Genomic DNA, 105,709 nt, shown 5'->3' with positions numbered 1-105,709 from the left:
ATCTACGTCACTGGCACAATAAGTCTTTCTTTTTACCTCCTCGTGATTCTGCACAGGTATTGTATTAATGAGCAGATGAATTAATCAAGCGACAGATTTGAGTTCAACGCTTACAACCATTGTGTCATCCCCTACTGGAATCAATCTGCTGAGCTGTTGGGGCGCCACACATGATCTGTCCACCGTCCCCTTCCATTTCTATCTGTTCATTCTCCTTAGGCAGAATCTCTTCCAGGGACAAACCTTTCCACTCCAGTGCCGGTTTTAGACATAAGCAAATTAGGCAACCACCTAGGGCCTCCGATTGGTGGAGGCCTCTCAGTGGACTAAAAAAAATTGTTCCAATCAATATCTAATCCCATAATCTAATCTATATGTCTATTAATCAGGTTCTTAGTCTCTACTTACTATGACACAAGTTTTTTTTTCTTAGACAGCATCAACTTCACAGTCACATTAGGCAGCATTAACTTCACAGTCACTTTAGGCAGCATTAACTTCACAGTCACATTAGGCAGCATCAACTTCACAGTCACATTAGGCAGCATCAACTTCACAATCACATTAGGCAGCATCAACTTCACAGTCACATTAGGCAGCATCAACTTCACAATTACATTAGGCAGCATCAACTTCACAGTCACATTAGGCAGCATCAACTTCACAATCACATTAGGCAGCATCAACTTCACAGTCACATTAGGCAGCATCAACTTCACAATCACATTAGGAAGCATCAACTTCACAGTCACCTAGGCAGCATCAACTTCACAGTCACATTAGGCATCTTCAATTTCACAGTCACATTAGGCAGCATCAACTTCACAGTCACATTAGGCAGCATCAACTTCACAGTCACATTAGGCAGGATCAACTTCACAGTCACATTAGGCAGCATCAACTTCGCAGTCACATTAGGAAGCATCAACTTCACAGTCACATTAGGCAGGATCAACTTCGGATACAAAAGAGGAATCATATTTAAAAAAAAAAAAAACTTTTAACAATACTTGTTATATTTTATTTGGGGCCTCCAGATTTACTTTGCCTAGGGCCTCGAAGTTCCTAACCGACCCTGTCCAATGGTTGATGTTGTCTCATATTGCTTTCTTTGTCTGCCTCTTCTTCCGACCTGGCACTGTTCCCTGTGCGATGTCCTTTACTAGCACTGTATAGTAAAAGTAGAAACAAAGATTTTCCTATCAAAAGCTGTGTAGCTCCCATTTGGTTCATTAAAGTTTCCCTTTAGTTAAGTTACCAACAATGCCCGCAATTATGTAGGCTCCTAAATCTAATCCAACCACATAACAGACAATCTCAAAAGGTGAATCTACTCAACAACGTGAAATGATTTTGTTGTAATTAGAAAGGATCTACAAAATTAATTAGTTTATACTTTATGCATTGTTAGTTTTGCTAATGCAAAAGTTTAACGTAGCATCAGAGAGGTGGTGTCATATGGTCGCACCTGGATTCAAACTCTAGTCTAATGCGTCCAGGAGGCATTTCCATTAATCTGACGCCTGGAATGCTACCCTCCCCCCTTTTCCATTAATTTCAGGAAGAAATGTATGATTTGCTAAAAATGCTTGAATAATAATTTTGATTGGTCAGTTTTTATCAGTTATTATGCGTTCTAGGCACGAGATGTCCTGACCCAGTTAGTGTTAATGTGCTTTAGATCATATGCATGAAATATAAGAGAACAGCAGATTAATTTGGAGTCAAAACTGGTTTCATTATAATTGATACAGGTCACAGGTCATACTATCTTCATCTTCTACGTGAAATCTGGTCGACACACAACTGAAGAATGAAGACAGTTTTACTTCTGACTGTGTTCTCCATTTGTCTGAGTTATTACATCATTCTAGGAGCTGTCTTACGTAATTGTATTTTTTACCTTACATTTTGAGATATATAGAAGACATAGTGGTCTTGTCTTTTCATATTTTAAGATACTATTGATACTATACTATTGTTACTATATCAAGATACTATTTCAAGATACTATATCAAATTTCTATATTAAGATAGGCCTACTATATCGATACTGTATCAAGATTCTATATCAAGTTACTATATCAAGATATTTTTTTTTTGTGGTGGCCGAGAAGTAAAGCGCTTGGCTTCTAAAACGAAGTTCGAATTCCCAACGATGTTTGAAGTAAACAACAGAATTCACGACATCTCTTGTTCGTTTACATTCGCATTAATGTCGCTATTTTCATCTTTTCATGTTGTGTGTCTAAATTCGAGCCTATTTTGAATGCAGCTTATTATCCACTTTCACCTTCATCTATACCTAACCTTTAGTGACACTTAGTCTGTTGAACCGTTGGTGCACTACAAATGATTCGTTTACCATCTTTCTCCATTCCTCTCTGTTTTTTACCTGGAAGAAGATCTTTACGAGCCCCGAGGACCTTGCGATATGGCCATACAATTTTAGTTTGTGTATTTTTTCTTTTTTTTTCCACAGTGGTAAGCAACACAAGTAATGTAACTATGTAACAATGTGAAACATCAATTCCTACTTAACGTACAATAATAATGTAGTCAATTAAACATTTACTTTTCATTGGTCATCGGAAATAACGAGAAAGAAAGTAGTGGCCAGTATGGAGATCGAATCCATGACTTTCGCGTTAGTAGCGCAACGCTAAATCAACTTAGTGCGAAATAATTTTAGCTGAAATAAATGATTCATTTATTTACTTGTGTCTTCTAACCAACTTCCACCCTTCAATCCCCTTGTTCCACCGTTCTCCCTTGAAGAAAGTGTGAAATAGTAGGCATTCAAATAAGTGTTAAAGTAATATTATTTTATATTGAAATCCAGTGGCTCTTCTAGTCTGGCCTATAAAGTAAGTAAAAATATTTTTGTGTGCGTGTGTGTGTTATGAGACCTGGGAGAAAACCTTATTTTTTAATGTAACTTTTTTTTAATGTCAATATTTCCAGCTGGAAGACTGTGTGCAATCCCAGAATGCGCTGCCCCGCCATTTTGGTGTCATTACGAGAGCATGATGGATGCCAACGGTTGTATGACTTGTGGTCATTTGGTGTGCTCTCAAGACCCTTTTCTTTTAGGAGGAACTAACTAAAGTGAGTCACAACTGTACAGCTCTAGTGGTCATTTGGTGTGCTCTCAAGACCCTTTTCTTTTAGGAGGAACTAACTAAAGTGAGTCACAACTGTACAGGTCTAGTGGTCATTTGGTGTGTTCTCAAGACCCTTTTCTTTTAGGAGGAACTAACTAAAGTGAGTCACAACTGTACAGGTCTAGTGGTCATTTGGTGTGCTCTCAAGACCCTTTTCTTTTAGGAGGAACTAACTAAAGTGAGTCACAACTGTACAGGTCTAGTGGTCATTTGGTGTGTTCTCAAGACCCTTTTCTTTTAGGAGGAACTAACTAAAGTGAGTCACAACTGTACAGGTCTAGTGGTCATTTGGTGTGCTCTCAAGACCCTTTTCATTTAGGAGGAACTAACTAAAGTGAGTCACAACTGTACAGGTCTAGTGGTCATTTGGTGTGCTCTCAAGACCCTTTTCTTTTAGGAGGAACTAACTAAAGTGAGTCACAACTGTACAGGTCTAGTGATCATTTGGTGTGTTCTCAAGACCCTTTTCTTTTAGGAGGAACTAACTAAAGTGAGTCACAACTGTACAGGTCTAGTGGTCATTTGGTGTGCTCTCAAGACCCTTTTCTTTTAGGAGGAACTAACTAAAGTGAGTCACAACTGTACAGGTCTAGTGGTCATTTGGTGTGCTCTCAAGACCCTTTTCTTTTAGGAGGAACTAACTAAAGTGAGTCACATTGTACAGGTCTAGTCTGCATTTGGTGTGCTCTCAAGACCCTTTTCTTTTAGGAGGAACTAACTAAAGTAAGTTACATTGTACAGGTCTAGTGGGCATTTGGTGTGCTCTCAAGACCCTTTTCTTTTAGGAGGAACTAATTAAAGTGAGTCACATTGTACAGGTCTAGTGGGCATTTTAATAGTCATGTCTTTTCTTGTAAGGTGACTGACTGGCCTCATTATGCAGTCCGCTCTAAATACTTTTTGTCTAAGTTTCTTGTTCTTACTGTTACTGTCAAAGATTTCAAGGTAGGCTACTCTATGTGATAGTTATGCACTTTTACGATGAGGATGTCGATCAAGGAACAGCTACATTTTTAATCACTAGCTACCCGATTAAGTTTAAAAGAGTACTTAATTATTTTTTTTTTTTTGCCGCTTCACTATTTAAAAATAATTCGCCGATCTTCGCTTTGCAAGGGATTTTCTGCGAAATTCAACCGGATGGAAATTTATAGATCGATATCGAGATGTTATGAATCTTGACATGAAAAAAATCTCAAAATGTATTTTAAAAAAAATATAGAATATTAAATTAAATATACGCGCCTGCTCATACAATTGGTTGCTTGCTCGCATCGTAGGCCTATCCCATCGTCTGATTACAGAGGTGGGAGAAAAAGAGAGAGAGAGAGAGAGATTTTGTTTACTCTATTGCTACTGAACGTGCTACAGTTCATGTAGCCGTTAATGTAGCGTAATAGCGAAAGAGATAAATCTGTCACTAAAGCTCATCATAGTACCGTTGTATTCAAAGTGGATAAGAAATAAAATGGAGGGGAGGGGGGGGTAAACTGGTCATAATATACAGTATATGCCCTGTGACGAAATCAATGGACTAACCGGTGTTAAATGATAGCCTAGTAAATAACAAATATATGAAAATTTCATTTCAGGTACATCGACCAGGCTAAATCTTCTTAGCTGGCTGCACCGCCATCTGTCTTATTGTATGTAGTTCTATATACAATGAACAAAAAAAGGTTTGACAAATGACTCAATAAAACTTATTGAACCCTGTTTTATTGTTGGTCTGTATTTTTTTGTTTTTTTAAATAGGTTAAATATTTGTCACATCTTGGTGTTTCAAATCTGAAGTGTATCAATATCAAAATCTTTTTATTCTCGAGGCTGATTTTTGTATAGGCTACGACCTACACTCTACACAGAGGATAAAGTAGAACTTGACAAGACTTCTATTGAGCATTGGCGCTGTCTATTATGATTGCTGAAAATTTCCCCTCATTGGTGAAAGATCCCAGATTGAAACCAAGAAAGAAGCAATGACACTGCTATTAAAGACAAGGGAGTTTCCACCTGAATCAATGAAACTTTATTACACATTGAGCCTGGGCAAATATGACTGTTGATGTATATCATCGGGAAATGAATGACTAGCTCTTTGGGAAATTCTGGTTTGACTGTTGCAATGACGTCCTGCGCATGCGTTAATCTAGCTGTGCACGTTGATTAGAGTCTTAAACATTTCTAAGTCACTGTTGTTGGATTTTTTTTTTGGCGGATTCAGGCCACCCGATCCGTGCCCCCAAAAGAGCTTATATTACTAAAAGATCTTATGATAATCACTAGTAATCAGCACAATAATTCATATTCTAATATATAACTTATCTTATAACTTAAAGACGTTCCCTAAAAAAGAGAAATAATTATGGCTAAAGCCTCAAGCGTATTTACGTGTTTATCTCGTCATTCTAGTCAATTAGAGACTTTGTTAAGACATTGATTTAGACTATTTACTCCATGCTCTAATAGCGTTTGGGAAGGAGAACATTTACGACTTTGTCCTAGCATATGGAATAAGAAATATGCCTTTATCTTTCTGTCTTTCTGGTTAAGAAGTTAGTTCTACCAGATTACTGATTGGTGTTAGACTCGAGACCTCGTCTCTTGGCACTCTGGGCTAATCATTTGGGCTTCCACTCCAGCCTGGATGAAAGCAATCTTTCTGTTTGAGGTGGTTCCAAGTAGATGTCAGTTCGTTACAACTGTATGCCCTAAAATTCTCGAGACTAGAAATTCATGAACGATGTGGTACACTATTGCTGAGGTCCTTTTATTTTTTTGCCAAGTGCACTGAGCGCGAAGGCTGAGTGGTAAAGTGCTTGGCTTCCGAACCGAGGTGTTCTTGGTTCGACTGGGATTTTTAATTTCGGGATCTTCAGATCGCCTCTCAGTCCACCCAGCTCTAATGGGTAACATACCTTAGTTGGGGAAGAGTAAAGGCGGTTGGTCGTTGTGTTGGCCACATGACACCCTTGTTAACCGCCACAGAAACAGATGACCTATATATCATCTGCCCTATAGTCCGCAAGGTCTGAAAGGGAAACTTTTTTTTACTAATTTTATGTGCAATGAACTAGAGTTTATATTCACTCATAGAAGGACCTGTTCTGTTTCTCTAACGGCTCATTTAAATCCTCAAGAAGTTTCCCTGATTTAATCGGGTAAAATTGCCGTTGCTACTGGTAAATATTCTCATTATCTTCTACGAGGAAGAAGAGAAATGGTAAAAACAAACATTCCTGTTTGAAGCTTTTTGTAAACTTTTAGTAGTGAACATGTCGTATTTTCATAAGAGTTTATGATATTGTCTTTTCGTGGATGCCATAATGCCGATTTAGCTTCAAGAGAGTAGCCTGGTCCACACTCTCCAACGCCTTGACATAGTTCTCAATACAAAATTCAATGGGAAATCGAAATCAACCACTGTTCCACTATAATACGTAGGGTAGCTGTGTGGTCTTTACAGTATCTGTTCTTTCTAAAACTTCCCGGCTCATCTCTTAGATTATGGTTTTGACTTATTCCTGTGAACCCCAGGGGAGCACAGGGTCGCAACCACACCTCCACCGAACTCGGTTCTGAGCAGCTTTCTTTATCCGCTTCCACGTCATTCCAATATCCCCAGCTTTGCTGAAGACCGACCACTTCCAGGTTTACTGGGGCCTGCCCACTTTTTTCTTGCGGATTCCAATCAACTGCCTACTTGCAACATTGATCATTATCGTATCTAGGAATTCGACATCATTTGGGGTCCGGGAGGCTTGACCTTTTTGAGGATCCCTGCAATTTGCGTAATATTTATTTAATGTAAGAAACACTCATTTGGTGGCCCGGTGGAATTTTTTAACTCTCCCCCTCCCTCCCCTCTAGCTACGCCTCTGACATTGGTACTTGTTTTTTTTTTTCTTATGGCCTTGAACGAGAGATCGGCTCTTTATAAAACCATCAATTAGATGATCCTTCAATAGCATCAGTTATGTCAGGTTCATATTGAAACATAGGTTCATAACGATCAGTTCATTGAATACAGATGAATATTAACACTGAAATAATAATAACATTAATAAATCTTCTTATCCTGTGGTATCATGACGTCAGTGGGACTAACAATACAGCAGTATCGGTAACAATTGTCGAAACTTACATTTCTCTTATTTTTGGTATTGGCAGTTGTCACAGTTGTGAGATTATCTTGTTTGGTTTTTGTTGTTGATACAAATAATATAGTACGATCTCTCATGTGCTGGACCTGGAGCAGACTATGACAGTGATGTATAGACACCCAGACAGAGACATTAGTTGACACCAACACTGGACCTGGAGCAGACTATGACAGTGATGTATAGACACCCAGACAGAGACATTAGTTGACACCAACACTGGACCTGGAGCAGACTATGACAGTGATGTATAGACACCCAGACAGAGACATTAGTTGACACCAACACTGGACCTGGAGCAGACTATGACAGTGATGTATAGACACCCAGACAGAGACATTAGTTGACACCAACACTGGACCTGGAGCAGACTATGACAGTGATGTATAGACACCCAGACAGAGACATTAGTTGACACCAACACTGGACCTGGAGCAGACTATGACAGTGATGTATAGACACCCAGACAGAGACATTAGTTGACACCAACACTGGACCTGGAGCAGACTATGACAGTGATGTATAGACACCCAGACAGAGACATTAGTTGACACCAACACTGGACCTGGAGCAGACTATGACAGTGATGTATAGACACCCAGACAGAGACATCAATTGACACCAACACTACGAAGACTCGAGAGGAACAATAAACTTGCAAACACTAGGGCTCGAAATACCACGGTCAGTGATACCGGCAGGACACATCGCGGATCTTTAGATTTATGTAGGGAAAAAGTGGTACTAGCGGAGTCCGGATGACAAGACGATAATTAGAGAATAAATTAGACATAGCTTAAGTACTGACTATAAAGTCAGAAACAGTTTGAGATAAGGGGGAGACGACTCAAACACGGCTAGGTGCTGGACCAGACCGATGTTGTAGGAGTCGATGTAGTATTGTGGAATACGACATGTGTTGTATGTTGTAGAAGTCGATGTAGTATTGTGGAATACGACATGTGTTGTATGTTGTAGAAGTCGATGTAGTATTGTGGAATACGACATGTGTTGTATGTTGTAGAAGTTGATGTAGTATTGTGGAATACGACATGTGTTGTATGTTGTAGAAGTCGATGTAGTATTGTGGAATACGACATGTGTTGTATGTTGTAGAAGTTGATGTAGTATTGTGGAATACGACATGTGTTGTATGTTGTAGAAGTCGATGTAGTATTGTGGAATACGACATGTGTTGTATGTTGTAGAAGTCGATGTAGTATTGTGGAATACGACATGTGTTGTATGTTGTAGAAGTTGATGTAGTATTGTGGAATACGACATGTGTTGTATGTTGTAGAAGTTGATGTAGTATTGTGGAATACGACATGTGTTGTATGTTGTAGAAGTTGATGTAGTATTGTGGAATACGGACATGTGTTGTATGTTGTAGAAGTTGATGTAGTATTGTGATGTACTACTTGTTTTGTGGTTGTTAGATTCAAGAACAGTATCAGTGCATTTCTTAAGGACACGCGGTAAGACGAAACTATGAATCTTTTCTTTAATGCACGTTTGGACGTTACGAGTTGATTTGTTGATTAAATACTCGGCTATTTGTAAGTGTCTGTCAACTTATATGTGACGGTCAAAGACGGTAGATTTATACCAGTACATATAACATCAAGACTATACGGAGTGTGGCGTGGGCTTCAGGATCCATGCTAAGACAAGAGAGAGAGAGAGAAACTGTCCAGGGTGGCTTGCTATTGTACCCAGCATCAATTTATATCCACGGCGAGAATCATTCTAGACATCTTGCCATCAAGAGCTGATGTGCAGTTTCTTGACAGGGTGATAGGATTGCGATTGATGATAGTTTGTAGTTCTTAGCTTCTGATATTCATACATTTTGCCCGGGGCCAATTTGAGTTTGTGTTTTTACAAAACTTCTCTTTGTAATCTTTTATCTGTCGAGATACTTACAATCAGTGTAGTTAAAAAAAAAAAGAAGCTAGTAAATAACTGATAATGTGATGTTAAAAATAAGTCATAGATTAAGTACTACAAGTGTCTTAAACACACAATTAATGACATATATTCAAAGCTTAATTTTCATCTATAGCAGACATGAAGGCGCTTTTACTTCTGACAGTTTTGGCCATTTTTCTGAGCTCCTATGTTGTACTCGGAGCTATATTACGTAATGTTGACATTGTTTTACCTACTACATTCATTTATTGCCTTGTTTTTTTTTTTATAATTTCTGTTATGTTCCCTTCGTTATTCACCAACCTTTCAATCTTCCAGAGGTTCTAATTATTTAAACATGTAGGCCTATACAGACCATTGCATAATTAATCTATGCTAATTAATAACTTTACTGTGATATTCTGCTGCTGATACTGGATCGCTATTTAATAGAGAACTTATTTTTTTTTATAGATTAGCCTACTTACTTATTTACATACTTTAAATGTGTGTTTTATTAGTTCGGCGAGTGGTCTATTTACTCTGCAATGCAACTGACAACCATAATCAATATACTATGTGAAGAAGACGGCTGGACAAGAGTTATTCTGTCATAGTATTTTCAATCCTACTTCCAAGAGACTTTATTATATTTTAATATAGCGAAATGTTTTTGTGCAATTCACTGTCTGGGGTCGTTTTTTTAAAATACGATAAAAACGTCAATTAGATTATAAGGTGTAAAGCAGATCATTTGGTGTAAAGCAGATAATAAGGTGTAAAGCAGATCATTTGTTGTAAAGCAGATTATAAGGTGTAAAGCAGATCATAAGGTGTAAAGCAGATCATAAGGTGTAAAGCAGATCATTTGGTGTAAAGCAGATCATTTGGTGTAAAGCAGATCATAAGGTGTAAAGCAGAGTTGTACAACCTTTTTCGACTCAGGGGTCTTTGATATTTCCGACAGGCGTGTTACAGGCATGACAATAAAAAAATGTTTGAAATCAATGGAACGGATTCTGTGCAGATTTATATGCACTGCACTTTGAGCACACATTTTAACGGGTCGGATATGTCCCGCAGGCCGAAGGCTGGGCTTCGTTGGTGTCGAGAATAATTGGTACCAAATGAAAGAGACATGGGACATACCTTTGAGAAATCACACCTCTAAAAATGAGAGTCGCAGAAGTTGAAGTGAGAACTTAAACACGAGCCAGATGTCAGAATTAATCTTTGGCTAAATATGTTGGTCGTAGCGGGGTCTTGTAGCCAAGTAGATCGAAAATTCTGCAATTTTACCTTAGCGGTGTATTTAGAGAAATTCACTTTTCTTTTTATTGTCCGCTTCTATCATTTTTATTTTTGGCGTTTTTCTTTCTCTCCACCAGCTACGCTCCTTTCCCCAGTAGAAATGTTGTCCTTTGATGTTGTGGACATTAAACAACAAGCTCTACTACTATACTTCTGTCTACGATAATGCGAGTCTTGGCCATTTAGACGGAAGTAGTGCAACCACCATTTTGTCAAAACTAAACTCACTCTCTTGATAAACAAGTTTAGTTTGACTATGCGTCAGGACAAGATATAAAATGAAACTATGTAACACGCTGATTCGACGAAGTGTGGTTTACGTTTTTGTTGGTGTTACTACTCCTGAACATTCACATTTTTTACTTTCTGTCCAGCTGTAACATGCGGCCCAGTACCTCCATGTCTACCCCCACCCCAAGGCTGTCACCTTGAGGATGTGATGGATGAAAATGGCTGCGTGACATGTGGTTATATTAAGTGCCCTTTTGTTATAGGATGATAAACATCGAAGGTAAGCTTCAAATACAAAGAATTATAGGATTTTGTGTAATAAAGAAATATAAAAAAATTAGTATAATATTTATAAATACAGTTCTTTAAGCAGAAGATACAGATATATGTTAGCACTGTTAGTACTGTACTGTTAGTACAGAATCATGAGTCAGTATAGAACCATAGGTCAGAATTTAATCATAGATTAGTATAGAACCCTAGATTAATATAGAAACATAAGTTAGTATAGAACCCTTGGTCATTATAGAACCATAGTTCAGTATAGAACCATAGGTCAGTGTATAACCAGTTTTTCCGCAAATGGTTTACAATTATTAAAAATACTTAACTAAACAATTTATTTTGAGTTTTTGTTTTAGAAGTATCAGACGTTCTTTTAAGATGAAGGTGGTTAGGCCTACCTCCTGCAGTAAAACAGGTGACCATCGTGTCGAAAATCTGAAGCGCATACCACGAGATTATTTTTGAAAAGTATCCGAATATCGACGGACCTTAAAATATTCTTTTTTTTTCAACATTTTTTTTTCGCATTTTTGCCGGCTAAATTTAGTTTATTTTAGAAGACCTAGTTAAACGTGAAGCTAACCACAGGTACCACGAGGGGGGTGAGATCCTGGTCCACTGATTCACGGGAATAGTATTGGCGCTATATAAGGTGTGTCAGTGAATTTAAGAAGAAAAAAAGAGGGTAGGCTAGAGTAAGAAGTTTGTGGTTCAGGCTGGTACTTTGCTGTGTGTGACAATTTGTTTTGATTGATCTGAGGATAGATATTGCTTCTTATGTACATACATTTGGAATATAAAAATAATGCAGCTTTATTAGTTTCAGGCACTAGTTTGTTCCGTTCTTTAAGAGAGAGAGATATAGAGAGAGAAAGTGTGTATGTGTGTGTGGTTTTGTGCGGTAAGAGCATAGTGTCTCATGTGTTTCTGTCTAACTCTTGGCAAAAGACTCAACTGGGGCCTGGAATGGCTTGCCAGCGATTCAACCCCTAGACAACGAGCCTGCACAGCCACCCAAGCAGCACCTATATAGAGGTGGTTTATGACAAAATTGTATGATAAATACTTGTAAACATTTGGGTGTTGGTAAAATTTGATTTTTTTTTTAAATACAAAAGTTTTTTGTTTGTTTTTTTTTATTTTCAGATACAACTATGGAATATAAGTTTACTTTAATTCATTTGTAGGGCTTACTGTTTAATGAATGAACTGTATTAAATATTGTTGTTTTTTTTAATGCAATATTTGAAATAAACATTGGATCTTAATAACTTCACTTTGATAAGTTGTTTTTTCTTTTGCAAATACCGAAGTTAGCATTTGGATTTAAAATCATTGAGATTAAAATTGAGAACTGTTTTTTTTTAATTAATTGTACTGACACTCCGCAATAATTAGATCTTGGTCGTCCTCTAAAAATAAAAAAATCTGACTTTTGAAAGACGCCATTATATTGTGAGTGTTCTAAAGGGAGTCCATCTCTTTCTTCGTGTTTCGTGACAATATGTCTATTGGTTTCAATTCACTTTAAATCAAGAATGTTAACTTACATAAATCGCTTATGCCATTTAAAGTTAAAAAGAAAAAATACATTCTAGATTCTAGCCAACTTTCTAACTTTCAACAAAGTAATGTAAAATATAAGTTGCAAACAACACATTGTTGCATTGGTTTCATGCTGTGATTAGAGGTCGATTAACACATCCCAACAAATGTTGTCTGGCAACATTGCAGATCCTCTCCAAGAGACTCGGATGTCATAGCTTTCAAGGATAAGATTTTATTTACAAGATAGACCAACATTTCTAATAGACTCATCAGCTTCTGAAGAGAGTCAGAGCTCCGCATTTTTGTTTAAACCTGTGTCTTTTTTGTTTCCCCCAATCACCAAAAAAAAAAAAAAAAAAACATTTGGGGACATAAAAATTTATTGGATGACGTCGTGAGGCGAGGTGGCTGAGAGGTAAAGCGCTTGGCTTCCGAACCAGGGCTCCAGGGATTTTTTATTTCGGGATCTTTGGGCGCCTCTGAGTCAACCCATTTGACATTCATCATCATTATCATGTTTCCTTTGCCTTCCTCATGGAACATAGGGCCTCAGTAAAAACACGCCACTCTCCACGGTCTCTTGCTAGTTTTGTAATGGCTTCCCAGCTCTTTCCTGTCCTCTCGTCTTCATCTAGTACACTGCGTCGCCACGTTCTTTAGTTGGGGAAAATTAAAGGCGGTTGGTCGTTGTGCTGGCCACATAACATCCTCGTTAACCGAGGGCCACAGAAACAGATGACCTTTACATCATCTGCCCCATAGATGGCAAGGTCTCAAAGGGGAGCTTTACTTAACATGTTTAGACACCTTCCGAAACACCCGTAAATGACCACTTTCCCGTTAAATAAGATTTGAATTGCTGAACAAATAGATCGTGGTGTTATATTACGTCAATAAGCATGACCTCATATGAATTAAATTAAAGCTCAACTTAAAAGTCAAAAGACTATGGAGGAGTCACCTAGAGAACACTTCCGGCTGACACTAAAAGAACATACGGATTAGGCCAAAACGCACCTTGACAATAGAGAAAAAAAAAAGAATTTTGAAAACTGTGGCTGACGTTGTTAAGTGCTCTTAGTACAATACGCAACACCTGCTTTAACTATTTTGTGGGCACCGCCTTTAATGAGACGTTCCACATCTGCGCGTGCCACTTTGATGAGAGTGCCCACATCTGTTTGTGTGTGTGTGCCGCCTTTAATGAGAAGTCCCTCATCTGTTTGTGTGTGTGTGCCGCCTTTAATGAGAAGTCCCTCATCTGTTTGTGTGTGCTTTTCAACAAATTTGATACAAATCATTTCTTATCTTTGTAAAGTAACAGCCTACATTTTGTCACTAAACACACATTAGTGGGATAGAAAGTTGTGGCGTATGGCCTACACTAGATATGGATTGTTGTTTTACATGTTTCGGATGTTCTTTCTGATTTTAAGATTATTGCATCCGTATCCCGAAGGGTTCGAATCCGCGACATCAATACAGCATTAATCCAGACCACACAACACACGACCAGGCAGCCATTGAGAGTTGACTTGTTCGAAACTTTAGGGTTCTCCCTACTTCTAGATGGAAAAGAGTTCAGGTATGGGTGTGGGTAGAGGGCAGGTGAGGAGGGGTCCAAAACGGTGCTCTCTTCAATTTTTGTGTTAACTGTTTAAGTACCTAATTAACTCTTTCTCTCCTAATTAACGACATTATCGTTGATCTTATCCCACTGTATTAAATTAATTTTTGTGTTTATAAACTTTAATTGGTGTTACATAAAAAGAGCATCAGTTCTCCTGTATGTCTAGACCAAAAGTAACATTTTCTATTTACAAACCAAAATGTTATTGAAGTTTAATGATAACAATGTAGAATATTGTAGAATATTCAAATGTGAAAAATAAAACACTTCTGTCATAACGTGAAACATAATTACGGAGATAAAGAGTTAATAAACAAATCTTCGATGTTTGTTTGATAATTCCATAAAATAAAAAATATTGTATATTGCATTTTTTAACTGCTTACTTTGCGAATTACAATTTAATGAAGATTGACCTTTTTTAAGCAATTAATCTTAAAATATTTTTATGACCTAGATCTATAGGCCTTTAGCGTAGGCTACTATAGGCATGAATGTAGACCTTGATCTACATATGTAACTTGAAAAGCGATAGTTAAAGTAACATAACCTATATATGTGATGAACATTAATTCGTAGTTCTCAATGCCCAGAGAGCTTGTCATTTGTTGTCAGCATGAAGACTGTACTACTTTTTGTCGTATTTTCGGTATTCCTGACCTCTTACGTGGCTTTCGGGGCCGCTATAGATTTAGGTAAGTTCAGTTCTTTGTCATTGAAAGTCAACTGTTGCTTATTTTTTTTTTGTTCAGGTGTAGGCCCAGATCTAGATCTATATTTTTTGATGAGCATCTGGACTGTGTAAAAAAAAAAATGAAAATAGTCATAATACAAACCAAACAACTGTGTATTTAGATTCCTGTATTGGTATCATGAAAACTGCTTGCTTCGTATCTCACGTATATTGCTTTCGTCTTGTCTGATGTATGCCATGAAAAATTGCTTACTTTGTATCTCACCTAAATTGCTTGCTTCGTATTTCATGAAAATTGCGTATTAAATGTAAATAAATTGCTTACTTTGCCTTTCACGTAAATCAAATAATCTTAAGTCCTTGCTTCGTGTCACATGTAAATTGCTTACTTCGTATCTCACGTAAATTGCATATCTCGCGTGAATTGCATATCTCATGTAAATTGAATCGTATCTTAAACACGCATTACCATTTTATCATTCCCCTAATCTGTTTTTAATCATTCAAGAGGAATAGTCGGATTCGAAGATAATGCCTTATTTTTTTAAAATACTGAAGCCTTATTTAAAAAAAAATACTTTCAGTTACGCTACAAATATACGGGCGCGAAACTTAACCATTGCGAAATTAGTTAAGACTTCCTGTGTATACCTAATATAAAACGACTTTTCATTTTTTCCCCCTCCAGTTGGGAATTGTCTCCTACTTCCAAGATGTGCTGCTCCACCTGCATGGTGTCACTATACCACAGATGCCAATGGTTGTATGACTTGTCAATTAGTGTGTACTCATGACCCATTTCTCATCGGAGACAACTGACATAGCAGGTAGGCCTACAGACGTTTCTATTAACTTTGAAAACAAAACAAACAAACAAAAACACTTCAGATTTGAAGATTATTACATCCTATCACAAACCTCCCGAAATAAATCGGTGGACCAAATCGAACCCATGACCATCGAGACGCCAGTCCAGAGCGCGTGACACTCGAACAGGCAGCTATAAGTGCAACATAACAAGTAGGCTAGGAAGTGATTTTGTCTAACCAGTAACGCTCAGTCAGAAAAGACAAATATTAGAATAGCCAAGTGTTCAGCAGTCTATTGACAGATTTACCAGGATTCAATGTGTAAAGTGAAACAAAACAAAAGGGGGGAGGGGAGGAAGCCCCCAGTCCTTGATCCCTCTACATTTGTAATGGTAACTCATATTTCTTAAAAGATTTCAAAATGATAGTGCAAGTTATGAAATGTTCAACTTGTAAGTCGAGTTTTAACTCTATCCACACCTTTTAGCTACTAAAATCTATTGGAACTAAACAAAACGGAAAAGGGGGAGGGGGGGGGGAATTATTTTCTGAGAAAATAAGAAGTATTATAGAAACTCGACATTGCAAGGGAGGTAACACATTAGCTTGGTGGGCTGAAAGATTGAAGTATTTAGAAACATGGGATTTAAAGGTAAATACACCCCGGTAATAGATTTAGAGAGATTAAATACCATGATTAATTAATAATAATGGCTTGTCTTCGAGTCCGAAGATTAATTAGAAATGCAGTATTTCCCGTGGCTACGCGGTCCCAGCCATGACCTACATATCTTGCCTTATGCGGTGCAGGCATAAACATCGTCCACCTGAGGTCGCTTTAGAATTTCTCTTCAGCGTCTACAAATGTCCTCGGAAAATGGAAATTCTTTGGTCTCAATGTAACTATTGGTAACAGTTTCAACGTATGCCCTATCTCTATAATAATAAGACTTGTCTTCAAGTCCGAGGATTACCAAGATCAATAGCATAGCAACATATCCTGCAATTTGTTTAATACGGTATATATATTTAGTATTTGTATAACATTTCAGATCACACTGAACTAGAGAAGAGAAACAAACAAGACAATTTCAAGATCATAACTTTTGTTCCGTAAAAGTCAGATTAAAAGTGATTGAAAAAAATGTGTGTTTATTTCTCCTCATGGATTACATCCCATATATAGAGATTTTTATGCCGGTATAAAGATTTAATATATGTACATGTCTGTGTAATAATGTGATATGACAATTTGATTCTGGGAGCACTATTAGTGCCATGGTGTGCTATTGGGAGGTGATTATACACTTTGATAGACTTTAAGCTGTAACACAGTGGACCTTTATTTTTCTGATTTTCCAATGCTGTCTGATACCTCTGCTAGACAGACTCCAGAGTAATATCTTCAAAGTTTGTTATTTGGTGAAACGATGAAATTGAAACATTGGAGGATGCAGTTGAGGGGAAGAAATAAAAATGTTTTGATGCCAATTTATGGGCAAAGGACCAAAGAAAATATGCAAAAATGTATCCCCTTTCAAATGCAATGTTTGATAGGTTTCAAATAGAAAAAAAATAACTTTAAAAAAAAGGAATCAAATCTTACCAATAGTTTTTTGTTTAGTGCAATTTCATGATTTAAGCTTTCTCAATACGCTGTGATAGCGCTGTGACGCTATCATTCGTCTGTACCAGTTGGGAAAGAGGATGGAAGAAAGAAGGGGTTATCTGGGTGAATATTTTCATTTTCGCTTTTTAAATGCATTAATAACAAAAATTTTTAAGCTGAATGACCTGGATTCTAACTCGATTCTACAGGGGACTAGAGCATTGTGGCTAAGTGATGAAGTGCTTGGCTTCCGAACCTGGGGTACAGGGTTCCAATCTCAGTGAGATTGGGATTATGAATTTCTGGATTTTTAGGGCGTCCCTGAGTTCATCCAACTGTAATGGGAACCTGACTTTAGTTGGGTTGATAGTTGAGCAGGCCATATGACACCCTGCTCATTAACTATTGGTCAAAGAAACAGTTGACCGTTACATCCTATAGATCACAAGGTCTTTAGGGTGAACTTTACCCTTTATAAAGTGGACTAATTAAACTTATACCACCACATCAGTCTAGTACAATTTTTTTCCCTTTTTTGATACCAAACAAAATAATTACTTACCAATATGAACTAATTGATTTTTTTATTTTTTTTTATAGATTCTTGTTTTGTCAGGTAATAGAATGTAAAATGTCAGCTTGCTCCAAGATTGAGTTTGGGAGAAATAATGTGTACAAATCTTTTACAGACATCAGTTGATATAAACATGGTTTTAAAAAAAAAAGGAGCAATTTACATTTTAAAAAAACAACAAAAAACAAATTATACATTTAAAAAAAAAATTTCCAATTTACTAAATTTATTTGCTGGAATAGAAAAAAAAAAAAATTTTAAAAAGCTGATTTTTAAATGTTTTTTTTTATTTACATAATCATAAATAAACATAAAAAACAAATAACATGCACATCTGTGAGAATCGATATGGCTTCAGTATAAAGCATCAAGTACTTCAGACAATTCACACAACAGGACATGTCAAGGCCACACTAGCCTGATGATGAACTAACATTAGTCTAAAAACTAATACATTAGTAACTGGTGAGTCAGTATGAAGATCACATTCTAGTCAGTAAATATACAACAGACAGACAAAGCGATTTAATCTCAGGTCATCATATAGAATTCATTATACAGACAAAGTTATCACAACAGTTAAAGTTTACTTTGAGCCATCATCACCTGGTTCTGATATAACAGACAGACAAAAAACACAAAATGCAAACATGTATTTGAATATAAAGCATTTCCGAGAAACGAACAAAAAAAAAAAAAAAGAAAACAAAATACAAATACTCTTTAAACATTTTGTTGCTCTGTCAGTTAAGACATTAGCTCAAAGCATAGTTGAACCCTTACTGAAATGAGCCTGTAACAATCAAACTACTCTAGAACCAGAAAGATTTTTATTTAAAATGAGCTTCAATGTCTAAGACCCCACTGTTGGGGAGAGCAGAATGAGATTGAGGAAATAATATCATATTAAAACCTGATAACATGAAGAACAAGACAATCAATTCATTTCGTGCTGCTAGTCTGTCAGACAACTCTGAAGTCTCACAACAAAACTTGCCTGGAGAAGAGAGATTAAATACAAACATTTTGGTCAGGACTACAAAATTACAACTATTAAAATGCAAAGAAATGAATAAATCATATGAATTAAAATAACCTATGTGTTGTTCTATCAGATACAGAAACTGATGAATAAAAAAAGGTGTAACTCATAATTCAATTTCATATCATTTTGTAAGATTGAATTCCTGACTTTTACCAATCATTTTCAAGATTATTGAAGTTTAAAATTTAAAAATAATTTTGATTTCCTTAATTAACAAATTTAAAATACTAAGAAACATTTTCTTTTTAAAAATAAACTAGATCTGGTTGTATAGGAATATTGTTCCTAAGTTTAAATTTTCATTTTTAAAACAATAGAAAAAAACAACTGACAATCTAGCACAAGGAAGATATCTGCTCTCAATGAATGCAAAAAAACTAAAAAAATTTGACATATTTTAAATTCCCAACTTTTTAATTTTCTTAAAGCCCTAAAACATTTATTCATGTAGTGGATGCCGAATGATATTATACATTGCAAAATATTTCTGTCATTCAGGTGAACCAAATTAGTAGTAAATTAATAAAACTTTTCTTTTGTTATGATAGTTACTTGATCTCAGGCATACCTTTCATAAATATTTACTTTAATATCCCAAAGGAAAAACAGTATAACAAATGCATTTTTAATTTTGTTTTTTAATTGTTCTATTAGGTTACTTTTGACTATATGCTGAAATACTTTTACAATGTGTTACTACCTTTTTTTTTTATTTAAAGAAAACAACTGATATTGATTTTGACATAATAACAGACTATTTCGAAAGCAGAAAATCAAATTAAACTAGAATCAAATCTGGCCTATTGATTTGCACTATTGGTTTTAACTACTAATAACAAAGTTGAAATTCATGTGATTCTGGTACAATAAATGTCTGCCAAGTTTACTGCTTTGAAATAGACACAATCCTGCTGCCATAAAACTTAATAACAATCAGCATTCAATTTATAATAAAAAGTACCTGGTTCTAATAGCTTCTAATGGCAGGCGGAATTGTAGCCACCTCTTTAGGACTCAGGGTACTGTCAATCACAGGGCGGTAGTCAAGTGTAACCTGAGGGTAAAATAAATAAATAATTGTTGATCCCGAGTACTAAAAAAGAATTCATGCTGTTAAAACTAAATTTATAGCTTAACAATACCAAAAACCACAACAAAAAAAGGTTAATATATAAACAGAATGACTGGAATAGCAGGTTTTATATTTGCAAGCAAAGAAGTACATTTCTCTCTCTACCTTTCCAGTTTTAGCATCAACATATGCAAGGGTGTGCTTTCTCCAGTGCTGCTCAAATGTTTTCTTTTGCTGACCCTCCAAAGGCTTGCTATAGTCGTATTCATCAATACGAGTCTAACAGTCATGTATGAAATAGAAAGGTTTTAAATTATAAAAACAATTTCAGAACATATAACAGGAGTCAAACAGAAATGTATGAAATAGAAAGGTTTTAAATTATACAAACAAAATCAGAACATAAAATATATTTGCATTTAATATTGCTATTGAGAACATGTTCAATATATCTCATAAGTAAGTTATAATGAAAGATTGATTTATTGAACCATTTTAATAAAATTATTTTTAAGTTAATTTGTTTTAGTTTATTAAAATTCAGAACATTGTGTGTGCCAATCGGGTTCGATCAATGATATTGTAAACTAAAGTTCTAGTTACTGGAAGTTAAAGTCTTAAAAATATTTCAAAATTAATGATTTGTTTTTTCTTATATACATGACAAAGAATCCAATTTTACTCACATGGAAATCTTCTCGGTGATGAGCTCCTCTACTTTCTTTGCGGGCTTCAGCACCAACAATGGTCTGCACAGCATTGATCATGAGATTTTGAAGTTCCAAAGTTTCAACCAGATCACTGTTCCAAATGAGGCCACGGTCAGTGACCTAAAGGAAAAAATAATTTTAAAAATATTTTAAATGATATGGTTCAAACAGGCTTTTTTTTACACTTTATGACATAATGATCAAATTTATCAGTTTAAGTCTTTAAATACACAACTAAATTAACACATTTACAAATTAATGTATATTTTGAATGAACATGTTATTTATAAGATAGAAAAATTAAAATTTTATTTGACAAAAATAAAAAAAACAAACATTTTTAATAAGAACAACCAACAAATTCAGAATTACAAAGTGTAACTTATCAAATCCAAAGAATTTCTTTCTTTCATTAGATTGGAAGACAGAAGAAACTAAGTCTATTTGGCTCTACCTTCAGATCTTCTAAGCCTTGATAAACTTTAGCCATTTTTTCACAGCCTTCTTTCAGAGTAGGGCCATCACGGAAAACACTAGCATGGTTTTGCATTGTCTAAAAAAAAAAAAAAGGTGTGAAAATATTTTTCAAAATACCAACATATTTTAGTGAATTAGAAATAGAAATAGAGGAAAATTAATTTATAAAACATGTTAACCAATCTAACGTCAATTTTTTTTTACAAACTTTTTGCATTAGAAGCCTCAGATCTGCTGTTGTTGTTTTTCCATCAGCATGTCTCAGGCGGTCAAGGTTGGCTACTGATTCCTCTCCAGCATTCTAATGGACAAAAAGAAACATCTAATTATAGAAATGTGCATATGTAATACCCACCATGCAATGAACATTTGCAATGGCAAAAAGGTAAACAAACCTTTTATAGTTATAAAGTGCTCATCATGAGAAACAAAAAATTATAATGCTGAAGAATATTTGTCAAAAATGTATTATTAATTAAAGTTGCTGAAAGTAAACTTACTTGTTTAATAGGTGCAAGCTTTTCTCCAGGTTTGTTCTCCTCGGCTATTGTATTGGCACAGGCTCTGCCAAATACTACAATGTCTAAGAGAGAGTTGGCCCCAAGACGATTAGCACCATGGACACTGGCACAAGCAGCCTCACCAGCAGCATAGAGTCCAGGAACAACCTGATCTCCTGTGGCCTTGCTGTACTTAATCACCTAGAGCAGACATCCAAAGTGACAGTTCAGCAAAAATTATATTTATATGGAAATAAATGACAATACCATGTAAAGAAATGCTTGGGAATGTATGTTTGAAATGGTTTTAAAATCTTTAATTGATGCTGGAGGAAGCTGGTTGGTGGCCTATGCCCTGGATGGGACCACAGGCAGAGATGATGAATTTTTAAAGTTTGCAAAATAAACTACTAAAAGGCCATTGACTAAATTTTGTTAACCTAAAAAAGAAGCCTGTATTTATGAACATGGATCAATAAAACATTTTTTTCCAAAGGCAAAGTAAAAAAAAGATTGAAGATTGTAAAAAGGAAAGGTCAGTCATGTTATAATGAATTTATCAACAAAACCACAATAAGCAAACTGTTGACTCACCTGGCCTTTGTAGTTGGTAGGTATGCCTCCCATGTTATAGTGAACAGTTGGGAGGACAGGAATGGGCTCTCTGGTCACATCGACACCAGAAAAGATCATGGCAGTTTCAGAGATACCTGGAGAATATCATTATTGTATGTTTTTTTTTTTTAGAATTTTAGAATTTATGAAATATTTTAGAATTCGATGAGGGGGAAAAATGGTTTTGAATGAATGCTAGTAAAATAGCAAGAAATAAATGACAATTATTTGGGAAAATTTTTTTACATAACCACCCGTAACTAATAAAGTAAAACAAACTAACCTGGCAAGCGTGTGTGCAATACTTGTGGGTCAAGGTGGTGAAGCTGAAGATAGACGTGGTCCTTCTCTTTACCACATCCTCTGAAACCAATAACAATTGATATGAAATAACCAGAACAAGACTTTTTAAAATTCTCTAACCATTTTTTTTAAATAAATATTAACTTAAAGTAATTAATTTTCTTTTAAATTCTTTACTTAAAATAAAAAATACTTTTTGTTCATTACAGTTTTAAAAAATAACGAAAAACTTTATTTGAAACAAGAATACTTAATGTTAATGTAAATACTAAAATATGTACCAACCTTCCTTCTCGTATTTCAATTGTGCTGGCACGAGAGACCACATCTCTGGAGGCAAGATCTTTGGCATTGGGGGCATATCTCTCCATAAATCTCTCTCCCTCAGAGTTGATGAGGTAACCGCCTTCACCACGGCTTCCCTCTGTGATCAGGCACCCAGCTCCATAGATACCTGCATGGTAAAAAAGATGCTTATATTTTAACAGGAAAATCTGGTCCAAAATTTCTCTTGTAGCATTTCATTCAGTGATAATCTAATAAATTTTTAATTTCAAGTTTCAATAAGACTGAAGACAACATTTTAGTTAAACCATTATTTAATCTTTTTTTTTTTGGTTAGTTGTTTTACAAAACTCTCAATGTCCTAATAACTTTCACTGATTTGTGTGGTACATTTATCATTAAATAACATCCAAATTTTAACAAAAATTTCAATTTTTTTAAAATATTTCTTATTAAAAGATATGAAAACAAAATTATCTAATATATACCCCCCTCCTTTTTTTCTTTATTTAAAAAAAAAAAATTAAGTAGACAATAAATGTCTTGGAGGTAAAATAAAAAGTAAACTTAATAAAAAAAATATAATTGCCTGTTGGGTGAAACTGAACAAACTCCATGTCTTCATTGGCCAGTCCAGCACGACTGACCATTGCTGTACCATCACCAGTACATGTGTGAGCAGATGTGCAGGAGAAAAATGTACGACCATAGCCACTGTGCAAAAAAAATGTTTAAAATAGGATTCACTGCATTCAAGAAGAAAATTAAGACTTACAGGTTCACAACCTTTTTTAGATAGTTTGTAATAATAACTCTTGTTTTATATATAACCCCCCTCCCCCAACCTTGTGAAACTATCAATAATATATTCTTTGAATGCCCAATTTTGTTTACAGCATGCTACTTTTCCATAGCACAGACTGAAATAGAACTTACAGCTCAGTAGCAGAAAGCTGGCTAGTTAAAGAAGAAGAATGTCTTATATTCTCATAGTGCATATAAATATATTTAACAATATTCATTTTCATTTAACATAGTCAAGTTAGCTTAAATAAGAATATAAGAAGTATCATAATAATATTTAACATTGATAACAATTACCCAGTGGCAATGATGGTGTTCTTGCTATGAAACCTATGAATGGATCCATCTTCTAGACAGAGGGCAGTAACACCACGACATTCACCATCTTCCATAATGAGGTCAAGGGCAAAGTATTCAATAAAATACTTGGTGTCATATTTCAAGGACTGTCAAAACAAAATGAAAGAAAAGGTCATCATAATGCTATTTGTTTTTGTCTGGAATCATTTTAGTTTGTTTATAACTTATTAGTATTAAAATTAAAAATATTTTAATTGAGAAAAAACCCCAAAAAACACACATTAACAAAAAGGAAATCATACTTGAAAAGTGATAACAGTGAAAAAATGCTAAAAATATAAACAAACAATCTATCTTTGATCATAATTCATCCTTGACATTTATAATTTATTCTTATATTTTGGCAGAAATCACAGATGTTCTACACTCAAAATGTATACAAAAAACAAACAAACAGAAAAATATAATTTATAGGCAATTGTATTGTATTCTTATTTAAAAGCATAAGTATAATATAAGGGTCTAAGTGACAAAATCATATAGTGTTTACTAAAAAGTTTTTGATTGACCCTGTTGTAGTTAACAGACAGTATCTTGGTCATTTGAGTTAGAATTATTTAAAATAAAAATAAATAAATAAAAACAAACAGATGAACTCTACATTACCCAATACACAAGACATCTTTTAAAAATATCTTCAACATCACTAAAGCAGATACACATTTTTTATTGACTAATTTTATTAGATTTTTTTTTATTGACTAATTTTATGAAGAGCTCACCCTTCCATACAAAGTATGCAACAAACTGTGCCCAGTTCTATCAGCTACTGCACAGCACCTGTGAGCCTGACCACCTTTGCCAAACTTTAAACTCTGTCCACCAAAAGCTCTCTGATAAATTTTACCATTTTCCAAGCGGCTGAAAGGCATACCATAGTTTTCCAGCTGAAAAGAACAGACAGATACATTTTAAGGTTATTATTTAGAAAAAAAAAGTTGGTTTCCATTGAAATCAATGTAGGCCTTAAGTGCAAAAAGTTGAGTTAGAGGATTAAAGTTTGATTGCAGATGTGGAAGTCAGTAATGTTTATAATTAGGGTTTGTTTGTTTGTTTATATGATATTGCAGTTAATTACAAGGATTTTATTAAGGCAGTAGTTTAGGTTAATATTGAGTGTTACTGTATTTAAATTGCATTACTGATATAATTTTATTGTATTTTGTGAGCTGTCTGATTCTACTGAATCATTAAATTGAACGGAGGTGTGGTAACTGAGGGAGTGGTAGAAGATTGGCTTCAGAACTGAGGGGGGTTGGCTTCTGAACTGAGGGGGGTCTCAAGTTAGAACCCTGGTGAAGACTGATATTTTGAGTTCTGGAATTGTTAGGATGTCCCTGAATCCACTCAACCTTAATGGGTACCTGACATACCTTGAAGAATTAAGGACGGCTGATTTTGTGCTAGCCACAAACAGATGAGCTTTAAAGGGATACTATATATTAAACACATAATACATTTTTTTCTTCAATTTAGAAAAGCCCTGAAAATTCTCTAATCTATGGTTTTCACCTCTATCACAGTCTTGGGAGCTTCCTCACACATGTAATGGATTGCATCCTGATCTCCAAGCCAGTCAGAGCCTTTCACTGTGTCATAAAAGTGATACTGCCAGTTGTCTTCCTCCATGTGTCCCATAGCAGCATTGATTCCACCCTATTTAGTCGCAGATCAGAAAAAAATAAAAATAAAACCTAAATCAAAAAATTCTACAGAGCTAATAGATTTTAACCATGTGCAAAAAAACACACACACACACACAAAAACAAGCAAAATATTTTTTTTTAATTTATAAAATTTACTAACTTAGTCAAGTGCAATTTCTTTCCCTTGTTCGAGATACCAAACAAAATAATTAATTACCAATAGTAAATTAACTAATTGGTTAATATTTTTTTCATTTATTTTTATGATGTCCCGTAAAAAAAATATTTTTTTTTGCAAAATTTCAGCTTGATCCAAGATTGGGTGTGGGAGAAATATACATGTACAAACTTTTTACCAGACTGACAGACAGAGTGAGTTGATAAATAAGCTTTGTAAAAATTATTCTCAAAACCTGACTTTTAATGATTTTAAAACTTGCCTGAGCTGCCACTGTGTGAGATCTTGTGGGGAACAGCTTAGTGATGCAGGCTGTTTTGAACCCATCATTGGCAAGACCAAAAGCTGCCCTGAGGCCAGCTCCCCCAGCTCCTACCACAACAGCATCATATTGATGATCTACAACTGGATAGTCTCTGGAAATCTAACGTCAAATACAAAAGAAAAAAACAAACTAATAATTACACTTTCTTAAAATACTTATTAAATTTAAACGACTAATTTAAGGTTATCAGTAATGAGCAACCAATTAATGCAAGCTACTTACACTTGAGGATGAGACTTTAGCATCAGTATTCCTACCATGGACTCGAAAATGAAAGTTTTTTACTGACACTAAGGGTAGACCTATCCTTCCAAGCTAAGAAAAAAAAATATATATATATACATCATATATCTCAGCAAAGTAATAACAGTTGACCTAAATACATTTTTATGCTAACTTGCAAACAAAAACAATTAAATAATTAAACTAAATTCATGTATTTGATCTAGAAGAGAATGAGTGTCAATAATGACCTCCAATAAATAGAATCTAGATCTGACTAATAAAAATTTAATCATCTAGATCTATAACTTCTATCTAGATTTAACTAGATCTATTCTATGAATGATTCATGATTAGTAGATGATGAAAGTGATAGTTCTAGAATCTAGATCTAGATGATAACTAGATCTAGATCTAATTAAAAAATTTAAATCTATCTTTTCTAGGTCTAGTTTTGTATTTAATTTGATAATCATAAATGATCTATAAGTTATAAGTTTTAACAAGCCTAATCAGTACCGCCTAATCTAAATTAGTAGATCTAGACTCTATATCTAGAGATATATTATAAATTCGAAAATATAGATTTATAATGATTACATAACAATCTTTCCCCCCCCCCCCTCACTTTGTATTATTTATCGGGATTCAACTGATTCAGTGATTGTGATTGAAGGAGACACTGACAGTACTAAGAAATTTTCGTGCTTAGCAATCACTTAAATAACATAACGTAGCATTGATATATAATGCAGCTTAGAACTACGTGATTACAAATAAATGTTTTTTCTACATCTTAATATTATACTTACAATATTACTGGCAGCCGCTTTTCGAGCGACTTTGACAGACAGATTTGCCATTGACGCCATTTACTTTCGTTATATAGTTTGGAGGAAATAGGTATCTTGACATGCGCACTTGATCTATGTCAGCGTTCTTAAAATTTTTTCATACATTTATTCTTATTTATAAAACACGTCAGAACTATAAACAATAATGCCAGTTACTACCAAATATATTTTGATGCTCAAATAAAAAATAAGGAGCGTTTCAAAAATATTTTTTTCATCACAGATCTAAAAATCAAAATAACCTTGACATTAGGAACAAGCAAAGTGACCCGACCTTGAAATTGATGTCGCAATTGAATTCTTTAATTTGTCGCAAAACAAAACATGTAAAAAAAAAAAAGTATAATTAAAATATTAAATTTCTTTCATTCAAAGTCTAGAAAATAATCTAGAAGCATTTTACACTATATTAAAGGCCTACTTTTAAACAAGTCTGAAATCTGTTTGGAACCCCCTCAACTTGAGAAAACAAACAGAAATTATAGAACAAACACAAATATAAACAGGGGCGTCGTCAGATTTATAACAAACAAATAGGGTCTATTAAGAACAGTGTTTCCCATATTTTTTTTTCTCAATGGAACACTTCGCAATTTCGAAAAATTTAGCGGAACACATTGATTATCTTTTAGGTTGAAGTTTTGCTTCTATTATTTAAATGTAAAAAAAAATAAAAAAAATATTCTAAATAAAGCATTTTTCCCATATCTATATCTATCTTATCTATTAGTATCTATCTATATATAGGCCTATATATAGCATATAAATAAGATGTCATGACTTATGGTATTGTGCCCTTGAAGAGCGTAACGTCTTGATATCAGACACGATTATTGTGGTGTCAAACCTGTTTCTATAATTTGACTTTGTTGCAACACAAGAAAATCCTGCTTCGCAAAAACAATTAAGTTATAGGAAACTAAATTAAAATAACGGCAGCTTGTTTGTTTGGTTGTAAAATGTTTTACATGTTTCGGATGTTCCTTCAGAGTTGAAGATAATTACTTCCTAGTCCAAACCTCCCGTAGGACGACGGGGGATGGGAGCGGGCAAGGTTTGAACCCGGAACCATCGATAAATCTGAACGACAGTCCAGCTCGCAAACCGCACGACCAGGCAGCTTGTTTTGAAATAGTGTGGAAGGTCTACTCTTCAGAAAAACTTGTCCAGAAATCATTTAATGGTTGATCTTTTATTATATCTTTGTTTAAAATTATAGTCGCAGATGCTAGATCAGTTCAAACTTAGTTCAAAGTTTATAGTGATGTTATAGAATTGTATTTGTTACCAAGAATCTTTTTCCTTCCTGTGTTTATATATTTAGGCTACTTAGAGATTCATTCACGAGTAATTAATTATTCCATCAATTCCTGTAATTAATTATTCCAGTAGCTTGTGGGACGCCTTAAAATGTGAGGCCTCGCGGAACATTAGGGTTCCGCGGCGGAGTCTGCGCTGTCTGGAAGTAAGAGGTGTCCTTCGTGCTACCAGAAAACTGAATTAAGGACCTGCAGCGTCACTACGAATTAAAGACACTGCGGCGTCACTATGAATTAAGGACCTGAAGCGTCACTATGGATTAAGGACACTGCAGCGTCACTATGAATTAAGGACCTGCAGCGTCACTACGAATTAAGGACCTGCAGCGTCACTACGAATTAAGGACCTGCAGCGTCACTACGAATTAAGGACCTGCAGCGTCACTACGAATTAAGGACCTGCAGCGTCACTACGAATTAAGGACCTGCAGCGTCACTACGAATTAAGGACCTGCAGCGTCACTACGAATTAAGGACACTGCGGCGTCACTACGAATTAAGGACACTGCGGCGTCACTACGAATTAAGGACGTGAAGCGTCACTATGAATTAATGACCTGCAGCGTCACTATGAATTAAGGACCTGCAGCATCACTATGAATTAAGGACATGCATCGTCACTATGAATTAAGGATTTCTTACATTCAACTTACTATAACTTTCTACAACAACTTGTTACCACATACTGTCTTGCTACCACATACTGTCTTGCTGCCACATACTGTCTTGCTTCCACATACTGTCTTGTTACCACATACTGTCTTGCTACCATATACTGTCTTGCTACCACATACTGTCTTGCTACGATATACTGTCTTGCTACCACATACTGTCTTGTTACCACATACTGTCTTGTTACCACATACTTCTTGCTGCCACATACTGTCTTGCTTCCACATACTGTCTTGTTACCACATACTGTCTTGCTACCACATACTGTCTTGTTACCACATACTGTCTTGCTACCATATACTGTCTTGCTACCACATACTGTCTTGTTACCACATACTTCTTGCTGCCACATACTGTCTTGCTTCCACATACTGTCTTGTTACCACATACTGTCTTGCTACCACATACTGTCTTGTTACCACATACTGTCTTGCTACCACATACTGTCTTGTTACCACATACTGTCTTGCTACCATATACTGTCTTGCTACCACATACTGTCTTGGTACGAATACTGTCTTGTTACCACATACTGTCTTGCTACCCACTACTGTACTTGATTAACTATTCTGACTTAACTTGACTAACTGAAACTCTTGATCTCTCCTACGTCCTAGCTACCTCATGTTCACTATTTAGATTTCCAGGCTCTGTATTCATAAAAGTTACCTAAGTACAATAAGGTACAACAAGTTCACTATTCACATAAATTTATCCATATAGAGATTGAATGAAATAAATCAGTGGTTCTCAAATGTGGTCCCCGAGACGACCGAAAGGGGTCCGCAGAAAGATGAAATCCAAGTAAAACACAATTAAAAACCAGTTTATCCGATAAACCAATGTTTAAACAAGGATACCACACATTCTGGTGACAAAAAAAACATATTCCAAATATATATCCTGCATCATGGGTCAGTGTCAAGAAGTTGTTGACTGCTTTCCCGTCTCCTTATTGAGTACAACATGGATTCATTGGCGTATTGAAACTCATCACAAAGAAAAGAAATCGACTAGAGATTTCTGTTCGTTGACCCGGGCATAAATACATTCATAACTCTTACCAACCTTATCCAAGTCATTAATTTTATAAAATTTTATTTTTAACAAAATGTGATACAAACAAAAGTTATACAAACAAAATTTATTATCTTAAAAACATTCCTTCAACATTTTTTTTGTTAACATTTGATAGTTCTATGCTATGCATTTATGAAGCATTTTTACTTAGGGGGTTCGTGGGCAAAAAAAAGTTTGAGAACCACTTCAATAGATAATGTTTAAATGTACATTTGTATACATGGAGATTTTAAAGGATTGTAATTATCGATAATGTGTAGTTTTATTTGTGTAGGCTACTATTTTGAACCCACGTATGAAGGTTCCCTATTTTTTTGTTTAACAAAGCTTAGGCCCTATATATCAACTCATTGTGTCTGTCTGGAACAAAACTCTGTTTCTCTGACTTTCCTTTCTCGAAACAAGTTATGACTTTCTTCTAGTCGAAGACAATACATGAATCAAAAAATAATATAACCAATTAAGTAATTAACTAGTGGCAATCAGTTACTTTTGTTTTATGTAGGAAAGGGAGATAAATCTTAAAGTAACGAGAGATATGTCACTAATTATGTTGTTATGTCCCTTATATTGTTATTATTTTTTTTTTATTAGTGACCCCCCGAAAGGGGAAAAGACGCTATTAGTTTTGTGTGGAATGTCTGTTCGTCCGTCCGTCCCGTTTAGATCTCGTAAACTAGAAAAGATAGTGAAAATCCGATATCATAATATTTTAGACCATTCAAAGTTCTGATGCAATAGTTACTTTTTTCTTTTCTGAAAGCGAAAAATCTATTTTTTTAAATCACTTATGAAGGTAGTTTCCCCCCCCCCCCCCCCCACAAAAATACACCACTTTATCGCCTATTCACTATTAAAAGTAACAAACACAGTGGGCTCTTAAATAGTGGAATTATCCATTTACCATATTGTTAACTGTTTTTGATTTTTTTTGTCAAAAAAATTTTTTTTTTTCATATTTGTATTACTAAGTTGAGTAAGTTCTGGTATACTAATTACTACATTTACAAACAAAAATGTTTAATTTTTTAAAAGAGAAAAAAAAACTATTTAGTATGCATATAAGTTGGACATAATTTAAAGCAAAAACTAATTAATACGTAGTTGTTCACATTATCGCGTGAAATGTAGTGCCACCATATAGCTATAGAACACACAAATAAAGGATTTTTTAAATAATTTTTTTTTTTACGGAAATGTTAGGCCAGGTTCACATCTAACTTCTCATTCACTTTCACCTATCCTTTGGTCTGCTAGATCACTGGGGCACCACTCAAGATCTGTCAACCTTCTTTCTCCATTCTTCCCTGTCATTTGTCTTTGCTAGAATTTCATTGGGATGTTCTTTCTGAAAATATTGAAACCTGCCTTTTTACCTGGACTGGGTGGACCACTTCGGGGGTCGATTTTGAGTTTGTTTGGTAACCTTGTTTTTTTTTAAAATATTTTGATGGTTTTAGTTCTTGATGTTAACAACTATTCCTTTGTTCCCTTGGCAATCAAATCATCGAATGCAATCCGAATTCTGAAGTAAATTTCACATATTTAAATGTTGGTGAAACTGTGTATGAACAATGTTTCGCTTGCTATCTTCATAACAGGGCGGCCTTAGATAATCTGAGCCTTCTAAAATGGGTAGTCTGACAAGTAGATCTAAACATTCACGAAAAAACCATGAGTTATAGTAGAGACTTAGACCTAGGTTAATAGACATAGATTTCCGCTAGATTTATATTTGAGAAATGGAATCCCCATATTGATGAAACTATCAAAAAATCAATCAAAGCATCAGGGTTTATTAAAACAAATTTCTATAAATCAAATAAGAACAGAAAACTAAAATGTTATTTAACCTTGGTTAGGCCAATAATAGAAAATGCATTAGCTGTTTGGAATCCCTCAACTCAAGCAAACATTAAGAAACTGGAACAGACACAAAATAGAGCAGTGAGATTCATAACAAACGAATATTCACATTTGACTAGAGTAACACCTTTAGTAAAATCACTAAATTTAGAAAGCCTTCAGGACAGAAGGCTCAAAAGTAAAGTAGCAATTATACATAAAACACTGAACCATAGCCTTCAAATACAAAAACAAAATTTAATAAAATACTCAGAAAGACACAAAGATGAAGGCACATTCCTCGTTCCAAATGATAGGACAAATTTGTACAAATACTCCTTCTTCCCTAGCGCTATTAGAGCATGGAATGGGTTGCCTGAGTCAGCCAGAAAAAAACCAGTGACTTTGCAGAATTTAAGTCATTGGTTAACATGCATAACTAGGTGCATGACGCGTAAGACGTAATCATCTTCTTTTTTGAAGTAACGTCTGTATTATATAAGATAAGATCCTTGTTTCGCATTTTTTACTCGAAAATATTTTATCACCCCTAGTTAGAGACATGAGAATCAATCAAGAAATGATTTAATACCAGTCGTTTGGCAGTCTGAGGTGTCATACCTGACGTCCCAGCAATCATTTCTTCAGTTCGTTTTATAGGTTCTCTCAAGGAAGGTTGTGTGTTTCCAATATGTGTGCAATTTTAACTGCTATACCTTTTTATGATAAACTGTATCGTTTAGATAAGTTTTATAAATATTTTAAGTGAAGCACCCATCAAGTACATTGATTTAGATCAGTGTTCCCTAAAGTATTATCCGCGGAACCCTAGTGTTCCGCGAGTCCCGAAGAGGTGTTCCACGACAAACTGGAATAATTAACCAGTAGGCCACCACGTATAATAATTTCTCTAAAAAAATAAGCAAAGTGTTCCGCTAAATACTCAAAATGTGTGAATTGTTCCTTTATAAAACAACAAAATAACTCAAAATCAAGTTTAAAATTTTTTATTTCAAAATTCTTGGTACAAAATAACAATGTAAATAACAAAACAATGAAGAGATAGTCAAACTATTTTAATTTATATTTAACCACTAGCAATAATTATGATCAAGATAGGTTTGCTGCTATATTTGTTTTAAACTATGTCATTTGTGGATATATTGTTAAGAGAGCAAGCTGTATTGTTAATTGCATTCAATGTTAAAATGTTATTTTGTTTTGGAAATATGCATTATTGACTTAAAGTTCTGACATAATTTTCGATTGGATAAGATGTAGACAAATAAACTATTCGAGGCGTTGATCGCATAAAGAAAAAGCCCTAACTGATTTCTGGCGTGCATCTGAGTCTCATTGTAGCAAACATACAGAGTGAAAAACAAAGAGCAGGCCCCGCGAGTCAGGGAGAAAATGAGACAAGTCAGAATCAATGTTCGCGTTGTCCTGGGCGACCAAGTCAGTTTATTCCGAGAAGATGTTAGGTGTCGTCTTTGTTTTAAAGTATTCTTCACTTTGATCCATATTGTAAGGCATCCGAACGTTATAAACGCCACAGAGAACCACGACAGAAAACCGTCGAAGAAGTAAATCTCTACCGGCTCGAAAAACTTGGGAATGTTATCCACCAGAGCTATCCAGTTGACCGTTTTGGTCAGTCTGATTTTAGAGATCTCAAAATACGAGTTTTCAGTCAACGTATAAATAAGACAAAGTATAAATGGGCAGATAACTGCGATGCCAGTTTTCGCTGTGGTTACAACCGCTTTGAAGGTTAATGGTCTAAAAATAGCCAGAATTCTTTCAAGAGTAATTAGAAATGGTAGTATAGTACTAGTGTAATGTCCCCACCAGCCAATGGTGTTGAAAATTGCAGACGAAATGGCTAAAAAGTTGCCCACGCTGTCCTCGTATTGAAAGCCACAGTAAATGGGAAAAGGTTTGTTGGGTCCGAAAAACAAAATGATCTGGCCGTAGTTTAGTGTGGTCATGAGGCACATGCTATCAGCTATGACCAGGCTAAAGAGAAGTATGTTGGATGGCTTGTGAAGTCCGTTACGCTGGAGAATGGCCAGGCTCATCATGTTGGCCGTGAAGCCAAAGATGGACACGGCCGGGTTAACGTAACACATCATGCTATAAATAAACATGTACTGTTCCGCGGAGTCAGCTTTGAACCAACAAATATAGTAGCCAGATGTAGAGGATGTGGGTCTGGTCAACATAGTTGTTAAGACCTGCCCTATTGCTTGTGTTACGTTGTTCATTTTAAATGTTTGTAGCCTAACGCCACAAAAAGTAGTTCTGTTTTGGTAAGTAAGTTTTATATTTCAGATTACTTCGTTTCCGACATTAAAAGAAAAAATATTTGAAATAAATAAACTTGTCTTGCAATAATAAGGCGATTAAAATGAGACATAGAGCCTTGCAGATAAAAACAAAGTTTTATTACGAAAAAAGTAGGTTTGATAGTTCTTTAGACTTACCACACGTATAGGCAATTAATTTAGGCCCATATGCCTTTCAACGTACAATTTCTCGATAAAAGTTTAGAAATCAATCAGAGAGAATTTAGCAGTGAACGTTTTTTTGAAAATGTTTGTTATATAGGTAATAGCTTTTATATAGGTAGAAGCAGCAAAAGCATCCAAGTCTTTATAACATAACTAACTTGTAGGCTATATTTAGACATAAAAAAAGAAAAGCCTTCAAAAAATCGTTTGTAGTTGATGTAATTTACTTTTTTTTTTGTAGATAAAGAGTAAGATTTTTACAATTCAGGTTGCACTTTCATTGGTAAAAAATTGAAAATAAATGGAGCCTTGACACAGTTCTTGAAAACACTTTAAAGATTTTCCAAGAAATTAGACAGATTATATCAGCAAAAAAAGGGCAGCAAAGATTGCGATAACTAAGAAAACTGTCCTCGTTTAATGTTAGCAAAAAGGCCTTGGCTATGTTTTATCACGCTCACATCTGCAATATTTTAAGTTTCAATATCACTGCCTGGTATGGCAATCTGAGCATTAAAAATGAAAATAAACTTTATAGAATCCTAAATGCTGCTGGTAAAATCATTGGCAAAAAACAAACCCCATTTGAGACAAACATCTATAAAAAAGCTAACAAGATCCTAGAAATAAAGAATCACCTATTGTGTCAGGATTTTGTGATTTTACCATTACAAAAGAGATACAAGACACCGATAGCAAAGACAAACAGACACAAACACTCTTTTGTTCCCCTGGCAATCAAATCATTAAATAAGAACAATCTGGTATAAACTTTGTCACACGTAAATTATGAGTGAGTCTGTATGAATGTACATTTTGGTTTCTTATAGTTATAATGTTTTTTGTTTGGTGTAATGCACAAATTGTAAGACAAATTTCCATACGGACAATAAAGATTATTATTATTGATTATTATTATTATTATATCTCTGGGTAAATAATTATTAGCTTGTAGGCGACCCTACCGAGAAAACTCTAGTTTGACCGTTATAATTTTTCAAAGTAAATACAAAAATGTTGCTAGAGGACTAGAAAATCTTTATCAGATAACGTCCGAGGGTATTTCCGCATTCATTAAAGAGTTTAATAATTTAATGTTCAGGAACATTTTGCGCGTCTTCTTCCAAGTCTAGATCTAAAGGGATATCATTAGAATTTTATCATGTCTAGTAGTACATTTATGCAATATTTGCTTTACCTGGATTTTTTCTCGGGGTGAGGGGTAATGAGGTAGTGTAAAAAAAAGAGTCCTGTTTTAAAAATGTAACATTCATTAGTAATTAAGAGCCAAATTAATGCTGTATAATATGTGTTAAGGAGGTATTGTCGTTTTCAAAATGTATCTATAGATATATTTTTATTGTTATTTATGCACTTTTACACACACAAACACACACAAACAACACGCTTTAAGGTGTGCATAGACAAAGAATTAAAAAGCATGGCCAGAAATTCAAGTCAAATCCAAATGTCTAGTCACAGTTCTGCTCGTCTTCCTGCAATAATGATTTGTATAAATTGTTTAAATCTCCATTAAACTTAATGAGCTTTATGAAGACTATTTATTAGCTTCAATCAGAATGGCAAAAAATATGATTAATGCATTAAAAATTATTAGTGGGTTTCCATTTTTAAAAAAAATTTCGATCATTTGTCTTTAATGTAGAAAAATTCAATACTTGTTGGCCACAACATTACACTTTTCAACAATTAAATTTTCTAAACGTATAATTTTTTTTTGTTTATATAATTGTGTTCTTGAACAATAAATACAGAGTAATTGTTTCACAATCAGTGGCCAAGTTGTATATAGTTTCTATGAATTGTAACTTGGAGATAAAATGAATTAAATTTCAATCACGTAAACGTTAGGAAAAAAACACCATTTCAGAAGAAAAAAAAACGACTAAACCATTTACAAAATTGTAGTTAAGTACTTTGGATAAACCACACAAAGTCAAGAACACTTAGATGTTCTCTATAAAATTGGATTGATTAAAAAAGTCAGTTAGAATTTCATTTCTTTTTTTAATTTCTCGGACAATAGTTAAACTAACTGTTGTTTTTTTTTATTTTCCTAAACGCTTTGCTCTGCATATAGGATAATTGTATATTATGAGTGTTCTTTTCTTTATTGTCAAGAGTCATCGTTGTAAACCTAGATGCTCATTTCAAACCGCGCCATCTTTGAATTTTACCGTCTGCTCTTTGTCTCTTCCATGATATTCAAAAGTCACGTGATCATGACAAGCAAAGAAGATTTTTGATTGTTGGGAAACTATGCCACTCCTTGACTCAAGTCAAGTGTCCTAGCAAGAAGCAATTTAGTTTAAAGGTCAGGAAATTACATAGTGTAATATACACATTTCTGAGCGTTGTAAACTACATAGTCAATTTCTAGATCAAATAAAATAAGTGATTTACATACTCATAAAGTTTAAACATTTACTTATAACAATAAGTAAAGTTCTCTTGAAATTTTACCTTATTTTAGGAAACTAATGTCATAGTTGGTCCGCCATCAACATAGCTGGCTCTATTGCTATGCTTTTAATGGTATCTAAAAATATCCTCCACGTAAGCAATTAACTCTTTCACGGTGTACAACTTCAGTTAAAAAATATTCTATTTAGACAGATAATTGTAGCCAAAGATCCAAATATATTATATTCCCTTTAATATGAAATGTAACAGTTTGCACAATACTATATTAATATTAAGCATTATTTTTTTTATATTCAAGAATATTAAAATTCGCTTTTGGTTATAGTGGAACTAGAACTTTGGCTTTTTTTTACCAAGCTTATATTAACTCAATCCGTCTGTTTCTCTGGTCAAAATGTTTTATAAATTATTTCTCCACCTTCCCATTCTAGGATCAAGTTGATGTTTTGTATTTATTGTTCATTGTCGAGAAACAAACACAAGAATCAATTTACAATTAACCAATTAGTTAATTAGATCTTGACCAGACAGACAGACAGATGTAGTGAGTTGATTTAATCTTGGGAAAAGTAGTCTGCAATGGACACAAACCTTTAAAAAAATAATATAGTCTTATAAAATTTTCCGTTTGATATACATTTTAATAACTTAATATTTTAATTATAAATTTTGGTCTACATCTAGTTTAATCATGGTTCAATTTCATTTTTTCAAATTGCGCAAAATTTCTTTTTATATGTAATTAACATCTTATCTTATCTTATATAATACAGACGTTACTCCAAAAAAGAAGATGATTACGTCCTACGCGTCATGCATTTAGTCATGCATATTAAGCAATGACTTAAATTCTGCAAAGTCACTGGTTTTCCTGGCTAGCTCAGGCAACCCATTCCATGCTCTAATAGCATTAGGGAAGAAGGAGCATTTGTACAAATTTGTCCTAGCATATGGGAAGAGGAGTGTGCCTTTATCTTTGTGTCTTTCAGAGTATTTTATTAAATTTTGTTTTTGTATTTGAAGATTATGGTTCAGTGTTTTATGTATGATTGCTACTTTACTTTTAAGTCTTCTATCCTGAAGGCTTTCTAAATTTAGTGATTTTACTAAAGGTGTTACTCTAGTCATTTTAAAAATATGTACACAGGAAATAACCTAACTTTACTTTTATTTTTCCTATATTTATAGAATTTTCCCCATGATTCAACACTGCCTACTTCACTTTATTATGTTATTCTATACAAAACATTGACTATAAAAATGCTGTCAAGAAGAATGTATGTTTTCATACCGTGCAAATGGCTGCTTCAGACTAACATGCCTCATCTGAATATTTTCCAATCAATCGAAACTTGCAATCCTGTTGTATGTTTCCACATCCTTTATCATTTGAATTCCGGTATCACCATCATTAAAACAATACGACTTCATAGAAATTCGTTTTATTTTGGTTACATTTTTTGCGCATTTTTTTTATGACCAAAGCTCTTGAGTTTTTGCAATCCTTTCTAGGTGTTCGATTACTGATAAACGTATAAACACATGCCGAAAGAATTAAAACCTATAGTGCATGAGGTATTTTGTTCCAACAGCACGCTAACACTCTCAATCGAGTAATGTCGTCGTTATCTTCTATTCCAGCAAAATAATATAACATGTTTACAAAAATACAATCTGGCCTTCATTAAATAAGGTAAAAGTCACGTCTGCGAAATTCTCATAGTGGTGGTGGGGCAGACCAAACCACACAACTCATTGACTGTCGGGGTTCAATTATACAGCAGTTTATTTTGCTTCGGTCTGTAATCTATATCTACCCAGTGGCGTAGCATCCATGGCGCGAAGGGGTTCAATGAAACCGGGCCTACGACCATTGGGGGTTCATAGCTGGTGGCTTAGAAAACAATGCGCTTGGAACCATGACTAACGACCGATTGGGGCCCTCATGAGCTCTAGGAGATGACACCATTGAAGGAAAGAAAGGAACTTTTCTTTTATAAATGTTATTTAAAAAAGAAAAAAAAGCCCCTTATAGTACTACAACTGTTATACTAAACATGAATCCGTTTTCAGCTCGAGTTTGTGTACCAGCCGCTTGGTTTGCTTTTATGTAAGGATCTGCTTTCATAATTCATTACGTTATCGTAATGACGCTAGTCCTAATCAAACTGTGCCTTAATGGTGACGTTTGTTACTTTCTTTGTAGTTTAATAAAACTATAGACATTTTATCTCATTTGTGAGAACCGAAGTATGCAGAATTGGCTGAAACAAATACCCCAAGTAATGAAAAATCATCATAGTCATTAAATAAAATGCAAGGCTAAGGTAATGTCTGTTGCTTCTAATATGAATGGACAGTGACATAGTGATCAGTCAACTATAGAAGATTTATTTATAAGATTTTTTTGAGAAATGACTTTGAGAGAGTAAAAATAAGGCTTCTGGAGTAGCTTGATCTTGGAATATTAAAAGACAATGTGATGAGCCTATCGCTGACTTCAGTGAAGAGATAATTCAAGACGCAGAGACTTTCGAAGTCCACATTTTACCGAACTCTCGATGTCATTGTGTCTCGATTATATGACAAATTTTATTGGACATTCCGTCATGTTTCAGTAGCCATTGCCCAGTTTCATTCCAATTTCAAACGACAAAGAGTTATATGCTGCCACCAGTGACCAGTCTCATCTTATACCGATGATATTGCTTAAGAATATTGTTCAGAGATGAAATCCTTCAAAGAAGCCTACTAGAAAGACATATTAAGTATGTGTTCAATACGAGAATTCGTTTACTTTAAATAGATAAATTGATTTTATCATCAAGTTTTCTAAACATTGTTACAGCATACTTGTTATTTCTCACGTTTGCTTTGAAAGTTAGTTTAGAAGAACGGTCATTCTCGAGGTTGCTATTAATTTTTAAAAAGCTCTATAACACAAAACAAGTTGGCTTCGTTTGATGTTCTTTATCTGAAGCGAGAAACAGACAAAGTTCTGAAAACAATTGTACTGATTTTTAGACTCTGTTAATAAAAAGGACTGAAAATTATTTTTTTTTAGTAAATGACTGTGACATCAATTAAAATTTAACTGATTTATAAAGAACTTGAGTTTTGATTAATGTTTACTAGTTGGACACACAGAAATGTTATCGCAAGGAAAATGTGTATCATGCGAAACAAGAAGGAGCAAAACATTTGTTTGTTAATTGGAAACACCTTTTAGACGATTAGTACTTTTAGAAAATGTAGAAACATTGAGTTTAAAGACAATTTGATTTCAAGAAAGTCATAACTGAATCAAACGTAATGATTTTTTCCCCTGGAAAATGTAGCGATACATACAGACTACTCGATATGTTATGTCACACACTAAATCATCTTATTGGAAAATGGGGCCTCATCAACATAATCTTGAACCCGAACTCACGGGTACCTTGCTACGCCACTGTATCTACCAATGACTCCATAATTTTTCTGATCAATGTTTTGTTGTTTTAAATGTTTCGGATGTTCCTTCAGAGTTGAAGATAGTTTACTTCCTAGTCCAAACCTCCCGCAGGACGACGGGGGATGGGAGCGGGCAGGGTTTGAACCCGGGACCATCGATAAATTCAAACGACAGTCCAGCGTGCAAACCGCACTACCAGGCAGCCATCCTGGAAAGATCATCCAATTATTAATCAAAAGATAATACAACAGTCAAGTGCAATAGAAGATATCTGTCAATCCGTCTCTTTTAATGCATTCAAAAGATAACCCAAACACATTTTAAATGTTTAAATATAATTACATTGATTAGATTTGCATTTGCCTTTATCACAGATTCTAAGCTTTTATATATATCGATATATAAAATAATATATATTTAAAATTTATTACTTATACATTTATTTAATCCTTCAGCATATAGTGTCTATTGTAACGAATATTTTTCTAATTATACTTTTTAATATTCCTTGTACTATTTTAGACTTGTTTACTTACATTTAAAAAAGGTACGACCATTGTTACAAAAATATAAAAATCATATTAAATGTTACATGAGTTAACAATGTGAACAGGGCTATGCCAAGCAAGTGAATAGCAGGCTAAAAAAAATAAATTTTAAAATTGAATTTTCAACCATATTTTGCTGTCAGAATCATAATATTAGAAATTAAAATAAATTTAGCATCAATGACTAGCTTATTTTCTTTAGCACATCTTGTCTTAAATTATTATTATCATTTGAGTTTCATTATAAATACAATTGTAATCAATACACCAGTTTGGTAACAGTCTTGCATAGCGTCCAATATAATGAAAGTTTTCAACCCCTTTTTTTTCGTTGACTTAGTGGACTAAAACATGGACTCGGTATGTTTATTTTAGTGCTAAAAAGTCTGTTTGGCAGATCATCCTTCCAGGACATGTTCTTCTTGTTCTTGCATTGGATACGCTAGGTAAAAAAAAAAAAGACAAGAGAGCCAAGTGACATATGTAAATTATGCCCTATATAGACCATCGTCTGCAATGGTGCGTTTTTTTTAAAAGATGCAGTTGCAATTGTTTACAATCAAGTAGATAGTAAAACGTCTCTAGTTAATTATTTTTGTACAATTATTGCTTATTTTATATTTAAAACACGTTCACATTTTATATAAAAGTAAAAAAAAAAGTTATGTACCCTTTCAGACGCTGCGATCTATAGGGCAGATGATGTAAAGGTCATCTGTTTACATTTATATAGGCTGCTGTTATCTCATTTCTTAAAAAAAAAATCTTTTGATGCAGACTTTCATCTCTTTGTAAACTAGTTAAACCACTGATTAAGTTAGCATGTTTCATTTATAATTGTTCATGTCTTTCCGTGATATTTCTTTCTTCTCCCATATATAAATTGTAGGTTATCGGCTGAACAAAGTAATCTGTTTATTTAAAATTGACAAGTACCGCTGTAATTAATGCCTTCAAAGACCAGGTCAGACAGAGAGGTGTCAACGAGGTCTCTGGCTTCAATTCAGTTCGGTAAAAAAAAAATTATCATGTTTATGTTGTAATAAAAATTATGTGCATTGGTTTAAAATGAACAAATAGCGTTGAATATACAATAACAAACATATTTATATTCTAAAAAATAAAAACAAAATAACTTCCATATTCTTATGCGTAGATCTTGACCAACAATATGATTGCTAGAGTAAAATATCCTGCCATTGAAACTGTTCTAGATCCTGAAATGTATAGCACAATCATTCTTATAACATTAAATACAGAATAATTTAGAATAGCACAATTCACATTTAAAATATAATAAACACACTTGAGTAAACTCTGCTGGACTTAAGCAAAAAAAAAAAGTTTTTTTTTGTGTTGTTTGTCTTTTTAGTTTGATGAAGGTCTAGTGGCCTAAACGTCCTTTGTTTTTACTTGGTTCAGAAGGCATTCGTATGTTTATTGTATTTCCAATACAATTGTTTACCCCCGCAGCAGTAAATCAATTAATTATTCACATTTAAAATATAAATGTATTTTTTGTGAACAATATGTGTGTAAGACAGACTAAAATCATGTAAGTTATTGAATTGATGAACTGCATGCGCGCGCATATTGCCCGCGGGTTATACAAATTACAATAGAACGGAAGGCAACTGTGCGGGGTATACAAAGTTGCGGGGTTTACACAATTTATTTTACTCATAAACATAGCATAACGGTTAAAAATGAAATAACTGTGAGTTTTTAAATCTCCTAGAGTTCGCTGTGTTGTTGTGAAATGTACAATGGAAAGCTTTATGAACATCTCATTATAAACCTCAAGAAAACAAATAGTACCGATACACCATTAATCGATTGTGACAAGCTTAAGTCACTCTTTGCACATGCGGGGTATGTAAGGGTGCGGGTTGTACGATATTGTTTTTACTTATTTTGTTATATGTACTGGGTATACGCGTCTTGCGGGTTACACGCGTGTGCGGGGTATAATGTACACTTGACCAGTATATAAAACTTATAGATGGAGGCTTATATTCTATGTTACATTGAGCAGAGTTACTAGTGAATATCAACTTTATCTAGCGTAGATAAGTGGATCTAAGTTTTTAAAAAGCTCAAATGTAAAATACTTAAGATGAAAAATAATGAAGTACTTTACAAAAGTATATTCAGCAGAGCTTTAGTAGTATTGCTAATTTAGTATTAGACATGTGAAAAATGGCATTTAGATTCCATTAATGTCCTTGAATACGAAATTTAACTCTGACCTAACAGAAAGAAGAGTTACAAATCACGCTTACCTTTTGCAGTAGTAGTTTCATTGTTTCCTAAAAAAGAAAAGAGAATGTGAAAGTTCGAGCTACAGAAACCTGTGCTTTAAAATAACCAACACACATGCATAATATATGTTTTAAAACAAGTTTCCGTAACAATTTTATTTAAAATCTTGTAATTAAAGTAAACATAAAGGCCCCTGTTATGCTAGTAATGCTGAGGTCGAGAATTGAAATCAAACTGAATTTCAATTTGTGTGGACCAATAAAACGATCTGATCTTATCTTATCTTGGCTTACCCTATCTTGGCTTAATTATCTTGGCTTATCCTATTTTATCTTTAAACTACAACTTACCTAATGGCTAACAAAAGATGGTCATAGTAATGAATTGAGTTTCAGCTTACAATCGAAAGACAAAAGGCCCGGTTTTCAAAGTGTGTCTGTGTGTGTGTGTGGGGTGTGTCTGTGCTCAAGATCGTATTAAGGTGAAGGGTGGGATTTAAAGAAAAAAGGTAGTGGTTGACATTCTCGTGTAAAGTATAGGGATGTTGGTCATACGAGCCAGTTTTTGGCTACAAAACAGGAGGGCTCAACATCATTAAACAGATACCTCTCGATTTTTTTTTTTTTTTTTTTTTTTACAAAGTTTATATAAATTAATTCTGTCGGTCTGTCTGTCTGGTAATTTTTTTGGATACTATATTTCTCTCACACCCTTTCTCAGATCAAATTGAAACTTCGCACAATTATTTGTTGTACCAACAAACCTTGGATCAATAAAAAAAAATGAACCCATTTGTTAATTAATTATTGGTATTTAATTATTTTGTTTCGTATCGAAAAAGGAAAATGATTGCTACTTATTAAGAGAAGTAGCTTTATATATGGAGTTATTTCCCTTATTACGTTTTGTACTTCTTATTCTCGGATCAAGTTGAATTTTGCATAAGTACCCATAGTCGATCACAAAATATGAATTAATTTTAAAAAATAGTGGTAAATAATTTTTTTTGTATATAGCAAAAAAGGGTGCCTATTTCTGCAGTATTGAGATATATGGCCATTATTTTGCGGTTCTTTCTTATCTTCTTATCTTATCTTATATAATACAAACATTACTTCAAAAAAGAAGATGATTACGTCCTACGCGTGATGCATTTAGTCATACATATTAAACAATGACTTAAATTCTGCCAAGTCACTGGTTTTCCTGGCTAGCTCAGGCAACCCATTCCATGCTCTAATAGCACTAGGGAAGAAGGAGTATTTGTACAAATTTGTCCTAGCATATGGGAAGAGGAATGTACCTTTATCTTTGTGTCTTTCAGAGTATTTTATTAAATTTTGTTTTTGTATTTGAAGATTATGGTTCTGTGTTTTATGTATGATTGCTACTTTACTTTTGAGCGTTCTGTCCTGAAGGCTTTCTAAATTTAGTGATTTTACTAAAGGCGTTACTCTAGTCAAATGTGAATATTCGTTTGTTATGAATCGCACTGCTCTATTTTGTGTCTGTTCTAGTTTCTTAATGTTTTCTTGAGTTGAGGGGTCCCAAACAGAGGATGCATATTCTATTATTGGCCTAACCAAGGTTAAATAACATTTTAGTTTTATGTTCTTATTTGATTTATAGAAATTTCTTTTAATAAATCCTAATGCTTTGTTGGATTTTTTTGTAGTTTCATCAATATGTGGATTCCATGACAGTTTTTCATTTATTATAACACCTAGGTATTTTGCGTTTTTAGTCTGTGTTACTGGTTTGCCATGAATAAGATAAGTGGAATTAATTTGTTTTAGTTTTTTTGTTACTCTTAACAACTGACATTTTTCTGGGTGGAAAGACATGCTCCAATTTGATTCCCATTTCTGTAATTCGTCTAATTCTCTTTGTAAAATTAAAATATCTGTGTCTTGTGTTGTTTTTATTGTTCTATATATTATGCAATCGTCTGCAAATAATCTGACTTTTGTTCCTGAAGTAATGCAATTTGGTAAATCATTTATGTAAATTAAAAATAGTAGTGGACCCAAGACTGTTCCTTGAGGTACACCTGAGTTTACTGTTATCGGTGTTGATTTAGAGCCATTTATTATTACAGTTTGTTCTCTCCCTATCAGAGATAGATAAGCTTGTTTTGTCCAATTTTTTTTTTTGCTTGATAATATTTTGTTAAATTTGAAAAAACAACTCATTTTAGAGTTAGAAAAAACAATTCTGAAGGGAATAAATTATTTTTGTATACAAGCATAACGGTAAAATCTATGACATTTTAAAAACACATAGTTACATGTTTGTTTATTGGTCTCGTACCTGGTGCGTTCGTTGAACCTGTACCTGGTGCGTTCGTTGAACCTGTGCCTGGTGCATTCGTTGAACCTGTGCCTGATGCGTTCGTTGATCCTGTAACCGGAGCGTTCGTTGAACCTGTAACTGAAGCGTTGGTTGTACCTGTAACTGGAGCGTTCGTTGTGCCTGTAGTTTGTGCGTTTATTGTAGTGTCTTCAGCGTTGGATTGTGTAATTGTTGTTGCTGTAAAGATGGTGAAAATAGGAATATTATTTTAAAATTGGTAAATGTACTTTTGATAATCTAAAATGAGATTTTCGTTACTACAAAAGTTCCCACATAGTCCCATCAGATACCAATCAGACTTATCTCCCCATAAGTCTTCTATTTAAAAGTGGTGTAGATTATTTTAAATGCTTGAGTAATCAATTTAAGAAGAACTTACAGAAGATAAAATGTAGTCACTCTAACAGAACTTTGCCAGTTTAAAAATATTATGATATCGGATTTTCAATATCTTTCTAGCTTAACATGGCAGACGGACGGACAGGCTAAACAAAACTAATAGCGGCTGTTCTCTTTCTGGAGGCTGCTAAATAGTAAGATAATTAATAACGTTATCTGTTAGTCAAACTCACATCGTGCGTTACAGGAGGCCCATTGCACTTTTGTTGTACTTACACATTATATGTTATAGCAAACGTTACCTCCTCCACCCCAGCAGCACTTTATGTACCCTAGGGCACAAAAGCGTTTAATTTATTTGTCAAGGGACTATGATAATAGTTTTAAACCCATGCTTGAATATTTAAGGCTTTGAGATGACAATTATTACCAATGTTTCAAACAATTAAATAATTTGAGAGACTTAATTTCGACTTTTAAGCAGGACATGAACAAATTGTAAGACAAATTTCCATATTGATAATAAAGATTATTATTATTATTAGACAGTATGTGATATTTTTGAAAAGATTGATTAATAAACTTTTTTTTTTGAAGAAAAGAATATATTTGAATGTCACCACTCACGTGATTCTTCTCGACAAACTCTTGTCAAAACGCTGGAGTATCTACCGAGTCTCGTACGTGTATCGTTCTGTGGATATCTTCAATATCGATCAGCCCCCAACCCTTCCTAATATTAGAAAAGAACATACTAGACGCAAGGCCTGTCTTAGATAATTGGAGGCCCTAGGCAAAGTGAATTTGGTGGGCCCAAATAAAAGATTAAAATAATCAGCGCAAAAAAATAATTAAATAAAAGTACGCAATTTATTTGAAACCTGACACAAGTTTCGCTATTTCTTTGCTAAAAAATCGTTTAAGTCCCCACCAATCGAAACCTTCGTACTGGTGCCTAGTTTGCCTATGCCTAAGGCCGGCCCTGATAGACGACATAAGAGGAAATCTATTAATTACAGAACGCAGAAAAGAGTCTGGCGCTGATGTTGTTCCCTGACCCGGCATCCCTAGACCCTTTCTCAACATAAGCAATTGCTTAGGCCCCCAATTCCTCCCCCCCCCAAGTAAAAAAAAGATCCAGGAATAGTCAAACATGAGAAATTACCTGATGTAAACAATAGCAATTGGGGGGCGGGGTATCTCTAATAGCTTAAGGCCTTATCAAGTCTAAATCAGGTTCTGGCTTAAGGTTAGGAAGGGCAGAAACGGCTGCCATTCTACTACTAAGTCCAGAAAATACCTTTTAAGACTTTAAAATATCTACGAAACACTATACACCTTGCGGGGCCCTTCCGCCCCCCCCCCCCCCAAAGAATATCTTTAAAGAACATTCATGTCATAAATTTGGATTCCTAAAAGAAAAAAAAACTGGTTTCATTATGTCATTAAGTTTCCTTTCATACATTGTCCAAGTCTAAACCCTTCAGGAATCAGCTGGAGGAGTTTTCAGCGCTTCTCTATACCCCCTACCTAGCTATTGGGGGGGGGGAGCGAACGAATGTTTGTTTTTTTCATCAAGTGGGGCGTAACAAAAGTTTAATTTTGAGAAATACTGCGTTTTAGACAGAAGCATCAAGTTCAGATCCTTAACTTTTGCAGGAAATGTTTTCAAACATTCAAAAACATCACCAAATGTAGGCAGGTGTAAAAAAAAATATATTTCTGTCATACAACGTTTTTGCAGTCAAAGAAGAAATTATAATGAAGCATTTATCATATACAATTTTTTAGACAATTTTTTTTAATCAGCATACCTGTTAATGCTAAGGCCAAGTAAATCAGAATAGTCTGAAAAAAATTAATAAAATAAAATTATTAATAAAAAAAAGATAAATATGACAATACCTTTTATTTCGTTAGTTTGTAAACCTCGTTTTGTTCCAATGTTTATTGAAAAACATTCAAGCTGTTAATAAATTATTTCTAGCAGTATTCACGTAAAGAATACTTTAATTTCTTTTTGTTTTGTTTGAGTGTTTTCAGTCGTTCCTTCAGAAATGAAGATAATTACGTCCCAAGCCTTCTGCAGGGCGTCAGGGAATAACGGCGAACATGGTTCAAACTCGGGACCATCGCAATCACTGTCCAAAGCGCACGACCAGGCAGCCATCCCAATGGACTAAGTGCAAGTGTAACAGCTTTTTGGGGTTAAAACGTTACGAAGAAAATTGTTAAGCAACTCTTTCGTTGTCTTCCATGGCACAGAGCAAAACCACATCGGGATCCATAATAACAGAAGTTATGGTGAAATTACTAAATCTAAATAACTGTTTGTTACAAGAACTTTTCAATAACAGCTAATAAGAGTGTAGATTCACCTTCATCTATGACTTTGTCTGTTGGACCTTTGGGGCACCACATAAGATCTGTCGACTGTCCGTCTCCATTCTTTTCTGTCTTTTGCCTTGGACAGAATCTCCCTCAATGCAGTCCTGTCCCTTCCTTCGAGTTGTCTTCCCATCGCTTTCTCTGTCTGCCTCTTCTTCTTTTTCTTGGTACTGTTCCCTGAAGGAAGGTTTTTGTTAGCCTCGAGGACCTTGTAATATAGCCATAGAATTTTAGCTTGCGTTTCTTGACAATAGTTAATAGGTCATCCTAGGATCCAATCGCTTTACTAATCCTGTCTCTAAACTCTTCGTTTGTGATGCGGTCTTTGTATGTGATACCTGGGATCTTTCTGTATCATCTCAACTCCATTGTTATAATCCTCCTATATAGCAGTGTGGCGTAATATTGTTATAACCCTTCCTTGCACACCGCCATTCAAAATGCAAAAGGTGCGCTCTAAGTTGTTCACTGTTAGGAACTAGATCTGAAAGGACTGTTGACATGGCTGAGGACAACGGAGTTCATCTCATGTCCAGCCTAGCTAGGGCTTATGCAAAGACCTTGTTCAAGGCAGACATTGTTATTATATGTTTGTAAGGGGGCTTTGGTATTATAATATGTAGAACTAAACTCTGAATATCTAATATTATTAACTAAAGTGCAAAAGAAGAGCGAAAATGTGGAAAATTATAGCCATTGCATAGTCACTTGCTAACAAGTTTTAGGCGTATCAAATGAAAAAGTAAGTGTTAAGCTTTCAGTTTCAGCGTTGTCTTTTACTAAATGTTTGTGTCATTTGTTTTTCTAAGATGAAACAGGCTTTTGTATGTAAACAATTGACATTGTCAATATCATCGTAACTAAAGAGTGTAGATTATGAAGGTCTAAAATATAAGCGCTCTGAATACAATTCTAACAGTAGCTTTTCAAGGTAACAATTATTTTTCAAAATATTAATATTGTATTAATATAGTGGAGGCGCGGTAGCTGAGCGGTAGAGCGCTTGACTTCCGAACCGGGGTCCGGGGTTGAACCGGGGTTTGGGGTTCGAATCCTGGAGAAGTCTGGCATTTTTAATTTCGGGATATTCGGGCGTCTCTGAGTCCATCCAGCTGTAATGGGTACCTGACATTAGTTGGGGAAAAGTAACGGCGTTTGGTCGTTGTGCTGGCCACATGAAACCCTCGTTAACCGTAGGCCACAGAATCAGATGACCTTTACATCATCTGCCCTATAGACCACAAGGTCTGAAAGGGGAACTTTACTTTACTTATTAATATTGCATTAATAATTTTGTTATCGTTATTCTGTATTTCATTTAGTCTGCTGTCCGGGAATTTTCTGAATAAAAGAAAATACTTCAGCATGCGTTATGTGGTGAGCTTATTATCGATATGGACCACTCTAATGCTTATTTAATTCCTTAGCCACTTAAAACATTTTTTTTTTCATTTTGGTTACAGCAATTAAACCACTGATTATGGTTCATCTTATAAAGTACGTTTTCATATGAGGGTACAGAGCACTTTTACAACGCTTAAATCAACTCACTCTGTGTGTCTGTCTGGTAAAACGTTTGTACACGGGATTTCTCTCACACCCAATTTCGGATTAAGCTGAAATTTTGCACAATTATTTCTCTTACCTGACAACACTAGAATTATGTAGAATCAATATAAAAAACAATTAGCAAATTGTCTATTGCTAATAAATTATTTTGTTGTGTATCTCGAACAAAGGAAAGAAATTGATTGAAGTGATGCTATGAGCTGAATTAGTCCCCCTTTATATGTCGTCGTCTTAGTGAACAGAAACCTAAAAAAAAAATAGGACGAGACGAAAGAAAGAATACATAGCTATACAATCTTCCATGTTCATAAAGCTCTCCACTAGCAGAGTGGTTAACGTGTTGGCTTGAGAAGTCCGAAAAGGCTTAAGCCATGAATTGGTATTCAGATAGTTATCTCCCCTATTTTATTTTTATAAATGCTTTTTTTTTTATTGTTTGTCTTGATCCATAAGAAATTTAATGACATGCCTGATCCAAACTAATTGATACAAGTACATTTATTGTAATCTTTGTTTTTTTTTAAATGAAGTATTTAAAAAAATATTTTCTTGTTTTTGTGATCGTATCTCACTAGCAAGGCAGGTAAAATTGGCATTTGCTTTGGTGGTAGACGGATCAGCCTTTTTTCGTTTGCCTTGCTTTTCTTCCGGAGCAATGGTCGTTGTCTTTTCACTTTCCAGACCAATCTATACATTATGAAATAAATTTCCAGAGCTAAGGTCATTGCCTTTTCACTATCCATACCCATTTATGCATTATTAAATGATTTTCAAAAATGTATTTTGCTTGCCAGCTTAAAGTTTTTTGTTAAATAATTGTCGTGGCAATTTTTTCCTAGATGTCATATCATTGTTTGATAGTCAGTCACATTTATTGGTTGTGGACCACGAGATTTACTTGTTTATGGAGAATATGATCTCGCACGGGAAAATCAAGGGTCCACAGTTGCATTGTCAGAAAAAATCTCCTTTTGAGAACTGACCACATGTAATTGAAGAAAGACAGAAGTGTCTTATGTATTAAGTATTGAAGCATTGAAGTATTGCTAGCTGTGTGTTTAATGAAATTCTATTTGGATTACGTTATACAAGTATGTGAATTATTTCAAGTATTCTCATTGATGGCTGAAGTTGCCAATTTATTGTGATTTATCTTATTATGATGATTAAATTATTTCGTCTGCTGAGACAGAGTTTGTTTCTAAATATACATGTGTTGTGGTCATTTTACTCAGCAGATCAAGTAGACATAGGCAACAATAAATTGGTCGTGAAGTAGAGCATTTAATTAATACTGCAGACATACCAGTAATACCAGACGAGGTATTGAAATAGTACAAGAAACACTTATTAAAATAAAGTCTTACACTAGATGAAACAGGTTTTGTGTATGTAAATTGAGAACCATATTTTTATACATTGTCAATCTCATCATAACTAAAGGGATTCATATGGTTATGAAATTTTACCAATCAGTAAAAAAATGACAGCGCCCTGAATAAATCCCTAACTGTAGCTTAAAAGATAACATTTAAAAAAAAAAGTTGTAATATTCTATTGATAACTGTAGTGTTACTTTTTGTCTTTAGTGACGATATTTTCCCTTTGCATTTTCTCGTGTGACTAAATAGGCCATAATTACATTGATATAAGGGGTGTGCTGTGGCTGAGTGGTTAAGTGATTGGCTTCCGAACCTGGGGTCCTGGGTTCGAAACTCGGTGAAGACTGGGATCTTGAAATTCGTGATTTTTTGGGCACCCCGAGTTCATCCAGCTCTAATTGGGAAAATAAAGGCGGTTGGTCAATGTACTGGCCACATGACACCCTGCTCGTTAAACATTGGCCAAAGAAATAGATCATCTTTCCCGTAGATCACATGGTCTGAAAGGGAAACTTTACTTTGAGGCGCGGTGGCTGAGTGATAAAACGCTTGGCTTTCGAACCGGGGACCGGGGTTCGAATCCTGGTGAAGACTGGGATCTTCGGGCGCCTCTGAGTCCACCCAGCTCTAATGGTAACTGACATTAGTTTGGGAAAAGTAAAGGCGGTTGGTCGTTGTGCTGGCCACATGACACCTTCGTTAACCGTAGGCTACAGAAACAGATGATCTTTACATCATCTGCCCTATAGACCCCAAGGTTCGACAGGGGAACTTTACTTTTTTTTTTTTACATTGCATGAGTAAAACAGATTATAAATCCCCAGTTGAATGAAATTTCTATGACACAATTACCTGGCTAGTTGCGCTCCTTACAGAATGTTTGTGATTACGTTACGACCAAAATTTGAACACATTTTAATTGAACTGACTAAAACTTGCACAATATCTTATTACCTCGCTAAAATAAAAACAAAGCCTTGTAACTTTTTCCTAATTAATAATTATGTTTGTTTACAGACCCTGAAATTAAAGTTCATGCTGTTAAGTAATTATCTTTATAACTTTTTTTTTTTACTTTGTCTTTCAATAGAATACATCTAATTTTTAAAGAAAAAAAAACAACTTTTGCCACCAAAAGGTTTTTGTAATTTTCTGTAGTTTTTTTGCATTGAAGAAAGGCTTAGTACATATTATATATCCAAGTCAACTTTTGCAATAAGTCTACTCACATTCATTCTTGTCTTCTTTTACGCACAACCTTTTGTAGTAAAGGAACCTCTTTCTATCACAATGAAAAAAAATACCCAGTGAATGATTATTTTCACTTGACTAAATCGAAATATATAGCCGATGGCTTGAAGCCGTTGCTACAACAGATGACGCTACACAACAGTGGATGTCATACCAACTGATAAGATTTTTTTATTGTTTCAGTGAACTATTTTGCAATGGTTTTATTTGTATGATTTACCAGTACAGCGTTCTCTCTGGCGGATTCTCTTATCGCAGTGACAGCGACACGAGAATTGCTGAAGATATTTGGAACACCCAGAGACTAAAGAGTGTAGTAGTACTCTAGGATACCTCAAGTGCTTTAGTAGTATTAGGCCACGGATATTGTAGCTTTTAGGTGCTATTTAGTTTACAAGTACTTTATTTATCTAACAGGGTTAGGCCATTGCATTTTTTTGGTTAATGAATTTAATTATGAAAGACAAAATGCTATGTTCCGTTTTCCTATCACGTGACGATTAGTTTTAGCTTAAAAGAAAAAAGAAAGACATCAGTTTCTTTGGCCAACGGTAAACGAGTAGGGTGTCATATGGCCAGCACATCGACCAACCGCATTTACTTTCCCCAAATTAAGTCAGGTACCTATTAGAGTTGGGTGGACTCGGGGAGCCCTAAATTCCTGAAATTCAAAATCTCCGTCTTTATCGTGATTCGAACCCGGGACCCAATGTTTGGAATCCAAGCGCTTTACCGCTAATCTAACGTTGTTTTTTTTAGTTCATCAGAGAGAGAGAGAGAGAAAGAGAGAGAGAGAGAGAGAGAGAGAGAGAGAGGGAAGACAAAGAAGATCGAGGGCAAAGATAAAGAGGAAAGAGAGGGAAAAAGATTAGAGGGAGGGGTTGACTCGAAAAGGTAAGATTCGGGAGATAGAATAGAGGAGAAAGAACATGGGGCGGGGGGAGACAGAGCAACGAGAAAGAGAAAGAGGAATGCGTGAGGGAGGGAAAAGTATAAGAGGAGGCATGAGAGAAAAGACGCAGAATAGGAGAGAGAGAAAGAGTAATAAGAGACGAGTGAAAGAGTGAGGGAAGAAAGAGAGAAAAGTAGAGAAAAAAATACAGATGTGCTAAAAACGGGGAAGAAAAACATTCAATGTGCAGGGTGGGAGGGGGGAGTGAAACATAGTCCTCTAGACTCTAGAACAATACTTGAGACTAGTGATAAAGAAAACTACGTGTGGAAATAATTCAAATGCAAAGCAAATGTTCGTATAATAAAGTGTATTCTAAGATAGCTCTTGTTACGACTTAATAGTTGGTTGTTTTTTTCTAGTTTAATTGACGACTGATTATAGAGTATTATCTAGGCCTAATTTTATAGTTTTATTAATGGACGACGATAGTAAATTACTTAGTAGACGAAGAGCTTTTAGGATTATGTACCATTATGTAAAAATGTTTTGATTGAAAGTGATTAAGTTTACTATGTTAGTAAATAATAAATCTTTTGAGATCGTGCTAAATGCGTCCAAAATAATGTTCAAAGCTGCCAAATCTGACAAGATCAGACTACAGTAGCGGTATATACCTATATCCAACGAATATCGACTACATAAAACAAGACTGATTCATTTTAGCCTTACGTCCCTTGTCATTTCATTTGTTAAGCTCCAAAAATATCACAAGGTATCAGCGACAACAACGTTAGGTGTCTTACCCGGGTACGCTTTTGTTAATACTCTGTTACACTCGGGTGGAAACGATCTTTTGAGGAAGTGAATAAATAGCAAAACTAAAACTCCTGTGGGAGTGTCCAAGGGAATGCGAGAACTTTCCCACGGTGTGGAGTTGAAAGACAGCTTCCACGTCCCTGTCGAAAATCCATGCGCTGTTCCTCAAGGGACCGTTACACTAATGGCAAGTCCTGCACGGTTAGCTTGGTACAACATAGGAAAATGGCGGAGGTTCCCGATGTACTCGGCCTTCGGCCATGCATTTTAGTCCATGCGCCCTGAGTGCCAGATACATCGGAAATAGCAATGTTTTACATAGGCATTGACTTGGATATCTTCCAGACAGAACGGTTGTTCAAACAGGATTACATGCCTAGAGCATCAATCAAACGGTGCCTACTTACAGATCTAGTCATCCCACAGATCTAGGTAATAAACCCACCCTACCTTTCCACTATGACTAACTGACCTTAGTTTAATGCCAGCCCAGGACATCTAGTGACATATCCAGCAACAAACCTGACCTATCTCATCGCCTTTAAACCTTACAGCAGCTTACATACAGGGCATACAAAACTAACGTTCTCTCTTTCAGACCTTGCAGTCTATGGACAGATGATGTAAAAGTCATCTGTTTCTGTGGACCACGGTTTACGACCAACCGCCATTACTTTTCCCCAACTAATGTCAGGTACCTTCAGAGATGCCGAAAGATCCCGAAATTCGATTCGAAAGTCAATACGAAATGTTTATGTAATATAGAGTCGAATATTTAAAGTTCTTATTTCATATTCTAGGACAACTTTGTACCAGTACTCCTTTTTCCATAGTACCATTAGAGCATGGAACGGGTTGCCTAAATCTGTCATAAAACCAGTAACCAGTCTTAAAAATAATCTTGTTCCTTCACCCATATCATTTAGGCACACACACACACACACACAAACATACATACATACATACATTACATACATACATACATACATACATACATACATTACATACACACATACATAGATACATACATACATACATTATATATATATATATATATATATATATATATATATATATATATATATATATATATATATATATATATATACGGCTCCTTTTGTCTCGAAAGGCAATGGATGCGCCCAAATGAGTCACTGGTTTTGGCTTAATCTTGAGACGGGGCAGAATCTGGTGTGGCTAATCAAGCCAATTCTAGAACGGCAGACTTTGCCACAATTCGTACATGTGTATGCCTCTGATTTAGGGCTAGCAGACAGGGCAGCTTTCTTTTTTTCCCTCTTGATTAAAGCCGCTTCAATTCTTTTGTTCTCAGCAAGGGTTGTCCCAGCACGCACAGTCTGTCTCCATGCACTCCGGTCTTTGGCTATGTTTTCCCACATACTTTCGCTGATGCCTGAGGCTCTCATGTCTCGCTTGCAGACATCTCTATATGTTAGTCTTGGGCGGCCCTTGGGTCTGACTCCTTCCACAAGCTCAGCATATAAGATATCTTTCGGGATTCTACCATCTGGCATGCGGGTGACATGTTCGAGCCAGCGTAATCTTCTTTGTGTCAGGAGAGCATACATGCTCTTCATATTGGCCAATCTCAAAACTTCCTGATTGGAGACATGGTCCCTTAAAGAGATACCCATTATGCGTCTCAGGCAGCGCAAGTGGAAACTATTCAATCTGTGCTCTTGGTACATGTATGTTGACCAACTTTCACTGCCATAAAGGAGAGTGCTCACAACACAGGCGTTGTAGACTAGGATTTTGGTCGTTGTGGTCAATTTACCATTTTCCCAGACGCGCTCGGAGAGTTTTGCCAATGCTGTGGTAGCTTTTCCTATCCTTTTTGTCAGCTCGATGTCTAAGTCTAGGTTACTGACAATTACATACATACATACATACATACACACATACATACATACATACATACATGCATACATACATACATACATACATACATACATACATACATACACATTGTGTCTTTTGTTGCATTTTACGTCTCGATAGAGGATCTTCTCCCTTTGCAACTATTTTTTTATAGATTATATATGTTTATGTTTCCTTTGAGGAGTTATTACAATATACAATAGATTAAAACCAAATTCATTTAGCAAGTGTCGTATACCAATAAATAACATTTATTTATCACAAGCTTTTAATTGTTTAACATGTATAAGTACATTCTATGAAGACAAAATTTAAAATGTTCTTTTATGTAACATTTTTAACATCTAAAGTAGATTTTGTTTCATTTTGATAAATATTTTGTATTATATATAGGCCTACTGCAATTTAAAAAAAAGGATTTATAAATAAATATACGCAATATCATTTTTACCAATAATTGTGGAGTGGAATAGAGTCGATCTTCCAAAAACACCGTGGAGCCGACTTGATAATCACATAATATCAGATATCGTATGTTGATTAAATAAATTCATTTTTTATTTAACCATTTACGCATTTTTTACCCCATTCTACCTGAAACTATATTATATTGTTATAATGAAATAATAGGACGTATTTAAGTTACAATTTTAAGCAAACATAATTGTTACACACTATGATTATTTAAATTTACACAGTATATTTTCGTGTGTGAATTTAACAACATTGACTATTTTATCACAGCTAAGATATATATTTATACTTATCAGGTGATGTTACCGTATTTTGTTGTACAGTTAATACTTAAATTTGCTCATAATTCGTTATTCAGTCATCTATTAAAATAAATCACATATATGGACCTCATTCACTAAAACGAGGGGTCACGTGATGACTTCTGTTAAAACAACGAAAAAATATGGTCACTTGTTCTATTAGAATTAGGTCATAAGTTGTATAGAATAGATACGGAAGCACGTGACTCAAAGGTGTTTCAGATGAATGAGGTCCATTTAAAAGATTTGTTTAAATCCTTCAAAGACATATCATTTCGAATTAGTCTCAGGCTATAAACACTATGGTATTAATTCAGATAAAAAAAAATTATTTTATGAGAAAATCTTGATCAACAACACAGACGCAATCATCACGAATCCAGACAGCGCTGACATTCTAGAACCTGAAAAGAAAAGCAAGCATATCAATTAGGCATGGTGGCTGAGTAGTAAAGCGCTTGGTTTCCGAGCCCTAGGGGTTCAAATCCCGATTTTTACTTTCGGGATCATTAGGGCCCCCCTAAGTTCACCCAGCTAACATTAGTTGGGGAAAAGTAAAAGCGGATGGTCGTTGTGCTGGCCACAAGACACTCTCGTTAACCGTGGGCCACAGAAACAGAAGACATCATCCTCCCCATAGAACGAAAATTTTACTTTACTTAAATATCAATCTCATCACAACAGGCAAAACTTGAGAACACAGTAAATAAATAATAGTCAATAGTATAATATGTTTAGACAGTCACTCGATTTAAATTAAATTTACATAATGGCGAAATAACTTTGTTTTTATTAATTGTAAAGACAGAAGTGATTCCCCTTAAGAAGTTTATATAAGGGCATGTAGAAAGTGTTTAGTCGCCACTTGCTCCTCAGTTACCAGCTTGACCATTGGACCTGTGTTGTGAACTGTATATATTTTTTTCTGTTAGTTATGGGTTGTGTGTCTTGTGGTACTTGGGAGAAGTGTGCCCTGCTCTGGAGATCTTTGGGCTAAGTATATATTTAATCATTATTGTATTTTATGAGGAATTGGTAGATATAGCCTCAAATGATTTCCAGGCAGTATATTTTTACCCTGATGTTCTGCATCCTGGGGTACTCCTAAACGTGACATTTTTCTAACCTTGTCTCTGAGGGATTCAACCCTGTATTGAATCATCAGATAGGTTTTACCGAACGGATGACTGTAAGTGGGATTCTATGAAGCTTGTAGGCTCATAGGTTTCCCTGAAGCTTATAGTTCATCATGACCCTTTTGTTTTGTTTTTTTTTGGCTAAAAGTGGATGTGTTGGCCTGAAGCCTGTAATCCCAGAGTGGCCAAAAGTGGTCGTGTTTTGACCTGAGGCTTGTGACCTTCATTTTTGATTTCCCGGATAGTTGTAACATATGACTAGGGCGGTTTGCCATACTATTTTTGAATGTGTAACTTTTGTTTATTTTGTGTTCAGAAGGCCTGTGAGATGTTGAGATGGCCACTTATTTACACAATAATTTTACTCTTGTAAATAAACTCTGTATATATGTTTACCTGAAACTATGTTAAGTTTTGTGTTGCATACATTAGTTTAATTGCATACATGGAGGTTATACTTCCTAACCAAGGCAATACAAGTAGGGGCCAATATGCCACTGGACGAACGTGCCAGCACACCTTTAACACATTGATCTGTTGATCTAAAATACCTAAATCTAGCTACAAGTCTAATTGAATCTTTTTAGATATGCCCGCTAACAGGTAAATTAATTGATCACAATTTTGTTATGTAGAATGGGGTGCTCTTTTAGAAACAATCCCCATTATTATGTAACATGGGCTACTCTTACAAGCAACCTTATCACATGTAACAGTTATACATAACAATTAATACTATGTCAGCACACCTAAGTTATGTGCCAGATCTGCAACATAATTAACATGTCAGCACACCTAAGTCATGGTGCAAACTCCCGGCTCGCGATGCCCACAAACTAATGGATAATAGCCAAGTAGGATCCATACAAATAAAGATCAGGCTTGACTTCCGCAGAGTCCTCTAACCAAATTTAAAATATTTGTTTAAATATAAATTTAGAAACATTCCTTACTTTGTGAATGATCAGACGTCGTGGAGTTGGTAGTTATACTGGGGTCAGAATTAATTGCAGATATCGTACTATTTGTTGTAGCTGTACTTGTGGATTTTCCATCATTTCCAGATGAAATTGAGGTTGTGCTGTCAGCTGCAGGTGAGGCTGTGCTGTCAGTTATAGTTGAGGCTGTGCTGTCTGTTAAAGTTGAGGCTGTGCTGTCAGTTATAGTTGTAGTTGAGATTGTGCTATCTGTTGTAGCTGTAGATAAGGCTGCTACATCAACTACAGCTGTTTTAAAAAAAAGAGAAGTAAGTATCCTCTGATGATCTTTAAATATCATTTTAAATATCATTTTAAATATCATTTTAAATATCATTTTAAATATTTTAAATATCATTTTAAATATCATTTTGAAGAAAATAAAGTTAAAAAAAAAGATTTTAGTGATCGAAATTGCTGAAGATGCATTAATTATTTTTAATTATAATTACTTTTTTAGTACATCTATACTAACAATAATAAATTTGTACGATTGGAAACATGTGTAATCATTGTTTCGGTAAACGCAATTTTCTTGCTTTTAGCAATCTCAGTGCGCTATGAGTCAGTGGGGTTGCAGGGAGGTGTGTGAACGGATATCTGGGAGGTATCCGTGCTGTCTTTTCAAAAACATTTTTTTTAAAGCTGCTTGAGTCTGCATTCGAATTCTAGCCTCCATGGTAGAAGACCGATTAGTTATCCACTGAACTATCCAAGTACTTATATATAAGTAGAAGGTTTTATAAAAAGACTGAGTGCGTTTATGTTAACGTATTAGCGATAACTAACATTCATTATTTGTTAAATGTCACACGTGTTTCGGATGTTCCTTTAGAGTTGAAGATAATTTACTTTCTAGCCCAAACCTCCCGCAGGACGACGGGCACCATCGGGAAGTCCTAACGACAGCCCAGCGTGCATACCGCACGACCAGGCAGCAATTTGATCAATCTATTGTAATTAAACCAAAAGCAAATGAAATAGTTGCTATAAGATACTTATGTCTTATAATAATAATTTTTTTATATTAAAACATGGTTTGATTAGTGCGTAATTAAGTATCTATGTTTTTTTTTTTTTTTTTTAAATCCACTCCGTTCGTCCAATTTGATCCAACTTGGCATGAAATAGGTGTTAGTAGATCATTGCAAAGACCGTAGGATACGTTACATCACTCTCACGGAAGGATTTGAATTCCTACATTGTTTTACTTCAGTTATATTGGTTTTACATTTTTGTACCTTAAAGAACAAACACAGGCGACGAACGTATTATCAGCTAGTAGCTAATGGACTTCATATAATGACATACCTAAGGCTGCCAGAACAAGGAGATAGAACCAGATCTGAAATAAAGTTATATTAATAAATAATAATAATAACATTAATACAATACATTAATGATGAGAACAAAAGTATACATGCACATATTAATATGTACCAATAGTGAACTTAATAGTAATCAGACTTGTCTTCAGATCAGACGATGAAGGAGATGTGTAGTATTTCTCGTGGCTACAAAGTCCTAGCAGTCCTTCAAGTATTTTAGGATGTCGGTCTAGAATTCAACGTTTGGTACAGAATGAGTTACCAGAAGGCATCGCAATTATGTATGAATACTATAAATGTAGACACAAGCCGCAAGTGTTACATTAAGTAATTTAAAACGTCTACATGGGGCTTATCTCCCTTTAACGTTGTACCTTTGCTGTATAAAATAAAATGGATTGATTACGAGCAATTGATTACTGTTTTTGATTGACTTATTTGTAGTCATCCACAATGAATAATTGTGCATAGTTTCAACTTCCACTAGACATATGAAATGAACATTTCATTTAGCTAACGCAGATGAAATAACGAGTTTTTCCTTAAAATTCGTTTTCCATCAAGATGAACACAATTCCCAGTGACCCATATACATATCTAGTTACAAAGTACAAAGATAAAAGTTTCACATAAGTTTGAAAATGAAACAAAGATAAAAGTTTCATCAGTTTATTATTATTATTATGTTAGAGACGAACGAGTATTCATTCTCAGGCGCTGCCAGGGTCGACTTTCGATAAATGAAACAAAATTCACCATAGTCCCTTTATCAGCTTCCACTAAGGAATTTTCTGGTGATGTGGCAGGTCTGCAGTAGTACCGCCCTCTGACAGGCAACGGAATCTTCTTAGAAATGTTAAGGGCCTTGAAGGTATCCGTGAGGTCAGTTGTTATTATCCCCTAGGTTGATATAACAATGGGGTATATTGTTGTTTTTAGATAACTTCCATAAACGCTTAATCTCCAAGTCTAGATTCCCATATTTTCTTTGTTTTTCCAACTCAGTTTTTCTTAAATTATGAGACAGTGGCACAGCGATGTCAATGATTGTAACGTTTTTTTTCTTTTTTTTTAAATCAATGAGCAGCAGATCAGGGCGATTAAAATCTACCGTTTTGTCGGTCAAAATAGGCCTATCCCAGTACAGCAGATAATCAGTAGACTCGAGAACATCTTGTGGCGAGTATTTGTAATAAGGAGCGGTATCCTGACTGATCAAATTGTGTGTCAAAGCCAAGTGCTGGTGTATTAACTTTGCAACTTATGGTTATGACGACCTGGAAGGCAGATTTTGATAGGGCTGAACATCCTGTCATTATGTGTTTCATTGACTCACCCACATTTGCACATTATCGGCATTTGTCAACAACATTAAGTTTTAGAATATGCTTCTAGTAATTTTTTTGTCCTAATTACTCTGTCCTGTATTTCTGTAACAAAGCCTTGTGTTTCAGGGTAGAGCTGACCTGCTTTGAGCCATGTTAAGGAAGCAGTCTTGTCAATGTTGTCCCCATCTAATAAAGTCGGGAATTTTCCTTTGAGTGTTTTAGATCAAATAAAAATAATATTAATTTAATAAAATGTTGAACAAATTGTACTGTTTGATACGCAATTAAAAAAAATAACAAAATTACAAAGAGAGCTTGTGTGTTCATATAAACTCAGGGGAGGCCCCTAATGAGGCCAGCACGACCAGCAACCTATACGTTTCCCCAACTAATATCAAGTACTCATTAGAGCTGGGTGTACTCAGAGGCACCCAACAAATACCGAAAGTAAAAATCACAGTCTTCAACAGGATTCAAACCCGGGATCCATGGTTCGGAAGTCAAGTGCTTTACTACCCAGCCACGTTTGCTCTTGGTAAGGAAGAAAAAAGGATTCGCTAGCACAAATGAAAAAAAAAAGAATGTAATAATGATATAGTAATGCTCAACAAAAATGGCTAAGACGGATTTTGGGAGTCAGTTACACAGATCGGGTATCAAACAATGAACACCTATGCCGAACTGGGAGTCGAACACTTTGTGAGGTTGTGACAGAGCGTCGCATGAGGTTTGCGGGACATGTTCTACGACAAAACGAACTACGCATACCAAGAGTTGCGATGACATGGAGGCCAATACGAGGAAAGCGCAAACAGGGACTTCCTCGTATAATTTGGCGCCACACATTCATGGAGGACCTCAGAACATTGGACACCTGATGGGAGGAGGCTTTAGACATTGCGAATGACAGATCTTTATGGAGACAGCTTGCTGCCCAATGCGCCGAATGTCACGGGAGGAAGTAAGTAATCTGGATGATGGTGGACTTTCGGACAAAGGTTTATCTCTTAGTTCTGGCCTCCGGTAAAAAAATCCTTCCTTTTGGATGTAGGTGTCTTCAAAGAAAAATAAAACTTTTTTATTGTTTATAGCTAAAACACCAGAAAACACATAATATAATAATAATAATCATTCCCAACCTCATGACCAAACACAAGGGTCGATCTACTCCCTGACTAGCACCCCACACAATTGAGAGGTGCTGTTGGTGGTAGAACAAGAGGAGCCAAACGGATCAAAGGGACGAAATAAATAAATATAGACCATATCAAATAGTTCCTTCCTATAAATAACTGCGATGATAAACCTCTCCAAGGCTATAGGCAAAAACTCTTCCATGAATTCAACAAACCCTTAACATTCCTAGGAACATTATCGTTGCCTGTCAGAGGGCGGTACTGCTGCACATCATCAGAAAATTCTTCAGTGAACATTGATAAAGGGACTACAATTAATTTTTTTTTCCCTTTAACGAAACTCGACCCTGGCAGCGACAGAGAATGAATACTCGTTCGTTTCTAACATTTATTATGAATAATAGTTATCCTTTTGTTGGGTCATAATGTCCAAATTTACTGGTCTTACTAACAGTATATACGTTTGATTCCTGTATTTTTTTTTTAAAAGGTAAAAGTTCTATATGCTAGAAATTCACGCTTAGTTGTTATTGAGTTGCTCAAGACAACATATGGTGTCAGTGAGGTGTTGTGAAGAGATATCTTTCAGGCAATTCCACCATTTGACTATTATTATTATTATTTAATATCATTAATAGATCTAGTGACGGAGCTCTATTGAGACAGCTTGCAGCCCAATGCGCAGAACGGTGCATGAGAATCTAAGTCCTTAAGTTTAACTAAGTCACTAAAATCACAATAAAAATTATGAATAAGAGCAAACAAATCTGTTATGTATACGATTTTTTTTATCTAAAAAAAAAGTAATATTTTGTTATTTTTTTTAAATGTATAGTTTTAATGTGTCAAATTTAAATAGGTCTTTCTCCATTACAATTAGAAATAATATGAGCTGGCTTCACACTTACGTTCATTGTTTAGTCTACCCGTAGTCGCCTGGTTAGACCCAGTATCACAGATATGCTTTCAGGACAGTAAACCAAAAGACAGTTAAAATTTTGAGGAAATGGCAGCTTTTATAGCTAGGCAATATACATGTTGCTACAACAAATTGATTGATGTAGGCGGATGTTATAAACACAGATAAGAGATAATCACTAATATACTTAAATGAAAGCTGTATGCAATAATTTCATGTTCTGCTATTCTTAGAACATAAATTCGTGGAAAAAAAGATTTTATCTTCAATCTTAATCTCGAATTTTCTTTTCTTCACCATTTAGTTCGTAAGTCAAAAGAAACATGGAGAGATAGAAATAAAGTAGTGCAATGTTTCTCAAAGTGGCGAGAGACATCAAAAAGTTAGATTTTCACCCCGCTTAAAGCATCAAAGTCAAGAACGGAACACCGTTACCAAGTGTTTTTATGGATTTTTCAACTTCAGAAATTCATTTACCTGGCGTCTACAACGCACTATATTTCTTGTTAAAAAGCACAGGTCAAAATAAAGTTAATTTAATACGGAATGATAAGGGGGCCGATACTGAAGAAGTTCAAGCACGTTTGCTATGAGTCTGGTAGTACTAACATCATCCTCGTATTCAGCGAGTCATCCTTTATCGGGAAGGTTTGGTTCAAAGTTTGGTAGTTTGGTACTCACAACAGATATTTACAGAACAATGGTAGGTCATTCAGGAAAACATTTGAGCGTTCTCATACATCTAAGAAGGGTAGACTTTAAAGATTAGGGAAGAGGTATTGAAATATTTTCAGTAAAAATAAAATTTGAGTTGCAGATGTTTCAAAATCAGTATGAAAGGCCAAACTTAGTTTAATAATTAATTATTCAAACATTGGTAATATTGTTTTTACTTGATTCATATTCAAATATATATATATATATAGTTCGTCCATCGTGGTTCGATGATGACCACTTTGTCATCCAGGGGGCTGAGGGCTTTGCACTGGGGTTTTATGATATTGAAATATAGATTTATAACTAAATACAAACACAACATAAAAAAAAGAATTTAAAAAAATAGAGACGACCTTCCTTATCACCACGTCAAGTCAATCTAAGGAGTGCTCCCAACTGTTTGAGAAACGCTGACGAATGGGATTATAACGAGGTTGTATCAAATAATCTCCTTTGTAAGGAAGTTCTGTTTTCACTAAAGGGACAGTTGGGTTTCGGTATCCGCTTTATAAACTTTCTTCTTTAAAACATAATACAAAATACAAAAAAAGGTTACAAAGACAGTTGGTGTGGAAACACAAACTCAAAATCGGCCCCCGAAGTGGTCCGCTCAGGCAGGTCCAAAGGCAGGTTTCAATATATTCAGAAAGACTATCAGAAACGAAACTATGAACTACCATTTATCAACAACTACAACGCTATCTCAGTCGATAAAAAAGAAAAGACTTGCTCGTGTCGAAAGTGTTGCCGATACTGTTGTATTGTTATTAAGACTAACGACTTGATACCACAAGATACGGATATTTATTAATGTTATTATTATTTCATAGTTAATATTCATAGGTATTCAATGAACTGATTGTTATGAAGATATAGTTAAATCACAGGTGTAACTCACAAAGACCGCATCACGAATGAGGAGATTAGAAACAGGACCACGCATAACACTTTGTAGACTTTGCAACAGTAGTATATAAAAAGTAACGAAAAAGATATATACTACTGTTGCAAAGTCTACAAAGTGTTATGCGTGGTCCTGTAAGTGGTACATATATGATATAAAACAGTGCAAAACACTACTTAGTAATTTTTGTTAAAGTGATATTTATTATATACTATATTCCACTTATATGCATACTAAATAGATATTTTTTTTCTCTTTGTAAATGTAGTTCAAATTACTAAATCTAAAAATACAATTTAAAAAAAAAAAATTGACAAAAATTCTGAAACCGTTTGCATAAATGTCTTCAAAATATGATAAATCGATATCTCCCTTACAAAATAGTCTCGGGTATTTTTACTATTCACTCCATAGTGTCTCAAAAGTCTCCAGGGGGTCAGTCTATCCACGTTGTCAAATGCCCTCTCATAGTCTATAAAACTGACGTAAAGAAGGGAGTTCCATTCCATGGAATGTTCCAAAATTATGCGTAGCGTGGCTAAATGATTTGTGCATGATCTCTCCTTTTGAAAGCCGGCTTGTTGGTCACGGAGATGTGAATCTACAGCATCTTTCATTCGGTTTAGCAGAATGCGGTTAAACACTTAACCCTCGATAGTTGGAGCAGGAACTAAGATCGCCTTTCTTGGGGAGTTTGATGAGGTAGGCCTCCTTCCACTCTGGTAATACTTCTTCTTTTTCCCATATCTTGCAGAAGAGAGGGTAGAGTAACTTCAGACTGGTATCACACTGGGATGCTGTCAGGTCCTGCAGATTTGCCATTCTTCAATTGCTTGATTGCGCTGTGAATCTCTTCCTTGGTGGGTGCACTGCACTTGATAGGTGGGTTAGGGTCTCTGGTGAGTTTGCAGGAGTAGGTCTGTTAAGTAGCTCCAGGAAATGTTCAATCCATCTCTTCTTTTGTCATTCTTCATCTGTTATCACGTCACCAGTTTTGTCCTTTACTGGTCTCTCTGACATGGCAAATTTTCCAGATAACTCAGTACAGGTCTTTGCTGCTGTTCTGAAGGGCTGCTTCTTTAGCCAGTGCTTCAATGTAGTTCCGCCTGTCTGTTCTGATGCTACGCTTGACACTCCTATCTATTTCAGCATATTCTATTTGTGCTTTTACTTTTGCTGCCTTTTTTTTACTGTTGTTCACGCCTGCTTTCTTCTCTCTTCTTTCCTTGATCTTCTGAAGAGTTTCTGCTGAAATCCACTCCTTGTGGGAGTAAGACTTGGGACCCAGTACTTCTTGGCATGTGGAGGTTACTGTTTCTTTCACTTTTTGCCATGTCTGTCCTACTGTATCCTTTAGGTCACACCCTTTGCAAGCTTGCATCCAACTTAAAATGGCAAGCCCTAACCTGGAACCCCCAATGAAAGAGGAAGAGGGGACGGCCCAGGAATACATGACGCCGCGATTTGGAAGCAGATGCCAAGCAGTTGGGCAAGACGTGGGGACAGTTGGAGAGACTCGCCCAGAACCGAGGTGCCTGGAGGAAGCTGGTTGATGGCCTATGCCCCAGAAAGGACCACAGGCAGAGATGAGATGAGATGATGAGATTTGTACCAATAATAGGGAATAGTTGTAAAAATGGATTATTTTTATGAAAAAACTGCTTGCATAGCTGCATAATTAATTTTAAAATTATTATTTTTTTTTGCTTTCAGAAAAGAAAAGAAGCCGTAGTACCAGAACTTTGAAAGGTCTAAAATATCATGATGTCGGACTTTCAAAATATCTTTTTTAGTTTATGAGAACTAAGCGGGACGGATGGAAGGATGGACAGACAGACCACACGGATGTAAGATTCAATGCTTTCTTTGCAACCAACATTTCATCTTTACAAATAAAATCAACTTAACTTTAACGATTTCCATGAATGGAGGACAAATTTTTCTCCATCTCAACACATTATAGAATATCCAGGATAAGCCATACAGCAACGGAGGTTTCTTTTAGTACATTTCTTGTTTCCCTTTAGCACATGGGTGCAAATGAAGAAAGCTGCTCTGAACCGAGTTCGGTGGAGAGGTGTGGTTGCGGCCCTATGCTCCCCTGGGAGTACACAAGTCAAGTAAGTCAAGTCATTTAGCACACCAGTTAAGAGAGGTCCATTTAAATTGAGAACTTAAGAACGCTGGCACATAACTAAACATTTTAAATTCAAAATAGAAGTATCATATATGTGTGTATGTATGTATGTATGTATGTATGTATGTATGTATGTATGTATGTATGTATGTATGTATGTATGTATGTATGTATGTGTGTATATGTATGTATGTATGTACGTATGTGTGTATGTATGTATGTGTGTATTATGTGTGTGTGTATGTGTGTATGTATGTATGTATGTATGTAGGCCTATGTGTGTATATATATACATATTATATATATATATATATATATATATATATATATATATATATATATATATATATATATATATATATACAGAGAGAGAGAGAGAGAGAGCTTGACAGGACTCGATAGAAGCTTACTGACCATTAACTGTCTGAATTATTATGTCACTTTGTGTCTGAATTATTATGTCACTTTGTGTCTGAATTATTATGTCACTTTGTGTCTGAATTATTATGTCACTTTGTGTCTGAATTATTATGTCACTTTGTGTCTGAATTATTATGTCACTTTGTGTCTGAATTATTATGTCACTTTGTGTCTGAATTATTATGTCACTTTGTGTCTGACTTATTATGTCACTTTGTGTCTGAATTATTATGTCACTTTGTGTCTGAATTATTATGTCACTTTGTGTCTGAATTATTATGTCACTTTGTGTCTGAATTATTATGTCACTTTGTGTCTGAATTATTATGTCACTTTGTGTCTGAATTATTATGTCACTTTGTGTCTGAATTATTATGTCACTTTGTGTCTGAATTATTATGTCACTTTGTGTCTGAATTATTATGTCACTTTGTGTCTGAATTATTATGTCACTTTGTGTCTGAATTATTATGTCACTTTGTGTCTGAATTATTATGTCACTTTGTGTCTGAATTATTATGTCACTTTGTGTCTGAATTATTATGTCACTTTGTGTCTGAATTATTATGTCACTTGTTTTAGTGTATCCTACTTGTGTGTTGGAATGTATTTTAGGCGCCTCCGAATCCGCGCATATCATACCAGACCAAATGGTGAGAGGAAGCCTATCCATTACATATGTGCCATTCATACATCAAAACTGCCTCTGCTCTTCCTGAAATTATTGCTAGATAAACCAGAGTTGGATAAACAAGGCAACTGTGTTTAGACAGTGCATGAAGCAAGTAACCAGTACACTCTCTTGCAAGTATAAAAAAACACATTAATGAAATATAAACGTATTTTTCTTTTTTATTGGTCAGAAATCATTTTTAACAAGTCTAAAATGTAAAACTAAATGTAGATCTATGAAATCATCATTCAGTAATTATAAAAAATATAAAACTATTAATAGTATTTGTATATTTATTTTCTGGACAAATGCAAGAGCACAACGCAAACCAAATGATTGACTAAAATTTACACTTTGGAAACTATAATTTTTTAGACGCATTCAGCTAATTGGGGTAGAAGTCGAGGTAGTAAGAACAATGTGTACACTAACTACCATATTTTCTCTCTTATTGATAAAAATTGTTTTAACATTTATAAAGTATTAAATTCATTTCAAAACTACAACTAATTTTTGTTAAACACTAGGCGGCAAGTACTATGTCATGTCTGGCCAGCAGAAGGGACGATCCAATGACTGACTTGGATGACATTGGAAGCAAGATGTGAAAACGAGAATCTAGGAGAATGTGGGATACTCAATTGGACACGGACGTAGGGTCAGCCTTAGGCAAACTAGGAAGCCGCATAGGGCCTTTGCATTGTGGGGGACTCGCACGGAACTCAAATTTTATTAGAGAAAAAAAATAGCGAAACATGAATCAAATTTCAAACATAGCAGAACACTATGGCTCTATGTCTACTAGCCCAGCTCTAGGTGAATCAAATCTCAAACATAGCAGAACACTATGGCTCTATGTCTGCAAGCCCAGCTCTAAGTGTCTACGTTGTTTCAAAATATCTTCACGTATTCTTAGATCTACTTGTTAGACTACATATTTTAGAAGAGCATTGTTTCTTCCTTTAAGTGAGATGTCGAAACATTATTTCTAGTCTGGTGACCATGAATCGTAAATGGACCACATTAATGCTATCGGCGCTATGTGAATTTAACTTTTTTTTGTTGATTTAAATATAGATACAGGACAGTATATAGTTCTGCCTTAATTTTTGTGTGTTTTCTATTTCCTTTGTCGCCACTCCTATTTATTTCACCTAGGGTCTCCAATTACCTAATGCCGACCATGATGGGGGGCGGGGCACAGTGGAATGACTAAAGTTTTAAAGTAATTTTTATTGGCTGTCGTTATCATCAAATATTTCTGTTTTAATAAGTGATTGTAATTCACGATGATACCCTTGAAGTCCACTTTATATTTAACACTTTTATAAACACATAACTAAAAGTAAGCAAGCATGTACATTTGATTCTCACGACTGGTCAGTATTTGTTTCATAAGTCCTTATACTCATATAGAAACATCTCTCAGTTTGTGAAGCATTTTATTATTGTTCTTGACGAGGAAACGTGGAAGGCGACATCCACAAATACTTGGCCAATTAGTCGTAAGAACCATTTGCAATGCTTCTCTTAGGAACAGTTGTAATTAAAGATACACTTTAATAACATGTTAAATAATTAATATTTGATTAGATTCATAATTTACATGTGACATAGAATAAACAATAATTTAATGGACGGTTAAACAAGTGCGGCTTTGATTCCAAAGACTCAGGCAATAAAAGGTTTGACGGCCATCATGATAAACAGAATACTGGCCAGGTAAACAGCTTGTGCTCCTGAAAACAAAAGGATTTTTATAATGTTTAATGTTTTAAAACAAAATACGAACTGAAGTTGGGTAAGATTGGTTAATACCACAAAGGTTTAAACAAAAGGAAACACAATAAAAACATGACTAAAAAAAGATTATATTTCATAAAGGAAAGAAAAATGTCTCTAGCAAAAGATATAAGTGGGGGAAGCGTGGTCGAGAGGCCAAGTGCGCTTGAACTTGGCTTGGCTTGGCTACCGGCAGTTCGACACCTGACTCGGGCAGAGTTACTGAGCAACTCCTAGATACCCCCCCCCCCCACTGGTCCACAAATGAGATTGGACCAAAAAGCGCTCTGAGCATGCTATAAGCATGAAAGTAGCGCTATGTAAAAGCTATTATAATAATAATACGCTTGACTTATTGAATGAATACCTCTGTTCAAGTCAGAAATTCATGGACCGGAGGGCAGAAACTAGACGCTGATCTAAAAAAAAACGGCTCTGACGGTTGTTCAACAGTTGATATATTTTAGTGGCTTTAGAATGACTAGCTCGTTAGCTGCACGGAGAAAGTTCTAGTTTGAACGTTATAATAATAATAATAATAATAATAATCTTTATTATCCGTAAGGAAATTTGTCTTACAATTTGTGCATTACACCAAACAAAAAACATTATAACTATAAGAAACCAAAGTGTACATTCACACCAGACTCACTCATAATTTACATGTGACAAAGTTTATACCAGATTGTTCTTATTTTCTTGTAAAAATAAATCGATCTGAATTCTATAGAACATTGTTTTATTGTTGTTATTGTCTTTTAAGATTTCAATCTTTTTACTTCGTAATGATAAGCATAAGCATGATTTCTATTTTAAAACTGTTTAACAAATGTTCTCATTTTATATTGAAACGTATCGATAAGAATAAATGTTATACATAAAGTAGATTCTAGATTATCTTCTCTTTTCAAAATAAAACAAGGTTACAAAGACAGTTTGTGTGGAAACACAAACTCAAAATCGGCCCCTAAAGTGGTCCACCCAGACAGGTAAAAAGGCAGCTTTCAATATTTTCAGAAAGAACATCAGAATGTAACTCTATCCAAGACAAAAAACAGAGAAGAATGGAGAATGATGGTTGACAGATCTTGTGTGGTGCGCCAGCGGCCCAGGAGACCACAGGATAGGTGAAAGTGAATGTGAAGTTAGATGTGAACCTGGCCTAACTAATATCTTATAATGAATATCTAATTGATTTGTAAAGGGTAAATCTCTTATTCAAATCCTAAAAAAAAAAAAATAATTCCAAAACCCCCCCCCCCCCCTCCAATTGTTAAGTGTGCTTTACTGTGATGTAAATTCAGTTCACGCAATAATATGAAAAACTACTTATTAATTGTTGTTTTAAATTATCTCCAACTTATATGTATACTATTTAGATTTTTTCTCTTAAAAAAAAAAAGAAAACCTTTCTCTGTGTAAATGTAGTAGTTAATTTGATAGAACTTACATAACTTAGCAATACAAATGAAATAAAAATAAAATTTTGACAAAAAATCTAAAACCATATGCATAAATATGTTAAAAATATGGTAGGTTACTATCCCCCCTTCTAAAGAGCCTCCCGTGTTTGTTACTATTAATAGTGAATAGTTATAAAAGTGAAGTATTTTTATGAAAAAACTGCTTGCATAAGTGATTTAAAAAATTAGATTTTTCGCTTTCAGAAAAGAAAAAAGTAGGCGTTGTATCAGAACTTTGAATGGTCTAAAATATTATGTCAGATTTTCACTATCTTTTCTAGTTTACGAGATCTAAACGGGACAGACGGAAAGACATTCCACACAAAACTAATAGCGTCTTTTCCCCTTTTGGGGGCCGCTAAAAAAGTCTGAAATTTATAAGATCTATAAGAATATTTCTTAAGTTCTTATGAAAATTCAATCGAAATGAATATATTTTTATTTGTTGATGTATCTACGTTTGTAAGACCTCCAGTAAATGATATCTTCTTTCTGGGACGTTTGATAAGAATTTACGAATCATGACTAAGTGGGTGTTATGACTTAAATGGCTGACACACATCAAATCTAAATATGCTAGGAAAACAATGACGTAAACTGAACAACATGAAAACAAAATGAACATCAGGATTTGTACAAGTTATGGTTTTTGTACTGAGCTGGGTTCATTGGTCATTGTATTGTACTGAATAGATACAGCCTTTTATTCTTGCAAGTTATTCATTGATTGAAGTTTATTTATTTATATGATAAGGCTGTTGATGTTACAAATCAGTGATGTCCAAAATACGGGCAAGAACCGTACAGCGTCGTGGTTCCATCCGGCCAGCATAAACGTTACTTCGAAGTGTAGAAAGTTCCCCCCATCAAAAATAAAAAAACGTTTGACTGACCTATCTTTACCTACGTTAAGGGCCCTCACTTTTTCTCTGATGGTATTGGTACCATGACTTTTTACATTTGTAGGTTCATTAGATCGGACTCTGTAATGTGGAATCTACAGGGTAAAATTAAAGGATTTGTACTTTTTTTTTGTGTGGAACGTGATAATAAGCCAACACGATGTTTTGTAAAGAAAGTGTGGCTGTTTAAAAGCAAATCAATAAACGGCATTATTAAACAAAAATGGCTCTGGTTTGAGCCGCGAAAAAAAGATTATTTAACTACGACTAAAGATTGGAGTGTTTATAACAATATTCACCAAAAAGAGACAAGAAAATGTAAGTAGAAAAATGAAGCCATTTTCCGACGTGCAAGGGAGAATGTTTCTAAATATCCCAGGCCATCATTGTAAGTACTAGACCCACGGTTTCAAATAAAATAGTTTCAGGTTAATTTTATTTCTTTTTTTTTTTGTACCTTTTCGGTCATGTGACCCGCGACACCAGTGTCGGATTTAGGTTACTGGGATTTTTTCTAAAACGCGAACAATTACAATATTGGAACTATTTATTAAAATTAGTCTTGTTTAAAAAAAAAACAACTTCAACAATAAAGTCTGATACTCCTAGTGCGCAAGTGCATTACACGGAAAACGAATGTTCTACTTTGACGATTTAATTTATTTCATTGATAGTCTCTGAGAAAAAGTAGACCTATTGGTGTTCTATACTCTCTTGTTAGTTACAATGTCGTAGTGTTACAATGTGACATTCGATCAACTTCGGATCTTGTTTATGTTATGTTTATATTGACAATACTTTGGTCAATGTTGAATGAAGAGCTGGCTGATCTGGAATAGATTTCATTTCAGACATTGGACATGTCATCTGGACCTTTTAATATTGAAATGAGGACGCAAAAGAAGATGTAAATAGAAAGCATACTTATTTGATCATGAGATTATAGGAGCAGATGATGTATAGGTCAACACTGTCTACGAAAATGTCATGTGGCCATCATAACGACCAATCGCCTTCACCTTTCCCCAACTAATGTCAGGTACACATTAGAGCTGGGTGGACTCAGATCCCAAAAGAAAAAAAAAACAGTCTTTACCACGATTCTAACCCAAAACCCTCGGTTTCGGAAGCCAAGCGGTTTACCATTAAAAAAAACCGTGCCTGCACCAATATTTGAAAACTGAATACAATTCAAATTTAGAGTGAAAAAAGGTTTATTGCCACTATAAAGTGAAACACTTATAATTACCACATGTTTTGCATTCTGGTTGTGATTCCGTTTTTACAAATATAGTGGCGGCTAAAAGAAAAAAAAATGAAATAAATGAAATGTATATAGAATACACACATGTATAAATGTGCTAGTGTAAATTTATGGAGTTAACATTGTCAAACTACATAATTTGAGTCTCATTTGATACATTAAATGTCGTTCTTAGTTTTATGTCTGGGTCCTTTAACTCAAGGTAACTTACGTTACAATATTAAGCATACAGGTATTTATCTGGACGTCACGACAAAAGAATACTTGCTACTTAAGATCTATATTAAACTATAAAAAATCAATTATACTTCTACATAAACATCAAGGGAAGCAACAGAAGTGACAGATGTTATATTTGAAAAAAAAAATGTGTAGAATATGTATTTTGTAGCTATTAAATTTTTTTCTTAGCCTAGCAAACAAATAAAGTTCAAATAGTGCATAAAAAACGGAAAGAAGTTTAATCTTGTACTTTGCGATATGTTGGCTTTAAAAAAAAAAAACATGTTTGGTCAAAATTGCAAATACAAAATCGGCATTTTTAAATTTAACGGCTGCGGTTTCCATCGTGAAAATGGATACTTTTTTTTTAGACTAAAGACAGGTATACGTTTCGTATTTAGTCGTCCATGGTAAAGTGTGAGAATTAGTGATAAGTGAGAGGTGAGTGAATGAATGTATCAGGCCCATATAGGCCTACAAGCAGATACCTGTGCTTTGCTTCGATGGGAACTTCCTAGTACAATGTAGGCACAAAAACTTCATTGACCCATCTGTTGTAGCCTACTCGTCTGCCTGCATTATAAGGACCCCCCTCCCCTTACACACACAATACATGAAAAGCAAAGTTCCCCTTTCAGACCTAGTGGTCTATAGGGCAGAAGATGTAAAGGTCATCTGTTTCTGTGGCCTACGTTTAACGAGATTGTCATGTGGCCAGCACAACGATCAACCGCTGTTACTTTTCCCCAACTAATGTCAGGTACCCATTAAAAACTGGGTGGACTCAGAGAGTCCCGAAATTAAAAATCCCAGTCTTCGCCAGGATTCCAACCAGGTACCCCAGGTTCAGAAGCCAAGCGCTTTACCGCTCAGCCACCGCGCCTGTTCACACAATACATACACTACTTTTAAATGAAACGTCTCTCCCCAAACAACACACTTTTTGGCACTTTTATATTCAGCAAAACAGGCAACATTACAATAACATCGTATAATGTTTTGGCCTCCTCCAACAGAAAGTCATAGAAAGCCTTCGCTCCCAACCGAAAACTTTCAAACCGCCCCACTCTCTTATGAAAGGCCAGTAAAGCGAAGTTTTAAACAAAGTATACCATTCTATCAATCACTAAATGCATCTTAGCATATAATAATGCTCCCCGCACTGCACACATTTTGTACTATTTAATCATAGAAGTTCTGATAAATAAATTTTTGAAGCTTTCCGCTGAACAGTCTGAAAGTAGAAACATCACTATTCGCAATTTAGTTCATTTTTTTCTTCATTTTTTTTTAAATTTTATCTGTCAGTCTCAGATCTAAATCTAGAGAAGAATCTTATTTAGAATAACCCATTTTCACATACATATACATTCATACCAAAAATCAAAAAAAAATATTAAAATAAAACATAGTCATTTATACTTTTATTAGGACAACCCTGCAATGTGATATGACTATCTGCCAGGGGGTCGCCAAAGACCTTCGGAAAATTGTTGTTTTTCTTTGACTATATTTCATCGGAAGTTTGTGTTTTGTTGTTGTTTCTACGTTTTTCACGCGTTGCAACAAGCCAATTTGTACCATGCTTGGTATGCATCTCAAATTGTACAGTAAAGGAACATTAGTTAGATTATTATCACACTAATTTTGAAACGATCGTGAAGCATCAATGAAACAAACTAAAAAGTGGGGGTGAAAAATGTGTCATTTGTAATTAAGTTCTCTCTGCCATATGAATGAGGCCGGATAAAGACATCAGATATTTTAGTTTTGAAGGTTGCTATACGTTCAGTCTCTAACATCAGTGATCTACATTTTGATGACGATTTCATAACATTGGTTAAATCATATTTACCTAGGCTTATGAACGAAAACGTATGGATGGGGGTTCGCCGCCAAGTGAAAAATTGTATTAGGGGGTCGCGGAGCTAAAAAAGTTGAGAACCGCTGATCTAGATCAAATCGTTTTAAAATTGTGCTACACATTGTCTTTAAGTATAGCCTTTTATTTCAGAAACCCTGCGCATTAGTCACATCTGATACAGACAAAGTCGTGGTCTAATAGGGGGCCTATTTAAATTTTCATTTACTTTTCTGTGCAAGTCCTCGGCAATGACTATTCTTTATGCCTCAAATGTGTGCCGGGCAACCTTCTTGAGTGCTTTCCAACTGTCTCTTTCTAAGGCCATCTGATGCCAGCTACTTTTCTCTATGTCAGTGAGGGCAAAATGGAGCCTGAGCTAGTCGTTATAGCGCATAGTGAGATGGGACCACTCGTTTATAGACATTGATTCTTGTTGTTAAGTGAGTTGACCTCTTCAGCCATATACTCCAAACTGTAGGCGATCAAATGCATTGGCCTGAGCCAGACGGTTGTCTTTAGACAGTGACTCATCGTTGAACAGTCTGCTGCCCAGGTTATGTGAAGTGGTCGACAACATTAAGGAGGTGACCATTCACATCGATTTGTGGATGTGCTCAATTGAAGAATTATGGAACATGACCTCTATTTGTTTGTTAGCCCCTTCGTAAACTAAGTCAGAATTTTTTTCCCCCAATTTTTTTTTTTTTCACATTTTTTTTGTTTTTCCAAAAAATTATTTTGTGGGTGGGTTATGAAATAACGGACCCCAGGAGTAGGTCAAGCAAAGATTCCGTCCATCGGTCAACATTATGCAAATTACATTATGTGTACGTTTGTACACACTGTGTATCAATGATGCAAAAGAGGACACACATTTGAACATAGTTACATAATGATAAATTCAAACAAAAATAATTAAACAATAAAAATAAATTATCATGAAAAAAGACAACCTCAACCCATTAAACCACTGTTACACGAGATTTGAACACAGTAGTCGTCTCCTTTTAATTAGGACTAAATCAGTAAGATTTAAAAACTCCTTTATTCCTCTTACGGTCAGAGTGTTACAAGGTCATCTGTCGTCATCTAGAAGTACATAGAAGTCTAATTCATAAAGCGCTGGTTGTGAATGTGTATGTTTTCGTGTGTGAATGGTGTTCGTATTTGCATCTATATTGTTTTTGTTAAAGTATTTACGCTTAGGTGATCAATTGTAGTCAAACTGAATTCCCATTTGATTGGATCAATAAAAATTATCTTATCTTAAAATGAGAATGAAGGAGCTAAATGAGAAATGACACTTTATACCTTAGCTTAGTCACAATGGTGATTTTTTAGCCTATGCATTTAGAAAGTTCAATGGAATTATTCATGTTTTTAAATAATTCATTATGTATTGATTTTTACCTTGTTGTTTGACATAGTCGTTGACTTCAGTCAATTGATTTGGACAGGTCGTATTGATGCAACTAACTAAAACATCAAAAGCCCTGTTTAAATAGAAAGAAATATTAAGTAACAGTTGTAATCTTTTACTATGATCTATAGATCAATGACCGTCATTTTCACATTTTAAATACCAATTACATAGACTATACAAACGACACATGAAGCTCTTCAAAATAGACACTAGTAGTTTGGGAAATGAGGCCCTGGATAGATCCACATGGAGAACAGGCATAAAGAAAGGACCCTGGATTTCACATGGCCTACACCAGAACTAGAAAGAAGGATAAAACTGCAACAGTGCGCCTAGTGATTAGAGAAGCCCAGCCTGTGACCGCAACAGTTTGTAAACTGTTAAGTAAATTAAATGAAATGGCTTCTTTAGTCACATGAGAAGTTGCAAAGGGAAAAAAATCGTCTCCCAAGACTTAAATAGCCATAGTCAATGTGAATTTGCTTATTAAAATTATTATTCATTAAATTATCTTGGAACAGTTATTTACAGGCTTCACCTGTATATTCATTTAAGTTAGTTGATATTTGATTATTATTATTTTACCGTAACACTTTTTTTTTATTCTTTCGTGAAACGGCACGCATTTTAATTAACTCCACGTGTACAAATTACGGCGAGTGAATTCTAGTTGCAATTACTTTTGTTCCTCTCACGTTACAGTCAAACAGAGACACCACTTACCCCAATTTAGTCCTCACTCTTTACATACGCAGTCAGACCCGTTAATTGTAAAGAATACCTGTACTTTGGCAACAGTGAAATAATTTACATATGTTATGTAAAACAAAACCCTCTATCTGGTATCGTTCAATGGAACTGCCCGCATCATAACGCTACCTCACACATAATTTTAGCCCATGTATTCGAGTAACCCATACGAAGTACCTTTGCCTTGTCCCTACCATGGTGCATATCTCAGATACGACTTAATTACTTAATTTTTCGCCCTCGTATCGTAAGAAGTTTGTATGCTTGTTTTTCTTTTCTTCTGATGATGTAGAAATTTTAAGAATATCCTTTAAGCATGGTATCAATCTGCGCTGAGAAACGAAAGTGTGATATCAAGAATTCAAGGGCTGTAACGTGTGTGTGGGTGTATATGGGTGTGTGTGGGTGGGTGGATTGATTTGATCCATTGGAGGATGCTAAAAAAAGTGGGCTTGTGGATTGATTCGATCCATTGGAGGATGCTAAAAAAGTGAAGGGAAGTCCAATGTTCCATCAAAAATTTATTTTTTAGGTTAACTTTTTAGTGTTAGAATTTAGAGTAGAAAAATTCGCGTCTCAGTTCTGGATCCAACCCTGTTTGTGGTCTTACATTTATCGCTGTAGTTGATATTAAACAAATATATTACGTATAAAAAGCTGTGTGAGTTGCAGCGCCATCCACATTGCTTTTTAGAGTTGCACAGGAAGCTGCTAAAGCTCTCCTTTTTCGATGAACTGCTGCTGTTGTTGTAGCTGCTGCTGTTGTAGCTGCTGCTGTTGTAGCTGCTGCTGTTGTGGCTGCTACTGTTGTAGCTGCTGCTGTTGTGGGTGGTGCTGTACCAGTTGTTCCTGTTACTGGTACAGTTGTTGTTAAACAATCTTGAAATTGAATTTTGCCAAAACTTGCTTTTAAAGTTGTTAAGTCTGTCTTATCTTTAAAAAAAAAAAAAAAAGCACATTATTTTTTATAACTGAAACTGTCGGTAAATAAATTTGATTATAAAAACATGCCTAGCCATTCGATTTTTTCTTACCATCCTTTACATAAACTTTTGTAAGTGGAAATAAAAATGCTTCTTTACTTGTCAGTAACTTTTAATTTCTTTAATATTAAATCGGTGAACTGTGTGCAAGGCTATTACAATTTTCAAACTATCGATTTAAGTCACTAGTAAAAGAACCCAAGCGTTTCCATACCATTGTTTATCAAAAGTACTAAATCAAATGGCTATAACAAATACAATTTAGGTATATTTATTTTTAAATGTTATTTCAATTAAGATTAAAATATTTTTATTCTAAAGTCATTGGGAGTGTAGTTAGTCATAAAACAATAAGAATAAAGGTAAAGACTTTAACTAATTATTTTACTATTATCATTAAACCCATAAAACAGTTTCACATAAATGAATACAAACATGAGACACCGACCTGAATTAATACCATCCACACAACATAAATTTGAAATTTTTAAAAATATTTTATAATTAGACAACATCTCTAGCAGTTTAATCATGAATACTAGAGTGGAAAATAGCTGTCTACTAACGTTTCAGAACTGAAGTAAACTTCAGCATAAGATCGCTCAAATTCTTAAAAAATATTAATACTAATTCTTAACGTTTATTAAGATAAATGTGCATTCTTACTGCATTCTGCGTAGGCCTTATCATAGTCAATAGCTGTGCAATAAGTATTGAAACAACTCTTCAGTTTCTCCAAACCGCTAAAAATACACAAGGAATAAATTTCTGATTCATAAAATTCATAGTTAATTCACAATTACAATTAAAACAAGAATGAATGATTTAATATACATTATATATTTATCATTGCAAGGCTATTTAATGTAGGATTTTTTTACATTTAAATCTAAATTTGGTTAGAAGATGGCTTTAGTGCATGGGTAGGCAAATGATGGTACGTGGGCCACATGCGGCCCGTCGGAGTGTTTTATACAGCCCGCGTATACCTAAAAAAATCAGGTGTGCCCACAGATTATACATATAAAAAAAAGATAATTTATTAAAAATAAATTATTTTAAATATATTTGAAACTTCTGATTCTTATCACTTATGATGAAGAAGCTTAAGAAACATTGTCTCTACATGTCATTCTAAAAAGTTTAAAATAAACGAAGATTATTCTTGTTGGCAATATTTTAAGAATTCAGTCAAAACTTAAACTCAGGCCATTTTTTATTCAATTCTATGAAGAATTATTTTGAAAGTGTTGGTTTGGCTTGGAACAAGACGGCAAGTGTAACAACTGATGGAACCCAATCTTTGACTGAGAAAAAACATTTTTTTTATTAAATAAAGGAACAATCTCCCATCCATAAACTCTAAACGGGAAAGCTTGAGCAAAGCTGCATTGAAAATCATTCATAATATTGACTAAATTATTTAAATGATAAAACGTATCAGAGCAAGAAGACCTAACCAAAGGCAGTTTCGAGAAGTACTTACAGATTAGGTAACAAAACATTCCAATATTTAGTACCACAGCTGACATTAAATGTACTCGTTTGAGAGCGTTACTTCACAAAATTTGCCCCCCCCCCCCTTTTATGGCTGATGATTGCGTCTCTCACGTGGCCAGATGCGTGACCCAATCGAAATGCTGGAACAAAGTTTCCTCCCTCTACTTTAACAAATCTTTTTTTTTTTTTTTTTGTCTCTTCTAAATGTCACAAGAGGCGGTGATGCAAAGATGTCACCAATATGCTTGTCAGTCAGAAGAGTTTTTAGATTTTTATGTAAATATTATAGGTTCAAACTTTCTGTATAGCCTACTTACAAACATCCAAGTTTGTCTTTAGAAATATTCGATAATTCAGTATCACAGTTGCCTTTCGGGCGACAATTGTCTGCAGCCTTGATTCCTTAAATTATATTATAAATTACAGGACATGTAAAGGGATATGTTAATTGTAAGCATGTCAAAAAACTACAAAGGCAGAGCGTATAAATGTTCCTATCTACGCACTATGAAATGAGTGGCATTTAGAACCCCCTTACACCCTTACATACCAGGAAGTCCGCTTACAAGAAGAGACACTGAAAAGAAACAAAAAAATCTGGATGAAGATTTTGATTACCATATTTAAGCATATGATTTGTTTGTCAAGCAATGTATTGTTGTTTTCACTTTTAAAAAAAATCTTTCTCTTTCTCTCTTGCTTTGATATATTATATTTATCTAATTGCTTCAAGTCTTTGCACATTTTTGTTTACTGAAAACTGGTTAACAGTAAGTAATGTAGATAAAGTATGGCTGTCACCTGATTGAGCCATTGTAACAAGAAAAACATTAAAATTACTTAAAGGAAAAATTAAATGAAAGCTTATATGAAGTGTAATTGTATCAGTTAGTTTGGATCAGTCATATAATTAAATTTGTAATAGATCTAGACCGACAACAATAAACCTGTTGTGATTAGAAATAGTTTTACCAATTTTTTTTGTTAAGCGCTATTTCATGCTTTTAGCGTTCTCACTACGCTATGATCCTATCACTTGTCTGGACCAGTTGGGAAAAAGGGAGAGGGGGAGGGGGGAATTTTTTACTTTATACGCTTTTTAAAAGAATTTTTTTTTAAAAAAGGTAAACAACCTGAATTCAAACTTATGGCTCAAGCCTACATACTTGCCACTCTGCTAGTGAGATGCCTATGAAAATAGATGATTGTATATCTATTGTTTGTTGCAAACATACTACAAAGCGGCGACTTTTAAAGGGGGCTAATTCAGCTTATTCCACCATTTCAATCTAGTACAATTTCTTTACTTTGTTCGATATACGAAACAGAAAAATTAATTGCCAATAGTTAATTAACTAATTTGATAAATTTTTTTAAATTGATTCTTATGTTGTCATGTAAACAAAAAATATTTATAATTTCAGCTTAATCCAAGAATTTGTGTCGGAAAAGTGAAAAGTTAATTTACAAACTTTTTACCAGACAAAGTGTTAATATGAGCTTTGTAAATATTATTCATCTCTACACCCCTATACACCCCGCTCACTCCTCCCTCCCTCTCTCTCTCTCTTACTGTTTTTCTAACTCTTTCTTTCTCACTCTTTCTCTTTCTTTCTCTATTTTACTCTCTTTCTCCCTGTCTTTCAGTCTCTATAAATGTTTCTAATATAAATCACAGCTTCAAGTTATTTCTTTGTCGATGCTTAAGAAACGATTTGACTTCCTAATACTTGTTGCTTCCTTTTGTTAGAATTGTGCTCACACCAAGAGTCAGTGCATTAACTCTTATACTGTTGTAGAGAAGATAATATATTGTAAAATACCTAATGATTATATTACAGAAGATAATTAGTGTTACTATTAATTACAATGCAAACAATTATTATTATATCAAATTATTTCTTATAAATATGTGCAAATTCTTCACTTACGGATTATGAATAAAAGCGCTGATAAAGGGCCCTGTAATAAAATACGTATAATGATAAGAACAAGAAGCTGTCAAAAAAATCAAGCATCTAATTATAAAATGTAAATTTAGCACCACAACATATAATAAAATTAGCAAAGACTTTGTTAAAAGCGGGATTGTATTTAGCAAAAAAAAAAAACAGTAACAACATAAAAGACGAGGCGCGTTGGCTGAGTGGTTAAGCGCTTGGCTTCTGAACTTGAGGTCTTTGGTTCGAATCTCTGTGAAGACTGGGATTTTGAATTTCGGGATTTTTAGGTCCACCCAACTCTAGTGGGTACCTGACTTTAGTTGGGGAAAGTAATGGCGGTTGGTCGTTGTGCTGGCCACATGACACCCTTCTCGTTAACCGTTGGCCAAATAAACAGATGACCTTAACATCATCTTCTGAAAGGGGAACTTTACAACAACATAAAATCATTGCTTTAAACAAATCTAAATATTTTTGTTTACCGCCTGCCGTCCCCAGACGCGATTATTATTGCTGTCAAAGTGCTTGCCATTCTCTAATGCCCGTTTAATCTAGCACTGAACTCAGACGGGTAGCGACTATAACTGGCGCCTGGTGCAAGTCACTTCTTTGGCACCCCCACCTTTTTTTCCAGAAACACATAGTAATATTTCCTAATAGATATAATATATATTAAATATTAAGATTATAGTGCAAATAATTCAAAGTGTACGAATATTTACTACCTAATTTTGCTTCTACAAAATACTCTACTGTTTCATGTGCTAAAAAAGGAACACTGATGGCTCCATGCATCAGATTTACGTTAAACGGTTTTGTTTAAATTGTTTTTTTTTAAAAATCAGTTTTTATGATGTGCCAAAATCTATCGGAGCAAATATAAATTTGGTATTTTATTATTCACAATTTTCTTCTACATAGACGTTAAAAATGTATAGCTTCATGATGACGGTATGGCCTACAAATGTTGAAAACCTATGGGGCCTACAAATGTTGAAAACCTATGGGGCCTACAAATGTTGAAAACCTATGGGGCCTACAAATGTTGAAAACCTATGGGGCCTACAAATGTTGAAAACCTATGGGGCCTACAAATGTTGAAAACCTATTATTTTTTTTATTGCAGCCCAGTTAGATCTATGTAAATGTATTCCACTTCCGAAATCCACAGTTGAAAACTAAATAACGTAACATCCAAAGAATATATTTAAGAATTTTTACTTATTTTACATATGGGTATATTCAAAGAATTTTGGGGATTTATTGAAATACAGGCCAATTAAAAATCTCAATTTTTGTATATTTCATTAATAATCTGTAAATAATGGTTTTACCAAATGAAATGTTTTAATTAAATATCCTTTTTTTGGGGGGAATTAAACGCAAAAAGTACTGCTTACATTTTAGAAAAAAAAAAATTCTGATTATATTTCATTACTAAACTATTATGGCAATTCTGCCTGTCACGGATGAATGTGTGTATAATCTATTATTACCTATATATGCTGGTTGGTATGTAAGTGCGACTGACAGGAATTGTGCTGTTTTCGACAATGATATGCTATCAAAAGTAATAAAGTTTTGTGTTCGTCTTGACCGAGTTATTTAGTGTTTTGTAATTATAGCTGAACCCAGAGACACCTAGACTTGGTGAGAAACTAATGTACTTTCTATAGTGCTAGATAGAATAGGAAGCTGTAACACTGCCATGATGTCAAATTACGTATATGCGTTTAATAAAGAATATAGAAAAAAAAGGATTGTTTGTAATTAGTGTAAAATTCTGTTTAATTATGCAAACGTTACTTCAGCCAAGTAAAATACAATCGTTGTAAGATTTATTTTAAAAATATCTGTTCCAAAAAAATATCGTTCTTCCACGCTCAACATCATGGTTGATGTCAACAATGCAATATTTCCTCCAATAAGAAGGGCGAGGGCCTAAACTAATTTTTCTTAAAACTGCACTGGTGTCCTTCCGCTAACCCACCGCTCCCCCCCCCCACACACACAAATTGGGCCTCCCCCTTTATCAAGCTAGTCTGCTAGTTAGTCTGGGGGGGGGGGTGGCACAGCAAGCTCTGGTGCCTAACGTTTTCCTGCATTGCAAGCCTTCCAAAATTCCTTACCTTTTGTTCAATTCCACAATATTTCTCGTAGTAAAAAAGAAAGCGCATGTCAAATGAAGTTAAATAAAGGGCGGTAAGGGTTAATACTGAATTGTGAGATATATACAATACAAATGAGCATGTTCGTTTCTAAAAGGTTAATCCAAAGATCAAACTTATGTTCAGAAAGACTTATTGTAGCGTGCTGAATGGTTTGCCGAAAAAAAAAAGTGTTAACTGAACGATGGTATTTCAGACGGAAATGACGTCACTATGACGTAAGAATGTCGAAGTTAGAATCTTAATAATAAAATTAATTATAGCTTTTATATAGCGCTACTTTCATGCTTGTAGCAAGCTCAGGGCGCTATGGTACATTTTCATTTGTGGACTAGTGGGGGGTGGGGGGTGGGGGTGAGGGGTGGTATCTGGGAAAAGCTTTTCCGTGCTGCCTTCAGGCGCTCAGTAAGCACAGCTGTGCTCGAGTCGGGTGTCGAACCTCGAGCCCACTTCATAGGTGGCCAAGCCTAGCCAAGTTCAAGCGTACTTAACCTCATGACCACGTATCTTAGTCTTTATGACTTCAACTAGTTGCTGAAGCTTCTCAAGAAAACTAAGAACGGTCATACTAAGGAGGGAATATCACTTCACTTAATTTAATCATTTATTTTCTTAACATCGGTAATAATATAGTTTTTATTTGAATAATAGTCAAATATAATGAACTGATTTTGCTCCTCCTTTGTCAGCGCCTTACACTCTACAGGGTATGCATAGCTGCCAAATATGTTCAAATTACCATATTTCAAAGGACTGAAAGGAGATATAGTCTGTGTGTCGCTTCTGAATTAAATGTGATACAATAAGTTGGAGCATGGAAGAAAAGGTTGGTCACCCCTAGACCGAGCTCACCATTCTGCTCCTTTATGTCCATGTCTTAATTTTACGTTTTCAAGTATGAAACTTTCAGCCACTTCCCAACACGTGAACTAAGCATTTGATATATTAAAAGTACTTAATATTAAGACAAGACAAGTGATAAATAAATTATTGTTTTTATATAGCGCTACTTTCAGGCTTTCACGCAAGTAATACAGAGGTCATGAGGACTTGGCCAGTGGTTGATTCTCATTTCCACCTAACGTAATTTTTAGAAACTACCGTATTTTCGCACATATACCCAGGCATACGCCTATCACTTCCGGCAATGACAACGTTGCGGAACCCATTATTATAATAGTTATTATATTAAATTATATTATTATCAATGTAATAATGATAATACAATTTATTAATCTCCGTATCCTGTGTTATCAAGTCGTTAGTAGAACTAACAATACAACAGTATCGGCGACACTTTCGTCACGCGCACGTTTTTATCGACGAAGATAGGGTCGTAATTGTTGACAGTTTGTAGTTCATAGGGTTGCATCAGAATTTTGAATAATATAAAATATCATGATTTCGGATTTTCAATATCTTTTCTAATATTTAAGATCTAAACGAGACTGACGGACGGACAGACGGACCACACACAACTAATAGCAGCTCTTCTCCTTTCGGAGGTCCCTTAGAAAATAATTTTTGTCATGCGCTTATTCTTGTGTTAATCTAGTCGTGTATGTTAGAGACCTATGTAATTTGTTTTCCTGGCTGATTGAGGAAACACGTAGCATTTGGGACGAGTAATCTTCTTCAATGTAAAATTCTTTTTGAGGTTGTATACAATGCCGGCCTAAGTCCGCTTTGAACGATTGCTCCAAATTGGGCCTCGCGCCTAGAAAGAGCCCCCGCAATTTAGATTTAGCATATCATTATCAGTTATGGCTCTTGTAACAGACTTTTAAAGATGTCGGACTTAAATTTACCAATAAGGGCCAATTGCGTTTGAGTTGCTTCCTAAGCATGTAGTATAATACATGTTGATACAATGATCTAATTAAAAGAAATAGTTGTTATTGTAAAAGAAACAAATTAGAAAAAGGGCTTCGCAAACATCCATTAAATTGGCCCCCGCAAATTTTAACTGTTCCGTATTTCTATTGTCATTCACAGTAAACACAGTTCATTTAAAAGTTGCATTAGTTTGAAGAAAGAGACCAAGCATAAACAATTATTATTACTTTGATTTACAAGTGCTCCATACCAATATTTCAAACACATTATTGTTTGTTTTTTACTTTAAAATATCTTAGAAAAAAAAAATTAATAGTAGATTTAAATCCACACTAAATAGCTTCTTCACTCACGTGCATTTTCCTGTTTAGTGTAGATGGTAAGAGGCCAAACCAATGCTTCGCGCTTTTTTTCCACGGTAAAATCTGCTCCTTTTATAGCGACTGTGTTGCTATGATACCTGACACAACACGTGACTAACGGATTATTGAAGTTCCCCCCCAACCCCCACCACCACCCCGGCCCTTCAGCAAATAATCTATTACGACATTTCTATTGACCATTAAGTGTTTTATAACTACGATATTCTTCTCACAGCCCCCCTTCACCCAAAAAGCCTTTGAAAGTCCGGAAGTCTGGGCTTTAAAAAAAGGAATTCATTAGACTTATTTATTTTAAAATTTAGTTTCTCAATTTGTATTTTTCTAGTTGTATTATTTTCAGTAATTTCGTTTGAAATTTAACTAAATGTTTCTTTTATAATGTTTTCTACTTGCTTTTTTTTCATTACTTACTAAGCCCCCTGTAGTGCATATTGTTGTAAACTGATTCGAATGGATACATTTTTAATGATAATTTCATAATTCTAAGAACTAGCAAAATTTAAACGCTATTAGAAACGTGCTTAGTGCAAGTGATTTGAGTTGTCGCTGAAAACGCAAAAAAGTCACATTGTGTTTATGGTGAGTACCAAGTCTTTGGAGGACAGGCTAGCCCTCATCCATCCATCGTCTCTTTATTTCTTCTTAGCTTTCTTCCGTCGCGCAACTAAGGATGTGCAATGTTAGCTTTGACATGTAAATCTGATCATGTTACATCCTTTTTGCGCAACATATTCTAGAGTAATTATGTTGATGTGGCAATATTTGCGTCATAATACGTCATATAAGTGAGCTAACGCTATCATAGTAACGTGACATATTAGCGAGCTATTTACTTACCTAGCCATATTAATGTGTTCGTATAACCAGAGCTTGTTGGATCATATTAAAAAATAAAAAGTAAAATTCCCTTTTGAGACCTTGCGATCTATAGAGCAAATGATTTAAAGGCCATCTGTTTCTGTGGCCCACTGTAAACGAGCGTATCATGTGGCCTCACAACTACCAACCGCCTTTACTTTTCCCCAACTAGTGTATGATGTGTATCCATTAGAGCTGGGTGGACTCAGAGGCGGACCTAAAGTTCCCGAAATAAAAAATTCCATTCTTCACCAGGATTGGAACACGAGACCTTTACCGCGCCTCCCGTGATCATATTACCATCGACATTACCATAAATGAAGATTTAGTCAATGTTTTCCTAGATCGACTTACCCTGATCCACTCTTAATGTAACCCAAAACTAAATAGTGTTTTTAGCTATAAAAATAATTTTTTTTCATCTATAAATAATTAAACTAAAGATATAAGTAGAACGAATTTTTATTTATCATCAGTGCCAGACTCATTTTTCTCATATACCAAGTCTTTTACAGACTCAGCGCGCCTCTGATATGGCAGGTTTATAGGTTCAACGACAGTTGTCCACACTCTACAAGTCTCTTCTACTTGGACTGAACAAACAATTGGGTAACCATGAAATAGTAGTGCCTTGACATTGACAAGCTGTGAGAGGGAAATTAGATACTTAGTCAATAAGTTCTCTCTTCAGAAATCAAGTATGGGGAATTTTGTTCGCGCTATTTTGTCGGCGCTATTTTGTGGGGGGTCACCTAGAACAATGAAGAATATTATTTTGTGGACAGTACAGATTTTGATGAAAGGCATAAACTAAATCCAATGGTAGGTACCAGCTATCCATCTTTTAAATAGACATATTTTAGAATATTTTTAACAGGATTTTTTTTTTCTACTTTATGACAGTTGTCCAATTAGATATTTATACCTGTCAGGTTGATGAACAGTTGATGTGATTATCTTTTTGTCACACACAAATTTTTTTTTTCTATTTCTAGATTGACAATCTTAAACCTAAAACATCAAACACAAGTGAAGTAGCTCTACTGCTGAAGACATTTGTAAAAAAAACTATAAAACTGGTAAGAATTTCTACTTCATAGTGTGACTTATACTAAACATAATTTATACCCAATTGTTAACAGGAGGTAAACATATTTGCAATTTAAAAAAAGGATCCAAAACTATTACCTTTAGAAAAGAAAGCCTACACCAGTAAAAAATATGATATTAAAATGGAAGCAAATAAAATTCAATGTACAGAGCATAGTGTAGAACTTAAATTGAAACGAAGACTTGAACCTAGGCTGCATACATGCGAGCAATAAAAAAGAAATTATCTTGAAATCATTCCGATAAACGAAATAAAATGAGCTGTCTCAGCCTAGCTTATTGTACACAGCACGCCACTGTGCTGACACTGATCCGTGCCGCACAAAATTAAAAAGAATATCACTCAGCCATCCATGGTACCTTAGAAATTGAGCCGAATATTGGAATGAAATGGAATTAATGTTTTTTCGTGAAAGTCTGTTCCGAATTCAAATAGTCCTACACAGACTAGTCGTTATGTGAGAACACACTGTATTTTTGAAATAACTAAATAATAAGCTGACACCAGTGTTCAAAATACTTTACAAGCTTCACTTAATTAAGGATGAGTTTCAAGTGACTGGAACTATCACTAACCTGTTTTAAAACGGAGATACCATTAGATAAAGTTCACTGACATAGCTAGCTAATTATATAGCTCGCGGACTTACCTTTGCACTAATGGACTCATGATTTCTTGATAGTGAAAGAAAAAACTGCAATAATAAATAGTTACAAATTTTAAAGCTACAAGAGCTATAATGATAAAATATTTGGATTTTAATATGTTAACATGAGCTTTAATAAAGTTTTTATCAAAGAAAAATATTTTATACCATTTATCTTATACACAAAAGGTGTGTAGCAGTGAATAGTACTTGACCTTAAATTATCTATTTAAATACACTTTTTAATATTCTGTGACATTAAGAAGGTATATGTGTTTCCTTTTGATTTTTTCAGGAGACTACCCAAACTGTTGTCTCTACAGGAATCAACAAAGCCAAAATAAAGTTACTTTGTAATATTAGAGATAATTTTAGGTCCTTCTGTGTAGCAAGTGCACTGTACTGTTGTATCATTCCTACCAGTACACTATGTCATTTATTGAATGATATTAAAGAGCTTCCAAATAAATATTTCTTAATATAATTCTTTACGTTTTATTTCTTATTGCCAGTAATCATAAAATCTTAATTGTCTTGAAGGAAATTTATTTAATTTACTATGTTCGAAAAATATGTATATATGAAGGTCCCATAAAAAAGAGCTATCTTACATTATATTCTAAAAAATGCATTACATTTCCTTAAAGTTCTAAAAATGTTAGACTTGTTATTTTGCACTCATCATCATTGGAATCCTTCAGTCGTAGAACGACTATGGTTCATCTCGAACACTTTTTCATATGGCTGTGTAGCCCTATTTTGGAGAGACACTCCCGTCCACATATATTGCAGGTCAAGGTGGCGTTCGCTTTGGTGAAAGAGGAGCTGGCCATCTTACATGTGGCACGCTTTTCTTCAAGAATCGAGGCCCATATTTTCTCACTGTCTATAGCTTTCTTGGTCACCGACTCTCTACAACTAGTGCGGTCTAAGGCTATGTCTTCCCAATGGTCAGTATTAATGTCCACTGATTTTAAATCCCTTTTTATCACATCAACGTCACGGAGGTGCGGGCGACCAATTTTTCTTGAGCCAGACGCATGATTTTTGGGATGCGATTGTCCTCCCTCCGGCGAGCATGTCCGAGCCAGCGCAGGCGGCGTTGCCTGAGGACCGTAAGGATGCTGGGAAGGCCCGTTCTCGGGAGGATCTCAGTATTACACACTTTTTATTTTCTTGTTATTTTCAAGATCCTTCAAAGGCAGCGCTAGTGGAATGAGTTTAGTTTCCTCTCTTGTTTTGTGTAGGTTGTCCACGACTCACTGCCGTACAGTAGCGTGCTAAGAACGCATGCCTTGTAGACCTCCATTTTGGTAGCTGTGGTGAGCTTCTGGTTTTCCCAAACTCTTGGTCGGAGTCTAGCGAAGGTTGATGCGGCCTTCCCTATGCGTTTTTTGATCTCCTCTTCTAGTACCGCGTCACACTTTCATGGAGGTCCTCAGAGCAGGTGGGAAGAGACTTCAGACATTGCCAGTGACAAATTTTTGTGGAAACAGTTTACCGCAAAATGTGCCGAACGATGCGGGAGGGTCTAAGTCAGTAAGAATACCACATTAGGTATTTGAAATAAATTTATTTAATAGCAGGATAATGCACTGTAGATACATCAGAATATGAATTTTGTTGGCTGGGGGAGCTCCTTTTGGTCCGACAGTTGCGCTGGGCAGAGCACGTATCCCGTATTGGGGACGAACGTATTCCAAAAACCAGTCTTTTTTTGGTGAGCTAAAAGGTGGTCGACGTAACAGAGATGCCCCACGGAAACGCTTTAAAGACCAGTGTAGGCGCATGCTTGCCATTGCTGACATAGAAGAGAGCGCCTGGTTGCATGATGTTTCAGAACGAGATAGCTGGAGGTCACTTACAAAGGTCGTGGGATACACATTTGAGACCAAAAGAAAATCCCCCGCTGAGAAGAGACCTAGATTGTGAAAAGATAATCTTATTCGACCCCCGGTGGACAATGGTTATGCTTGCTTTAAATGTGGCAAAATATATAGGTCACAGCTGGGGCTGCGTATCCACGGGAAATACTCCATTCCTTATTTATCTTCGGACTCGAATACAAGATTTATTGTTATTAGTAGTAGTAGTAGACTGCGACCTGTTGGGGAAATACCGAAAATAAAATTCTAAGATTTGACATTTGATAGAAAGTTTGCGTTTTTTTTTCGCAAATAGCAGTTGTCAGGTTGCGAATATGTCTAATCATGTTCTTAGAGAGCGTCTAGGAAGTAAAAGAAACCTGAGTAAAACATAATAATGTGATTAAAAATAGAGCCTATATGAATATGCACCAAACATTATAAAGAAAAGGCGTGTTGATATAAATAGAAATGAAACTTAACATTATAAATGCGCTTTACATAAAAAGAAGCAATGGCTGGCATATTTTTGTCTTTGAGTGGGTTAATTAACATGCTAAGATGTTACATTCCTAGACTATGTCACGCTCACCAGAAGTCTGTCTAGCTATGGGGGTTTAGCTCCAGGGGTTGAGATGAACAACTGCCATCCATCCATCCATCCATCCCAGTAGGTCTACGCCCAAGGAAGGCTCTGGTCTGTTTCAACACATCCTTCCATTCAGATCTCTCCTTGGCCTTTCGTCTCCACACCCTTACCCCAAGCTGTTGCAGACCTACCTCCACATCATCAATCCATCGCATTTGGGGTCTGCCTTTGGGTCGCCAGCCTTTTGGTTTTGCCTGTATACAATTTTCTCTCCTCTGTTATCTGCATTCTTTCAAGGTGATCTGCTCAACGGAGTCTGTTCTTTTTTTTTATTTCAGTCACTATCGGTGGGTCTTCATACAATTGATATATCCCATTCCCATGATTGGTGCGTGTCCTCCACCCTGTTTCATCTAGATATTTGAAAGTTTGGACATTTTCAACTTTGTGGTCTTTGATTTTTATATTGTCCCTCTGTTTGATTGTCTCTTGTCATTGTATTTGGTTTTACTGTCATTGACCTCAAGTCCTGCTGGTTGAAGTGCTTCTTCTAGTTGTGTGAAAGCTCTAGCAATGTCAGAGGTTTCTTTACCCAATAAGGTAATGTCATCAGCATAAGCAAGGCATTGTAGAGGTTGGCTGTATATCGTCCCTGTTGGTTGTGGACCCATGTTTCTCTCCTGAAGTAGTTAGTAATAGTTTCCCTTGTGTTTATGTGTATATTTCTGATAACTCTCTCCAGTGTCAAATTGAAAAGCATGCAAGAAAGTGAGTCACCTTGCCTTAATTCTCGTTTAATCCTAAATTCCTGTGAGTGTTCTCCTTGTATTATGACTTTACAACTTCCACCCCTTTTTATTTGTTTAGTCCATCACATTGAGCTCATTAATAGACAGGTCACCATAAGTCAAATACAATGGACGTAGGCTTAATGTCAGCATATTGACACTCTTTAGAGGTCACACCTAACGAGGGAACTGAGTTTGTTTATTTGGTAGAAAATCTTAATTAGGGCGCTGGACTTCAAGCCATTACTCTAGACGGGTAAAAAAAATACATGTCCAGAGGTAGAAATGAACAACTCCAACCCCTTTTATTTGTTATTTAAGTCGATCACATTGAGTTCATTGATAGACAGGCGACTTCAAGTCAAATAAGATGGACGTAGACTTGTTGGCCTCCTTCAGCCGTAGAACGACTATGGTTCATCTCGAACACTATTTCGTGTGACTGGGAGCCTTATTTAGGAGAGACACTCACGTCCACATATATCGCAGGTCAAGGCGGCTTTCACTTTGGTTCTAGAGGAGCCGGCCATTTTTCGTATGGCACACTTTTCTTATCTTATCTTATATAATACAGACGTTACTTCAAAAAAGAAGATGATTACGTCCTACGCGTCATGCATTTAGTCATGCATATTAACCAATGACTTAAAATCTGCCAAGTCACTGGTTTTCCTGGCTAGCTCAGGCAACCCATTCCATGCTCTAATAGCACTAGGGAAGAAGGAGTATTTGTACAAATTTGTCCTAGCATATGGGACGAGGAATGTGGCTTTATCTTTGTGTCTTTCAGAGTATTTTATTAAATTTTGTTTTTGTATTTGAAGATTATGGTTCAGTGTTTTATGTATTATTGCTACTTTACTTTTGAGCCTTCTGTCCTGAAGGCTTTCTAAATTTAGTGATTTTACTAAAGGTGTTACTCTAGTCAAATGTGAATATTCGTTTGTTATGAATCGCACTGCTCTATTTTGTGTCTGTTCTAGTTTCTTAATGTTTTCTTGAGTTGAGGGGTCCCAAACAGAGGATGCATATTCTATTATTGGCCAAGGTTAAATAACATTTTAGTTTTATGTTCTTATTTGATTTATAGAAATTTCTTTTAATAAATCCTAATGCTTTGTTTGATTTTTTTGTAGTTTCATCAATATGTGGATTCCATGACAGTTTTTCATTTATTATAACACCTAGGTATTTTGCGTTTTTAGTCTGTGTTACTGGTTTGCCATGAATAAGATAAGTGGAATTAATTTGTTTTAGTTTTTTTGTTACTCTTAACAACTGACATTTTTCTGGGTGGAAAGACATGCTCCAATTTGATTCCCATTTCTGTAATTCATCTAATTCTCTTTGTAAAATATCTGTGTCTTGTGTTGTTGTTATTGTTCTATATATTATGCAATCGTCTGCAAATAATCTGACTTTTGTTCCTGAAGTAATGCAATTTTCTTCTAGAGCTAAGGGCCATAGGCATGTAGGCTTAATGTGGACACATTGACACTCAGTAGACGTCACACCTAACGAGTTTGTTTATTTGGTAGTATATCTAATTTAGGGCGCTGGACTTCAAGCCACACCTCTATATGGGTAATCGAACAATGAGTTTGCGAATTGGAGAAAAATCTCAATCACGAGGCTGGACTAGTCTACAGGCCACACCTGTACACGAGTGCCGAGTTTGCTTACTTGGTTACTATTCTCAATTAGGAAGCTGCACTAAAGTACACATATCTAAACGAATGACCTTTTGCTACACAGAATAAAAACCGCGAGATTTCATAGCGCAGTTACTAAGTTAGTAACTATTATTTTGTAGATAAAAGTACAAGGCTCAGATTTGTATATATTAGCATAAAGGACACGAGACAGGGCTATCTTTAAAGGAAAGGTAACCACTCCCTACTCCATATTTCATTATTAGTCTTGAAACTCAATTTATTGATAGAGATTGACCATTTTTAAACCAGAATGGATAAACGCAACATTCTCAGACAGCATACTACACTGGATATAAATATTACAGTTGAATTACTTTTCCTAAGTTGTTAACTTGAATATTATTCCTGCGTTTAGTGTCTTGATTTGATAACGATATTCTTAATAATATAGGAGTGTCAAGTAACTCCTTGTTATTACAGATGATGATAAAAATAAATTTTTAATAAAGTTTTTCAGACAAGATTTTTGCATGGCAGTAAAAAAAAAAGTACCCCTTTCAGACCTTGCGTTCAATAGGGCAGATGACGTAAAGGTTATCTGTTACTATGAGACGTTTCACGAGGCTGTCAAGTGGCCAGCACAATGACCAACCACGTTTACTTTCCCCAACAAATGTCAGGTTGTTAGAGTTAGGTGGACCGAGACCAATCACAGGTGTATATGACGTGGCATCGAGCTATTGGTCTAAACTGCCAAGTGGTTGTGACGTTGCAGGACAGTGTTCAGGCCTTTTATAACGATTGGTCTCGGGTGGACTCAGAGGCGTCCTATCGCCTCTGAAAATTCAAAATCTTCACCGAGACTCCTAAGGTTCGAACCCAAACGATTTAACACTCACGCCCCTTACATAGTGGTAGTCTCATGTATCTCAATTTCATGAAATCTTCGATTCTTGGAAGCATCTGTTTCTTATCATACTACGTCCATAGGTCACCACCAGATCTCATTGACTCCTCTTGATCTTCTCCATATGTCTGCTTTCCAAGAAACTGAAAATACTTTTACAATCCGAATTAAAATGTGTTGTTGTATGCGAATTTATCTATGTACTTACCTGGAAAATGTCCTTATCAGTCACTATTAGACTATCTATTCTAGTAGTTATCTTTTTTTTTGGGGGGACGGGGGGGGGCAGGAAGTGAGAAAGAGACAGAAATGACTAGAAGAAGTTGGCTTGGGAAGGGAAGTTATCATAATATAACACTGCTTGTGGTTGCGTTTGGTTTGTATACGTTGAAAACTCCTCACTTGTGTGCGAATGTGTTTCTAATTTATTGTTTCAACGTTTTTTGTCTTTGTCTATAACGCTGTGAAACTCTAACTCATTTTATACATACTGTTTTTCTCTTCGGCTTGCAGAAGAAAGAGGAAGAGAGAGGAAGAGAGAGAAAGAGAGTGGGGGGGAGATATACGAGAGAGAGAGTGTGGAGAGAAGGAGAGAGATAAGAAAGAGGGAAGGGAGAGGGTAAGGGAGAAAGAGATAGAGAGAGCGAGAGCAAGATAGAGAGAGAGAGCAATAGAGAGAGTGAGAGAGGGAGGGAGGGAGAAAGGGTGATAGATAGAAAGATATAGGATAGAGCGGGAGAGCGAGAGAGAGGGAGAAAGAGTAGAAGAGAGAGAGATGGTGGGAGAGAGGGGGAATATAGATTGAGATAGTCATATGAATTGAGGACAAAAAGCGAGAGCAACAGAAAACAGAAATAGAGAGACAGAAACTTTATAGAGAAAGAAAAGAGACATACAGAGATGCAGACAAAGGTAGACAGGGATAGAGCAGGAAACTGACAGAGGCTTAAATAGAGAAAGAGAAAAGAGTTAGAGATGTATAACAGAGAGACGGAGAAAGTAAGACAAAGAGAGAGACACAGTGAAAAAGAGTCTTGCTTCGCTACTACAAAACTGTTACCTGCCTACGAAAATTACAGAAACTTTGACACGTAGCTCAGCAGATATTGTAAAAACTAGAGCTTACTTTTTTTTGGGGGGGTTTAGTTGGCAACAGTGAAGATAAGTTTAGCGACCTTGACATTGTTTCGTTTATCGTGAAAATCTAAACAAGACAAGTGACTCGGAAAAAAGATTTCTTATAAGTATATGTCTTATGAAAAGTAATATATTTACAATAAACAATAAACGAGACAATGTTTTAGATTCCTAAGATTGAGTGCAGTATTTCAAGTGACTACGTGAAACCAAGTGGCGACCAGCATATTTGATCACATCTGAGGCTCGTTGTTCGCCGAGATTTCTTCCGAAGGAGTCAGCTGGTGAGGTCTCACTAAGGTCTCGGGGCACCCATTTGAGACCCCCAAAAAGCCCTTGCTAAAGACAAGCGCAGAAGTCGAAAAGTAAACACGTTAAAACGCCGTTTTAAAATAACGCAATTAGAAATGTAATCTGGGAAAATACAAGCCGACTATCTCACCAAATTTACATTTTTTTTTTTTGGTCCGATGGAACGTTCTGTTCACACATATGAGCTTTTTTTTTTAAATACATTTCAAAACTTTGGTGTCATTCTCTGTTGGGTGTTACCTGATGCGGTCCGCACCACTCGCACACCGCTAGCGACGCCACAGATTTTGAATATAAAGATTTTTGTTCCATCTAGAGAATTTCTCTAAAAATGATCTACAAAGTCACCTGTCTAGAGTTCACCTTTTTTTTTTTTCACTTTTGAAGTCGAGCTTGAATGTTTATGTTGACTAGTTCAGAGGATTTATATTGTTTGTTATGGCCAGAACATCTCTTCTTATCTTTCATTTTTTTTAAATTTCAATAAACGGGCCTCATTTTAACGATCCTTCTTACATATTTCTTAGCCCGTGAAGTAGTGTATCTATTACAATGAAACCTTAACAACCAGCTCTCTTTCCTTCTCTCTCTCTCTCTCTCTTTAATCTATCTTCTTCTTCTTCTTGCCAGCTTTATTGCTGCTGAGCTGTGAGCTCTTTTGCAGACTGTGCCAAGGAAAAAAAGTGTGCTGTTTTCTTCAGTTGTTCAGCACTGCCGTACAGGGTGTTGGTTATGTTAGGCTGTAGTGGAAGTAGGGTCTGCCTAAGGTGGATTAGGGAGGGGCATTCAAAGAGGATATGGTTTACGGTTTCAAAGGGGTGGGCGCAGTGTCTGCAAAGGGGTAGTTGTGTGGAGTTTATTTTGTTCAGGTGGTAATTTAATAGTGGTGTGTGTCCTGTTCTTAGTTGGAAGATTGTAGATTGTTCTTTGCGGGGGAGGAAGTTAATACTGTCCAGTTTGTTAGGCGTAGTCATTTCTCTGTACATGGCTCTGCCTGTGTTTCCTGATGCCCATTGGTTGAGCCACTCCTCTTTGTGATTGTTGACTAACATTGACCTTAGGGTGAGGTAGTTAACAGGTCTATCTGGTTGTTCCATAGATGAACCTGCCTTTGATAGCTTACTCTTTAATCTATAAAAAGCTTGCGTTCTTTCACGAATTGCGTTCTTCAGGTTGCGAATCTGTCAAAAACGGTTCTTTTTAAGAGTCTAGAGATAAAAGGAATCTGTGTACAAAATTTGATGCGAATCCATACGACTGTTTACGAGATCTCTTGATCAATCAATGGTATTTTTGCGTATATTTATTGTATTTATAGATTAAGCAAAATCTACGCATGCGTTTTTATCTAAGAAATCAACACTATTTGACTAAGTTTCGTGAAACTTTGCATTAATATTCTGCTTTAAAGCTTTGATGGGCAAACTTTTTGAGAATTGGGCGAAAAATTGTTGGGAAAATGTTAGCGAGTCATACTTTTTTTTTTCAGAAAGTACAAAAATTTAGTATAAGTTTTAATGTTATAGAAATTTAACTAATGTGATGTATGCTGCTACGATCGTTTTGATAAAAGTTTATTAATTCAGTTCAGTTTCGGGCGTAGTTATTATTAAAAGTAACTGATAAGTTCATTCGTCAATCTATTTCTGACATAGCTTTTTCTAAGCTTCTCACAAATATATTATGACTAGCAGTACACACGGACAACTTTGTTGATTTATTGCCAGGATTTAATTTATAATGGCCGGAACACCCCATTCTTTTCCTGTTTAAAATGTTAAAAAACGGGCCACATTTGAACGATAAACCTAACATCCTTTTTAGCCCATGAATGAGTGTCTCTGTTACAATGAAATTTCCCGGCCCGCTCTCTCTCTCTTCGCTCTCTGGAGCGCCAATTTTGTTTTTTTTTAACCTGCGCATTGTAATTTTTCCGACAGACTTTTGACTTAATTTGGAAAGATCCGCCACATAATCCCACCCCGACACATAAACGCTCTCATATTATGGGCCCCTCAATGTTAGTAGCCCTTTGACTGATTCGCTCCCTCCCCAACCCCCGACAACAAGAAAAGGTTCGTCCTTCGTACACATTAGCGTTCCACTTTCTATATTTATCTTGGTATTATGTTCTCTCTAAAAAGAAATTGCAATTTGGTCATATTAATTGTAATCGTTAATTTGACCCCTTTTAAATAAAGCGAAATGACAATAGATCTAGATTTATCTTTTCATTAGGATTTAGTTGCTTTTTCATTTGTATTTTTTTTTGTTTTTGTTTTTTTACAGTATTGCAAAGTATCATTCTTTGCTTTTTCTCTTTCTCTTCCTATCTCTCTCTCTCTCTCTCTCTCTCTCTCTCTCTCTCTCTCTCTCTTTCTCTCTCGCTGTCTCTCTCTCAAAAAAAAAAAGACTATAGATTTGCAATAGAAGTTTTTTCCATATTTACGTATTAATTGACTAATAACGGCACATTCACACTTCCATACGCTAGAACACATTCATACAAGTGATCATTCTTTCCTAGTGCTATTAGATCATGGAATGGGTTGCCTGAATCAGCCAGGAAAACCAACGACTTAGCAGAGTTTACGTTATTGATTAACATGCATGACTAGATTGACACATGAAATGCGTGCGGTTTAATTATGTTCTTTTTTTATTTTGATGTAACATCTGAATATATAATTTAAATAAGATTGTTAAAGAAATTAAATTAAAAGGCGTCATTGCAAACTTCTAACTGGAATCTATGCGAAAGGCTAGTCGAAAGATATTTTTAAAGTAGTCATTTCAACAATATTCTAGAGTCTTCTGGCATTTTACGTGAGAACAGACACATTTACCATCGTTCAACGCCGTTTTTTTGTGGGAACAGAAAAACCCCCGTCAAAAAAAACGTCTAGCCAAACATAAGGATGAATGAACGACAATGAAGCCCATTACAAACTTGCATGCTCTGCTTTCCTCGAATGTCTCTCACACTCTTCTTTATTTACTGGGGAAAATAGAGCACCCTCAACCCCAATAAGAATTAGTTTCTAAAACTCTCGGCAGCTAGAGTGGACCCTAAATCCTGTAGCGCTTAACAGACCATCTAGGATTCTAGATAATATGGCGATCATCATCATCATCATCAAACTCCATTTGAGTGAGGGCTTGACAGGCTCAAATCCTATCTTGCAAAAGCCCTGGACAGAAACCCTGCTGTCTTGCGTTGTGCATAAATGTCGCCATACAGGTTGAGAATTTTTGGTTTCCCAGACATGTCGAGACGGAGATTAGCAAGTCTGGGGCGGTCAGACAGAATATGAGGCATAGTTTCCTCTTCTTCCCCGCAGCGGGAGCACCGTGAATCGAAATTTGGCCATAGTCGTGAGATATATGAGCCAACAGAACAGTGGCCTGTCCTGCACTGTGCTATGATAGCTTGCTCAGGCCTGGGCAGCATCCACCACGGGGAAGTGCGGTCAGGGCGCCTCATGCACTCCAAGACTCCACGGGCTTTTTGGGACTTGTCCCAGCACTCAAGCCACTAATTGACCATATAGGATTCTAGGTAATGTGATGATAAACGTAAATGTTTTGGTCTGTGTGGGTATCACTACTAAAAGTTTGAGAAACACTGCTATAGCAGTGGCACTGACATAATGTAACAATCAAAATAAAAAATAAATTTAAAAAAAACCAAGCTTATATTTACAGTATTAATTACTATGGATCAGTCATGTCATTAAATTTTTAATCGATTTAGACTTACAATAATACATATGTGGGATTTGAAATATTTTTTACCAATTGTTTTTGTTTAGCGCAATTTCATGCTTTTAGCTTTCTCAATACGTTATGACCCTATCACTTGTCTGGACCCGTTGGAAAGGGGGTAGGGAGAGAAAGAAAAAGTTATCTGGGTAATCACCTTTTAAATGAAGAGGGAGAGATCCGAATTCGAACTTGTAGGTTAAAGCCTTCTCATGTCAACTTGGTAACCACTCTACTAGCAAAGAGTCTATGAAGATAGAAGATTGTATAGTTATATATTTCATGTTTGTGTTCACTAAACTTCAGACGACAATATATGGGACTAATTCCGCTAATACCAACACTTCAAGTACAAATTCTTTCCCTTGTTTGAGATAACAAACAAATTATATTATTAGCAATATTTAATTAACTAATTGGTTAATTTCTAGTAGCTCCCGAAAAGGAAAAGACGCTATTAGTTTTGTGTGGAATGTCTGTCCGTCCGTCCGTCTGTCCGTCCCGTTTAGATCTCGTAAGCTAGAAAATGTAGTGAAAATCCGACATCATAATATTTTAGACCATTCAAAGTTCTGATGCAACGGCTCCTTTTTTCTTTTCTGAAAGCAAAAAAAAACTAATTTTTTAAATCACTTACGCTAGTAGTTTTTTTTTATAAAAATACACCACTTTTACAACTATTCACTATTAATAGTAACAAACACGGGAGTCTCTTTAATAGGGGAAAGTACTATTTACCTTATTTTTAACACATTTATGCAAATGGTTTTATATTTTTTGTCAAAAAAAATATTTTTTTTACATTTGTATTGCTAAGTTATATAAGTTCTGTCATACTAAGTACTACATTTACAAAAAAAGTTTTAATTTTTTAAAATCTATTTAGTATACATATAAGTTGGAAATAATTTAAAACAACAATTAATAAGTAGTTTTTCATATTATCGCGTGAACTACGGTAGTGTCCAATCTCCATGGAACACTTAACTTAAGGAATTTTTTTCTTTTTTTACGGAAATGTGTTCTTCTTGAGGATTTGAATAAGAGATTGACCCTTTACAAAACAATTAGATCAATTAGATATTCATTAAAAAATATCAGTTAGGTCAGGTTCACATCTAAGTTCCCATTCGCTTTCACCTATCCTTTGGTCTGCTGGACCGCTGGGGCACCACACAAGATCTGTCAAACTTCTTTCTCCATTCTGCTCTGTCATTAGTCTTTGATAGAATTTCATTCTGATATTCTTTCTGAAAATATTGAAACCTGCCTGGGTGGACCACTTCAGGGGCCGATTTAGAGTTTCTGTTTCCACACAAACTGTCTTTGTAACGTTGTTTAAATTGATTCATGTATTGTCAGGTAAAAGAAATAATTGTGCGAAATTTCAGCTTGATCCGAGATTGGGCGTGGGAGAAATAACGTGTACAAACTTTTGGTCAGACAGACAGAGTCTTTGTAAGCTTTGTAATAATATAAAAAAAGGCTCAAAGCTAAAATGTTTTAAAACCTAATTTAATATGTATGTTCAGTTGATGTTCATTCTGTTTCTATTAGTTTCTAATTCTACATTATAATGAATTTAATAAATATAGATAAAATGTTATGAATAAAGACATTTTAAAATAGTTAATAGTTTATTTTATAGTTTAATAATCTATGACAATAGACGAGTATCGTATTTTCGCGCACATAGTCCGCGGGTTATACAAGTTTTACCAGCGAATGGTAGCTGTGCAGTTATACAAATGTAAGGTGTTTATAAAATGTATTTTACTCATAAACATAGCATAACGGAAGATACGGACATACCAGTGGTGGGTATTCATACCTCCTATAGTTCTCTGTGTGGTTGTGAAATGTGCATTGGAAATCCAGCAAATTAAAATTCATAATATTACTCCACTGGTTCGTATGGTATTCAAAAGTTTACATTCTTACATCGGAATGAAATTTAAAAAATATATTAATGCAAACATGTGTGTGGTGGGCCGAATTAAACCTTTCCGGGGGCCGGAATTTGCCCCGCGGGGCCTTAGTTTGTCCATCACAGCCTTAGATCATTTCAAAGGTCGAAGGATATATTAAATCCATCTGCCACCATACTGAGGGTCAAGATCTTACTGATGGTGTATTGGTTGTGTTTTAAAATTTTAGAATAAACACAGGCGATGCCGAGTATTTTTATGAAGTGCATTATTGTTCTATAAAGATATGGAAAGAGTTGTATAGTGTGTTCTAGTAACCCCAGTCCTGGTATGTCATATATCGTATCTAATTCATATAATATTGTGCCTTGTCTTAGTATATAGGCCATTCTATATTCGGATACCTTTGTTTGCTATGCGTAGTCACGATTTGTAATACATTTTTTAACAGATGTATGATTTTATGTTTTATTATAGCTAGTCATGATGAGGATATATCTCAATATCAAGGTTGTCAAACAAACACAAAATAAATAAATAAAGAATCTACGGAAACTATTTAAACAATGAAAGGAAGATAACAAAGAGGAAGGAAGAAGATAAGCCGTGTATATGGTGATTTATAAGTAGCGTCGTGTTGGTCCTTTCAATAGTTCAGGAAAGTGGAGAGGGGGAGGGGGAGGAGAGCCAAAATGAAAAACGTGGCGGGAAGCCATAATCACATGGAATATTCTGCTTTGGGGCCTTAGAGCAATATATATTTAAAATTATGCCCAGAGCTGCGACAGACATTATTTTGTCATTTAAACAAACGTGTATAAAGTTTGTGTCCAAACAATGGAACAATGCCTTATCAGTGATTTATTTGAAAGCAAAAACTAGATAATGTTTTAGAGTGACTTTACATTTGTGTAGACGTAATATTCGTGCGTATGGTACAATAATAACTCCCCGTCATGGAAAAATGATTTATCAAAATAAAAAAGTCATGCCCTATTTGTATCCCGTTGCTCAGGTAGTTGAATTCTTTGCACTGTTTTCAAGCACCTAGTTTTCGATGTAAGGATTGCAACAGTATTGATGACAGACACGCAGGTGTGGGTTTTATTGCCCGACCTTAGTGACCTGTACGGCAGGGGGGGGGGAACATTTACGACAGACTGATTGGTTGGTCTAATAAGAGTTGATATCGCATTTTTTTTTTACAATGTTAAAACTTTATACAATTATTCATTGCCGATGATAACACGTGAATCAATGGAAAAAATAACCAGTTAATAAATCAATTAGTCGTAATTAGTGGGAAGCGTGATCGAGAGGCTAAGTACGCTTGAACTTGGCTTGACTTGGGAGCTCGAGGTTCGTCACCCGAATTGAGCAGAGCTGTGTTTACTTAGCGCCTAAAGGCAGCACGGAAAACCTTCTCCCAGATACCCCGTCCCACCCACTGGTCCACAAATGAGACTGGACCATACCGCTCTGAGCATGCTATAAGCATGAAAGTAGAGCTATATAAAAGCTATAGTTATAATCAATTAATTAATTTTTTTATAGAGAGACAGTATGATCTTCTCTAAACGGAGAGGATCAAATCGTTAGGTCGAAAACATTTTTTTTAACCAACAATAAAATATAAAACCTTCTTGGATATGTCAATGGTTAACAAGTCGGCCTTCCATCGTAAAGGCTTTAGTTTTTCAGTTCATATTCGAGCACCTTTCCCCCATCCCACCCCAGTGGTCACAAAAGTGATTGGACCATAGCTCACTGTGCATGCTATAAGTAAATGTATAAATTTACTAGACGTTATAATGTTCCAATGATATTTTCTTAGATCTAGACCACAGACCTATGTATATATTATATCTAGACTGGACATGGACATCTTGTAACACTACAAAAAATGTCGTGAACATTTTCTAAAAAGCTGAAACAAGGCGTTGTTTTGTAATGTAGTTATAAGAAGAAAAAGTCTTTTTTTTTCCAACCCTAACCTATGTAACATATAGATCTACATCTAGTAATTGAACATCGAGAAAAGAATACATAATCTAGAAAGATCTAGGTAATCAATCTAGTTAAATGTACATAAGATGACTAAAATCAATAGACGTAAATTATTTCGATCTAGGATTTTCGAAACATTTTCTTATAGGAAATAAAAAGGAAATGGCTTTATTTCATGAATTTGCTCGAATATAAAGTTCTGTGATTAATACATAACAATCTATATATAGAGGTCTGTGAGTTGATCAATCACAGATAAGAATTTGTTTTTGATTTCAAGATAAATATTTTCTAGTTTTTACCCAAATATAAATTAGTTAGTTTATACTTTGAAAAAAAAATATGACTGTCATTTTTTTCCAAACGATATACATCAACTGTCAAATTCCTAGGAAAATCGTTAGAGCCGTTTTCAAGAACAGTGTCCACCCATCTAGAGGGTTTTGTCTACCGGCTTACCCCGAACGTGCGACTTGAATAAAGGTATTGTAACAATAAATTATGAAATAAATCTAAATGATTCTATTAGTGTATTTTAAAAAAATATTTCACAATACTTCCATTTGAAGTGTTTGGAATTGCACAAGTCTTATCAGGAACTTGTTGTCTTTTTTTTTAAAAAGGAAATCTTTAGAATATATATATTGCATATTGTAAAGCTGTTGAGGAGTGGTAATGCCTATAAAATCTATGTTGTCGTTCTTAATGACCCAGAGCTATCAAATGTCAGAAAGACTTTTCAAGTGGTATTGTTTTGAGTCAACATTTGAGCTCAACATTGATAAGAAATAAATATTGCAAAATCAAGAAGTATTCGATTACACTTGAATTTGGCAATATACTGCATATATTTTGT

The 105,709-nt window shown here is 35.2% G+C and overlaps 4 protein-coding genes and 3 long non-coding RNA genes across 9 annotated transcripts; 3 read left to right on the top strand and 4 right to left on the bottom strand.

Annotated features, from left to right (window-relative positions):
- Positions 1-1,696: 1,696 nt before the first annotated feature.
- Positions 1,697-4,880, top strand: LOC129923611 (uncharacterized). Its single transcript, XR_008775560.1, has 3 exons — positions 1,697-1,886; positions 2,965-3,108; positions 4,757-4,880. It is a non-coding gene; the product is annotated as an uncharacterized LOC129923611 (long non-coding RNA).
- Positions 4,881-9,308: 4,428 nt separating this feature from the next.
- LOC106080333 (uncharacterized) lies at positions 9,309-12,338 on the top strand. The gene is made up of 3 exons (XR_001220175.2): positions 9,309-9,467; positions 10,921-11,057; positions 12,209-12,338. It is a non-coding gene; the product is annotated as an uncharacterized LOC106080333 (long non-coding RNA).
- A 1,629-nt stretch (positions 12,339-13,967) lies between these two features.
- Positions 13,968-18,569, top strand: LOC106080326 (uncharacterized). Of its 2 annotated transcripts, XR_001220173.2 has the most exons (4): positions 13,968-14,195; positions 14,834-14,935; positions 15,623-15,761; positions 16,796-18,569. It is a non-coding gene; the product is annotated as an uncharacterized LOC106080326 (long non-coding RNA). The 2 variants fall into 2 exon arrangements; XR_001220172.2 differs by lacking the exon at positions 13,968-14,195 and having other exon boundaries at positions 14,772-14,935.
- Positions 18,193-27,439, bottom strand: LOC106080325 (succinate dehydrogenase [ubiquinone] flavoprotein subunit, mitochondrial-like). The gene is made up of 17 exons (XM_013241664.2): positions 27,281-27,439; positions 26,469-26,561; positions 26,184-26,345; positions 25,610-25,753; positions 24,820-24,984; positions 24,035-24,183; positions 23,523-23,647; positions 22,934-23,102; positions 22,629-22,708; positions 22,325-22,440; positions 21,731-21,931; positions 21,439-21,531; positions 21,208-21,306; positions 20,730-20,873; positions 20,209-20,322; positions 19,933-20,025; positions 18,193-18,923 (listed from the first exon to the last, which is right to left on the bottom strand). The coding sequence occupies exons 1-16, from the start codon at positions 27,338-27,340 to the stop codon at positions 19,939-19,941; spliced, it is 2,001 nt and encodes a 666-aa protein (XP_013097118.2). The 5' UTR covers positions 27,341-27,439; the 3' UTR covers positions 18,193-18,923; positions 19,933-19,938.
- A 13,479-nt stretch (positions 27,440-40,918) lies between these two features.
- LOC106080334 (uncharacterized) lies at positions 40,919-53,308 on the bottom strand. Of its 2 annotated transcripts, none has more exons than XM_056015280.1 (5): positions 52,720-53,308; positions 47,966-47,999; positions 45,795-45,989; positions 43,481-43,507; positions 40,919-42,415 (listed from the first exon to the last, which is right to left on the bottom strand). In XM_056015280.1, the coding sequence occupies exons 1-5, from the start codon at positions 52,723-52,725 to the stop codon at positions 42,345-42,347; spliced, it is 333 nt and encodes a 110-aa protein (XP_055871255.1). In that variant the 5' UTR covers positions 52,726-53,308; the 3' UTR covers positions 40,919-42,344. The 2 variants fall into 2 exon arrangements, with proteins under 2 accessions (XP_055871255.1, XP_013097129.2); XM_013241675.2 differs by having other exon boundaries at positions 45,771-45,989; positions 52,720-53,290.
- A 3,271-nt stretch (positions 53,309-56,579) lies between these two features.
- Positions 56,580-64,038, bottom strand: LOC129923609 (serine-rich adhesin for platelets-like). Its single transcript, XM_056015279.1, has 4 exons — positions 63,944-64,038; positions 60,555-60,588; positions 59,220-59,492; positions 56,580-57,534 (listed from the first exon to the last, which is right to left on the bottom strand). Exons 1-4 carry the CDS (start codon positions 63,947-63,949, stop codon positions 57,464-57,466), a joined length of 384 nt encoding a protein of 127 aa, XP_055871254.1. The 5' UTR covers positions 63,950-64,038; the 3' UTR covers positions 56,580-57,463.
- A 5,857-nt stretch (positions 64,039-69,895) lies between these two features.
- LOC106076819 (uncharacterized) lies at positions 69,896-87,313 on the bottom strand. The gene is made up of 9 exons (XM_056016247.1): positions 87,259-87,313; positions 82,890-82,920; positions 81,509-81,535; positions 81,276-81,360; positions 80,125-80,201; positions 79,123-79,408; positions 77,713-77,795; positions 74,202-74,252; positions 69,896-70,544 (listed from the first exon to the last, which is right to left on the bottom strand). Exons 1-9 carry the CDS (start codon positions 87,262-87,264, stop codon positions 70,477-70,479), a joined length of 714 nt encoding a protein of 237 aa, XP_055872222.1. The 5' UTR covers positions 87,265-87,313; the 3' UTR covers positions 69,896-70,476.
- Between the last annotated feature and the right edge of the window lie 18,396 nt (positions 87,314-105,709).

The sequence above is a fragment of the Biomphalaria glabrata genome, chromosome 17, assembly GCF_947242115.1.
Source record: "Biomphalaria glabrata chromosome 17, xgBioGlab47.1, whole genome shotgun sequence".
In the NCBI taxonomy this organism is placed as follows: domain Eukaryota; kingdom Metazoa; phylum Mollusca; class Gastropoda; family Planorbidae; genus Biomphalaria; species Biomphalaria glabrata.
The sequence above is the reverse complement of the archived record's forward strand: the minus strand, read 5'-3'. Positions and strand labels throughout refer to the sequence as shown.

Coding starts and splice junctions, on each gene's coding strand:
- LOC106080325 (XM_013241664.2), bottom strand. CDS start 27,340: ATGGCGTCAATGGCAAATCTGTCTGTCAAAGTCGCTCGAAAAGCGGCT. Junction 26,346..26,468: donor CTAAAGTCTCATCCTCAAGT/GTAAGTAGCTTG, acceptor ATTTGACGTTAG/ATTTCCAGAGACTATCCAGT. Junction 24,184..24,819: donor TGCATACTTTGTATGGAAGG/GTGAGCTCTTCA, acceptor TTGTTTTGACAG/TCCTTGAAATATGACACCAA.
- LOC106080334 (XM_013241675.2), bottom strand. Junction 45,990..47,965: donor CTTGGCCTTAGCATTAACAG/GTATGCTGATTA, acceptor CCATCTTTACAG/CAACAACAATTACACAATCC. Junction 43,508..45,770: donor AGGTTCAACGAACGCACCAG/GTACGAGACCAA, acceptor TTTCTTTTTTAG/GAAACAATGAAACTACTACT.
- LOC129923609 (XM_056015279.1), bottom strand. Junction 59,493..60,554: donor CCTTGTTCTGGCAGCCTTAG/GTATGTCATTAT, acceptor TTTTTAAAACAG/CTGTAGTTGATGTAGCAGCC. Junction 57,535..59,219: donor GACGTCTGATCATTCACAAA/GTAAGGAATGTT, acceptor TTTTCTTTTCAG/GTTCTAGAATGTCAGCGCTG.
- LOC106076819 (XM_056016247.1), bottom strand. Junction 81,361..81,508: donor TCTTGTAAGCGGACTTCCTG/GTATGTAAGGGT, acceptor ATATAATTTAAG/GAATCAAGGCTGCAGACAAT. Junction 79,409..80,124: donor TAAGGCCTACGCAGAATGCA/GTAAGAATGCAC, acceptor TTTTTTTTAAAG/ATAAGACAGACTTAACAACT.